Source organism: Bubalus bubalis, chromosome 1 (genome assembly GCF_019923935.1).
Source record: "Bubalus bubalis isolate 160015118507 breed Murrah chromosome 1, NDDB_SH_1, whole genome shotgun sequence".
NCBI lineage: Eukaryota > Metazoa > Chordata > Mammalia > Artiodactyla > Bovidae > Bubalus > Bubalus bubalis.
The window spans coordinates 45935987-46057969 of record NC_059157.1 but is presented as its reverse complement, the minus strand read 5'-3'; the positions used below and the strand labels follow the sequence as shown (position 1 = coordinate 46057969).

The 121983-nt window shown below is 42.4% G+C and overlaps 2 protein-coding genes and 4 pseudogenes across 3 annotated transcripts; 2 read left to right on the top strand and 4 right to left on the bottom strand.

Moving 5' to 3' along the window:
• The first annotated feature begins 5944 nt into the window (after positions 1 to 5944).
• Positions 5945 to 61613, top strand: CLIC6 (chloride intracellular channel 6). Of its 2 annotated transcripts, none has more exons than XM_006062846.3 (6): positions 5945 to 7652; positions 47280 to 47389; positions 48282 to 48407; positions 48976 to 49082; positions 50211 to 50392; positions 61231 to 61613. In XM_006062846.3, exons 1-6 carry the CDS (start codon positions 6372 to 6374, stop codon positions 61390 to 61392), a joined length of 1968 nt encoding a protein of 655 aa, XP_006062908.3. In that variant the 5' UTR covers positions 5945 to 6371; the 3' UTR covers positions 61393 to 61613. The 2 variants fall into 2 exon arrangements, with proteins under 2 accessions (XP_006062908.3, XP_025136904.1); XM_025281119.2 differs by lacking the exon at positions 5945 to 7652 and adding an exon at positions 37262 to 37324.
• A 9612-nt stretch (positions 61614 to 71225) lies between these two features.
• Positions 71226 to 72398, top strand: LOC123332873 (olfactory receptor 5I1-like). Its single transcript, XM_044940082.2, has one exon. It carries the CDS (start codon positions 71229 to 71231, stop codon positions 72159 to 72161), a length of 933 nt encoding a protein of 310 aa, XP_044796017.1. The 5' UTR covers positions 71226 to 71228; the 3' UTR covers positions 72162 to 72398.
• An 8468-nt stretch (positions 72399 to 80866) lies between these two features.
• On the bottom strand, positions 80867 to 82176 carry LOC123332863 (annotated as a pseudogene).
• A 9266-nt stretch (positions 82177 to 91442) lies between these two features.
• On the bottom strand, positions 91443 to 93155 carry LOC112586167 (annotated as a pseudogene).
• Positions 93156 to 95859: 2704 nt separating this feature from the next.
• Positions 95860 to 97207, bottom strand: LOC112586154 (annotated as a pseudogene).
• Positions 97208 to 105134: 7927 nt separating this feature from the next.
• LOC112582597 lies at positions 105135 to 106275 on the bottom strand (annotated as a pseudogene).
• Positions 106276 to 121983: the final 15708 nt, after the last annotated feature.

The window sequence follows — 121983 nt, the reverse complement described above, 5'->3', positions numbered from 1 at the left end:
ATGTTTGTTTTAAGCTATGTTAATATACTATGCATTTACCCCAGACTCTGTCTTCAAATCGGTTCCGCCTAATGGCTCAGAACCTACTTGACAAACCAATATGTTATACTCAGACATTATTCCCCTAACCTATGTAAACAAAACTATTTGTATAGTAATCTGCCCTTCTACAAGATTCAAGCCAATCGTTTTATGACCCGAGATGAATCATCTGGTGCCAAGATTACCCCAAAATGCATCTTATGGGTGAGGGGCCTGGTGCCATTTTGAGTTTTAAGACATTCCTTTCTTTCTTTGACAGACTGATAGTGACTACATAACATCCAGCTGAAGACTAGCAGGGGGGCACTCTTTCTGCCTCCTTCTGATGCCTATGTCAGAAGCTTTCTCTATCTCCTTTATACTTTAATAAAACTTTATTACACAAAAGCTCTGAGCGATCAACCAAAATGCTAAGAGAAACTGATAGAGGTGGGAGATTTTGAACCGACTTGCGTTCTTAAATTCTAGTACTATTTCCATCTCCACCAAGATTGTTACTGCTCCTTCTGGTGTTAGAAGTAAAGGTGACGAGAATGAGAGGTTCAAACTACAGTCACCAGGACCCAGAAGCTAGCTCTGCAGAAGGTTTCTGTACCTTTTCTCCGCTGCCCTCCCCCCTGGGCTGAACGTGTTTCTACCAATCATCCTTCCAGGTTATGAACTAACTTTGCAGCAAGACTTTCAGCAGGTGCTTTGTAATAAAAATTGGAGTGCCTCCCCCTCCTCTCCCTCCCCTTCTTCCTTTGCTTCTCCTACCTCCTTTTCTCTCTTTTTAAAATCTTTTATATCATCCAATAAGTATTTGCTCAGAATCTAGTTTGTTTTAAAAATAGTGCAAAATCACATGGAAAGAAAACAGAGGAAACTCCCAGCAGTTAGAAAAGTTCAGGGTGAAAGTCAAAAGTGTTAGTTGCTCAGTCTTGTCTGACTCTTTGTGACCCAAGGACTGTAGCCTGCCAGGCTCCCTGTCCATGAAATTCTCCAGGCAAGAACACTGGAGTGGGTTGCCATTCCCTTCTCCAGGGGATCTTCCTGACCCAGAGATCAAACCCCAATCTCCCCCACTGCAGGTGGATTCTTTGCTGTCTGAGCCACCAGGGAAGCCTTCAAACCAAGATACTTCCTGTGTTGGGGGTGGGGGGCATCCTCATCATCTTGGTGGAAAGAGCAGACATAACCTGGAGCATCACAGGCTAAGTGGAATGAAGTGTCATCCTAGTTTTCCGTGGCTCTTCTTGCCCGTAATGCACCGTTCTGTCCAGATGTGACAGCTCTGTCTCCTGAGACAAGTGCAACCAGGAAACGGTAGTGTTTACAAGAATCAGTGCTGTGCTGAGTATCACACATACATCCTCTGATTCGAAGCTCACAATGACAATAATCCTCTTATGCCCACTGTTCTAGATGAAAAACATCCTCAAGATCACACAGTTAACATGTGATAAGGTGCGATTTAAGTCAGGCAAGGTGATCAGAGAACCTACCTGTTTCACGTGACACAATTCGTGTTGGTTTGTGTGATGTTTTCACTGGCTTACAGGATGCTCTACTTGTGCTTAAATTCCTGCCTCCTAGGTGAGGACGATTTGGTGGCAATATCCTTCCTTTTTTTGTTTTTTTTGGCTGGGCCACATGACTTGATCAGGCTTGAATCCAGCCTGTCACAATGGAAGCGTGGAGTCTTAACCACTAGACCACCAGAGATATCCTGAGATACCCTTCTCTAAACTGAAATATGGAGAAGGAAATGGCAACCCACTCCAGTCTTCTTGCCTGGAGAATCCCATGGACAGAGGAGCCTGGCGGGCTCCAGTCCATGGATCTCGCAGAGTAGGACACGACTGAGTGACTAACACAACAACAAACTGAAATACACCTCTCTAAGTGATGGAGCACAGCCAGGCTTGGGACCATTCTTAGGTGAGGAGGAGGAGCTCTTTGAGGAGAAATCAACCCAAGGGGGACGTCTTGTTTGGCCACAGTGTAGCCTGTGGCCTGAATGTTCTAGATACACCATCTTCCCAAGGGCTCTTCTGAAAGGAGCAGAGACCTGTTGGAGAAAGAGAGGGTCTCTGTGGAAATGAGTCTGCTCGTTCTGAGAAAACAGTAAAAACAACAAACCTTTATATCATTTATTTATAAGCCCTTGAGATTGTTTTTGTAATCCCTGAGTTACCCTGCTTCGTGTTTCCTCATAAAAGATGGTAGGAAAACTCTAAAATTACTAAAAATCGACTTAATTATCAGCACTTTTGCCTTTTCCCTCCCATCCCTGAATTCCTCACCTCTGTTTAACCCTCCTTGGTATTTAAATAGCTAATCTGGTGCTGGCCAACAGAGTCAACACTGCGCAAATCTCTAAGTGACTTCACAGTGACCTTCACAACTCGATTTATTTGGCATTTCCTTTGTGTTCCTTTATACCAACTCATCGACCTTTGCTAGTAATTAAAAGTATTTACTGAAGTACTCACCAAAGTCAGTAGATAAGATTTTCTGTGTATAGCCTGTCTCATGACATTAGCTTATCCCCCAAAGTATAAAACCAACTGAAAAAAGTGTATTTGAAAACTGGCTCAGATTGGGGACTTCCTTGGCACTCCAGGGGTTAAGACTGCGCTTCGAATGCAAGGGGCAGAGGTTTCATCCCTGGTCAGGGAACTAAGATCCCAAATGCCATGTGGCATGACCAAAAAAAATTATATATATATATGTGTGTGTGTGTTTGTACACCGGAGAAGGCAATGGCACCCCACTCCAGTACTTTTGCCTAGAAAATCCCATGGATGGAGGAGCCTGATAGGCTGCAGACTGTGGGGTCGCTAGAGTCGGACACGACTGAGAGACTTCACTTTCTCTTTTCACTTTCATGCATTGGAGAAGGAAACGGCAACCCACTCCAGTGTTCTTGCCTGGTGAATCCCAGGGACGGGGGAGCCTGGTGGGCTGCCGTCTATGGGGTCGCACAGAGTCGGACACGACTAAAGCGACGCAGCAGCAGCAGCAGTGTTTGTATACAGGTTGATACATACGAAAGCATGCATGCATTCACTAATTCAGCATTTATTTACTGAATGCCTATTATGTGCCCAGCTTCACAGAACCACCATCCCGGTGGGGTGGGATGAAGGAGACAGATAATGAGTAAGTAGAATATCTTATGTCACAAGGAGATAACTGCTATGGAGAAAAACAAGGCAGACAAGGGCGACTGAGAGTAGAGGCTGTGTTTGAAAATAGACTGCTTATCCTTGTTCACTGCAGCTTTACTTACAATGATCAAGATATGGAAACAACCTGAATGTTCTTCGTGGGTGAATGGATAAAGCAAACATGGTAGATACAGACAATGGGATGTTATTCAGTCTTATTAAAAAAAAAAAAAAAGAGGAAAATCCTGCTGTTTGTAACAATTTGGATGAACCTGAAGGGCCTTATGCTAAGTAAGATAAGCTGGAAAAATAAAAACAAATACTGCATAAGCTCACTGATAGGTAGAATCTAAAATAGTCATAGAAAGAAAATAGAATGATGGTTATCAGGGACTGGGGCGAGAGGGATTTGGAAAGGTGTTGGTCACAGGTACCATGTTTCACTTATGCAAAAGATGAGTAAGTTCTGAAGATCTAATGTACAACAATGTGACGATGGTGAAGAATACTGTATATTGCTAAGAGGGTAGGTCTTAAGGATTATTCCCATAAAAATAAAATTAAAACATAGAGTAAAATAAGTGCTTTGAGAAAAGAGCTTGTGAAAGATCTCAAAAGGTAAAGAGTGATCACTGAGGATACGGGGAGCATCCCTGGCAGAGGGTTGCCCGGCAAGTTCCAGGAAATAGCAGAGAGGTTGGTGTGTTAGAAGCTGGTGAGGCCAGAAGAGATTAAGGTGCCTGGTTTTATGGAATCTCATACTTGATGTGTAAGGACTTGGCTTTTTCTTAACATGAGACAGGAAGTCTTTGAAAGGTTTCAAGCATAAAAGTGGTGTGTTGGACCGGTGATTTCAAATGAGGATCAACTGACTGTGGAGAACAGACTATAGGAGGGTGAGGGAAAAGCCGGAGAACCAGTTAGGAGGTGATGGCTGCTTGGACCAGTCTGGTAGCAATGAGGGTAGAGAGAAGAGGTTGTATTCTGGATATACTTAAAAAAAAAATAGAGATAATAGGATTTCCTGGCAGGTTGGATATGGGGGTGTGAGATACAGGAGCTAAGGTTTTCTATATGTTCATGTGTTTGTGTGTGCTTAGTCGCTCAGTCGTGTCCAACTCTGTGCGACCCCATGGACTAGGGCCCGCCAGACTCCTCTGTCCATGAGATTCTCCAGGCAAGAACACTGGAGTGGGTTGCCATTCCCTTCTTCAGGGGATCTTCCCAACCCAGGGACTGAACCCAAGTCTCCAGCACTGCAGGTGGATTCTTGACCGTCTGAGCCACCAGGAAAGCCCTATTCCAGTGTATATGTCTATATAAAACTCCAAAGGTATCTGGTTTGATTATTTTTTGTTGCTGTTGTTCCACCCCAAAGCTCTGATAATGGGAGGAAACTTCTCAGTCTTGTTCACTGCTGTGTACTCAAAGTCTTGCTCTGGCTCCCTAGCACCCAGCCCCCAGGCCACCCCACCTCCTTATTTCTCTCTAAAATAAAGTGTTTATTGTGGGTGTCGACTAAAAAATATGCATAACTTGAGACTTGTGAGTTCAGTTTTCTTTGGGGCAAAGGGAAGACTGCAGCCCTGGAGACAGCACCTTACTTAAATCTGAGAGACTGCTCCAAGGAGGCCAGAGGGGAAGTCAGGCTGTGAACAAGTTTAACAAAGGGACTAGGCAGTCTGAGCATCAAAGATCAAGTATCAAATTCAGGAATTTAGCATTCTAAGTCTGGGAAGATGCAAGCCTCTGGGCTTACAGAATTCATTCCTTTCATATGCACCTCAACTATCTGGGGCCAAATCCAGTTTCCTCGTTCTCCTTAAACAGTGGTAGGTGGCTGCTTTTTGTAATTCCCCCAGCTCCTCAGCAGTCACCATGGAGTGTCGTGGCATCCCCTGGATTGCAGTTTTGGGAGCCCTCAGTCACATTTGGAGGCCAGAAGTCACAGATGGCTGTGACATTTCTTGTTTACTGACATGGCAGGAGACATCTTTATTTAACATGGGTAATGAGATTACAGAAAAATTTTCAAGAGCTGTTATTTTCTAGCTACCCTATTTTCAGCATTGAGCCTGTATTCATTTTAAAATGTGTGTTTTAGTCGCGCTCAGACTCTTTGCAACCCCATGGACTGTAGCCCGCCAGGCTCTTGGTCCATGGTATTCTCTAGGCAAGAACACTAGAGTGGATTGCCATTTCCTTCTCCAGGGGAATCTTCCCAACCCAGGGATCAAACCCTGGTCTCCCACATTCCACGCAGATTCTTCACCATCTGAACCACCAGAGCTAGAAATAATGCATTTTACATTACAGAAAATCAAAGAAAGATGCAGAATTATACGATAGATTACATGATACAGCTCCTCTCCTTCTATATCGGGGCCTCTGGAACTTCTCAGTAGGCCCCTGCAGAAATCGGAAGGAAAGGGTGCTGCCTTGCCTTCCTTCTTCCAGGATGTATCCACCTTACTCGTAGGCACTGAGGCATTTCAGGGGCACCTGCAGTTGCGCTGCTGCTCAAGTTTAACACTTGACTCCTGGGAAAGTGGGGATTAGGTGTTTGGGCGTCTGGGGGTGATTTTAATGGCTCCGGAACTTGAAGCTGTTCCAGAAAGCTCCCAAGCTGCCGGCAGGATCAGGATCTTTTCACTGAAATCTACAAGGGCCGCAAGAAAGGCTGTCATTGGCCAGGCTCTCAGGCCACCCACGTAGGGGGAACCGAGGGGGATGCAAACCCCGCCCAAGCCCCAGGAGGGATGGAGGTGGCACCGGGCACTCTTGGTCAACCTCCGAACGCGGAGCCAGGCACCTCCACGGGTGCAGGCGCTAAGCGGCCCTCCCCAGCCGCGCACTGCACCCCCGCGGGCGCCATTCCAGGGAACCAAGGTCGGAATTAGGGGTACAGGTGGGAAGCAGACGCGGAACCAGGGAGAAACAGGAGCGGTGAAATAACCCAGAGAGCTTAAGCCCGGGAGAAGGGGCGCGGCGTCTTCTGACTAGAGGATTTCGCCCCGCGCGCCCAGCGCACCGCTCAGGCGCCGCCAGAGCCCGGAGCAGGGGTGTCCTCTCCGAGGGGGTGCAACGGTCCCCCGCGCCGTGCCCTTCGCCTAGCGCCAACCGGCTCCTCAGCAGAGTCCAGGAAGGGTCTCCGGTTCAAGACAGGGATCTACGGCCATGGCCGAGGTCGCGGAGCTGGAGGGGGGCGCCCCGCGTCCTCGGAGCCCGTCCGGGGGCCCGGCGCTTCAGGAGGAGAGGCGGGACGAGCCGGAGGCCGCCGGCCCGAAGGCTCAGCGAGAGGAGGCTAGAGAGGGCCCCGCGGAGGCGCCGAGGGGCGAAGGGGCGGGCGCAGCCGCGACGGCCGAGGGGCCCGAGGGAGAAGGCCCGGGACCGGCCGGAGGGCGAGCGGGCGGGCTGGAACCCGGCTCTGGCGGGGGCCCAGGAGCCGAGACGCGGGGCGGGAGCGGGGCGCAGGGCCAGGCCGAGGCAGGGGAGGACGCCCGCGAGGGAGAGGGGCTGACGAGCGGCGCGGAGCCGGAGGAGGAGGCGAGCCCCGGGCCAGGCGCGCAGGGCGAGGAGCCGGGGGAGGTTCAGGCGGGGCCCAGGGATCCCGCTGCCTTGAACGCGAAGGAAGAGGCGGGGAGCGGGCCGGGGGAGCCGGCCGGCAGCGCGCCTGGGGCATCCGGGGCGCGCGTGGACGCCCCGGAGTCGGTGGGGGAAAGCGTGGTAGCCGAGGGGTCGATGGGGGCCCTCGTGGACGCCCCGGAGTCGGTGGGGAACAGCGTGGACTCCGAGGGGTCGGTGGGGGCCCGCGTGGACGCAGAGGGGCCGGGGGGGGAGAGCGTGGGAGCCGAGGAATCGATGGCGGATAGCACAGATGTCGGGGGGCCAACGGGGGCCAGCACGGATGTCGGGGGGCCGACGGCAGGAGCGCAGGGCGCCGAGGGTGAGCCCCGGGACGGAGGGGACCTCAGACCCCAGTCCCAGGCAGAGGCGATTGAGGCCCCAGCGGCGGAGAGCGCGGGGTGCACCCCCGGGGAGCTTGTGCGAGGGCCTCGGGGTTCAGCGGAGGAGACGGGCGACCCCGAGGGAGAGGAGTCGGGGGAAGCGGCCCCAGGGGACGCGAGAGCAGAGGCCGGTGAGGACGCGGATCAGGGTGGGCCCCAGGGGCAGGCGGAGGAGGCCGAAGAGGAGAGGCCGGAACGGGGTCTCCAGGGGCCAGACGAGGAGGCCACGGCCGGGGGCGAGGAGGAGCCCCCCGACGGCACCGCGGCTGGAGAGGCGATCCAGCCGGCGGAGGTCGGGGAGCCCCAGGCCGACCTGAGCAACCACCTGGCGGACAAGCGCAGCGCTGAACGCGGCGGTGGGACAGTGCCCGAGAACGACGGCCAGGAGGGCGGCGAGGCGTCCGAGGAGGGGCCCCCGGGGCAGGACCACGACATCACCCTCTTCGTGAAGGTAAACCTGGCTTCCCGCAACTCCCGGGATGCCCCCTCTGAGCACCCTCAGTCGTGTCTTTTCAGATCTGATCCCAGAGGGACGCGCAGGGATCATGCTCTCGGCGCCCGATGGTCACCGAGCCCTCTGTCCTCGGGAACCAGGCAGGACAGCCTGCGTTTCAACGAGAAGAGTTAAAGGAGCGTGGTTGTTAAGTCGCTCAGTCGTGTCCGACTCCTTGCGACCCCATGGACTCTAGCCCTCCAGGGTCCTCTGTCCATGGGATGTCCCAGGGAAGACTCCTGGAGTGGGTTGCTATTTCCTTCTCCAGGGGATCTTCCCCACCCAGGGATCCAACCCACGTCTCCTGATTTGGCAGGCGGAATTTTTTTTTCCCCACGGAGTCGGGGAAGTCCAAAGGAATGTGACGGGGAAGAACTGAGGGTTTGGAAACAAAGAGATTGGGATGGGGGTGGTGGGAGGTAAATTCAGCATCCCACCAGCCTTTGTCCTGAAAATCCTAACTGGCCCTTCTAGTCTGGAGGTTCTCAAAGAACCTACAGAACAAAAGCAAAACCCCGACAAGCCCTATTGATGTTCCGAACAATTTCTGCCAAAGGAAACGCTAATACTTAAAGTGAAAAAATGCTAACAGATAGGTTGTAAAGTGAAACTGTATACTAGGACTCAAATCTCAGAGGCCCAGAACCTGGCCCAAATTTTCAACTCCCAAAACTTCTTTCGTTTTGGGAGAATCAATAACGTATGTTTGGGAGGAAAATGGAAGTTTATTTAAATATGGTAATATTTATGGAACATTTTTAGCATTTTTTTAAGAGGCATGCACTATGCTGATAACCATCGTCTGCTTCTTTGTCTTATTTTCAGCTTTACTTCAAAGAGTCAAAAAGGACAAAGATTCTGTAGAGATACAAGTGAGGTAGTTTTGAGTTCAAATAGGAATTCCTATAAGGCATCACAAATAAGGACCAAGGTCCAGGAGCAGGTTTTTTGTTGAAAAAGCTCTTCCCAAAGACCTTTGGCCAGACTGGGAAAGCAGTAGATAATAAGGTCAAGAATGTGCATTGTATGTTAAATCATAATCCTTGCAAAATATTTTCAGGCTTTTAGAGGCCAGTTATGACCCAACCTCCTTGAGAGAAATGTAAGCAAATTTTAATAACTGGAAAAAAAAGGAAATAAGGGAAAAAAAAGTTCCCAACATGATTAAGATCAGAATTTCAAGAATTCTTTGAGTGGCAAGTGAGTTTGGGAAGGACGGGCTTGTTTTTATTCATTGTGTTGTTAGGGGCAATTTTTAAGATGCTGAGACTTTTCAGATCATGTATTGGGACATAATCTGAGGGTACAAACCCCAAGGAGGGTCCCTGGAGCACGAAGACTTCAGGGGAGTTAAGGGACGGGGAACCTGAACACGGTGCTGCTGTGCGTGTTCCAGCTCTGCTCCTTGGTTTAAGAAATTTCCCCCTGGCTCTGGTTTCTGGGCTATAGGATACCAGTCTCTCCTTACAGCTTGGAAAGTTTCCTAACTGGACTCTGCTTCCATCCTTGGTTTTCTCCAGTCTAGTCCTTCGTCATAGCCAGTGAGCTAAGGAAGAAAAGATCTGATCATTTTGTTTCCTAGTATAAAATTCCTCAGTTGTTTATGGCAGATAAATCCCCACTCCTTAGGCAGATCACGAGGCTCTCCGGGATGTGATTCCTGTCTCCTTGGCATTGCCTGGGTGCCCCCCCCAACCCCCGCCTTTTGATACCACTGTGCCGCCAAATTAAACTACTTACTGGTCCTTGGGAGAACCACATTCTTTTCTGCCTTGAAATTTTCCATGTGCTCTACCCGAATCAAGTTTCTTCCCCTTTATCCCTCTCGCCCTCCCTTGCCTGGTTATCTGCTTGTGTCCAAGGTTCAGAGTGACCATCGTCTCCTCCGGGGAGGCTTTCGCAACCCCGATTTGGCCTGGGTACCCCCTGTCAAAGCTCCACTCACACCACCCTCTGTACGCTGTCTTCAGTGTGGAGCACAGGTCTGGAAATGGATGGTGTGTGTGAACCGGTGGCTGCCTGTAGGAGGTGGTATATTGTAATGATCAGTAGCACAGATTTTAGAGCCTGTGAGCTGGGGCCAAATCCTGGCTTTGTTTCTTTCTTGCTGTGTGACCTTGGGCAAGTTACTTAGCCTTTTTGTGCCTTCGTTGCTTATGGATAAAACAGGAGCAACAATAGTACTTACTCTATGAGGTTGCTGGGATTCAAGATAAGATTCTACTTAGAACAGTACCTGACTTGAAAGAAGCCTGGTATAAGTGTGAATTCTTGCTACATCTGCTAGTTCTGATCAACTTTCATTGATTTTTGCATGGGGATAGTCCCTTTTCCATCCCATCCCTGCCATTTTATTTTATTTTAGGGAAAATACCTCTAGATACCCAATTACTTCCATGCTCTGGGGGTGAAGAATATGAAAAGTAAAAACAAGTTGTTTTCTCAGATTCTGCTTAGCGTAGTGTGTGTAGGCAGAGGCAAGGAGGCATGTCCTGAGTGGCTTAGCCAGAATGTTTGACTCCGATGATTGGCAGGGTGCTCAGTCCTTTTCCTTTTGTTAAAGTAACAAATGGACCTCCAAACAGTGAAACTGGTTTTGAAGCAACTACTGCCTGATGCAGCTTCTAAGGGTCTCTTGGGATATGTCCCATAGGATTGTTAAGGCATCTCACTTTCTTCTCTTGCTTCTAATCATTGTCCTGAAAAACAAAAGAATCCCAAAGCAAAACTCAAGCAAAAGCCCTTTAGCCTGTTTTATCTCTTGACTTTGTGATACTTGATTTAGAATCCTTAAATTAGTTCACAATAGGATTTCTTTGCCAAATTTAACTGCAATGGCACCCCACTCCAGTACTCTTGCCTGGAAAATCCCGTGGATGGAGGAGCCTGGTAGGCTGCAGTCCATGGGGTCGCTGAGAGTCGAACACGACTGAGCAACTTACCTTTTACTTTTCACTTTCATGCATTGGAGAAGGAAATGGCAACCCACTCCAGTGTTCTTGCCTGGAGAATCCCAGGGATGGGGGAGCCTGCTGGGCTGCCGTCCATGGGGTCGCACAGAGTTGGACACGACTGAAGTGACTTAGCAGCTTAGCAAGCTCCTTATTTGGGCTGCACTTTATCTGGACGCTGTATTCCATAGTGGACATCTGACCGTCTAGGTTTTGTAAACATGTCAGGGGCCAGTGTGTCTTGGTGGGTTTTTGGCCATGACTGGAGTGTAAATTTCACAGAGCTGTTCTTTAAGGATAATACTACAATGTTCCTCTAACCATTCACTTAGCCTTCATGACAGCCTAGTAGACACAGTTTTTTTTTTCTTTTAAACAAAGTTTTGAGTTAATTAGGTCTCATTCTATTTGGGAAATTTTTTATATTTATTCCTATTTTTAAAATGTATAGGTGACAAATAAATGTATTGGTTATCAGAAAGCAATGACATAGGACACAGTAAAATGTAATAATAAGATGTACTTCTAAATTTAGCCACCTGGTAGTTTATATTACCTATCTTGGTGAGAATTGTCATTCTATTACTTTGTCATTTTATTTTATTCTGTACGTATGCAAGAATGTATTCTTGGTTGTAAAAGAGCCATGAATGTATAAAGCAGGCCACTGGAAAGCCTCCTTGAATTATTGTATGGTAAATGAATTGCTGATCATGTAATTTTTAGTTTTGTTTTCTCAAAGAAGTGATAATTATTTATCAAATTATAGGGTAACCCTGCAGTGTGTTTAGAAACAAAAATTCTTCTCTTCGTTACAAAGGAAAGGATGACAACATAATAACACACCAAGAACAAATGACAAACAAGATACTAACACCATGGAGTAAAGTAAGGACTTTAGACACAAGGATTTAGTAGCTAAGGAAGTCTTGCTCACAGGTTTGGTTCTTCTAATACTTTCAGGCAGGGTCCAGGGGTGGGATAGGTCTTCCCAGGTGGCACGTTGATGAAAGATCTGCCTGCCAATGCAGGACATACGGGTTCGATCCCTGGGTTGGGAAGATCCCCTGGAGAAGGAAACAGCAACCCACTCCAGTATTCTTGCCTGGAGAATCCCATGGACAGAGGAGCCTGGCAGGCTACAGTCCATGGGATCTCAGAGTCGGACATGACTGAGCACACATGCAGCAGGGGTGGGATAGTCTCAAAAATGGATTTCCTAGCAGATTTCACCTGACTTAATTAAAAAAACCTTAATGTACGTGACAAGTGACTAATCCTGGACCAGAATCTAAGAATTTCTTAAACTATGTTTTGGACACCATACATTTAACCACTAATACACAGCTACTGCTGAGCTCGGAAACTTGTATTTGCCATTATATTTAGATTCTCCAGGGAGGTGACTGCTACTGCTACTGCTAAGTCACTTCAGTCGTGTCCGACTGTGTGCGACCCCGTAGACAGCAGCCCACCAGGCTCTCCCGTCCCTGGAACCCTCCAGGCAAGAACACTGGAGTGGGTTGCCATTTCCCTCTCCAATGCAGGAAAGTGAAAAGTGAAAGTGAAGTCGCTCAGTCGTGTCCAACTCCCAGTGACCCCATGAACTACAGCCTACCAGGCTCATCCGTCCATGGGATTTTCCAGGCAAGAGTACTGGAGTGGGGTGCCATTGTGAAACTGAGTGCAACAAAGTAGAACTCAAGTCATGGCCTTTGAATAAGCAGTCTCCGAGAGATGCTGCCCCCTAAATAGATAAGTAAATTAACTGAGTTGTCCTAACATTGTCGCATTGAATGGGGGTTGGGAGTGGCGAAGGGGTCTGTTGGGACCAACGTCTGGTGGACTCTCTGTGCATCTTTCTCCAGGAGCAAGCAGGCTGAGACCTCTTTGGTTTGGTGTCCGAAAAGCTTAAACGGGAGATGCTATTTCCATAACCAAATATGAATTTTGTGTTCAAAAGGGAAATGAGCAAAAATGCAGTTCTGTAACTTTAATTTTTCCCCCCAAATGACATTTCTTTTGTCATTATTTTCTGAGTGTCTATGCCACTTGCTTACAAATTTTGTGATTGTTCAGTCTCTCAGTTGTGTCCGACTCTTTGCAACCTCATGTACTTCAGCACGCCAGGCTTCCCTGTCCTTCACTATCTCCCAGAATTTGCTCAAACTCATGTCCATTGAGTCATCAATGGATGCCATCAACCATCTTATCCTCTGTCATCCCCTTACACACTACGTTTGTGAAATCATACAGGGTTAGTTGGTGTGGGAACAGAGGTGCTTTGCTAACCTCTTACACACATGTGCACACACAGCACAGCACATGCCCTTGAGTGAGATTCATGGGATGTCCTCACCACCTGGCACGACAGAGGGATTGTGGGAGGCCCTCCATCTGTTCTTGGTTCAGTTCAGTTCAGTCGCTCAGTCGTGTCCGACTCTTTGAGACCCCGTAGACCACAGTACACCAGGCTTCCCTGTCCATCACCAACTCCCGGAGTTTACTCACACTTATGTCCATTGAGTCAGTGATGCCATCCAACCATCTCATCCTCTGTCATCCCCTTCTCTTCCCACCTTCAATCTTTCCCAGCATCAGGGTCTTTTCAAATGAGTCCGTTCTTCGCATCAGGTGGCCAAGTATTGGAGTTTCAGCTTTAGCATCAGTCCTTCCAATGAATATTCAGGGCTGATTTCCTTTATGATGGACTGGTTGGATCTCTTTACAGTCCAAGGGATTCTCAAGAATCTTCTCCAACACCACAATTCAAAAGCATCAATTCTTTGGTGCTCAGATTTCTTCTTGGTAATGTAAGGTAAATAAGTCAGATGGATGGATCATTGGTTCAAGGTGCCTTGCTGGATTCAAGCTCTGTTCCCCACTGCTCAGTCCAGGGTCCCTTGCTCAAGGGCCAGAGTCAGTCATCTCCATGAAGGCAGTATAGTCTGGCACATAATGGTCACCTGGGGAGGAAGGGACAGTGGGATCCTGTTGAGTGGGGGCTATACAAGCATGTACAGAGGACCTGCATGTAGAGTGGTCCCTAAAGAGTTATGGACTTAATTGTATTTGAGGAGACACAGAGAATGGGAGCCTTGGATAATCCCTAGAAAATCAAGATTTTCTAAAATAGGCTGATTTTGCCCAAACCGTTCTCTGAGCTCCTGTGATATTCAGCCAAGAAAAGTTTTCTCTGAGAATCAGGGAGGTGGATATTTAAATCTCCTAAGCTTCTCTTTTTCCATCATTAATTTTCTCTGCTCTTTTTCTGACAGAGTGCTGATTTATAAAGTAGGCTCTGTATCTGGGCAGAGTTGGGGGGAGATATTTTCTAAAATATTTCAACTTGTATTTTACTATTTACTTCAGTTTTATTTCACAAGTGGAATAAATTAAATTTTTTAAGAGTTAAAATAGGGAGATTAAAGATATTTATGCACAATTCAGCCATTCATGGAATCTATGAGGTTCTTTTGTTGTATCTTTTTAAAGAAAAGATAATACATTAGGAAAATAAAAACATAAATATAAAAAGATGCAGTATGATAAAAAATGTTTTCTTCCATCCCTGAGGCCCAGTCTCTCAGTTTTCTCCCTAGAGACATTCTGCAAATATTCAAGCATATATGTGAATATCTTCAGTGCATTGGTTACTGAGTGCTGTGTAACATATTACTCTAAGACTTAGCACCTCAAAACAACAAACATTTACTAGTCAAGGTTTCTGTGTGTCAGAAGCTTGAGAGCGGCTTAAGCTGGGTAGTTCTCCTTCATGAGGTTGTAGCCAGGATGTTGGCCAAGGCCGTGGTCTCATCTGAAGGACTGACTAGGGCTGGAGGATCCACTTCCGTGGGGGTGGTTGACTCATGTCTGTTGTCAAGAGGTTCACTTGTCCGTCACCTGGACTCTCCACAGTGCTGCTTTAGTGTCCTGGTCACATGGCATTTGGCTTTCCCCGGAGCACAGATCCAAGAGAGGAAGCCTTTTATGACATTGTCTCAGAAGCCAGTGCAGGAGATGAAACAGATGCAAGTTCAATCCTTGGGTCAGGAAGATCCCCTGGAGATGGGAATGGCAGCCCACTCTGGTATTCTTGCCTGGGAAAATCCCATGGACAGAGGATCCTGGCAGGCTACAGTCCAGGGGGTCACAAAGAGCTGACCATGACTGACTGACTGAGCACAGCAACTGAGAAATCCCATGCTGTAATTTCTGTCTTATACTGTACTCTTAAGTCTAGCCTTCAAGGAGAGTGGAATTCAACTTTACCTTTTATTATTTATTTACTCATTTTTTTAGAAGCTATTTTTTTGCCCACACCACATGTGGGATCTTAGTTCCCCACCAGGGGTCAAACCCACACCCTGTTCATTGGAAGCACAGAGTCTTAACTGCTGGACCACCAGGGAAGTACCTCAACTCCACTTTTTAAAGAGAAGGCCACAGATGTTTTTAAAATACCACACCTTTGGTGTTTTTTTTTTTTTTTTTTTTTCACGAAAAGTTCAGTTCAGTAGCTCAGTCATGTCCGACTCTTTGCAATCCCATGGACTGCAGCATGCCAGGCCTCCCTGTCCATCACCAACTCCCAGAGTTTACTCAAACTCATGTCCATTGAGTCGGTGATGCCATCCAATCATCTCATCCTCTGTCATCCCCTTCTCCTCCTGCCCTCAGTCTTTCCCAGCATCAGGGTCTTTTCAAATGAGTCAGCTCTTCGCATCAGGTGGCCAAAGGATTGGAGTTTCAGCTTCAGCATCAGTCCTTCCAATGAATATTCAGGACTGATTTCCTTTAGGATGGACTGATTGGATCTCTTTGCAGTCCAAGGGACTCTCAAGAATCTTCTCCAATACCACAGTTCGAAAGCATCAGTTCTTCGGCGCTCAGCTTTCTTCACAGTCCAACTCTCACATCCATGCATGACCACTGGAAAAACCATAGCTTTGACTAGATGGACCTTTGTTGGCAAAGTAATGTCTCTGCTTTTTAATATGCTGTCTAGGTTGCTCATAACTCTTCTCCAAGGAGCAAGTATCTTTTAATTTCATGGCTGCAGTCACCATCTGCAGTGATTTTGGAGCCCAAAAATATAGTCAGTCACTGTTTCCCCATGTATTTGCCATGAAGTGATGGGACCAGATGCCATGAAAGGTAGTACACTGGAAATACATTTGGTTGCGTCTTGCTGTCTTTACTTAACATCGTGTCTTGTAAATCATTCCCCATTGGTGCCTGTAGCTCCCTCACATTCTTGTTAACATTTTGCATGTTTCTCATAGTGGGTGTATTCTACTATCAGTTTGCCACTGTTGGATATTTAGGTAGTTTCCCCTTTCTCATGTGATAAGCACTGTTGTAGTGAAAATCCAACCAAAGATGTATACTCGTATATGGAACCTAAATTCTTGGAAATGATATTGCTAAGAGGAAGGATGTGCATATTTAAGATTCTGATAACTTGTATTAAATTTGCTCTCCAAAGAGGTTATGCCGAACAATGCTCCCCTGACCTTCCATGAGTGCTGTGTCTGCTTCCCCATCTTTGCCTGCTCAGTGTGTTCCCTAACATTTTGAATCTGAGAAGTGAAAAATGAGATGCATTGTCATTTAACGCACATTTCTTTTAGTATACATGAGACTGAGTTTAATTTTACGTATTTAAAAACCATTAGCATCTATTCTGTGATCTATCCTTTGTTGTTTATGTCCTTTGCTCATTTTTCAAATTGCCTTTGAAATTTGTTCTTGTTCTTCCTGATTTTTATATTAAGGAAGTTAGACCCCTGTCTGTTTTGACTATTTGTACTGGAGTAATTTATCCTTTTTGCTTTAGTAATTTCTTGTAATGGATACTTGGGAAAACAAAGCATCGGCTGTGACGGCACTCTTAGAAGCTTCATTTCCCGAAATGTTTAAATGCTCTGTTTTGCTTTTATTTTCTAACTTCTTAAGTCCTGAAGGATTAGGTATTTCAAATCTTGCCTTTCTCCCTTTCTTTTTAATTAGTAGGTTACATTTTATCAAGCACACATCCTTTCAGGATCAAACTCTTGCCTACATTATTAGAATTCCTGTTCAAACAAAGTTTAAAATGTATAGCTAGCAGCATCATTTCACACCCACACTGCTCCACCTGAAAATGTAAAGGTATATCCCTTTGATCTTGCCATCTCCTGAAATGAATTCAGGACAAATAATTATCTGTGGTGAAGTACTGTTTCTAACATTGTGCCTCCTAGCCAGGTGTTCATTTTTGGATTCCGTCTGTTGAAAGAATTGACCACAATGTATAGAGATGGATGACAAGTCCTATTTGCAGAGGACCAGGGAATTGTGGAAGCCTACCTGTGGCTTATGTCAGATGAGTGAGAGGATGGAAATACACAAATACCAAAGATTGTTTGAAAAGATAATTTTGAAGCTTCTGAAAGTGTAGCTCTGTGAAGAAATGCAGACCATGTGGGCACATACTTACTCAGTCTGCAAGGGAAGTCTGATCTTAAATATCCCTGCATGATCATGAGATTAAAAATATTCTCCATTTTTGAAGGGGTTTTGGGGGATACACATACATGTATGGCTGAGTCCCTTCGCTGTTCACCTGAAACTACCACAACTTGTTAATTGACTATTCCCTAATATGAAATAAAAAGTTGAAAGTCAGGAAAAAAACAAAAATTCTCCATTTTTACTAGTTTTATGGGCTCTATTTCAACTCTTTCTCTTTCCTTCTGTAGTTGGTCATCTGTGTGAAAGCTGAGTCTTGATGTAGGGCAACATAAAAGCTGCTTTTCAGTCTTTCTAACTACCAAGTGGTATTTTGGACCCAAGTAAAGAGCCAACTCACTAGAAAAGACCCTGATGCGGGGAAAGATTGAAAGCAACAGGAGAGCAGGGCTGCAGAGTACAAGATGGTTGGATGGCATCACGGACTCAATGGACATGAGTTTGAGCAAACTCTGGGAGATGGTGAAAGACAGGGAAGCCTGGCGTGCTGCAGTCCATGGGGTCGTAAAGAGTTGGACATGACTTAGTGACTGATCAACAAAAAGTCTATTTAAAGTTGAGTCAGGAGTACACACCATGTAACACTGCTTGAGGCCAGTGTTGATGAACACAGAACCTGCTTTTTTGGAGCTTTCAGCCTTAGAGGGTGATCCGGGAGGAAATAACTTCGATATTTTATGAGGCAGGAGAGCACTGGGGCCGGAGTTAGCTGGGACAGGTGGGACGAGCTGGATGGGAGGCTGGGCGCCGACCAACAGAAAGGAGATATGTGGTCTCTAGATCTCAAACAGTGAGGGCTCCGCCCTTGTGTTGAAAAGTAAAAGTGAAAGTCGCTCATTTGTGTCCTATTCATTTCAACCCCAAGGAGTATAGCCCGCCAGGCTCCTCTGTCCATGGGATTGTCCAGGCAAGAATTGCTGGAGTGGGTAGCCATGCCCTTCTCCAGGGGATCTTCCCGACCCAGGGATTGAACCTGGGTCTCCTGCATTGCAGGAGGTTTCTTGACCGTCTCAGCCACCAGCTGTGCTCAGTGGATGGATGAATGACAAACATGGCTGTTACATCATGTGGAAAAAGTTGGGTGGGCCACTCCATATGCCCTTTACAAAATACTTATTTATCTACTTATTTTGGCTGCACTGGGCCTTAGCCCAGTGGCATGTGAACTTCTTAGGTGTGGTGGGCATGTGGGATCTTGTTCCCCAGCCAGGGTCTGAACCTCGGCACCCCCTGCATTGGGAGCATGGAGCCCCACCCACTGGACCACCAGGGAAGTCCCCATAGCCCCTTTTTACAGTCACTTCTTTGTCATGTCTAAGAGGCAGCCATTTATTCTTATCCAGGAGAAGCAGTATATGTTGGTTAAGGAGCTACTAGCCTCAATGCCCCCTTTTCACTTAGAGTGTGCAAGTTTAGGGCTGTACTGGGAAGCCAGAGATTGGGTTCCCTTTTTTGAACCTGTGGGACTCTGCCTCTGGCCTGTGAGGCTCTTGGCGATCCAGTAGGAAGATCCTCGCTGTGCACCCCTAGCCGCCCACCCCAGTTCCTCAGTCCACCTCCAACCACCGTGCGCTGTGGGGATGAGAAATCAGGACAGGGAGGCACCCTGGGTGGGCACACCAGGGAGTCGGATGGTGCCCTTAGGACAATGGCCATGGGCGTGGCCAAGACACCCAGCACAGCTCAGCTGCCAAGTGCTGTGAAGGTCACCCACCATGAAGGTGCGATTGGAGAGCCAGAGACTTCAGGCTTTCTCCCTAAATGAGGACAATTAACACTTTGTTTTTTTCGGTTCCTTTGGTGTCAGGTCCTCGGATGTGGTGGATTCAAAGAATCTTTGAAAGCCTTTATCTCTCCTCTACTTTGTCCCTTTCATTTGAACTTTATCCAGGCTGGATGCCTTCAACTCTCTTCCCATAAATTACCCTACAAGATAAAGTTTGGGTTGCACTCAGTGGCTTTTTGGTATCATTTAACTCTCTGAGCAGAGAATTCCATGCTTAAGAAAACTTAGAGGTCTGGAGTAGGAAATGGCAACCCGCTCCAGTATTCTTGCCTGGAAAATTCCATGGACTGAGGAGCCCGGTGGGCTATAGTCCATGGGGTCGCAAAGGGTTGGACACAGCTAAGTGACTGAGTGCATGCCCGTGCACACACATGTACACGTTTGTCTCTGTGTTAGACATCTACTCTGTTAATCAAAACTTGTCTGTGAGAACCCTTTGTATGCTGCAAGTAGAGTGCTTTTATTGGTCTTTCATCACATTATTCAAAAAGAATCAGAGGTTTTGTTTTCTTTCCCCCAATTGGTTGCCATTTACTTTGTGTGTGTATAGACATATTTGTGAAAATGTTTGACAATATAAAAAGTTTGTTTGGTCAGTCATACGATGTTCTGTCCACTGCTTTTTAAAGTTTTTTAATTGAAAGAATTGAGCTTTTACATAATATTCTCCGCTTGAAATTACTTGGTTTAAAAAAATGACAGTGAATGTATTCCTGCATACTTTTTAGTGCTAATTAATCACCTGTGACACATATTTCTAACCCTGAATCTTAATCTCTCTCCTTTATTTTGTTTGTGTGTGTGTGTGTGTGTGTGTGTGTGTGTGTGTTTGTCTTTCATGGAAAAATGTATTTCTAAAATTCGTATCACCTTTGGACGTCATGCAGAAAGCATTCTTTTTTACCATTTGAATAAAGGTCACCTTTGCTTTCCATGGGAAAAAAAGAGAGAATTTAGAGGTGTTGACACATCAGAAATGGAGGAGGATGATTTTTGGTTAATGTCATTTTAACCAGTATATTATGGTTACTTGCATCGTGAGCAGCAACAAGAAAGGAAGCTTGGTCTGTCACTCTCCAGCTACTGAGACTTGCTGTAAAAAGTAGTACAGGTACAGTGCCCTGCTCATCACTGGATAATATGAAACAACAACATTGCTTTTATGCCCGGCTAAAAAATTTTTTTTAAATTGGTTCAAGTGAGTAAAGCCCTGGACTTCCCTGGTGGCTCAGATGGTAAAAGTGTCTGTCTACAATGCTGGAGACCCAGGTTCAATCCCCGGGTCAGGAAGATCCCCTGGAGAAGGAAATGGCAACCTACTCCAGTACTCTTGCCTGGAAAATCCAATGGACAGGGGAGCCTGGTGGGCTACAGTCCATGGGGTCACAGGGGTCTGACATGATTGAGCAACTTCAGTAAAGACCTGAATCTATAAGTACATGGTTTGAGCATTTCAGCACACTCTGAAATCAGATAGTGTGGTGAATTCAAGATGGCTGCAAATTCTTTGACCCTCCTCCCGGACCTCCCATCAGACCCTTGGGAAGTGGGCTCTGATTCCCCTCCATCTGAATATGGCCTGACCTTGGTGACTACTTGGTAACCAAGAAAATATGGCGGGAGTGATGCTGTGTGGCTCTCACTTCAAAGGGCCATGCAGCTTCCGTCTTGTCCACTGACCCCCCCTGAGGCCAGCACGCTGGGGGCTGCCTGTAGGTGCCCCACTTGACAGTCCCAGCTGAGGACGGCCTTCTGGCCATTCCGCCGAAACACCTGACAGGTGTGTGACGCTGTCATGGACCTGGTTCACCAGCTGAACACCACTGAGTGACCTTGTCAATGTCACATGAAACAGAAGCATTATTCAGGCGAGCCTTCCCCAAATTCCTGACTCACCAAATCATGATATATAATAAAACAGACAATTGAGGCTGTTAAATGTGGAGTGACATTTTCCTGGACAGTTGGTAACTGGGACATGCAACTTCAGTTCAGTTCAGTCGTGTCCAACTCTTTGTGACCCCATGGACTGCAGCACGTCAGGCTTCCCTGTCCATCACCAACTCCCATAGTTTACTCAAACTCATGTCCATTGAGTCGGTGATGCCATCCAACTATCTCATCCTCTCTCATCCCCTTCTCCTGTCTTCAATCCCTCCCAGCATCAGGGTCTTTTCCAGTGAGTCAGCTCTTCACATCAGGTGGCCAAAGTATTTGAGTTTCAGCTTCAGCATCAGTCTTTCCAATGAATATTCAGGACTGATTTCCTTTAGGATGGACTGGTTGGATCTCCTTGCAGTCCAAGAGACTCTCAACAGTCTTCTCCAACACCACAGATGAAAAGCATCAATTTTTCGGCGCTCAGCTTTCTTTATAGTCCAACTCTCTTTTCAACTGTAGTAACGATCAATGTCTTATTAGGTGGAGTAGGTGGGTGACCACCCTTGATCCACATAGCTTAATCACTGAACCCAGTTGCTCTTAGCTTTAAATTCTGACCAAAGGCTAGGTTGTGTGTCAGTCTTTATGGTCACAGCGGGTGGAATCAACTCATAAGAAGTATGTGGACCAACACAATGAAACTCGCTATTTATCCTCCTATAGGAATTATGCTTTAAAAACTCCAGGGCTATTTTTAATCCTTATTTAATAATATGGCCTGATACCAACTGAAGCTTTCACATAGAGATGAAAAGCCTATTTCCTTGTAAAATTCTCACAAGGAATTATTACAACAAAGGAACATCTTGTTCTGGAAAGCCAGCTTAATAATGCAGCCCATTTTGCTATACCCTGGGGGTTTACTTTCTTGAATGACTGAGCGTATTCCGTTTCTTAGAGTGACTCAAAGGGGAAACGCAGGCACCAAACTGAAGACCTGGCCACATACAGCCCTCCTGTCATCTATTCTGCCCCCTAGCCCCTCAGAACTGCTCTCACCCACTCTGGACCTCTCCCCTTGGCCATCTTTTCACCTGCTCAGATTTTACCAGCTTAGGAGAGTCCTAAGTCGCATGTCCTAAGTTGGCATCCGGTCCCATCACTTCATTGGAAGGACTGATGTTGAAGCTGAAATTCCAGTCCTTTGGCCACCTGATTCGAAGAGCTGACTCGTTTGAAAAGACCCTGATGCTGGGAAAGATTGAGGGCAGGAGGAGAAGGGGACAACAGAGGATGAGATGGTTGGATGGCATCACTAACTCAATGGACATGAGTTTGAGTAAACTCTGGGAGTTGGTGATGAATAGGGAGACCTGGCGTGCTGTGGTCCATGGGGTTGCAAAGAGTTGAATATGACTGAGCAAGAACTGAACTGATACTTGGGGATGCATTTAGGGTTCAGATCTGTTTTCAGGTCTTAGAATCTAAAATAGATTTCTTAGAATCTAAGTGTGGAGAGGAATGAAGCCATCCCTATGTTCTAAGATTATGGAGGAGTGAGGACCATGCTTTAAAAGAGGGCATAGTCCCCTTGGTGATGTGGATCGAGGACCTTAATGAACACATTTTACTGATAAAGTACAGACAGACCATGAGCAAAGCCTTCCCCTCCACTGGGGACAGATGTCTCGAGCCACTGGTTGGGTGTACAAAGTCATCTAGAAAGTGCTAGCAACTGTGCAGGCATTTATTTCTTTAAACAAAAAACTTGTTTCTGGCAGGTGTTTCTTAGTTGTTGCTGTCCTCACAGTCCTGTTTTGTTGCTCCACTAGAGGGCAGAAAAGGGACGAGACGGGACCAAGGTCCAAAGGGCCAACTGCGTGGTTTCCTGTCTTACTAGCACTCTCTCTGCCCTGCAGAAAAGTTAAAGAAGAGAAGGGCACAACTGGAACCACTGGTCTTTGACCTGTGAGCAGCAGATAGTTTTTTCATTTTCTTTGGATAAATACCCAGGAATGAAACTGCTGGATCTAATGGTAGTTCTATTTTAATTTTTTGAGAAAATTGCGTACTGTTTTCCACAGGGCTGCTCCATCTTACGTTCTCACCTACAGAGCACAAGGGTTCCCTTTTCTCCACATCCTCTACAACACTTGTTAGATTTTTGTCTATAATGTGACGTATGGGCTCAGTCACTCAGCGGTGTCCGACTCTTGGCAACCCCTTGGACTGCAGCCTGCCAGGCTCCTCTGTTCGTGGACTTTTCCAGGCAAGAATACTGGAGTGGGTTGCTATTTCCTACTCCAGGGGATCTTCCCCACCCAGGGATCAAAGCTGTGTCTCTTGTGTCTCCTGCATTGACAGGTGGCTCCTTTACCTCTGTGCCACCTGGGAAGCCCTTTTTGATAACAGCTATTCTAAAACAGGTGTGAGGTGATATCTTATGGTGGTTTTGAGCTCATGTGTCTCTGATGAGGGATGTTGAGCATCTTTTCATGTGCCTGTTGGCCATCTATATGACTTCTTTGGAAAATGTCTATTCAGAACCTCTGCTCGTTTAAAAATCGGATTGTTGGTTTTTTGCTGTTAGTTTGTACATGTTTTTAAATGCATTTTGGATATTAGTCCCTTATCAGTATATGATTAGAAAATATTTTCTGCCATTCAGTAAATTGTTTCTTTATTTTGGTGATGGTTTCCTTTGCTGGTCAGAAGCTATTCAGTTTGATGTAATCCTACTTGTTTATTTTTGCCATTGTTGCCTTTTGGTGTCAAGTAGAAAAAAAGTTGTCACTAAGACTGATGTCAAGGAGCTTACTGCATATATTTTCTTCTAGGAGTTTTGTGGTTTCAGGTCTTGCATTCAAGTCTTTAATCCATTTTGAGTAAGTTTTTTGTATAGTGTAATAGCGGTCTGGTTTCATCCTTTCGTATGTTGCTGTCCAGTTTAAGAAACATCATTTATTGAAGAGACTGTCCTTTCCCCCATTGTATATTCCTGGCTCCTCTGTTGTGAATTAATTGACTATAAATACATGCATAAGTTTATTTCTGGGCTCTCTGTTTGGTTCCACTGATCTATGTGTCCATTTTTATGCCAATACCATACAATTTGATTACTATATCTTTGTAATGTAGTTTGAAATCAGGAAGCATGAGCTTCCAATGTTGATGTTCTTTCTCAAGATTTCTTTGGCTATTCAAAGTCTTTGGGATTTAGTTTTATATTTTGAATATCTTTCATCACTATAGTGACCAGCTGTAGTAATTAATGTGGCTTCTCCAAAGTGCCTTGAATCTTTTAGAATAAGATCTGACAAGCATACCTTTACAAAAAGAATTTAATGGCTTTGCCACTTCATCAAACACCTGTAAGAAGATGTAGAAAATGTCACCAAAATGGACCCTTTCATGCAAATAGACAAACAGTGTCAGCTTGTGGAAAGGTTAGAGGTTTCTGGGACTGGTGTCTTTTCCTGTGTTAGTCCTGGGGAAGATAACCACTGCCTCTTCTTAACAGACAGTGGCTTTTTCGAGACAATTCTTTGAGATTCAGGCTTTCACGGAGGGCTGGTGTGGGCATTTTTAGACATGTGGATTCTTCCAGAACTCACATATCATACCACACAGGTGATTCCTCCTTTCTACCTGAAAAAATTAAGCATAAAGCCTCTGATTTCTGCCATCTTTAAGCATTAAAGGGAACACATTCTAAAATCTTAAAAGCATTGGTCACAAGAATTCTCTCAGTAAGCTTTAAGTTGTTTCTGAGTAACTGACTAGTTTCATTTAGAACAAAGTATATGAAATTTCCAGTCCCCTCCCTTCCTGACTCTGATCCAAACAATTTTCATAAGTTGGTCATCAAACTACAGTGTCTTTAAGGCAATAGACTTTCATCTTTGTAAATAGATAGTTTCAGACCTTTGGTCTCTTTAAAACTTACAGACATTACAATGAAAAATAGAGAGGGATTTTTTTTTTTTTTAAGTTTTCAGGAGGCTGCCTGTTTCTAAGTTGTTGTGTGGTGGCCAAGTTCTGTCTGACTCTTTGTGACCCCGTACAACTGTATGTAGCCTACCAGGCTCCTTTGTCCATGGGATTTCCCAGGCAAGAATACTGGATTGGGTTGTCATTTCCTCCTCCAGGGATCTTTGACCCAGGGATTGAACTCATGTCTCCTACATTGGCAGGTGGATTCTTTACCACTGAGCCACTGGGGAAGCCCTTGTTTCTAAATAATTATCTCTAATTATTAGAGATAGATAGATAGATTAGATAGATTAGATAGATAATAATTATCTATCTAAATCTCTAGCAAACGAGCTAGAGACTTCTGAACAAATTTAATCTGAATACTTTTAGAGAAAATCAGAATTTCTTTTTCATGATCGGTTCTGCCTAGCACATGGGGTGACCCTACTCTTCCACTCTTCACACTTCCTCTCTCCTAAGTAGTTTACAAACCTTCAGTTGCTATTTTCCTATCATGAACAAAGTGTGCACACATCAGCTGCTGATCTCAACTTGAGATGCATCAGTAAAACCACCACTGTTCAGGTCACAACTGTGTTTCAGTCAGTTCAGTTCAGATCAGTCGTCCCCTTCAACTCCTGCCTTCACTCTTTCCCAGCATCAGGGTCTTTTCCAATGATTCGGTTCTTTGCATCAGGTGGCCAAAGGATTGGAGTTTCAGCTTCAGCATCAGTCCTTCCAACGAATCTTCAGGACTGATTTCCTATAGGATGGACTGTATGGATATGTCTAAAGGGAAGGTGAATGCCAGAAAGTGCATCTCAGGACCACTAGGGAGCGCCAGCTCTATTGAACATGTTCCATGGCTTGAAGCCATAAAGCTTTTTTTTGAGAAGGCAGATTCTAGAAAAACCACTGGGAGGAAACAAGAATAAAAAGAGCAGAATATCACAGCGGACCTCCTCATCCTCTTGAGAGGATGATCTGGGACTGTGCCTTCTTAGGTTTTGGCCAGATGGATCCTCAGATCGCTTTTGCCAGATTAAGAAATTAGAGCAAAGTATATAGCCTGCAGAGTCAAGTAGAAAGCTGTTTGAGGAGCTGGTCTGCTAGACCATGTGGCCCTAAAGGGTGGTGTGAAGGAATGAGCAAGCCTCCTGATATTTCAAAGGGGTCATTGTATCCACAAGCCCACACAGAGGGGCTGTGGTCTTAGCTTGGCTGTTTGTCAACCTTGCAAATCCTTGGCCGTGAGGAGAGGCTCATGCAGGAAGTTTCCAGAAATAGGCCACATGCTGCCTGCTTCAGGGTCCTTCTGCATGACTGGTGTGCAGTTGATCCACTGAATCATCTTAGGAAAAGGTGCAGGATTCCCGTACGGAATCATCATCAGTTGTGTTAGTTTCCTATTTCTGCTGTAACAAATGACCATACACTCGGTGGCTTTAACCAACTCAGATGTATTATTGACAGTTCCATTGGTCAAAAGTTTGACACACGTCTCCCTGGGCTAAAACTAAGGCACCACTACGAAGGTGGTGCCTTCTGGACCTCCTTTCTGGAGGCTCAGGGGAGAATCCACATCTGTGCTTTTTCCAGTTTCTGCAGGTCTCCTGCCTTCCTCAACTCAGGGCCCCCTTCCTCCGTCTTCAAAGCCAGCAAGGTTTATCTCTCTGACCACTGTTCCCTAGTCAAATCTTCGCTGACCGCAGCTGGAAAAGGTTCTCACTTTTAAGGATGGATGTGATCAGAGTGGGCCCACTTACCTGACAGCTCAGGGAAACCTCCCCATCTCAAATTCATGACCTTGTTGCCATTCACCGGTTCTGAGTGTTAGGATGTGGACATCTTTGAGGGGTCATTATCCAGCTTACTGGAGCAGCAGATAGTCTTTAAATTTGTTCTTTCATATTCCACCATTGTCACCACAGGCCATGGCTGGGATGACTTGTGGTCAAGCATAGACCTACTTGGGTTTCCCTTGTGGCTCAGTGGTAAAGAATCCGCCTGCCAATGCAGGAGACACACGCTCAATCCCTGAACTGGGAAGATCCCCTGGAGAAGGAAATGACAACCCACACCAGTATTCTTGCCGGGGAAATCCGTGGATGGAGGAGCCTAGCAGATTGCAGTCCATGGGGCTGCAAAAGAGTTGGACATGACTTTGTGACTAAACAACAATAACAGCAACAACAGCAAAAGACCTACTTGGAAAGTGAATTGGTGGTTATTTTCCTGCCTTTTTCTGCGATTGCCCACTGGTCCTCCTTAACCAGTGCCTTTTTGGACTCTGACATGAGAAAGACAAGTCTAAAAAATCATTTTTCTACAGTAGGCAGTGTCGTGCTTTGTGTTCAACACTTTCTGTTATGTTTCAGTTCAGTTCAGTCACTCAGTCATGCCCAACTCTTTGCCCATGGACTGCAGCATGCCAGGCCTCCCTGTCCATCACTAACTCCCAGAGTTGACTCAAACTCATGTCCATTGAGTCGGTGATGCCATCCAACCATCTCATCCTCTGTTGTCTCCTTCTCCTCCTGCCCTCAATCTTTCCCAGCATCAGGCTCTTTTCCAGTGAGTCAGTTCTATGCATCAGGTGGCAACAGTATTAGATTTTCAGCTTCAGCATCAGTCCTTCCAATGAACACTCAGGACTGATCTCCTTTAGGATGGACTGGTGGGTTTACAGAAAGCTATTTATGGCCAAGAATAGGCATTTGGTTTTACTTGCCTTAAAAATCCCAGACCCAAACTCTTTTGGCCACCTGACATGAAACATGCTGCAGGGACTATGATGAGCTGGATTAGAGTCGATTCAACAAGGGTTTTTCAAGGAACACTTTGGCTCTGCCTGCCCTGCTGGAAGAAGGGCTTTGCAGCACAGCTTTGCAGGACTTGACTCCTCAGTTTTCGCAGGTCGATGCCAGCCCTGCATGGCTGTGCGTGTCCAAGGAGGGAGACCTGTCATTCATCGGGCAGAAAGATGGTTTGCGCTCCACCTGTGGGCTGGAGCACGCAGTGTCAAACCCATTGTCACGTTGACTTCTTGCAGAAGTTTCCTGGAGAGGGTTGAAGCACACAGCCAGAGGTTTCTCCAACACCCCAGCCCACTGGGCCACCAAAGTTGTCCCCCCAGGACTGTCCAGTGTCCCAACACTATTTGCCCTCTGCACTTTCCACTTGCTTCTGCTGTGTGTTTTTAAGATTTTATGTATTTATTTAATCTTTGGCTGTGCTGGGTCTTTGTTATGCAGGCTTTTTCTCTGGTTGTGGTCCCTGGGTTTCTCATTGTGGTGACTTCTCTTGTGGAGCATGGGCTCTAGGGCATGAGGGCTTCAGTACTTGTGGCCCCTGAGCTCAATTGTTGGGGTCCCCTCCTTGGTTCTAGAGCTCAGGCTCAGCTGTTGTGCATGGGCTTAGTTGCCCTGAGGCATGTGGGATCTTCCTGGACCAGGGATCGAATTCCTGCATTGGCAGGCAGGTACCAGGAGCTACCAGGGAAGCCCTCTGCTGTGTGTTTTATAATGGGTTCATGGGGTCGCAAAGAGTCGGACACGACTGAGCGACTGATCTGATCTGATCTGATCTGATCCTGCAAATTACCTTACTGAAAGGAGGTGGGGTAAGATAAACAAGCAGATACCCCAGCCAGGGCCCTAGAGGCATTAATCCTGAGGCGGGATCTTGCTGGAGCTGGAAAGAAAAAAAGCTGGAAAGAAAGTGAAAGTGTTAGTTGCTCAGTTGTGTCTCTTTATGACCCCATGGACTGTAGCCCACCGTCTCCTCTGTCCATGGGATTCTCCAGGCAGGAATACTGGAGTCGGTTGTCATTTCCTTCTCCAGGGGACCTTGCCCACCCAGGGAGCTAGAGCCTCTCCATTTGGACATGAGCCAGTGTCCAGAATGAGATGAAAAGGATGGACTCTAGATGACTCTTGGGTTCAAGGCGTGCTGTGTGACCTTGGACAGGTTAGCTAACCTTTCTGTATCTCAATTTTCACACCAGCAAATGGAGATAGTAATAGTGTATGCATCTAATAGAGTTGCTGTCAGGATGTATTGAGTTAATATCAGTAAAGTGTTTAGAACTAGGACTTGCAAAGAGGAAAGGCTCTGTGTTAGTTGCTATCATCATCACCATTACCGTCATCACCATCTTATCAGACCACCGTCATCACCATCAACATCATCATTTCATAACACAGCTATTTTGTTTGTAATGACATTGGCAAAAGACAGATTGGGAATCTGCGAATCTCTTAGGGCCTTGGATGAACTATCTTGAGAAGATGCCTCTACTTATATGTCTTCTTTTTTACAATGATAGATAGGAGCTGAGTTCCAAGCTGCCACTTACTAATTATACTGATCTTTTCAGCCCCAGGGGCTTCCCTGGTAACTCAGATGGTAAAGAATCTGCCTGCAATGCAAGAGACCCGGGTTTGATCCCTAGGTTGGAAAGATTCCCTGGAGAAGGGAATGCCAACCCACTCCAGTATCTTGCCTGGAGAATTCCCCAGACTAGGGGGTCACAAAGAGTTGGATACGACAGAGTGATGAACACTTCAGCTCCAAGTTCCCCAGGGGAGGTGGACATTCAGGTTTGCCAGGGTTTCTTCCAGCTGCTGACCTGAGGCGGGCGGGGTACCTAGACTTTCCTGTTTGGGACAGAAGTTTTTGCTGTTCTTTTTGACCCAAAGGGTCATATGGAGGGTCAAAGAGAAATCATGGCCTTTGCTGAGCTTAATTTAAGGATTTAAGAATGAGCGGGTGATGGTTTCTGGCTCCTCTGTGTGGTGCCCTTTAGTCTGGAGTGTCTGTCACACCCAGAGATGGGCTATTCTGGGGTGGGTTTGTCACCTGAATTGCACTGCCTGTTTAAAATGGTTTTCATTGTTGTATTTCTTAGATCTCAGTGATACTCCACCCACTTCCCGCTCTTTGTGCACCTGGTGGTTATGATTGTTAATCTTAAGAAACCACTATGCCAATATAAATATATCTGCTCTACAGTTTTTTTTTTTTTTTAATCTCAACTCTTTACTGATGATTCTCAAATAAGGTAGGTCATCTTATAAGAAAAAAAAAGAAAAGAAATAAGCCCTCAATTAAGCAAGAATATTGAAAATAATTCAAGGTTTTCATCCTCTAATTTAAGAGGAAGGAACAGCACCTTTTGCTAGTGTCCAGTCTCTCAGAGGCCCTCAGTTCTCTTCTTCTTCTTCTTCTTTTTTTAAGTACTTCACTAGGCCCAAGACCTGCTGGCACATTTTTTTTTAAATAATTTTTTATGATTTTTTTGGCTCCAACGAGTGGCATGCAGGGTCTTCCTCTCTCAACCAGGGGTCGAACCTGCACCCCCTGAAGCTGAAGCACTGAGTCTTAACCAATGGACTGCCAGGGAAGTTCCCCTCAGTTTACTGAACCAAGCGCCGTTAGAAGGAAATAGGAGGTTGACGCATAGTAATGTGTCATGCTGTGGAAAGGTGAGTCTTAGCATCCCCATGTGGGAGTTTTCTGATTTCACTTCAATTTGCTATTTCCTCAATTACCTGGAACTTCAGAGGCTAAACCTGAGAGTCTGGAAGATCTTGACTGAAATGCTGAATGAACGACTCTTCCAGGGGCTGTGGTTTAACGTAGGCTTAACTCAGTATCCAGGGTGTCCATGATGGAGGGCAGTTTTTTCAATTATCTGTTGATTTAATTACTTTTTAGTTTAATTTCTTAAATTTTTAAAAATTGAGATATAATTGACATACATGATATAGCTTCAGGTGTACAACATCATGATATGATATTTGTGTATGTTTTAAAGTGATCACCCCAATAAGTGTAGTTAACATAAATCATCACACAGAGTTACAACATTTTTTTTCTTTCTTGTGGTGAGAACTTTTAAGATCTACTCTCTTAACAACTTTCAAATATTCAATACAGCATCATTAACCATAATTGCCATGCTGCTCATTACATTCCCATGACTTATTTAATACATGAAGTTTGTACCGTTCGACCTCATTCACCCATTTCACCTCCCTCCCTCCGCATCTCTGGCAACCACCAATCTATGAAGCTTTTCTCTTTTAGATTCCATGTAGAAATGAGATCTTACGGTGTTTGTCTTCTTGTGTCCTCAAAAGCCCTCAAGGTCTCTCCTTTGTCTGTAATGGCAAGTATCTGCATTGTCACTAATGGCAAGATTTCAATCTTTTTTATAGATTAATAATATTCAATTTTGTGTGTGTATATATATATAGAGAGAGAGTAGTGGTGGTATAGTCATTCAATCGTGTCCGACTCTTGTGACCCCATGGATTGTATGTAGCCGTCCAGGCTCCTCTGTCCATGGGATTTTCCAGGTAAGAATACTGGAGTGGGCTGCCATTTCCTTCTCTAGATATACATACCTAAAGATATATATATATATATATATATATATATATATATATATATATATACACACACACACACCTGAAGATACATGTAGCTGGAGAAGGGAATGTATCTGGAGTCCATGGGGTCTCAAAGAGTTGGACACAACTGAGCACGATATATACATATCATATTACTTTATCCATTCATTCGCCAATGGACACTTGGTTGTCTCCATATCTTGGTTAACATGGGGGTGCATGTATCTTTTTCTAGTTAGTGTTTCTGCACTGATCACATTCAGAGATGGGCAGTTCTGGGGAACATTTGTTACCTGCACTGCACTACTGATTTTTAACTGCTTCTCTTTCCCGAAGGTGGTCTGACAGCTGGGAGGAGGAAGGCCCTTTCTTTAATAGCTGAGCCTGAGCTACTGAGGAGTTTGCCAAGATTGTCTTAAATTCCCACTTCTTTCCCCACCCCTCATGGACTTCAACCTCTGTTCATCTGTTCTCTCTTCCAGGGACCTATAGTCCTGGATCCTCAGCTTTCAAGGATCAGCTACCTAATCTGATTAATGGGTTATGTTCATCTGTGCTGAAATTTTTCTGGTTCGGGAGGAGCAAAGCCCCACTTCTAGGTTACTCAGTTCAGTTGTGTCCAACTCTTTGCGATGCCATGGACTGCAGCACACTAGGCTTCCCTGTCCATCACCAACTCCCAGAACTTGTTCAAACTCATGTCCACCAAGTCAATGATACCACCCAACCATCTCATCCTCTGTCATCCCCTTCTCCTCCTTTCCTCCTTCTAGGTTACTTGGAAGTTGTTACTAATGCTTTTTTTTGACCCTCTCAAAAAACAAAGCTGTCATCCGAGTGGACAATGGGGTGACCAGCCATCCTAGCACTCCTGAGACTTAGTGAGGGGGCTGATGAGGGATTTCCAACTTTAAATCATCACAGTCCCAAACAAACCAGATCACCCAGGCCTTGTCCTTTTGGGTGGGAGGAGAAAGGAGCCCCAGGGCAGATGGCCTGGGGAGAGAACTGGGGGCGATGAGGCTGGGCTTGCTGATAACCCTTTCCGGGGGTGAGACTGGTTCCCCTGTATTTCAATGAACTCCTTGTGATAAGGAGCTTCCTAGAACTTCTGAGTACAGCGATCATTGGCTCCTCAACGTGAGTTTTCCTGGAATGGTTCCATAGCCTGGCCGTGTGCAGTGGATGCTGTCAGTGGTGGGTGGGAAGAACCTGTCCCAGGCACTGCCATTCATCATTGGTTCCACGGAGCCTGGCATGGTTTTCCCTGAAAGGAATGGAACCAATAGGAAATAATCAAGGAACAGTTTGGTGCAACACCAGGCAGAGCCAAGGATAGTATGGTCAGCGTACTTCAGAAAAGGCAAAAAGAAATACTGACCAGAGAGTCACAGAAAAGGGTCCAGAGCTTGGGAGAACTTACTGACCTGACTTGAGTGGGAGTGAGGTGGTAGCGGGGTGGACAGGAAGGTGACATGGGATATTGAAGGGCAGCATTTAAGGGGAGTGATTGGCTCCACTGGCTGGCATCTATTAGACCATGGAGAGGAGGAGGGAGAAGGGGAGGAAGGCGAAGGAGGAAAGGAGGGGAGGCATAACAGATTATTGAGTGTTTCCTCATGTCCGGCACTGTCCTGTGTATTCTGTATAACATCTGTTTCATTCTCACCCTACATGGAGGGGAAGGCGCAATTAACCTTCTGTTGTAAATGAGCAAAGAGCTGCCCTGGGAGGTCAGGTACCTTGCCCATGTCACACACTACTGAGAGCACATAACTGGAATCTGCACTTAGGGAACATTCCGGCAGAATGAGCTCAGACAGTGGCATTTTATCTGGGTTCGTCTTGTCCAGGATACAGGAAAGATCAGAGGGGCTAGAAATCCCAGGAAGGAGAGGCCCATCTGGAGACTGCTGCAGGAATCTGGGTGGGAGGCTAGGAGACCTGGGCAAAAAGGATTTCAAAGGAGAAAGCTGTGTTGGGGTCTGAGTGATGTTCAGGAAAAGGGTGGTGGTGAGGAGTCTGGTTTCCATCTTGAGGGCTTGGAGAGGAGTTGCGATCATTAACTGGATCCAGTTTACAAGAACGTGAGTGATCTTTATTCACCTAATCGTGTTTGGGTCTTTGGGCAGGTTTTTTATTAGTCCCCCTGAGCCTTGGTTTCTTCATCTGTGAAATGGGAGTAGAAATAGGACATCTTACAAGAGTTTGAGAGGATCTGTTGTTGTTCAGTTGCTCACTTGTGTCCGACTCTTTGTGACCCCATGGACTGCAGCACGCCAGGCTTCCCTGTCCTTCACCATCTCTTGGAGTTTGCTCAAGCTCATGTCCATTGAGTCGGTGATGCCATCCAAGCATCTCATCTTCTGTCATTCTCTTCTCTTGCCCTCAATCTTTCCCAGCATCAAGGTCTTTTCTAATGAGTTGGCCCACAGTATCAGGTGGCCAAAGTATTGAAGCTTCAGCTTCACCATCAGTCCTTCCAATGAATAGATTTCCTTTAGCATTGACTGATTTGATCTTACAGTCCAAGGGACTCTCAAGAGTCTTCTCCAGCACCACAGTTTGGAAGCATCAGTTTTTTGGTGCTCAGCCTTCTTTATGTTCTAACACGTACATCTGTACATAACTTCTGGAAAAACCATAGCTTTGACTAGACGTACCTTTGTCTGCAGAGTGACGTCTCTGCTTTTTAATATGCTTATCTAGGTTTGTCATAGCTTTTCTTCCAAGGAGCAAGCATCTTCTAATTTCATGGCTGCAGTCACCATCCACAGTGATTTTAGAGCCCAAGAAAATAATATCTGTCACTGTTTCCATTGAGAGGAGAAGCCCATGTCTATAAATAGTTTGGAAAGACTTGAAGTCAGAATAGGGCTTTAAGAAGTGTTACTTTTTAGAGATCACCTTCAAAATTGCTGATCTAGGTGGGGCATTTGCTTCCAAAGGGCTTCCCTGGTGGCTCAGATGGTAGAGTGTCTGCCTGCAATGCTGGAGACCTGGGTTCAATCCTTGGGTTGTGAAGATCCCCTGGAGAAGGAAATGGCAACCCATCTAGTCTTCTTGCCTGGAAAATCCCATGGACAGAGGAACCTGGCGGGCTACAGTCCCTGGGGTTGCAAAGAGTCGGACACGTTTGAATGACTTTACTTACTTACTTACTTTTTGCTTCCAAAACATTCTAGTTTGACAAGGAAGAGATGGGCTTCCTTATTTATCCTCTGCTTGGTTAAAATAGCCTTTCTCCACGTGGATCTGCAGTTCCAGCATGTTGAATACCAAGTCCTGATGGGGAAGGGATTGCCTTCTTCCCTCATTATATGAAACTCACCCTCCCTCAGATGAAATTGTTAGTTGCTCAGTGGTGTCTGACTCTTTGCGACCCCATGGGCTGTAGCCCACCAGGCTCCTCTGTTCATGAGACTCTCCAGGCAAGAATACTGGAGTGGGTTGCCATTTCCTTTTCCAGGGGATCTTCCAGACCCAGGGATTGAACCCAGGTCTTGTGCATGGCAGGCAGATTCTTTACCCTCTGAGCCACCAGGGAAGCCCAGATGATGGTGGACAAATGACGGAGGCCTGCGGCATCATTTCTTGAAAAGGAAGCAGTTTCCCTGGGCTCGTCAGCCCTGCCGTCGGTCAGGTGCCCCCAGCTCTCCAGATGCCCTTTCCTCTGGACTTTTCCCCAAGAGGCTGGGGTAACTCCCAGATACAAATGCCAGGCTGGGGCTCTGCCGTTTTGCCTCCTGGCTGAGGATCTGTTTGCTTTTTAATTAAGAAAGCGACTTCCGTTGTTAATTTTCACTTGGAATAGATATAGGAGGTGTTAGGTTTTGGGGTGCAAAAAAAAAAAATCAGTACTTCTTTAAGGCCTATACAGTTTGGCATGAAAATGACACTAACTGAGCTTTGTTAAAAAGTATCCTAAATTCCCTAATTGTTCTGGGCCCTGCAGATTTAGAAGAGGAATGATGATGCTAATGACAATTTTAATAGCCACCTTTATTGGGTGCCCAGGAGACTCCAGTGTGTATTACCCAGAGATCCTCCGAGGCATAGGGATTCTCATCCCTGGCTTTTAAATGGAGAAAAAGAGGCTGGGGGAGAACAAATGGTTTGCTCAAGGCCACTCGATTAGTAAGGAGTGGGACCCAAGTTTACACTGGCCCTCCCTGGCCCCATACCCGTCCTCCTGGACTGCGCTGCCTCCCAGAGATCTCATGTTGCTCAAAACAGAAACTTCAAGGTGTCTGGCAAACAGGAAGAATTGTATATACATTTTGTCAAACGTACAGATTATTCAAAACCGGAAGTTTCAGATTGATTTAAATTTTGCATTTTAAGTCAAACCTCAAGTCCAAGAGGCTTTGGGAAGATTTTGCTGCCCATGACCTGAGTGCCTGTGTTCTGATCCCCTCCCACTTCTCTCCCCTGTCCTTTTCCTTCTTTCTCCCACACCCCTCCCTCCCCTGTGTCACCCCTCCCTCCCCTCTGTCTCTCCTCCCCCTCCTGCCTTGCCTTTTCTTCTAGTCCACTCCCCTTGAATGCCGCTGTCCTTGGGTGATCTCTTAAGTCGTGAGACACTGAGCTTTTTTCTTTTTTTTAATTTTTATTTCTAGTACATTAAATTTACTCATACAAACATTCTGAAAATGTACAATTTTTCCATTTTTAACAAAGTATAATAAAACATAACCCCCCCAAAACAGAATATTTGACATCTATAATTCAAAATCAAACAAGTGGAATATTTGTAATATATGTACATACAAATATTTACAAAACTGTATCTTTTTAAAATATAAAGTTACATGCAATTTTGTAGAATTGTCATAAAAGTATGGCTCAAAAATGGGAGAATTTTCCTCCATTCTTAAGAAGAAAATATGTCCCTTAGGAAGCTCTGAAGATTCGTGAGTACACAAGGTCTTCCATTTCAGCACCTTATCTTTGTGAGCTTTAAAAAAAAATCAAGAGTTCATGGACATTGGCCTTGAGAAGAAAGAGGAAGGCGGGCCTGGGAGGCACTTTGTGAAGTGGACCAGGCTTCAGGTGCCTGGAGCCATGGGATTCAGGCCCTTAGTGTTTCACACATGGAGTGTTTACCGTGGGCCTGCAACTCCGCCATGTCCTGCGGGACCCTTGGCTGAAGGAAGACGGGTCCCTGGCTCTAGACACTGGCTGTGTGGATGGTTAGGGAGATCCTGGAGCTCCCACCTTCTTCCCTGGGAGCAAGGAAAGACCTAGGAGGAGCATCTCCCACCTGTCGCTCCTAGTGGCAGGTGGACATGGTGGGTTCAGGCTGTGCTCTAGGGGTGCACGTGCAGAACTGCACCCACATTTCTCTTTACCAGCACCCCGAGCTCACCCTCCTACCCTCCTGGGGTTGAGTTTATAGCTCCCACCTTCCAGGAAGGGTGCTCAGCCACCCCTGGAGTCAGTCATAAGATGGTCTGTGTGCAGGAACCGTGGACATGGGAGGGCTGCCTGTCTAGCTCTGAGGCAGGATCTCTGCCATTGGCCTTGACAGGTGGGTTTGATCGCCAGGCCCCAAAGCACATGAGGGCATCAAGCTTCCTGCAGAGGACCCTGGAGGAGTTCATGGGAGTGTGCAGGCAGGTCTTGGAGTGGAGAGTTGGCTCCCATCCGGCTGGCTGCAGCTGTTCCTCTCTGGCTGTGTTGTCTCCAGCCTTCCACAGGGGCAGCTGCCAACAGAGGAGAGTCCTGACCAGCCCTGTGACCACATCGTTCTTCTTGGGGGGGCGCTGTTCTTCGTGGCTGCCTGTGGCCTCCCACATCAAACTGTCTTCTGACCTTCACTCCTCAGAGCAGCAACTCTTTTATTCAGCCTGGTGGGCTATAGTCCATGGGGTCGCAAAGAGTTGAGCATGACTGAGCAACTAAACAGCAGCAAGTCCTCCCCAGAATGTTGGGAACACCGTCCATCATTACTCACTCATTTTCTCTGGATCCCTGGGATGGAGTTGACTACATTAGCTGTTTGACCCCCGGATCCCTCCTGTGTTTCTACAGGGACAAGAACACTTTCCTGCACACGAGATGAAAATTCTATTCTTGCCTGGAGAACTCCAAGGACAGAGGAACCAGGTGGGCTAACTCTCTCCACAGAGAGTTAGACATGATGGAGCAACTAACACTTTCACTCTCATCTTCTTGGTTGAAAACCAGTTGTCAGAAAGGGGACAGAGTACTTCCAGTTTATTGCCTCTTCCTTTATCTTCCCTCCACCCTTGAACTATTTTTTTTTTTTTATAGTTAATTTATTTTGGCTGCACTCTTTGTTGTAGAGCACAGTGCTAGGTGCACGGGCTTCAGTAGTTGCTGCACACGATCTGAGTTGCTGTGAAGCAGATGGGATCTTCCTGGACCAGGGATCAAACCCACGTCCCCCTGCATGGCAGGTGGATTCTCATCCATTGTCCTACCAGGGAAGTCCCCTCCAATTGTTTTTTCATGACCTTTACATGGAGTAAGGAAAAATGCTTCCTTTGCAGAATGTGTTTACCTTTTAGGCCCTCATGGAATTTTCTAGAAATTCTGAAGGTGGGATTCAGCTGGAGGGTCAGGTAGGGGTGATCTGGAGCCACCAGAGGGTCATCATCCATTTGTCAGGTGGGGTGGGGGACAGTCCCTCACAGGCCGTGGGGAGTAGGAGTGACTTTGGTGGCAGGTGGGGGTGACTGGTGCTCCTTACGTGTCCCTCCAGCCCAGCCTTGGAAAGGTCGTTGGCTGGAAGCAAAAAGCACTGAAAGGAAATTTACAAAAATGCTCCTCCGCAAACTCTAAATGGAGTTAAGTGTGTAAAGAGTAGGTGAGAGTAGGTTCTGGTCTGAAAACCTGCTGACCTTTGTAGCGACATTTGAACCTTTACAGCTCGGGCTGTGAGGCGGGAGGTGGGCCCAGGCCAGGACTCAGCAGAATTACCAACATCCTCCAATGCTGCAAACGGGCTCTGGGGCAGACGAGATTTCTCAGAACATGTCAGAGGCACCAGTGCTTTTCTTTTGAGAATGACCATTGTCGTAGGCACTCAGAAATGTTGCATTTCGAAAGGCGGACCTACGAATCTGGGTTATCCAAGTGCTTGGGTCTTAACTGGAAACAAAAAGACACTCTGATCTCTCAAACTGCCTAATTTGATTTAATCAGAAATTTATACATACAAACATTTCCTTGTAGGCTGAGAAGTCTGCTGAGAAACCTTAGCCCAGAGTGTAATTAGCCTGAGAGAAATATCAGCATCGGAAAATAAAACAGCATATGATAAAACGTCCTAATTATGGCAACCCTGTCAGTTATTCACCCCTAATGCCTGTGTGTTTATCCCATCATCTCGTCTGATAATGACCATGACCAGGGCGATACTCCCTTGGTGTTGCCCAATAATGGGCAGTGGAGACGGTATATCTTTGCCTTTATTTTTGCTGGCACATCCTGGCATTGAAGCACAATAAAGTAATAAAATCAGGCAGCAAGACATCCTAGTCACTCCCGCCATGTTCCCGTGACCCCCTCATTTACAACAGACTGAGACAAAACTTTTTTTTTTTTTTTAGAGCAATTTAAGGTGAGGCAACACTGGATATGCAAAAATCTTTTATGGGCAGTCGTGGCAGCTGGCTGATTCTTCTAAAATGCCTGACAGCCTTCAGACCAGCGCCTGAGCTGGGTTGGAACAATTCTGTTTGATGATCACATGGGTGGGCATGTACAAAGGCGGCTTTCATCACTACCTTCTGGGCTGTGGGTGTTGTGCCTTGCAGACCATCATTCCACCTTCTAGGTCCTGTGTTAATTCCCAGTTCCAGTTCTGGGAAGGAACCTGTTAAGAAGGTGAAGTGTTTACCTGGCTGGATGACACAGGCCATTTTTAGGTATTAACAGATGAGTTGCTCCTCCCTCCCTTTTTGTTTCTCCTTAAGAAGGAGCTTCCAGGGTTCAGGAAAAGCTGAGAACAATTTCAAGGGGAAACACTGGCTTGAGTTTGAGACCATGAAAGAGACAGAGCAGCAAGGCAGAGAGACCTGTTCTAGGTAGCTGTTCTCCAGATGCTGTAGAAAGCGGCTGGTCCCAGGCACAGAGCTCCTGGTCAAAGTGCATTTCCTTGGGGATCTTGCCCCGTTCAGCATAGAGTTATAAGAGGATTCCGGAGGTTAGAGACACAAGAGAGGAGAAACAAAATGGCTTGACTCTGCAGAACTTACCTCAGGCTTGACTGAGCTTAGTGTAACCACCATAAAAATAAGAGGTTTAGAAGCTGTGGAACAAGTCAGGACTGGCCCAAATACGTGCCTTTGTGTCCCTGAACTTTCATCTCCTCCTTCGCCCCCTTTTCTGGTGTGACTCTGCCCAAACCTGCAGCGGTTAAGAAAGCACCATGATTTAGGAGGGATCTCCAGCAACAAGCTGCTCAGAGTTTTATGTAGCTGAGCTCTGTGCTGATGCCTGCTCCAGGACACAGCCTAGAGGAGACTGGGCAGCCTTCAAAATGGCCATGAGGCTATGGGAACCCCCGGCGGGCTATGGCCTCAGGCAGCCACAGGGCCATCTGCAGGGGTCCTAACTGTCACAGACACCAGGCTGTTCAGTCGTTCAGTCGTGTCCGACTCTTTGCTACTCCAAGGATTGCAGCACACCAGGCTTCCCTGTCCTTCACTATCTCCCAAAGTTTGCTCAAACTCATGTCCAGTGAGTTGGTGATGCCATCCAACCATCTCATCCTCTGTCACCTCCTTCTCCTCCTGCCTTCAATCTTTCCCAGCATCAGGGTCTTTTCCAGTGAGTTGGCTCTTTGCATCAGGTGGCCAAAATATTGGAGCTTCAGCTTCAGCATCAGTCCTTCCAGTGACTATTCAGGGTTGATTTCCTTTAGGATGGACTGGCGTGATCTTGCAGTCCAAGGGACTCTCAAGCATCTTCTCTAGCACTACAGTTAGAAAGCATCAGTTCTTTGGTGCTCAGCCTTCTTTATGGTCCAACTTCCGTACATGACTACTGGAAACACCAGGTGGACCTGCCCATAAATGCTAGAAGCGGGAAGGGAGAGCTGGAGGAGTTGGAGCCTGTGAAGCCAGTGCCTCACAGCTTAGGGAACTCTGAGGTCACTTAACTGAGTCTATTGGTGCCTCTTCATGTATATTAAGTTCACCCATTATCTTTACACTTATGCAGCTGGATTTATCAGCTAGAAGTTCTTGTAAGAACCTTCTCATCAACAGATCATCCATTGGGGTGTGGTTCAAACCATTCTGTCTTATGCATTAACCATAGCACTGGACCAGCCTTATCTCTTGTCCAAGGTGGGGCTGAGGCCCTGGACTGCCAGCATTATGTTACCTTGGCAAACTTTGTTAAAAATTCAGATCTCTGGACCCCATACAATACCTATTGAATCAGACTCTGGATTTTTTTAAATTAATACTTTTGCGTTTTTTTTTTTTTTAATTGGAGTAAAACTACATGCAGTAGAGGAAACAAACCTTAATTAACACTTTGTCAAGGTGAGTATACCCACCATGTTGCCACCACCCCACTCAAGCTATAGAATATTTCTACCACCCTAAGGGCTCCTTCCAGTCTTTCCAGACAATACCCAGCTTCCAAAGGCAGCTCTTCTTCTGACTCCCGTCACACAGTTTTCCTGTATTTGAACTTCACCTACATTGGACTCTCCTAAAGGACTCTTGAGTATGGTTTCTTTCCCTCTACATTATGTGTGTGAGATTTATCCACATTGCGGTTTGTAGTAATAGCTGTTTTTTTCCACTGTGATATGAGCGTATGGTGTAGTGTATGTGGTGTAGTGTGGGGTAGTATATGAGTATGCATGCTAAGTTGCTTCAGTCGTGTCTGACCCTTTGTGACTCCATGGACTGTAGCCTGCAAGGCTCCTCTGTCCATGGGATTCTCCAGGCAAGAAGACTGGAGTGGGTTGCCGTGCCCTCCTCCAGGGGGTCTTCCCAACCTAGGGGTCGAAGCCACATCTCTTCCGTCTCCTGCATTGGCAGGCAGGTTCTTTACCACTAGTGCCATCTGGGAAGCCCGTATATGAGTATACTACTGAAAGCTTGTTGCTGAATCACGGAAAGACGCCGGGATCCTTGGCCTCTGGAGGAGGATTCAATCCGGAGTCAGAGATGAGGCTTCATCGCTCAGAGCTTTTGTGTCAGTCAGTCAGTCAGTTCAGTCATTCAGTCATGTCCGACTCTTTGTGACCCCATGAATTGCAGCACGCCAGGTCTCCCTGTCCATCACCATCTCCCAGAGTTCACGAAAACTCACGTTCATCGAGTCGGTGATTCTAGCCCGCCATCTCATTCTCTGTCGTCCCCTTTTCCTCCTGCCCCCAATCCCTCCCAGCATCAGAGTCTTTTCCAATGATCAACTCTTCACATGAGGTGGCCAAAGTACTGGAGTTTCAGCTTTAGCATCATTCCTTCCAAAGAAATCCCAGGGCTGATCTCCTTTAGAATGGACTGGTTGGATCTCCTTGCAGTCCAAGGGACTTTCAAGAGTCTTCTCCAACACCACAGTTCAAAAGCATCAATTCCTCAGCGCTCAACTTTCTTCACAGTCCAACTCTCACATCCATACACGACCACTGGAAAAACCATAGCCTTGACTAAGACGGATCTTTGTTGGCAAAGTAATGTCTCTGCTTTTCAATATGCTGTCTAGGTTGGTCATAACTTTTCTTCCAAGGAGTAAGAGTCTTTTAATTTCATGGCTGCAGTCACCATCTGCAGTGATTTTGGAGCCCCCCCAAAAAAGCCTGACACTGTTTCCACTTTTTCCCCATCTATTTCCCACGAAGTGATGGGACCAGATGCCATGATCTTCGTTTTCTGAATGTTGAGCTTTAAGCCAACTTTTTCACTCTCCACTTTCACTTTCATCAAGAGGCTTTTTAGTTCCTCTTCACTTTCTGCCATAAGGGTGGTGTCATCTGCATATCTGAGGTTATTGCTATTTCTCCCGGCAATCTTGATTCTAGCCTGTGCTTCTTCCAGCCCAGCGTTTCTCATGATGTACTCTGCATATAAGTTAAACAAACAGGGTGGCAATATACAGCCTTGACGTCCTCCTTTTCCTATTTGGAACCAGTCTGTTGTTCCATGTCCAGTTCTAACTGTTGCTTCCTGACCTGCATATAGGTTTCTCAAGAGGCAGGTCAGGTGGTCTGGTATTCCCATCTCTTTCAGAATTTTCCACAGTTTATTGTGATCCACACAGTCAGTACATCCATACATGACCACTGGCAAAACCAGTCGTCATGTATGGATGACCATATGGATGAAAAAAACTGGAGAAGGAAATGGAAACCCACTCCAGTGTTCTTGCCTGGAGAATCCCAGGGACGGGGGAGCCTGGTGGGCTGCCATCTATGAGGTCACACAGAGTCAGACACGACTGAAGCGACAGCACACAGTCAAAGGCTTTGGCATAGTCAATAAGCAGAAATAGATGTTTTTCTTGCACTTTCTTGCTTTCTCGATAATCCAGCGGATGTTGGCAACTTGATCTCTGGTTCCTCTGCCTTTTCTAAAACCAGCTTGAACATCAGGAAGTTCACGGTTCACGTATTGCTGAAGCCTGGCTCGGAGAATCCTGAGCATTACTTTACTAGCGTGTGAGATGAGTGCAATTGTGCGGTAGTTTGAGCATTCTTTGGCATTGCCTTTCTTTGGGATTGGAATGAAAACTGACCTTTTCCAGTCCTGTGGCCACTGCTGAGTTTTCCAAATTTGCTGGCATATTGAGTGCAGCGCTTTCACATCATCATCTTTCAGGATTTGAAAGAGCTCAACTGGAATTCCATCACATCCACTAGCTTTGTTCGTAGTGATGCTTTCAAAGGCCCACTTGACTTCACATTCCAGGATGTCTGGCTCTAGGTCAGTGATCACACCATCGTGATTACCTGGGTCATGAAGATCTTTTTTGTACAGTTCTTCTGTGTATTCTTGCCACCTCTTCTAAATATCTTCTCCTTCTGTTAGGTCCTTACCATTTCTGTCCTTTATCGAGCCCATCCCTTGGTATCTCTAATTTTCTTGAAGAGATCTCTAGTCTTTGCCATTTTGTTGTTTTCCTCTATTCCTTTGCATTGATCGCTGAGGAAGGCTTTCTTATCTCTTCTTGGTATTCTTTGGAACTCTGCATTCAAATGCTTGTATCTTTGCTTTTCTCCTTTGCTTTTCGCTTCTCTTCTTTTCACAGCTATTTGTAAGGCCTCCCCAGACAGCCATTTTGCTTTTTTGCATTTCTTTTCCATGGGGATGGTCTTGATCCCTGTCTCCTGTACAATGTCATGAACCTCCGTCCATAGTTCATCAGGCACTCTATCAATCAGATCTAGTCCCTTAAATCTATTTCTCACTTCCACTGAATAATCATAGGGGATTTGATTTAGGTCATACCTGAATGGTCTAGTGTTTTTCCCTACTTTCTTTAATTTCAGTCTGAATTTGGCAATAAGGAGTTCATGATCTGAGCCACAGTTAGCTTCCGGTCTTGTTTTTGCTGACTGTATAGAGCTTCTCCATCTTTGGCTGCAAAGAATATAATCAGTCTGATTTCCGTGTTGACCATCTGGTGATGTCCATGTGTAGAGTCTTCTCTTGTGTTGTTGGAAGAGGGTGTTTGCTATGACCAGTGCATTCTCTTGGCAAAACTCTATTAGCCTTTGCCCTGCTTCATTCCATATTCCAAGGCCAAATTTGCCTGTTACTCCAGGTGTTTCTTGACTTCCTACTTTTGCATTCCAGTCCCCTATAATGAAAAGGACATCTTTTTTGGGTGTTAGTTCTATAAGGTCTTGTAGGTCTTCATAGAACCGTTCAACTTCAGCTTCTTCAGCATTAGTTGTTGGGGCATAGACTTGGATTACTGTGATACTGAATGGTTTGCCTTGGAAATGAACAGAGATCATTCTCTTGTTTTTGAGATTGCATCCAAGTACTGCATTTTGGACTCTTTTGTTGACCATAATGGCTACTCCATTTCTTCTAAGGTATTCCTGCCTGCAGTAGTAGATATAATGGTCATCTGAGTTAAATTCACCCATTCCAGTCCATTTTAGTTCGTTGATTCCTAGAATGTTGACATTCACTCTTGGCATCTCCTGTTTGACCAATTCCAATTTGCCTTGATTCATAGACCTAACATTCCAGGTTCCTATGCAATATTGCTCTTTACAGCCTCGGACCTTGCTTCTATCACCAGTCACATCCACAGCTGGGTATTGTTTTTGCTTTGGCTCCATCCCTTCATTCTTTCTGGAGTTATTTCTCCACTGATCTCCAGTAGCATATTGGGCACCTACTGACCTGGGGAGTTCCTCTTTCAGTATCCAATCATTTTGCCTTTTCATACTGTTCATGGGATTTTCAAGGCAAGAATACTGAAGTGGTTTGCCATTCCCTTCTCCAGTGGACCACATTCTGTCAGATCTCTCCACCATGACCCGCCTGTCTTGGGTGGCCCCACAGGCATGGCTTAGTTTCATTGAATTAGACAAGGCTGTGGTCCTAGTGTAATTAGATTGACTAGTTTTCTGTGAGTATGGTTTCAGTGTGTCTGCCCTCTGATGCCCTCTTGCAACACCTACCGTCTTACTTGGGTTTCTCTTACCTTGGGCGTGGGGTATCTCTTCAAGGCTGATGCAGCAAAGCGCAGCTGCTGCTCCTTACCTTGGATGAAGGGTATCTCCTCACCGCCAGCCCACCTGACCTTGAACATGGAGTACCTCCTCTAGGCCCTCCTGCGCCCGCACAGCCACCACTCCTTGGATGTGGGGTTGCCCCGCTCAGCTGCCGCCCCTGACCTCTCGCGTGGGGTAGCTCCTCCCTGCCGCCGCCCCTTGGCCTCAGATGTGAGGTAGCTCCTCTCGGCTGTTCCTGTGCCGTTGCAGCCTGGCACTCTTGGCCACTGCCCTGACCTCGGACGTGGGGTAGCTCCTCTTGGCTGCTGCCCCTCGGGTATGGGGTCCTTTTGTGTAATAAAATTTTATTAAAGTATAAAGGAGATAGAGAAACCTTCTGACATAGACATCAGAAGAGGGTAGAAAGAGTACCCATTTGCTAATGTTAGCAATGGAGTTGTATACTCTCCAGTGAATCCAAAGAATATCTGGAGGTTGTAAAGATCTCACCAGACCTACTCTCATAATTTACATTTTAAGATAACAGAGTTAGCCAGAAGGTTTAATCCAGTGACTGCCTTCAGGCAGGATACATTATTGTTATATAATCCTTGTAAAGACCAGACGTACTCCCGTAATTTACATTTTAAGATAACGGGATTAGCCAGAAGGTTTAATCCAGAGACTGTCCTCAGGCAGGATACATAATCGTAAGGAATGTGGAGGAAAAAAGAAAATTTGTCCTTTCTTCCTCCTTGAGAATTCCAGACCCCTCTCTCCTTGGGGACCCCTAGACTTCTTATCAACCTGCCTAGGAAATGACTCTCTCACTACCATTTATTTATTCATTCTACTCTTGGTGGTGTCTCAGTTGTTTCCAGGTTTTGGCTATCACACTAAAGCTGCTAGGAATATTCATTTAAGTGCTTTTTGTGCCCCTAACACTCATTTCTGTTGGGAGTGTAATTGCTATGTCATAGCATAAATGCATGTTTATTTTGGGTAAATAATCACCAGTTTTCCAGAGTGGTTGCACCAATTTGCACTCTCACCAATAGTGGATGGAGAGTCCACTGCTCTACATTCCTGTCCACACTTCATATTGTTTGAGCTTTTCATTTTAGCCATTCTGGTAGGTGTGTCTTCGAATCTATTTACGGTTATAACTTGCATTGCCCTGTTAGCTAATGATGTTAAGAACCTTATCACGTGCTTGTTGGCCATCTGGGCTTTGTCTTTGTGAAGAGGCGGATCGAGTGTTTTTTAAAACTGAGTTTGGGGTCTCTTATCAACTCTTCATTTGTAGGAACAGCTTGTTATGAACAGCCTCTCCAGGTGACTTAAGAACTTCATGCCAGAGAACCACCTCTGAAGAATTTCTTAAGATGCCCGATTTTCTTGAAGCATCTTTTTTCCTTTCTTCAATTCTCAAACCAGCAGTTGACTTTCTCCCTTTCTGTTATTCAGGTTATAGATTCAGTGCTTTCCTATCAATTCCGTTTGGACTGCAGGTGGAATAAATGGACTTCCTGGCCTAAATATGGCCGTTTCTGTCATCAGAGCCTGGCTGAGTCTTCTGGTCTTTCCGGCAGCATTTTGTTAGTGCTATAACTTTGTTGGGAAGAGAAAGAAGAGATTGGGAACTGCCCCAGGAGGATGAAGTCTATGGCTCCCCTCTCTTCTCTAACATCTGCCTTTCTTTTCTCCCGCAAGCCCCAGAAGGGAGGATGTCTGCTCAGTGTTCTGTGCCTGCGCCCGGGTACCTGTGTGTGGATGTGACCCGCTCAGGTTATCAGGGAGACATTGTTTCTACCTGCTTTCCTACCCTCTATATCAACTGTGAACAGTCTGCCGTCTAAGTACAAATGCTCCCCAATGGAGGAGGGGACCTAAACATTTTAGTGTCCCGGGGTCGTAGAACTCATAGGAACTAGCCCTCATTCCAGAGATGGAAACAGTAGAGAATGCTGGGCATCGTGTCCTGGTGGGAGAGCCTGCTGGTCTTTTTCACAAATGATCATCCTGGCAAGAGAGGTGTGTCTCTAAAGAGGATCAAGAGATGGAGGGAGGGGAAGAATATGTCTTTCTTTTTTTGCCTTTAATAATAAAGGGGGTTCCCTCTGGCTGCTCTTTTCCCTCTGAGAACCGCTATTCAGAGGCCCTGAATGGCAGGAAGTAAGTGGTGAGGAGATGGAAGGAAGGCAGAAGGCTCAGCGAGTGTGTGTGTCCTCCCTGCCCACACCTCCCACTTGTAGGCTGGGGGAAGGGACCTCAGAAGGCTACTTACAGTATCATCACTGTTAACAAACATTCACCATGATTTTGTGTGCGTGCAGAGTGGAGTCTGGCACTTGTAATTGTGAGACTAGTTCTGATGAAGATCTCCTCTTGCATTTGCAGGCTGGCTGTGATGGTGAGAGTATTGGAAATTGCCCATTTTCTCAGCGTCTCTTTATGATTCTCTGGCTAAAGGGCGTTATATTTAATGTGACAACAGTGGACTTGAAAAGGTAAGACCAGGTTTCTGCAGTATTGAAATAACTATCCCCAATTCCGTATACACACAGGCACACAGAGAGACACCCAGGCAGACACATACAGACAGACAGGCACAGGCACACACGCAGAGATGGAGACACGCATACACACAGACATACAGACACAGGCGCATGCACAGACCCAAATACAGACACAAACACACAGACACACACATACAAACACTGAGACAAAGACAGACACGCACAGAGGCACACAGAAACACATACACACAGGCGTGCACACACACTCACAGATGGAGACACAAAGACATACAGACATAGGCACATACACAGACACAACACACAGACACACATACACACACAGAGACAGACACACAGACACACAGGTGCACCTGCACAGATGGAGACATACAGATACAGGTGCAGACACACACACACACACAGGGACAGAAACACATGGGTACATGCATACACATTCCTAGGACCCATGGCCCCTGTCCTGGGCATATCCACCCTGGGTCAGGACCCTGGATTGGAGCGGGAGTACGTGGGCCACAGAGTCATTACAGGATGGGGTCAGATGTAACCTGGAAGGAGTAGGAGAAGGGGAACCGGGAGGAGCCTGCTCACCCCATGACTGGTCAGCTGTGACTCTCTCTGGAGGCTGCCTGAGCCCCACTCCTGGCTGATAACAACTGGGGAGGGTTAACTTTTCAGCCTCATCTCCAGATAAAGGGCCACACTTTCCTTGCCAGTAGGACAGTTTGTAAACTCCCAGTTGCCTTTGAAATTCTCAAGGGTGGTTTCTCTTCCACTGATGTGTGTATGTGTGTGTGTGTGTGTGGGGCTTGGTTAAGCCTTGGCAATGATCCCAACCCTGGCACTGCCCTTCCCCCCTGCCCAGGAAACCCGCGGACCTGCAGAACTTGGCTCCCGGCACCAACCCACCTTTCATGACTTTTGATGGTGAAGTCAAGACAGATGTGAATAAGATCGAGGAGTTCTTAGAGGAGAAATTGGCTCCCCCAAGGTGGGCCTCATCAAAACCTTCCCTGTTCACAGACACTTCTAAAGCTCTTGGTGCTGTGTGTTGGTTTTCTGTGGCCATGGCTCTTACCTCCTGAGCTGTACCTGTGGTGTGCCACAGGAAACACAGCGAGATTAGAAGCCCTGAGTCTAGGTGGCTGGGAATTCTCTACTCTGCCATTTGGCAATTAGGGTTTGATGGCAGGAAGTGGGCTGATGTCACGTGGGTGGCCCGTTTTGATGGCCCGTTGGGAATGTGTGTTACATGCAACATCGCAGCAGGCTGGGCCTGCAAGGGAGCCTTCTAGTTCATCATCTTTATTTTAGGAGGGAGAGAACTGAGACCAGCAAGGACAGGGGGCCCTCCATCCCAGGATGAGAACAGTCCATCCAGTGCTTTACTCCTGGCTGGTGTTGCTCCCAACTTTGAAGATGGATAGATTAGGAAAACACTTAAGGAGCAGTTTTCATTTTTATATCTGCTCAAAGAAAGGCATTTCTTCTCCTCCTGCTTTGTTTTCTCCTAACTCAAACATTGCTAATCTGTGATACTCTTACTTTGAACTTTTAAGGTACCCTAAGCTGGGGACCCAACACCCTGAATCTAACTCTGCTGGAAATGACGTGTTTGCCAAGTTCTCAGCATTTATAAAAAACACCAAGAAGGATGCAAATGAGAGTGAGTCCCTCCCATCTTCCTGTTTTCTGTTTTCTGCATGGACCTCTATTCCGCCTCTGGTGTGGTTTCTTTTAAGATCAGGGAGGGACCTGTGTATAGAAATAAGGGAAAAGTACCTCCTACTCTGAGCCTGCACATGGGTTTCAGGGACTGAGTGCTTTTCTAGAGATTATCCAGAAAAGGACATTTTTAGGAGAAGATCATCACCACCAGTGATTCCTTGCTCTCCCATGGAATTCAGGGTGAATGAACCTTCTATTGATGCTTCCTTCATTATATGATTTCCATAAAGATTTTTTTTTTTAATTTTTAAAAAAATGTTTTGGTCACATGGTGTGGTGTGTGGGATCTTAGTTCCTTGTCCCTGCATTGGAAATGCAGAGTCTTTTTTAGTTTATTTATTTTTAGTTGGAATACAATTCCTTTAGCATATTATGTTGGTTTTTGCCATACATCAACATGAATCAGCCATGGGTATACACCCGTCTCCTCCCTCTTGAGCCTCCCTCCCACCTCCCATCCCACCTGGAAAGCAGAGTCTTAACCATTCAGTTCAGTTCAGTCGCTCAGTCACGTCTGACTCTTTGCAATCCCATGGACTGCAGTATGCCAGGCCTCCCTGTCCATCACCAACTCCCGGAGTTTACCCAAACTTATGTACATTGAGTCGGTGATGCCCACCATGAAAGTTTTTCCATATAGATTTTTGAATAAATGAATGAGTTCTAGAAGCAGCAGTGTTGTGTAAAGAGCAGAATTATTTTCCAAGGAGAAGTGAGTCTTTTATTTAGATCTCATAAACCCACCTGTCTCCTTCCTGAGTCTCTAACACTCACTGGCTGTGTCTCAGGAGGGAAGGGACAGACTCCTTTTTTTTTTGATATCTGGAGAGAGGAGGGCAGGAGGAGAAGGGGATAACAAGATGAGAAGATTGGATGGCATCATCAACCCAATGGACATGAGTTTGAGCAAGCTCTGGGAGTTGGCGAAGGACAGGGAAGCCTGGCGTGCTGCAGTCCATGGGGTTGCAAAGAGCTGGACATGACTGAGCAGCTGAACAATGACAAAGACAGAGGAGACATGGATTTCCATGGCTCATCTTAGTTGTTTTCTGCCTTCCTATTTCAGTTTATGAAAGGAACCTGTTAAAGGCCCTGAAGAAGCTAGATAGTTATCTGAACAGTCCCCTGCCTGATGAGATAGATGCCTACAGCACCGAGGAAGCTGCTATTTCTGGACGGAAGTTCCTGGATGGCAATGAGCTCACGCTGGCTGACTGCAACCTCTTACCCAAGCTCCACATTATTAAGGTTTGTCCTTCCTCCTATGTTGGGTGCTGAATACATGAATGGGGCTTTGTTCCATTTTGTTTTGACTTGTGGGTTTTTTCCCAAGACAATCTAAAACACGGGCTCTTGAATTTAAAAGCCTAGCTCGTTTCTGTTTGCGGCAGCCAAGCCCCAAGTCTGAGATCTGTGGATGCTATTATCAGGTGTTCCTTGGCGGCTCTCATGAAGCATCTGAGAGCTTGGCTCTCATCCCTCCATCCTCACAGCTTCTTTTTTCCAGTCTTAACCCCCACAGCCTAAAGACAAGCTCTGTGAAAGCAATTTGAGGGAATACATTGATTATAGCTGGTATTTCATACTCCAGTCTTGGAGATGGTGTGTGGAATCTACAAGGATTAAAATGTGAACTCTGGAAATTCCCTGGTGGTGGTCCAGTGGTTGGGACTCAGCGCTTTCACCGGGGTGGCCTGGGTTCAATCCTTGGGTGGGGAACTAAGATCCTGCAAGCTGAGCAGTGCAGTCCAAAAGCAAAAACAGCAACCAAAAAACTGAGCCAACCTTGAAAAAAAAATGTGAACTCAGTCAATTGTTGGTGATGGGAAGAGTAAGCCTAACCCTGGGATAAAGGAGGAGGTTGGCTCTTAACACAGACGCCTTAACAGCTGGTGAGCAGCTGACAGCTCCTCGGCTGGACCACATGCAGCCTGTTTTCCCAGGTGATCGAACATGAAATAAGGGTCGCTGGTCATGTATAATTAGGGTTTAAAGATTCCCTAGACCAGTGGTTCTCCAACATTTGTTGGCATAAGAATTATGCCTTCTAATTTAGAAATGTGCCTGCTCAGGGGCTCCAGTTGTGTCCGACTCTTTCTGACCCCGTGGACTGCAGCCCACCAGACTCCTCTGTCCATGGGATTTTCCCAGCAAGTTTACTGGAGTGGGTTACCATGCCCTCCTCCAGGGAATCTTTCTGACCCGGGGATTGAACCCACATCTCCTGCAATGCAGGCAGATTCTTTACCACTGAGGCACCAGGGAAGCCCTTTTAGAAATGTAAACCCATCAGTTCAGCCCCTGACTTACTAAAAGCAGAACTTCTGGGGGTGACTCTGAAATTCAGAAGCAGACGACCCCACCCTTGGTCTCCGTATTTATGGCTGCTCTCCAAAGTGCCCCAGTCTGGCTGTTACTCACAGCTATTAGTTGTTGTATCATTATCACTGTTGCTATGCCCTTGGTCCTTAGTAGCCCTAGATGCCCCAGGAAGAAGCCCAACCCTTGTTCTGGGGCATCCTTATTATTTAGATCATACCAGGTGCAGAACTAGGTCCTTGGTATAAGGATAGGGAGATTGGAGAGAAGACATAGGGAAATACAAGTCAATGACTTTGTGTTCTAATAATGTGTTTATTTGACATTTTAGTTCAGTTTAGTCGCTCAGTGGTGTCCGACTCTGCGACCCCATGGACTGCAGGTTCATGGGGTTGCAAAGAGTTGGACATGACTGAGTGACTGAACTGAACTGAACTGGACTGCATGACGCTAGGCTTCCCTGTCCATCACCAACTCCCAGAGCTTACTCAAACTCATGTTTATCAAATCAGTGATGTCATCCAACCATCTCATCCTCTGTTGTCCCCTTCTCCCACCTTCAATCTTTCCCAGCTTCAGGGTCTTTTCCAAGGAATTGGCTCTTCGAATCAGGTAGCCAAAGTATTGGAGTTTCAGCTTCAACATCAGTCCTTTCAATGAATATTCAGGACTGATTTCCTTTAGGATGGACTGGTTGGATCTCCTTGCAGTCCATGGGACTCTCAAGAGTTTTCTTCAACACCACAGTTCAAAAGCATCAGTTCTTCAGTGCTCAGCTTTATAGTCCAACTCTCACATCCATACATGACTAATTTGGCATTTAGAAATTTACAAATTAGGTTCCCACAGTCTGTGGCATGGCTGTCCTGTGGGCGACTGGCCACCCCGTTACTCCAGTCATTCTTTGCCTTCCTTTTCCTTCCCTACTCCATTCCCAGCCTTGCCCCATTCATCTTCTTTCTTCTCTCTTTCCTGATGTGTTCAAGGGGCACCAACCTGAAAGCTAAGCCTTGAGGATGCTGCTGATCCTCCAAGTGAATTTTCTTTTTAATAACTGCCAGTGTTCTGACGTAAAATTTCATGATGGCAAATCAGTCCTTCAAACCTGCCACATTGGTAATTATCCAAACCAGACATTTGGGAGCCATTTTCCAACAGATTATTTATGTCATTGTGTCTGGTTTAGTCCCTTTATTAAACATATTCTCATCATTGCTCTGACTAATGTAACATCACAGAAGCACATGGAGTTTAGGGAAGGCAAGAAAAAGACACACATATGTACACACATGCATACATACACAGATCAGTTGCCACTTGTTTAGCTCCTATTAAAAAAAGACTGTTTAAAATGTCAGTAGAGGGTATAAACTTCAGAGTAAAATAAAGCAGTCCACAGCTCCAATGGAAGACCTAACTGCAAAATCTTCAAAGCCACTTAGCACTCAAAATACCCAGCAGCTTAATAATCTTCCAGGATGGAGCACTTCTGAAAGGCAATGAGAATCAATCTACAGGAATTTATGGTAAGACAATGAGAAAATAGAGGACTTTATAATCTATTCCTATCCTGAAACCAGCAAAAACATTCTGAAAATCTAAAGCATTATCTCTACCTTTAATTTCTTTTTGGCTGCATTGGGTAGCACCTGGGACCTTGGTTCCCCATCCAAGGATTGAATATGCACCTCCGCATTGGAAGCTCAGAGTCTTAGCCACTGGACCACCAGGGAAGTCCCCCTCCACCTTTTGTAAAATTAGAAAGGATGGACCACCAACTCAAAGACTTAGACACTAGCTTCTCTAGATCTTCGGATGTCTGTAAAAGTCTGTAAAAGGTTCGGATGTCTGTAAAAGTAAATAATACAGCCTTGAAGTGCCCAACCTAAGCTTCTTTGTTTGAGGACAGAGCACCAAGTGGGCCAAGAGAGGCAGGGACCAGCCCTACGGAGATGAGATCTCTGTGGAGGCAGAGCTGAAGGTGAAACTGTTCAGAGGTGTCATCTGTGTGTTCTGCCACTGTCCCCTGACCCAAAGGAACAGGGAGGGGAGATGGAGGGGAGGAGAGAAGGAAAGAGGCATTCTGCTTTGTGACTGCTGAGCGGAGAAAAGAAATAAGCTTGGAATCACTCAGAAGAGAGACTGTAGATGACCTCAGCATCACTTTTAGCCAGGGCGACCTCCTCCTAATCCATGAGCTTCAGAGTGGAGGAGGCACTAGACCCTCATGTGTCCCTGGGGCAGAGTATAGAGCAGTGTTTGAAGAACAGGTGAAAACAGTTAGAGTGTTAGTTGCTCAGTTGTGTCTGATTCTGCCACCCTGGAATCTAGCCCGCTAGGCTCCTCCATCCACGGAATTCTCCAGGCAAGACTATTGGAGTGGGCTGTCATTTCCTTCTCCAGGAGATCTTCCTGACCAGGAGTTGAACCTGGGTCTTCTGCAATGCAGGCAGTTTCTTTACCATTTGAGCCACCAGGGAAGCCCCTTGATGAGCAAGTGTTTGAGGATAAATATCCAAATTGGTCTGCCTGTTGCCTGGCCTTCCTCCCATTGCTCTCCACCTTGTTTTTAAGCAAATAGTAGGTCCAACGGGTCTGCCTGTTAAAGGATGGTTAGTAACCAAAAGGAATCTAAGTGGGACCTCTATGTGGATAGAGATGATCACAAAGAAGAGGGAGAAGGGTTAAATAGAACAAAAGAGAAAAGGGCAGATGAGAAACACCTCTCTGGTTAAGATTGGTTTCAGTAACTGAAAAGTATCTGAACTTTTCAGACAGATACTTCTCTACAGCCTCAAAGAAATGAAAGAGAACATGAACCCTTCCCTGATGGCTTAGTGGGTAAAAAACCCAAGTGCAATGCAGAAGACACAGAAGATGTGGGTTTGATCCCTGAGTTGGGAAGATGCCCTGGAGTAGGAAATAACAACTCGTTCCAGTATTCTTAGGTGAAAAATCCCATAGACAGAGAAGCCTGGCGGGCTACAGTCCATGGGGTCTCAAAAGAGTTGGACATGACTGAGCTACTCAGCATAGCACATGAACCTTTGGAGAAAGCGCTCGAAGACAAGTAACAAAGTGTCAAAAAATATAATCTCACAAAGAGGATGAGAATGAAACTGGTGGAACTGAAAAAAACCTTAAAGACAAAACAATGTCAGAAATTGTTTAGAAGTTGTATTAGGAGTAGCAAGAGGTGGAAAATGACATTGCAGAAATCCATCAAGGATTTGGAAGACAGCCTGAGGAAATGATCTCAAATTGAATGGAGAAGAAGCAAGAGGTAAAGGTGAACCTAATCAGGAAAAAGAACAGGAAAGAAAAAAAGAGGCAAAAGAAGACTCAAAGGTAAAGTGTTTTGAATTAAAGGATGACCTGAACATTGACTTTAAATAGCCATCCATGATTAGAAAAATAACTGTCCTGAACAGTCAACACACTGTGATATAGCTGGTAAATTACATTTGAACTTTGATGATAAAAAAAACACCCCTTTGCGTGCCCAGATGATAATGATAATAGTAATAATAATAAAAGGGAAGTGCAGCTACACAACAAAGAAATTCAGACTAGCCTCATACGTCTCTAAAGTGAGGTGACAGTGTTAGCAGCTCAGTCGTGCTTGACTCTGTGCAACCCCCTGTCAGGCCCCTCTGGAATTCTCCAGGCAAGAATACTGGAGTGGCACTGACATAAATCAGAGCAAGATCCTCTATGACCCACCTCCTAGAGTAATAGAAATAAAAACAAAAGTAAACAAGTGAGATCTTATTAAACTTAAAAGCTTTTGCACAGCAAAGAAAGCTAAAAGCAAGGTGAAAAGACAACCCTCAGGATGGGAGAAACTAATAGCAAATGAAACAATTGACAAAGGATTAATTTCCAAAATATATAAGCAGCTCATACAACTCAATACCAGAGAAACAAACAAGCCAGTCAAAAAGTGGGAAAAAGACCTAAACTGACATTTCTCCAAAGAAGACATACAGAAGGCTAACAAACACATGAAAAGATGCTCAATATTGCTCATTATCAGAGAAATGCAAATCAAAACTACAATGAACAATCACACCACACAGGTCAGAATGGCCATCATCAAAAAGTCTACAAACAATAAATGCTGGAGAGGGTGTGGAGAAAAGGGAACACTCTTGTACTGTTGGTGGGAATATGAACTGGTATAGCCACTATGGAAGATGGTATGGAGATTCCTTAAAAAAACTAGGAATAAAAGCACCATGAGTTCACTTCAGTTCAGTCGCTCAGTCGTGTCTGACTCTTTGCGACCCCATGAATTGCAGCACGCCAGGCCTCCCTGTCCATTACCAACTCCTGGAGTTCACTCAGACTCAACGTCCATCAAGTCAGTGATGCCATCCAGCCATCTCATCCTCTGTCATCCCCTTATCCCCCTGCCCCCAATCCCTCCCAGCATCAGAGTCTTTTCTAATGAGTCAGCTCTTCACATGAGGTGGCCAAAGTACTGGAGTTTCAGCTTTAGCATCATTCCTTCCAAAGAACACCCAGGGCTGATCTCCTTTTGAATGGACTGGTTGGATCTCCTTGCAGTCCAAGGGACTCTCAAGAGTCTTCCCCAACACCACAGTTCAAAAGCATCAATTCTTTGGCGCTCAGCCTTCTTCACAGTCGAACTCTCACATCCGTACATGACCACAGGAAAAACCATAGCCTTGACTAGACGAAACTTTGTTGGCAAAGTAATGTCTCTGCTTTTGAATATGCTATCTAGGTTGGTCATAACTTTCCTTCCAAGGAGTAAGCATCTTTTAATTTCATGGCTGCAGTCACCATCTGCAGTGATTTTGGAGCCCCAAAATAAAGTCTGACACTGTTTCCCCATCTACTTCCCATGAAGTGATGGGACCAGATGCCATGATCTTTGTTTTCTGAATGTTGAGCTTTAAGCCAACTTTTTCACTCGCCACTTTCACCTTCATCAAGAGGCTTTTTAGTTCCTCTTCACTTTCTGCCATAAGGGTGGTGTCATCTGCATATCTGAGGTTATTGATATTTCTCCTGGGAATCTTGATTCCAGCTTGTGCTTCTTCCAATCCCACTCCTATACATATACCCTCAGGAAACCAAAATCAAAAAAGACACATGTATCCCATTGTTCAATGCAGCACTATTTATAATACCTAGAGCATGAAAACAACCTAGATGTCCATCGACAGATGAATGGATAAAGAAGTTGTGGTACATATACACAATGGAATATTACTCAGCCAGAAATGAATGCATTTGAGTCAGTTCTCATGAGGTGGATGAACCTAGAACCTATTTTACAGAGTGAAGTAAGTCAGAAAGAGAAAGACAAATATTGTATTCTAATGCATATATATGGAATGCTGGTACTGAAGAATTTATTTACAGGGCAGCAATGGAGAAACAGACATAGAGAATAGACTTAAGGACATGGGAGAGGGGAGGAGAAGGTGAGATGTATGGAAAGGGTAACGTGGAAACTTATATTACCCTATGTAAAATAGATAGCGAATGGGAATTTGCTGTATGTCTCAGAAAACTCAAACAGGGGCTCTGTATCAACCTAGAGGAGTGGGATGGGGCAGGAGATGGGAGGGAGGTTCAAAAGGGAGGGGATATATGCATACCTATGGCAATAAATTTAGATGCTTACTCCTTGTAAGCAAAGTTATGACCAACCTAGACAGCATATTAAAAAGCAGAGACATTACTTTGTCAACAAAGGTCCATCTAGTAAAGGTTATGGTTTTCTCGGTGGTCATTTATGGATGTGAGAGTTGGACTATAAAGAAAGCTGAGCTCAGAAGAATTGATGCTTTTGAACTGTGGTGTTGGAGAAGACTCTTGAGAGTCCCTTGGACTGCAAGGAGATCCAACCAGTCCATCCTAAAGGAGATCAGTCCTGAGTGTTCATTGGAAGGACTGATATTGAAGCTGAAACTCCAATATTTTGGCCACCTGATGCAAAGAGCTGACTCATTTGAGAAGACCCTGATGTTGGGAAAGATTGAAGGCAGGAGGAGAAGGGACAACAGAGGATGCGATGCTTAGATGGCATCACTGACTCAATGGACATGAGTTTGGGTAAACTCCAGGAGTTGGTGATGAACAGGGAGGCCTGGTGTGCTGCGGTTCATGGGGTTGCAAAGAGTCGGACAGGACTGAGCGACTGAACTGAACTGATGGCTGATTCATGTTGAGGTTTGACAGAAAACAACAAAATTCTGTAAGCAATTATCATTTGATTAAAAAAATAAATTAATTAAAAAAGGAAAAGAATACTGGAGTGGGTTGCCATTCCCTTCTCCATGGGATTCTAGGATCACATTAAAAGCCAGAAAACAGTGGTTTAATAGTTAAGGGATTGGGGACTTCCCTGGTGGCCTAGTGGTTAAGAATCTGCCTTCCAGTGCAGGGGATGCAGGTTCTATGCCTGGTCAGGGAACTAAGAGCCCATATGCTTTGGGGCAACTAAGCCCATGCACCACAACTAGAGAAAATGCGTGCCGCAGCGAAGACCCAGCACAGCCAATAGTTAAAGGATTAAAGGAAAGGATGTGTGATGTAAGAATTTTATATCCAAGTAAATTGTTGCTTTCACCTAGACTTCTGGTCTTGATGGAATAAGCATCCCTGAGCCATTTTGTAAAAATAAAATTTCTATATGATGACATAATAAAAAAGGATAATAAAATAAGAATCCAGGAACAGAGAAGGTGTGTGGTATAAAAGGATTAGTGATAGACATAGAACCTCTTTAGATCTGAAACCAGAACTAAAACTCAAGAGCAGTGGGAATTACAGATACAGGACTGAATCAAATATAGTAAACTTCTATTTTCACACCATTGGAAGGAGTATAATAGATCAGAAATGAAAAGAAATGTAAGTATACTAATTTCCTTGCTTATTGTCAGGAGTAAGTAGAGATCAGTCAAAGAATAGTTGATAGTCAAGCAATAAAGAATTCCTATTTTTTTAGGTTATATAGGAAACCACCAGACCCACTCTAGTATTCTTGCCTAGGAAATCCCATGAACAGAGGAGCCTGGCAGGTTATAGTCCATGCAGCCACAGAGTCAGACATGACTTAGCAACTAAACAACCATCACCACTGGAAGAGTTAAAACAGACCATAAACCTTCCAAACCACCAGAGAGGGAAATGCACACGTACACAAATGCAAAAATATTTACAGGAAGTTGGAAAACAAAGTATAACATTAGTAAGATAGGATATAAAACAAGTTTACATTTATGAGAGGCACATATGTAATAAATTTACCCAGAATGTTTGGGTGAAGCAAAAGAAGGCAAATGCAAATAAAAGAAAAGCAGGAGTCTTGACATTAATCTCTGCTGCTGCTGCTGCTAAGTCGCTTCAGTAGTGTCCGACTCTGTGCGACCCCATAGACAGCAGCCCACCAGGCTCCCTTGTCCCTGGGATTCTCCAGGCAAGAACACTGGAGTGGGTTGCCATTTCCTTCTCCAATGCATCTAGTAAGATTGAATTCAAGAAAAAGACATTAATTTAGGAGGTTCTTTGGAAAGTTATGTGGTCCTGTCTTGCTGCATCATTAGCTCGCAGCTTCCAAAATCTGAGAAATAAGTCATTAAGATCTTCTAACTGGTGACAAATTCCATGCTCATGTCATCCAAACATCCCAGGAGGCAATACAATGGGAAATATTAGTCCTTCCGAGTACTGTTGTTCAGTTGCTCAGTAGTGTCTGACTCTTTGGGACCCCATGGACTACAGAATGCCAAGCTTCCCTGTCCAGCACCAACTCCCAGAGCTTGCTCAAACTTACGTCCATTGAGTCGGTGATGCCATCCAACCATCTCATCCTCTGTCGTCCCCTTTTCCTCCTTCCTTCAATCTTTCCCAGGATCAGGGTCTTTTCCATTGAGTCGGCTCTTTGCATCACGTGGTCAAAGTATTGGAACTTTAGTATCAGTTCTCCTAATGAATATTCGGGGTTCATTTCCTTTAGGATTGACTGGTTTGATCTTGCAGTCCAAGGGACTCTCAAGAGTCTTCTCCAGCACCATAGTTCAAAAGCATCAATTCTTTGGTGCTCAGCCTTCTTTATGGTCCAACTCTCACATCCATACATGACCACTGGAAAAACCACAGCTTTGACTATATGCACATTTGTTGGCAAAGGGATGTCTCTGGTTTTTAGTAAACTGTCTAGGTTTGTCATAGTTTTCCAAATATTTGTCCCCCCAAATTTGTATCTAAGTTAGACCCAACTCCTAACTCCCGATATCTCAAAACTGACCTTATTTAGAAATAGAGTTTTTGCAGATGTAATTAGTTCAGATGAGGTCATGTTAATTGATTAGGAGCAGTAGAGTGGGCCCCTAATCCAACATGACAGATGTTCCTATAAAAGGGAGTTTGGATCCAGAGATGCCAACACAGGGAAAATGCCAGGTGCAGACTGGAGCTGTACTCCCATGAGCCAGAGACAGGGAGAGACCTGGAATGGATCCTTCGCCAGAGGCTTCAGAGGGAACCTGGCCCTGCTGACACCATGATCTTGGACTCTGGGCCTCCCGGACTGTGGGAGAAGACATTTCTGTTGTTTAAGCCACCCACGAGTGTAGTGCTTTGTTAAGGCAACCGCAGGGAACCCATACCATCTGCAAAGAGGATACACTCTCCTTTGTGATGAATTCCCAGTGACACCCTCCAGCCAGAGGAGACATCTCACACCACTGTGTTTTCATGATATTCATTCTCAGCTACCCCATCCTTATATCCACTGTTTCCTTGAGGATAAGGATTTTTCAGTTCATGAATCTGCCCTCTGCACATGGTAGACCCACAGTGAAATGCTACTCTTGGGCAGAATGATGGAAATCCACAGGTGTAACATACATGGTTGCTTGGGGTTTCAGGAGGTAAGGCTCAGCAAATTGGAAAAAGAGAGGGCACTACAAAGTGTGATCCTAGCACAATCTAAACTGAAAATCCATCCCGAACCATTGAAAGTGAAATTGTTAGTTGCTTAGTCATGTCCGAATCTATGCGATTCCATGAGTTGTCTCCTCTGTTTATGGGATTCTCTAGGTAAGAATCCTAGAGTTGGAATGAGTTGCCATTTCCTTCTCCAGGGGATCTTCCTGACCCAGGGATTGAGCCTGGGTCTCCTGTATTGCAGGCAGACTCTTTATCATCTGAGCCATCTGAATCTTTAGGCACCAAATAACTCAGCAGCAGAACCCAGGGAGAGAAAACTACTAGAAGCACAAAGAGAAATCCACCAGATTACAGAGCAAGCTCAGGGCTTCCCTGGTGGCTCAGATGGTAAAGAATCTGCCTGCTAGTGCAGGAGATTTGGGTTCAATCCCTGGGTCAGGAAGATCCCCTGAAGAAGGAAATGGTGGCCCACTCCAGTATTCTTGCCAGGGAAATCTCATGGACAGAGGAGCCTGGTGGGCCACAGTCCATGGGGTCACAAAAGAGCTGGACATGACTGAGTGACTAGACAATAGAGCAAATTCATGCCAGCGGGTCACGAGGACCATCTGTGATGAATGGGTGGGCACAGTTGTGTAGCACCTGTGTTTTGAGTCCCACACTCATTGTGCCCCCTGCAAACTCATATCACAATTTGGGCAGCTTGAAAGGCTGTAGAATGACATGGGAACTTGAGAAAGAATATATTACATGCCTCAGAAGAATGGATTGTCTGATGTAACTGCCTATGTTTGTGGGTTTTCCCTTCTTGACTGTTTCCTCTTCGTTTTCAGATTGTGGCCAAGAGATACAGAGATTTTGAATTTCCTTCTGAAATGACTGGCATCTGGAGGTACTTGAACAATGCATATGCTCGGGATGAATTCACAAACACATGTCCTGCCGACCAGGAGATTGAACACGCATATTCAGATGTTGCCAAAAGAATGAAGTGAACCTGGGCTGTTTTCTGTCTCATTTCTCAGCTATGTGAGCTAGACTATGAAAAGAGTGTCTCCTTTGTGTTTTCCTCCCAGTAACCATTCTTTGCAAAATAATGCCCATACTTTAGCAATGTGGATACCATAGCATGATCCACTCAACAGGAAATGATTCCTAGCCTTGTAATTTGTCAGCTCACTTGTGTATCTGAATAATACCAGTATCTGTTGTTATACACTCCAATTGTCTGGTTTATGTTCATTTATATCTTTGGCATTCTGGGACCTTGTAATCCATGATATTTAGGGCATGTGTTGTGCAGTTTACGTTTGAAAGCAAATAAGGTTTGGATTCAAACCTTATTTATTATTAACCTCCTTTATTTTTTAAAAAATGTGTTTTTCTCTGATAGTTTTCATAATCATGCATAACCTATTTTTCTGCTCTAAAATGGTAGTTCAACTTTTTTAAAACAAAATAATTTTTATAATTACAAAGTGATACTCGCTTATTTTAATACTTGAAACAAAGTCAGAAGGTATAAAAAGAAAGACAAAAGTCACCTAGAATTTCACTACACTTAGATAACTACTGATAGTGTATCGGTGAGTATCTTCCAAGTCTTCAGACTCTTTCACACACACGCATTCACACCACATATAATTTCCTGCCTCTGTGGTATTGTGTTAGTTTATTTTCAAGGACTGGTGAAGGGACTGTCCCCCCCCCCTTGGTAATACCTTGATGGTCAGCCCTAGAGGACCTAAAACAGAGATTCGGCACCACAGACCTTGAGAGAGCGCTTGTGGCCAAGTTTCAGAGGGATGGAGAACCTCAGAGATGTGAGGACCTACAAAGACCAGCAGGGACTGGAAGCAGTGGGAGGGTGGCGGGGACCGGAAACTGTGGGAGGGCCCCACCCCCATCCCCATCCCCATCCCCATCCCCATCCCCATCCCTGCCTACCTTGTTTCTGTCTTCATGATGCCTCTGCCCCTGATTCCAGGGAAGGCACGGAGGAGGGTGCCTCTCTCTGTCTCTCCTTCTGGCTCCCTTTCAGAGGTCTTCTCTTGCTCCCTCCCTCTCAGACACCAGGCCTGCGGGAGGACGCTTATCATCATCTGTGTTGCAGAACCTCCTTGCCCCCTGTTGCAACATTGACCAAGCACATCTCGATTCTTCAGATGGCATAACACTGCACCTCTTCGGCCATGATGTCGTGTTGGGCTGGCCTGTATCCTGCTGGATCTTTGCGCTCTCTAGCATCATTTCAAGGTCGAGCAGGGAAAATCCAGGGAGATTAAATTCTTGGTGACTCCTCTTGGGCAGTTGTGGTAAATAGGCAAGATGGGGAGGAAGTGGAAAGTACTGAGTCAAAAGAGTGTTCTGGTTCATCTGTGCCTTCCCCTCCCCCACCCCCAGCCAGCCTCACAGTGGCAGCTGTGTGTGGGGGCTGGGTTCCTACTCAAGGCTTGGAGGACAGAATGGGAGACTCCTTCCATGCTCATCTAGACTCCCAGGGTTCCAGCGTTATCCGCCAGGCTGTGTCCTTTTGACATTGGCACACACCTTCCAGAAAACTCGCTTGTGGAGTTGGAGACAGCATTCTGAGGTTTCTGGGATTTAGAAAAAGATGTCTAATAAGAGGAACAAAGCCCTCACACGGTGGCCACTTTCTCTTCCCTCGTACTGGATGCTGTGGTTTAACCAGGGGCAGCCAAACTCCCAGCCCTACACTTGCTTTGTTAGCCATTTATTTTAGGAAGTTGTCTCTGGCATGAGTCCTGGTGATTCCTGTTTCACATCTGTTTAGGAATCAGATTCTGAAGATGAGTTTTACCATGTTAAATTTAGTAAATGAATTGACTATCTGATGTTACTAGTGCCAAGTTTGTATTTTTAGAGGTTAAAGCGATCTACGAAAACCCTTTGTGCCTTACAAATTAAACAAATTACGAAAATATTTATTTGGAACCAATATCTTTAATTTTTCTTTATTTTACTTTGCATCCTCCACTGAGACAGTGTGTGTGTGTGTGTATGTGTATGTATTGCTTCACCCGATCCTTGCCTGATGGAGAAAGATGGGAAGTCAGTCACAAGATGTGATTTGTCCCAGGACACCACTAAAGTGACCGTGACCCACATTATCCTAGGGATAACCCTACATTACACTATTTTTTAAAATAAAAAGGTAGGATCGGATTTCCCTGGTGGTCCAGTGGTTAAGAGGCTGCCTTCCAATACAGGGGACACGGGTTTGATCCCTGGTTGGGGAGCTAAGATCCCACAAGCTGCCAGGCAACTAGACCCATGCAACACAACTACTGAGCCGGAACGCCACAACTGGAGAAGCCCATGCACCTCAAAATGACACAGTGCAGCCAAAGTGATAATAATAATGTTAGATAAGATGGGGTAGGAGTTAGTGCTTACATGAACTTTAGAAGGGGACCCCCCACTGAGAAAGTGAACTGAAGTGGGCTTCCTTTAAAATGATGAGAGTGTGACTTCCCTGGTGGTCCAGTAGTTAACACTGTGCTTTTACTGCAGGGCATGCAGATTCCATCCCTGGTTGGGGAACTGGCATCCCACATGCAGTGTGGTCAAAGAAATCATAGTAGTAAAATTGCAAGAGCAACTTTGAACTAGAAAGTATTGCTGTTGTTGTTCAGTCACTAAGTTGTGTCTGAATCTGTGACCCCATGGATTGCAGCACACCAGGCTCCCCTGTCCTTCACCAGCTCCCAGAGCTTGCTCAAACTCATGTCCATTGAGTCGGTGACACCATCCAACCGACTCATCCTTTGCCTCCCTCTTCTGCCCTCAATCTTTCCCAGCATCAGGGTCTTTTTCCAATGAGTTGGCACTTCGTATCAGGTGGCCAAAGTACTGGAGCTTCAGCTTCAGCATCAGTCCTTCCAATGAATGTTCAGGGTTGACTTTCTTTAGGATTGACTGGTTATCATTAGTTAAATTAGAAATTATCTGTATTCGAATTGTGACACGCAAAGACATTTTAACGGAGCCTTAAAGAGGTCCGAAAAAATGCACGTGGCCTGTCCTTGCCCAGGTGGCTGACATACAGGTCTTGCAGATAGCTCCATTTTTAAGTGTAGTTGGAAATCTCTTGGTTCCTGGCAGCCTTCCCCTCCCAGGGACCCCATACCCACTTCGCAGACCCCTCAAAACCTGTTCTTGTGCTGGCAGGTGAGAAGTATCCCAGGGTTGTTGACCTGCCTTACAGTCTTCTCCAGGCGTGCATTTTTGAAACAAAATGCATTTGTTCTTCCAAACATACCATATATGTGTGTTAGTTGCTTAGTCATATTCAACTCTGTGACCCCATGGACTCTAGGCCACCAGGCTCCTCTGTCCATGGAACTCTCCAGGCAAGAATACTGGAGTGGGTTGCAATTCCTTCTCCAGGGGATCTTCCCCACCCAGGGTCAAACACAGGTCTCCTGCATTGCAGGCAGACTCTACCATCTGTCACCAGTTGTGAGAGCAGCCCTCCTTTGAGGCTGATCCTGGGGAGGTTCTTGGGCTAAGGAGATTCTGTTCTTGATTTTAGTTGCCCAAGAGGCTGGACAATTCAGAAAAAATTAGCTTTACTTCTGAACACAGAATCTCCAAGTGTAGGCTGAAAAAGAATATGAGTGCCACAAAGGTGTACTTTCTGGGCATGCTCCAGCAAACAACTACAAGCAGTAGTTATGTTAGCATGCCATGTGTAATAATTTATGTTGTCTCTCTACATAACTATGAAATAAATTGGAATAATATTCTAAACAAAATTTTAAAGTTCTATTCTCCTGGTATCCAATTAGCAATTAACCCAGCTGTAAAAATGAAACACAATTTCAGGTTCTTGGAAATCTATTTTTTTAAAATTAAAATATAGTTGATTGACAAAGTTGTATTAGTTACAGGTGTACAGCAAAGTGATTCATATCACTTTTTTTGCATATGTTTGTGGTTACTTAATCACTAAGTCACATGTGACTCTTTTATTACCCCATGGAGCATAGCCATGCTTCTTTGTCCATGGGATTTGCCAGGCAAGTATACTGGAGTGGGCTCCCATTTCCTTCTTCAGGGGATCTTTCTGACCCAGGGATTAAACCAGTGTTTCCTGCTAAGCCCATATTTATATATATATTTATATATACTGGTGACCAAGAAGGTAAAGAATCTGCCTGCCAATGAAGGAAAAAACAATTAATTTAGCGCACACTTGCATTCCCAACGCCATTTTATGCTGTTTAAGACAAAGCATTTGGTTCTCATCACCCTCAGGCTGTCATTTTTTTCTTCCCCATTGGAAGCCCGCATTTGCCAAGGCCTAGGTCACCGCTGATCTGCATAGACAGAACCCTGTCTGTGGTGTAGTTTCCACTGCCATGGGTGAGCTGAGGGCTGGCTTTATAGACAGTGCACTGTCCACTGTGCCAGGCTCCCCTCTGCCCCATCTGGAGTAAAGGGGGCACAGTGGCTGCTCCTCCAACTTGTCTGTAAAGCAAACACAGAAAGGTTCTTCTGTATTTCTTTATGTGGCTTCACATAAATAATCTGGCCACTCTCTTACCTGCAAATTGTAAGAATTCGTGTGAATTTCTCATTCATTTATAATTTTATTGTACTTCATTTTACTGTGTGTGTGCTCACTCAGTTGTGTCCTATTCTTTGTGATCCCACGGACTGTAACCCACAAGGCTCCTCTGTCCATTGGATTATCCAAGCAAGGATCCTGGAGTGGGTTGCCATTTCCTCCTCCAGAGGATCTTCTCAACCTAAAGATCGAACCCCTGTCTCCTGTGGCTCCTGTATTGGCAAGTGGACTCTTTATCACTGAGCTACCAAGGAAGCCCATACACACACACACACACACACACAGAGGCAACATTGCTCTAAATCTCATTTCAATACTTTGATCACGCCATGAAATTTTCAATCTCCAATCAATTTCTTATTTTTTTTTCCTGTTTTGTCTCTCGTTCAGTATTCTGTTTGCCAAATTCTTCGTATGGAGTTCCATTTATCCTCCCTTTCTCTGTTTTGTATCCAGAACACCAGCTGACACACATACATAGAGTAAATGTTTGTATTGAGTTAGGATTATCAGGTCAATTCTGACCTTGGATGGCCAAAATTCCACTTGAACGTGATGCACAGACAATACATATTGGAGTCAATTTCATTCATCATTGACTTTCTCATGTGGTGAAATTAAATGTCTGCTGTCATATCCATAAACAAAAAATGTCACAACCATCCATGATTTCTGGCCGCCAAATGTGAATGAGGGCTCCCAAAACTGAGAGCCAGCAGATGCTGCCACCTGCACAGCTGTTTGCTGAGAGCTCAGGGAATGCACGCAGCAGCCATCTGCCACATTGGCCACGCCTTAAGGTGAGCGAGGAATTAAGGATGCAAACAATCAAGAGACAGAATTTGGCCCCAGACAGCAAGCTCCAGGAGCTGGTGATGGGCAGGGAAGCCTGACGTGCTGCAGTCCATGGGGTGTGGACAGGACTGAGTGACTGAACTGAACTGAGCTGAAGTGCATATGAAAGGAATGAATTCAGTGAGCCCAGAGGCTTGCATCTTTCCATATGTAGAAGAAAATTAACTCCTTGATATCTGATTTTCTCTACCTCACAATAATCTCTGATGTTCCGATTCTCTGTCCCCTTTGTTGCAAACTTGTGTACAGCCTGACTCCCCCTCCTGCCTCCTTGAGTGGTTTTCTCGTGGCTACTGATGCTGCCTCCTGGCCTCAAAGTCCTTAACATTCCCAACAAGTGAAATGTCTACTTTCAGGTTGTGACTATATTATTTTTTAGTTAACAATGTTTACTTAAAGGCCCTCTAATTCTCAATTCGTGAATGGATATATTTGGCTTCATTTCAGTTCACCACTGTCCTGTCACATAAAACTTCTATTAATTGATAAATTGCTTTGAACAAGTCAAATCAGATAGCAACTATCATCCTCCAATTTTATGTATAACAATCTACCATTTTGAAAGTCATAATATATTTTTGCTCGAGATGTTCTTAAGATACAGAAAAACACATTACATCATTTCCTTTGTGTGTACTTGACTCCTCTGTAGAACTCTAATTGCTCAGGTAAGTTTTCCCATTGGGATTTGGATATCAGAGTGTGTGATCCTATTTTACACATAGAAACTGATGTTTTGAGGATAAACATACTTAGGGTAATATAGGTTTTAAATTTTGAAAATATGTTTAACAAAAACAACAGCAGAAACAAAAACCTAATGTTTGACACATGATAGTGTTAAAGAATCTGCCTGCCAGTGCAGGAGACATGGGTTTGATCTCTGCATCAGGAAGATCCCCTGGAGAAGGAAATGGCAACCCACTCCTGGATTCTTGCCTGGGAAACTGCAAGGACAGAGAAGCCTGGTGGGCTACAGTCCACGGGGTCACAAAAGAGCGGGACAAGACTTTGCAACTAAACAACAACAGCAAACCTTAAAACAAACCTCACCATTACTGGACTCTGATTAGGAATCAGAATTAAACACTGCGCTTATTATATATTATTTATTTTTAAGAATGGATGGAGCTATATATCAATTACAGCTGAACTGATTTTTATATTGTATTATTTGTCCTATCTTATGGTAATGTATTGATAGCAACAACTGTCAATACACATGCAAAAGGATTCAGGCAGATAAGAGGGCTGACTTTAAGGGAGAAGGAAAAAAATGTTTTAAAAAATAATGATATTACTCAGCCATTAAAAATAATGGAATAGTGCCATTTGCAGCCGCATGGATGGACCTAGAGAGTGTCATACTGAGTGAAGTAATTCAGACAGAGAAGGAGAAATATCATTTGACATTCTTTATATGCAGAACCTAAGAAGAGTTGATACAGTGAACGTATAAAAACAAAGAATCTTACAGACTCAGAGAACAACCTTATGGTTACCAGTGGAAAAGAGTAGCGGGTAGCGGGAAGAGAATGGGACCTGGGGGTGAGCATGCACACACCGCTGTAGTAAAAATGGACAATCAGCAAGGACCTACTGTATAGCACAGGGAGCTCTGTGCCATGTTATGTGGCTGCCTGGATGGATATAAGTTTGAGGGGGAATGGACACGTGCATGTGTATGGCTGAGTCCTTCTCTGTTCACCTAAAACTACCACAACATTGTTTGTTAATCAGATATACCTCAATACAAAATAAAAAAGCTTAAAGAAATTAAAATAAAAGGAAAAAAGAAAAAGTGACCAAGGACTTCCCTGGCAGGTGAGCACATTGAGTTTTGGGGAAATAACTATATTATTTACAGTAATCTTCTAAGCTCCACCATTTCTAACATTTCCATTTCGGGGAAGGTAGTGTTTATTGAAGAATGTCCAGTGTACAGAATGTCCAAACTCTGGACCTGTTCTTTGATTGCAAAGCTATGCAGCCCTGGACTATTCACTGGGCTGAAATCATCAGTTCCTTCTCAATAAAACTGAGAGTTGATCAGCACTGTTTAAAGAGCTGTGAGAATTAAATTCGATGAGAAAGTTTACTTTGAAAATTATAAGATGCAAATGTATTAATGTCAGATACACACATTTACCCAGAATTTGCCTAATCTACCTAGAAACAATGCAGATGCAGAAACGAACAGATGCAGAAAAATAGGTGTTGAACAATGCAGAATCTATAATTATTATTGTGTTTGTAGTTCATTTTCTGTACCCCAAAAATAGCTTCACAGATAGTTGTGCTTATTAACTCTAAATGTATACACAGTTTTAATAAGACATTTAGTTTTGTTAAGAACTTGGGACAAAAGATAGACAGGAGGTTAAGATTTTAGTAATGTGCTTAGATTATGTTCTGAGACAGAGAATATGAGATGACAATGAAAATGTTTTCAAATCTGAAGTTATTTAAATACTGAGTTTGTAAGAGCCATGAATAATGTAAATTGTTAAAATATATATGTGTATATAACATATATGCACACATATTTAACTTATCTTTAACTTTTATAGGCAGGAACAGTGAGGTACAGGGAGGCCTTGGCACGCTGCAGTCCTTGGAGTCCTAAAGAATCAAACGCTTATTTAACAACCGAGCAACCATAACAATGCATATAGCATTACAGGCATCAAAGGTTTTACTTACTTTGTTCAATACGTAATATGTTATGAAATGTACACAACATAATTCAAAGAACCATAATATCATAAATCAGGAATTCACAAATAGACTGACAAATAGATGTAAAGCTGGATTTTTGCCATCAGTGGGGAGAGAAATCAATTATCTCTATCCTGGGCAAAATGTGCCTGCTATAGACAAGTGTCACTTGCATTGCTGTGGGTTATCTACAATTTACAGAGCTGTGGACTAAAGCAATGACAAGGAAGTACAAAGGTAACATAGAGAGGTGGGTAGGTGAGCATTTATAACATCTTTTATCATTTTAATCAAAGAGGCCATCCAATATTCCTGAATATTATTGTATTGCCTAGATGAATTTAATAAATATGCAAGCATTTGGATTTCTCTAGTTGTATTTCATAGCTTGGATTTCAGATAACATAAAGTAGATATATGGAATTCTGCAGAATTACTGTGTTGCCAACTTTAGAACAGTGAATGAACAAGATGGTGAAGATATTGAGCCTAGAAGGAAATTTAATACGATTTGTTGCTGCTGCTGCTGCTGCTGCTAAGTTGCTTCAGTCGTGTCCGACTCTGTTCGACCCCATAGACGGCAGGCCACCAAGCTCCCCCGTCCCTGGGATTCTCCAGGCAAGAACACTGGAGTGGGTTGCCATTTCCTTCTCCAATGCATGAAAGTGAAAAGTGAAAGTGAAGTTGTTCAGTTGTGTCTGACTCTTAGCGACCCCATGGACTACAGGCTACCAGGCTCCTCTATCCATGGGATTTTCCAGGCAAAAGTACTGGAGTGGGGTGCCATTGCCTTCTCCGATTTGATGAGGAAGGCACTGTCCTCTTCATTTTATACGTGATGAAGCTGAAATTCTGTGATTACTTGGCCTGCTGAAGACTTTATAACTGCTAAGTGGCAGAGTTAGGATTTAGTTACTTATATAACTAATTCTGAATCTTACCTCCTTCTATTTAATCAGTGTATTTCAAGAAACTTTAACTGGTTTCTTTAGTCCTCAGAGGCAAATTCTCAGCTCAAGGTGAGAAATAAAGAACTTCTACTCCTCTACATATATAAGGTTTCAACTGAAATAAAAATGTATCTATTTGTTGTGTAAACAAAAATACCACAAAGGAAAAGAGAGGCTAGTTACTCAGTTTGCTATGTATCAATGTAACTAACCTCAATCACTTGAAGTTGGTGACAGATGAAAGAAAGAAATTCAGAGTTCACCCGCTGGTTTGATGGTGTCTCATTTAATGAGGGAGGGGGGGATATATATATATATATAGCTTTAAGAAATAGAAGTATAAACAATCAATTCAATTAAATAAACTATCTCAGGGAATTCCCTGGCCATCCAGTGGTTAGGACTTTGTGCTTTCAGTATAAAGTAGATGGGTTCCATTGCTCATAGGGAACTAAGGTCCTGCAAGCTACATGTCTCTGCCAAACATTAAAAAAAAAAAAATTTAACTAATTAAAAAAAAAGTATTTCAGTTGAAAAGCTATGCTTATACTAAACTTACTTTATTTATGCCCAAGTGTAAAGGTGGTGCCAAGTGGATTTAGAATTACTATTCTAACTACTTTAATTATTTTCCTTTGTAGCTTCTCTTCAGATTATTATCAACATCCCCATTGGTACCCTGCTGAAATTCCAACCTCCAGGAACCCTGCAGAGAATGCAGGTGGAGAACAGCGCTGTGAAGACACAGTTCTTTCTCTTGGGATTCAGTGACCACCCAGAACTGCAGAGTGCTCTTTTTGCTGTATTTCTGTCTGTCTACTCTGTTACCCTGATGGGCAACCTTAGGATGATTTTATTAATCACAATCAGTCCTCACTTGCACACCTCTATGTACTTTTTTCTCCACATTTTGTCTTTCATAGATGCCTGCTACTCTTCAGTCATTGCCCCCAAGTTACTTGTGGACTTAATTTCTGATAAGAAGACCATTTCTTACAATGGCTGTGCTGCACAGTTATATTTCTTCTGCTGTTTGGTGGACACAGAGCCTTTTCTCTTGACTGTCATGGCTTATGACCGGTACATAGCTATCTGCAACCCTCTGCTTTACACTGTTATTATGTCCAAGAGGATTTGCTGCCAGCTTGTAATTGGAGCGTTTTTAGGGGGCACCATGAGCTCAGTGATTCACACCACTAATACCTTTCACCTGACTTTCTGCTCCAGTGAAATTAACCATTACTTTTGTGACATCTCCCCTCTCTTCTCTCTGTCCTGCACTGACACCTACATCCATGACATTGTACTGGTGGTCTTTGCTAGTTTAGTGGAAGCCGTCTGCCTTCTCACAGTTCTTTTCTCTTATATCCTCATCATAGCACCCATTCTTAAAACAGAATCTGCTGACGGAAGAAGAAAAGGATTCTCCACTTGTGCGTCCCATCTGATTGTGGTCTCTATCAACGATGGTACCCTGATCTTCATTTATTTGCATCCCAGTGCTTGCCATTCACTGGATATTGATAAAGTGGCCTCTGTGTTCTATGCATTCATTATACCTATGCTGAACCGCTTGATTTACAGTCTGAGGAACAAAGATGTGAAAAACGCTTTTAGGAAAATGATTAGCAGGAAATTTCTTTCTTAAGAAAGGATGAAACTGAGGCTGACAACTTTTCTACCCTGTTTCTTGACCTTTAGTTTTAACTAATGGAAAAGTCAGTTTAGTATGGGTGTTCCCTAATTCTACAGGCAATGAAGCCTCAACTACAAAATTGGGCCAGAGGCTAATGTTAGAGCCAGGCCCTGTTACATATGTCTAATTCTTTATCATTTTAAGTTTTTTTTTTTTTTTTCACACTCATTCATTGTTGGTGGAAGTTTAAATTAGTCTTCTTTATGGAAGATAATTTGCTATTATTTGAATGAAATATATAACTCACCTGGAATTTGAAAATTAAATATGCAAGTATCATTTAAACCAGTAATTCTAGCAATTGAACCTGCAAAAGTTTACCACTTTCAAAGTATTCATTGCATCAGAGCTTATAATCAGTTCAGTTCAGTTCATTTGTTTAGTTGTGTACTACTCTTTGCAACCCCATGGACCACAGCACGCCAGGCTTCCCTGTCCATCACCAACTCCTGGAGCTTACTCAAACTCATGTCCATCGAGTCGGTGACGCCATCCAACCATCTCATCCTCTGTCGTCCCCTTCTCCTCCCACCTACAATCTTTCCCAGCATCAGGGGCAAACTATTGAAAATAATCTAAATATCTACCAATAGGAAATAGGCTAAATGAAATAAATTTGAACTTTCATATTTTTTTCTCAGGAGTAGATTTACCCTTCATGTAATATTCTATATTTCATATTCTTACTCTTTGTCTCTCATTTTGTTATTATTATTTTACTCAATATTGGTTAAGCTTTTGATACATATTGCAGCACTCTTTTGTGAAAATTTATAAATGAAATTCACTGAGATTCTTTGTTAATTAACTTGATTTCCATGGCAGTATGTGTAGATGGTAGAGGCTTCTCTGAGGCTCAGTGATAAAGAACCCGCTTGCCAAATGCAGGAGACACAGGTTTGATCTCCGGGTCAGAAAGATCCCTTGAAGGAGGAAATGGCAACCTATTCCAGTATTCTTACCTGTGAAATTGCATGGACAGAGGACCATGGCTACAGCTTATGAGGCCACAGAAGAGTCAGAGAAGACTTAGTGATTAAACAACAGCAACCACATGCAGATTGAAGCTTAACTGTCCAAATTGTACTCACACTAAAAAGGCTTTCTCAAAAAAAAAAAAAAAAAAAGAAAGAAAAGGAAAGAAGAAGCCTCCCTCAAATATTAAATCCTACATGAGTTTTTTTCCTGTCATCCATTTCAATTATGATGTAACTCATATTCTAAACCTCACTAAATTTTATAATAACATCATTTGTGTCTGTAGTTATACCCCTGTATTAAATTTCACTTCAGTTCAGTTGCTCAGTCCTGTCTGACTCTTTGCGACCCCATGGACTGCAGCACACCAGGCCTCCCTGTCCATCACCAACTCCCAGAGCTTGCTCAAACTCATGACCATTGTGTAGATCCAACCATCTCATCCTCTGTCGTCCCCATCTCTTCCTGCCTTTAATCTTTCCCAGCATCAGGGTCTTTTCCAATGAGTCAGTTCTTCACGTCAGGTGTCCAAAGTATTGGAGTTTCAGCTTCAGCATCAGTCCTTTCAAAGAATATTCAGGGCTGATTTCCTTTAGGATTGACTGGTTGGGTCTCCTTGCTGTCCAAGGGACTCTCAAGAGTCTTCTCCAACACTACAGTTCAAAAGCATCAAATCGTCAGAGCTCAGTTTTCTTTACTGTCCAACTGTCACATCCATACCTGACTACTGGAAAAACCACGGCTTTGTTAGCAAAATAATTTCTCTGCTTTTTAATATGCTGTCTAGGCTGGTCATAGCTTTTCTTCAAAGGAACAAGTATCTTTTAATTTCATGGCTGCAGTCATCATCTGCAGTGATTTTGGAGCCCCCCAAAATAAAGTCAGCCACTGTTTCCACTGATTACCCATCTATTTGCCATGAAGTGGTGGGACCTGATGCCATGATCTTAGTTTTCTGAATGTTGAGTTTTAAGCCAACTTTTTCACTCTCTTCTTTCACTTTCATCAAGAGGCTCTTTAGTTCTTCACTTTCTGCCATAAGGGTGGTATCATCTGCGTATCTGAGATTGTTGATATTTCTCCCAGCACTCTTGATCCCAGCTTGTGCTTCATCCAGCTCAGCATTTCTCATGATGTACTCTGCATATAAGTTAAATAAGCAGGGTGTCAATATACAACCTTGATGTATTCCTTTCCCTGTTTGGAACCAGTCTCTTGTTCCATGTCTGGTTCTAACTGTTGCATCTTAACCTGCATACAGATTTCTCAGGAGGCAGTTAAGGTGGTCTACTATTGAGTTTATTCATTATTTTTTTTAAATTGGAACCCTTGCATCTTTATCACATTATCTTCCCCAGTGCATACAATGAGTAAAATTTTATGAAATAAAAATAATTTTACTAGTGAGAATTTCCTGGCTGTCCAGTGGTTAAGACTCTGCTTTTTCATCGCAGGGGGTTCAGGTTCAATCCTTGGTTGCAAAACTAAGATCCCCAAAGCCATGAGACATAGTAAAAAAAAATTTCTTTTTATATTGACTGTTTTTAATTCAGATTATATGCTCATAATAGACAGCAACTGTTTCTTTCTCTTGCAGTTTTTGGCTCATTCTTCAGAAGGGTACCATATTACACACATGCCTATTTAAAGATAACTGCCATATGACCAGCAATCCCACTGGTGGGCATACACACGAGGAAACCAGAATTGAAAGAGATACGTGTACCCCAATGTCCATCTCAGCACTGTTTATAATAGCCAGGACATGGAAGCAACCTAGTTGTCCATCAGCAGATGAATGGATAAGAAAGCTGTGGTACATATACACAATGGAGTATTACTCAGCCATTAAAAAGAATACAATGGAATCAGTTCTAATGAGGTGGATGAAACCAGAGCCTATTATACAGAGTGAAGTAAGCCAGAAAGAAAAACATCAATACAGTATGCTGCTGCTACTGCTAAGTCGCTTGTCGTGTCTGACTCTGTGTGACCCCAGAGACGGCTGCCCACCAGGCTTCCCCGTCACTGGGATTCTCCAGGCAAGAACACTGGTGTGGGTTGCCATTTCCTTCTCCAATGCATGAAAGTGAAAAGTGAAAGTGAAGTCGCCTAGTCGTGTCCAACTCTTAGCGATCCCATGGACTGCAGCCTACCAGGCTCCTCCGTCCATGGGATTTTCCAGGCAAGAGTACTGGAGAGGGGTGCCATTGCCTTCTCCACCAATACAGTATAACGCATATATATGGAATTTAGAAAGATGGTAACAATGACCCTATATGCGAGACAGCAAAAGAGATACAGGTGTATAGAAAAGCCTTTTGGACTCTGTGGGAGAGGGAGAGGGTGGAATGATTTGGGAAAATAAACATGTATACTATTATATGTGAAACGAATCACCAGTTCAGGTTCAATGCATGATACAGGGTGCTCGGGGCTGGTGCACTGGGATGACCCAGAGGGATGGGATGGGGAGGGCGGTGGGAGGGGGGTTCAGGATGGGAAACACATGTACACCTGTGGCAGATTCATGTCAATGTATGGCAAAACCACTACAATGTTGTAATTAGCCTCCAATTAAAATAAATAAATTTATATTTAAAAAATAAAAAAAAATAAAGATATTGTGAATATGGTGGATTTTAAAAAAATAATGCAGCCTGGAAATATCAACTTCATCAAAGTCTGGCTTGTGAAATATTTTCTCAAAAATATATACAGTCTGAAATCCCTTTGAAAGGTTGTTGAATCACGCGAAGACACTGGATTTCTTGGCCCCAGGAAGAGAAAAATTCAATCCGGGGCCAGAAATGAGGCTTGATCACTCAGAGCTTTTGTGTAATAGGGTTTTATTAAAGTATAAAGGAGATAGAGAAAGCTTCTGACATAGGCATCAGAAGGGGGCAGAAGAGTACCCCCCTGCTAATCTTCAGCTGGATGTTATATAGTCACTAGCAGTCTGTTAATGAAAGAAAGGAATGTCTTAAAATTCAGAATGGCACCAGGCCCCTCACCCATAAGATGCATTTTGGGATAATCTTGGCACCAAATGGTTTATCCTGGGCCATAAAATGATTAACTTGAATCTTGAAGAAGGGCAGACCACCATACAAATAGTTTTATTTACATAGATTAGGGGAACAATATCTGAGTATAACATACTGGTTTGTCAAGTAGGTTCTGAGGAACCAACTTGAAGACAGAGTTTGGGGTAAACGCATAGTACATTAGCATAGCTTAAGATAAACATTTCCATAAGAAAAAGGCATTGGTTATCTCTAGGTTTGAGAATAGTTAACCTCAGGCAAAACCAGGTGTCCTTATGGCAACACAGTATTTTAAGAGAAACCTCCTTTTAAATTTGTATAGAGAAGGAAAAAATATCACTAGTTTGTTTCCTCCTGCCGCTTAGGAGAGATAAAAATATCTAACACTTGCAGGCTATTTCCTCCATTTAGAGACCCCTGGCCTTCCTGCCTGTTACCCTCTCACCTTGATTGGTAAGCAGTTAACATTTCTAATAAAGGGCATCCTCTGAGGGCCAGAGATGGGAACTAAAGCAGATGGATGGTGAGATGATAGTCTGACTGACTGCTAAGCAGTGGCCAGTAAAGAGAGTGTGGGTGGAGAGTTTAAAGTCAGTGATAAACCCTAAGGTAGTTGAATAGTGTGTGAGAGGATGAATTAGAAAGCAAAGTCTTCTAACAATAAAAATGTGTACTGGGTTGTAAATCTAATTCCACTCATGGCAGTAAAGAAACTAACTTTACAAGAAGGGTTTTGTCCACAGAAATCAGTAGTGAGGTAGGACTTGTGACATCTGGAAATTAGACCATTAAGGTACTTTTCAGGCATCTGGCCAAGATTGAAAATGGTGTGGCCAGCATGGGTCACTGTGAAGAAATCTCTGCTAAGCTCTAGCAGGATCAGAAGCTAGTCCTTAGGGTTCTGGGCAGAGAACTCCAGATATGAGCTGCAGCTGAGATGTGCAACTAGCATCTCTAAGACTGGCATGCATGCATGCTAAGTCACTTAAGTCGTATCTGACTCTGCAACCCCATGGACTGTAGCCGCCAGGCTCCTCTGTCCATGGGATTCTCCAGGCAAGAATACTGGTGTGGGTTGGCATTCACTTCTCCAGGGGATCGTCCGAGCCCAGTGAGCTGGCTATAAAGTGAAAGATGAATCCTGAAGACTCCATCTCGTGACCTCATGTGATAAACTACACCATCTTTTCTTTCAGTACCAGAATTTAGTCCCTGATGAGGAGTTAGTTGGCTAAGGTCACAGGTCTAACAAGTAAAAGGTAGTATATTAAAGATTTGAACTCAGGTCTTCAATCTTCAAATCTTCTTCAACTTCAAATCTTCTTATTAACTTAAACTCTCTTCCATCTTCATCATTTTCTCGAAATGAGCATAAATCAAAACCAAAACAAACAAACAAAAACAACCTATTTTCCTGATCCTCTGTAAACACTATTAAGTCAAAACTTTGAAAAGATAAAAATAGAAAAGGGATTTTTTTTCATTACATATATATTTGAAAAATGGTCAGTGAAGCTAATTTTACATGATATGAATGGGCTTCATTATTATAATGATCAGACATGTCCAACTCTTTGCAACCCGATGAGCCATAGGCTCTTCTGTCCATGGAATTTTCCAGGCAAGAATACTGGGGTGGGGTGCCATTCCACATTCCAGGGAACCTTCCCAACCCAGGGATTGAACTCACACCTCTTGCGTGTCCTGCACTGGCAGGCTGATTTCTTATCACTGGTGCTGAAACAGGAAGCCAGGTTCTGTTCTTGGAGCTGAGGAATGAACTCCACAACCTAGCAAACACTCACACAGGCAAAGTTTACTTTAGAAGACAGAGATGCAAAGCCCTTAGCATAGACACTGACAAGGAGAGAAGAGCCCCCAAAAGGTGGGGATTACAACAGCTTTATATATTTATTAGTATTGATCTGTATATTTTTGGCTGACTTGTAACTTTAATATGCCTCATTTTTGACCAATTAGTTTAAACTTCACAACATCCAGTTTGTCATTTTTATGGCTTTCTTGGATCCCCAAGTTTCTTAGGTTTTCCAGACATTGTGACACTGTTCCTTGACACTTTCTTAAGACCCCAGGCCATTATTTCGGGGCTAGATATATATGTTTAGGAGCTAATTGTCTACCTGGACCTTTTCTCCTTGATAGACAAAACAGCAGTTCATGATTGTATGGTCCTGGGTCTGAATGTTCTATGACTCACCAGACCAGGGAGGTATTCCTCTGAATGCCTGGAAATTGGAAAAAGGGAGATGCTTACTTGAGAAGAAAAAAATTGAAATTAAAAAACAAACAGGAATTGAGGTTTCAAAGTCTTACACTGCCTAGAAATTTCAGCAGCACCTGAGAGGCCTAATGTTTGCAGATATAAATACTTTCATATGTTCTTAATAAATTTCATTGGGTTGTGAAGAGCTTTAGACAGTGATTGAGAGTTCCTGATATGTGCTATATTCTATGAACTATAAATAATTTGAAATCATGAGAGAAAATATTGAAGAAACAATAAAATATGTTTGTCTAAAATTCCAATTCATATTAGAATTCTAATTCAAATAATCTGCTGAAAATTCCAAGTTTTTTAATATGTTGTTTCCTTCAAATGATATCTTGATTATAAAATCATCAGCACCAAAGGGATATTGAACATAAGTGAACAAGACCTAACCTAAATAAAAATCTGTATAAGCAATTGCTCTCTCCTAAAATTATAAAGAGTGCCTCCATGTTCCTTTCATGGCCACAACCTAAGATAAAATGAATGCTTCTGAGAACTTTAAATTGTGTTGTTTTCACAACTGGATTAATTGCTAATTGAATACAGGCAGAACAGAATATGCAATTAATTAAGCTTTTGGAAAATATTTCAGGGATTAACTAGCATACAATAATTTAGCACTACACAATTGTGATAACCACTGTTAAAATTTTGTTTAGAATATTATTCTAATTTATTTCATACTTTCAAAGATAACATAATCACTATATATAGCATTCTAATATAACTAATACTTTGTTCCTCCCCTGCAAAGGGAACTATATTTGTGTTAATATATGATTTAACATATATGGTTTATGATATGAACTATATTATGGGGCCTTTCAGTTTATTTGCTTACTTATTTTCATTATTAAGTAGTGCAATGCTATGAACCCAGTGGGGAGACGGGAGTCCTCTTTGGTGTTCTTTGGAGGATCAGGGGATGTTTGCTGATATAATTAAGGCAGAATGAAGAGGAAATAAGGCAGAATGAAGAGTTTTACAACAAATAATTCCTGTCTCTGACTCTCATTTCTGTATAGGGCAAAAGAAACCATATGCAAATAGATTTCACCTAAAGTGAACATGGTAGGATAAAATCAAAGAAAAGAGCAATTTTTTTGATCATTTTACAAAGGTTCAATCTTATATTAGTTGTTCTGGCTGCACTCATACATGTGTTGTTCAATAAGTATTTTTGAATTGAATTCTCAGGTCAAGCACTGTAAGTGGCAGAGTAGAAAAAATGGTGAACAGGATAGTAAGCGTCATGCTTTTATGGAATATTTAGACATGGAGAGAGGGTTCTTATTCTTATTTATTTATTTACTACTTATTTTTATGTGTTATGATGGAATATTTACGGGGTGATACAAGTACATAAAAAGGGTACAAACAAAACTAATCTGATACAGTAACACTGACTGAGCAAGTCTATTAAGCCTATTGTTAAAAAAAAAATGGAGCCTTTAGGGAAGTAAGTTTAACTGACATGGATAGAGCAGTTGCTCTTCTCATGATACCTCACTAGGGCCTCTCAGGAACAGAGGAAAGAGACGTAAAAAACACCTTTTGCGCAAAACAGCAAAGAGACCCTATTGCTGCTCTTCCTTAGTTTGGAGAGAAGATTAAGATCATTAAGGCCTGCTCCCTACACTCAATTTAGGCACAATTGAAAATAATGGGAAATTCAGAAGGTTGTACTGGTGGGTTATAGGAACTTACGTCAAAGTACTAGAGCTTCAGCACTCAGAATCTTTAGAGTTGCCAGTCCAGGTTCGATGCACGATACTGGATGCTTGGGGCTGGTGCACTGGGACGACCCAGAGGGATGGAATGGGGAGGGAGGAGGGAGGAGGGTTCAGGGTGGGGAACACATGTATACCTGTGGCGGATTCATTTTGATATTTGGCAAAACTAATACAGTTATGTAAAGTTTAAAAATAAAATAAAATTAAAAAAAAAATAATAAAGAACAAAGGCCAAGAAATAGGGTAGCAAAAGAGACACAGATGTACAGAACAGTCTTTTGGACTCAGTGGGAGAGGAAGAGGGTGGGATGATTTGGGGGAATGGTATTGAAATGTGTATAATATCATATAAGAAACGAATCACCAGCCCAGGTTTGATATAGGATGCTTGGGGCTGGTGCACTGGGATGACACGGAGGGATGGTATGGGGAGGAAGGTGGGAGGGGGTTCAGGATGGGGAACACATGTACGCCCGTGGCAGATTCATGTTGATGTGTGGCAGAACCAATACAATATTGTAAAGTAATTAGCCTCCAATTAAAATAAATAAATTTAAATTAAATAAAAAAGAAACAAGGTAGAAAAGCTGTCGGCCTCAGTTTTATCCTTTCTTAAGAAAGAAATTTTCTGCTAATCATTTTCCTGAAGGCATTTTTTACATATTTGTTCCTAAGGCTGTAAATTAAGGGATTTAACATAGGTATAATCAATGTACAGAACACAGAGGTCACTTTATCAATAGCCATTGAATGGACAGTGCCAGGGCACAAATAAATGAAGATCAGGGTACCATGGTAGATAGAGACCACGGTCAGAAGGGAAGCACAAGTGGAGAAATCTTTTCTTCTTCCCTCGGCAGAACCTGTGTTAAGAATGGGTGCTATGATGAGGATATAAGAGAGGAGAACTATTAGAAGGCAGAGGGCTTCCACTAAACTAGCAAAGACCACCAGTACAATGTCATGGATGTAAGCGTCAGTGCAGGACAGAGAGAAGAGAGGGGAGGTGTCACAAAAGAAATGGTTAATTTCACTGGAGCAGAAAGACAGGTGAAATATATTGCGGTGTGGACGATTGAGGTCATGGTGCCTCCCAGAAATGCTCCAATTGCAAGCTGGCAACAAATCCTCTTGGACATAATAACGATGTAAAGCAGGGGTTACAGATGGCTATGTACTGGTCATAAGCCATGACAGTCAAGAGAAAAGACTCTATGTCCTCCAAATAGCAGAAGAAATATAACTGTGCAGCACAGCCATTGTAAGAAATGGTCTTCTTATCAGAAATTAAGCCCACAAGTAACTTGGGGGCAATGACTGAAGAGTAGCAGGCGTCTACGAAAGACAAGATGCGGAGAAAAAAGTACATAGGGGTGTGCAAAGGGGGACTGGCTGTGATTAATAAAATCATCCCAAGGTTGCTCATCAGGGTAACAGAGTAGATGGACAAAAACACAGCAAAAAGAGCACTCTGCAGTTCTGGGTGGTCACTGAATCCCAAGAGAAAGAACTGTGTCTTCACAGCACTGTTCTCCACCTCCATTCTCTGCAGGGTTTGTGGAGGTTGGAATTTTGACAGGGTACTGATGTTTATAATAACTTAAAGAGTCAGAAAAAAAATAAATATGAAAATGGCTAAAGTAATTAGAACATTAATTCTAAATCCACGGGCATCCTGGTAACTCCTAGGCATATGAACAGTAAGCACCGAAAATGTACGTATTTCCAGTTGAACAGAAAACTTACCACTTCTATTCCTTAAAGCTATCATTTTCCACATTAAATGACACAGCATCAACCAGTGGGTGAACTCTAACCTCTGAACCTCTTACTTTCATTTACTCTCTCATCTTTCACCAATGTGAATGATCATGGTTAATCACATTGCATATAGCACACTCTGAGTAACTCACTTCTGTTCCACTTTGCAGTATTTTTTTACTTGCACAACAAGTTAAAGTATTTCTATTTCAGTCGAAACCTTGCCTAGTTAGAGGAGTCAAAGTACTTTATCTCTCATACGTTGAGAAGCACTTTGCCTCTGAGGAACAAAGGAACTTCTAAGAGTTGCTTGTAAAATAGAAAGAGAAAATATTCAGAATTAGTTACTGAATCAGTAACAATTAGTAACTGAATCCTAACTCTAATGTTCAGCAGTTGCAATTCTTTAGTCAGGCCAAGTAATCACTAAGTTTAAGTTTCATCATCATTAGTATGAGAATGACAGTGCCTGTCTCATCAAATTATATGTTAAATGATTTTCTTCTACAGTTAAATATCTTTAGCATCTCATTGATTCACCGTTCTAAAGTTGGCAACATATTAATAGTAGGTAGTACATCCATTTTTTATTTCTTAGATTATAAGCCAAGCTATGGAATCTAACTAGAGAAATTTTCATGCTTGGACAATTACTGAATTAATCCAGGCAATATAATGAGTATTCAGGAATATTTCAATGTTTAATGATAAATTGTAACATGTTTAAAAAGGGTCACCTACCCACTTCTCTTAATGATGCCTGCATTGTCTTGCCATTGCACTAGTCTACAGCTCTGTAAATTGTAAATAGCCCAGAGAAACACACATGATACTTGTTTATAGACAGGTACATTTTTTTTTTCCAGAGACAACTGATTTGCTCTGTAGTGGAAAGGCAGTTTTGTATCTAGTATCAGTTTATTTGTGAATTCATGATTTATAATATTGTGATTCTTTGAATTATCTTTTGTAACATTTATAGCATCTCAATGAATGAAATAAGTAAAATCTTTTACATGTGCACATTTTATATAAGTATAAAGTTCATATGTATATATATAGTGAAAGTGAAAGTCGCTCAGTCACGTCCGACTCTTTGTGACCCCATGGACTATACAATCCATGTAATTCTCCATGCCAGAATACTGCAGTGGGTAGCCTTTCCCTTCTCCAGGGGATCTTCCCAACCCAGGGATTGAACCCAGATCTCCTGCATTATAGGTGGATTCTTTATCAGCTGAGCCACCAGGGAAGCCCATCTATCTATCTATCTATATATAGACATACATATATATACATTTTATGTCATATATAATGTATATATATATATCATGCATATATAATTCTTCCTTAACAACCTACATCACACACAGCTCCTACAAGTTCAGCATTTGCATAATGTCAGATTTGAATATATTTTCATTTTTATTTTATATACTCTATCTCAGATTATGATCTAACCATATTACCAAAATCTTATCCTCCTGTTTTTTCTCAATTTGTTCCAGATTTTTAATAAAACTGAATGTCTTTTGAAACTTTTCGTACATTTAGAATTAATAGGCATAATGCAACTATTTACCAAGCTATTCTTTGGGTATAGAAAATCAACTATGTATACAATTATGATTGCAGATTCTGGATTACTTAATGTCTATTTTTCTACATTTGTTCTGTTAGCTAAAATTAACAGCTTCCCAGGTCACTCAAGTAGTAAAGAATCTGTCTGCCAATGCAGGAGATGAAAGAGATAAATTAGAGTAAATGTGAAAATCTGGCATGGATACATTGCCATCTTATAATTTTCAAAGTGCTTTCTCATCTAACTTAATTCTCACAGCTCTTTAAAATATGTTGGCCACCTCTACTGAAAAGGAACTGATGATTTCAACCCAGTTAACAATCCAGGATTGCATAACTTTGCAATCAAAGAGTCAGGGCCAGAGTTTGGACATTCTGGATCACTGGGCACTCTTCAATAAATACTACCTCCCCAGAAATGGAAATGCTAGAGACAGTGGTACTTAAAAGATTAGCATAACCAAGACAGTTATTCCCCAAAACTCAATGTGCTGAATTGGATATAGGGATATTAGCTTAAAGCTAGCATAAATCTTGATTTAGAGTTTGTGCTCCAACAGGTTTACATCTTTTGACACAGTATCAGAGAAGATGTGCTGTGGTGGTTGAACGCATGGACGATAAATCCCGTGTGTCTGGCTCTTCCACCTCATATTTGTATGACTTCAGCAAAATTTCAACAACTACATGATTTCATTTTATGATATGTAAATTACATATTATAGTGACACTTGTCTACAGGGTAATGATGAGGATTAAATGAGCTAATATGTGTATTTTCAACAGTGTTTTTCACACAGCGAATATTCAGTGTGTGATGTGTGTGTGCTTAGTGTGTCTACCTCTTTGCAACTCCATGGATTGTAGCCCATGAAGCTCCTCTGTCCATGGAATTTTCCAGGCAATAATGCTGGCTTGGGTTGCCATTTCCTCCTCCAGGGGATCTTCCCAACCCAGGGATCAAACTCAAATTTCTTCTGCCCCCTGCATTGACAGGTGGATGCTTTACCACTGCACCATCTTGGAAGCTAATATTATTAAGCTATTGAGGCAAGTTTGAACTTCTTGAGAAATTAATATTTATTATTTTATTATCAACCAGGATTCCTTTTTCCTCTAAGCAAAGGGTTAAGCAAAGAAGGGAAGCATCATTGATCTACTAGTTAATTCATTGGAATTATACTTTTATGAAATACAGATGGCTTCCTCCTTAGAAAATATTAACTATCCTTGAATGATAGCCCATCTGCTTTGTTCTGCAAACATAGAGACAAGACTGTCTACTGACTAAGGAGTGAGCAAATGCCACTCTCTGAAGGCAAGAAAAAATACAATTATATCTTTTCTGAGCTATTCTTTCTTTTGTAATAATGAAAAATGACTATTCAAAGGTGAAAATGAAAGTTAAGTGGTGTCTGACTCTTTGAGACCCTATGGACCGTAGCCTACCAGGTTCCTCCGTCCATAGGATTCTCCAGGCAAGAGTACTGGAGTGGGTTGCCATTTTCTTCTCCAGGGGATCTTCCCGAACCAGGGATCAACTCGGGGTCTCCTGCATTGTAGGCGGAGACATCAAATAAAGAGACTCATCTTTAGGGACAACGTTTAAATAAGCTTGAGGCTTTGACCATGAGAAACAAACACTTCTTTGCGAGGTGTTTTTCTGCGAAACCTCGTATTTCTATTCACAGATGTACAGGACCTGAAGAGAACAATTTATATAGAGAACATTAAGTGTAATAATATTTCAAGTTTATTACACACTTCAAATCTGAAAGAAAATTTCAAGATTCAAAAAAGAAATATAAAAGCTAAATAGAACAAATGGAAAGGGAAAATAGTACAGGAAATAAAAAACAGACACCATTTAGGAGCCAACTACTATGTTTCTATGTACTTGGCAGGTGAGCATGAAAACAGGATTTTGGAAGAGTTTAGCAAAATTCTATTAGCAAAATATCTATTCTTGCAGAAGTTTCTCTTTGTTGATACTAGTCACTACTTAATTTTTTTTCTACTCCCTTAAAAACCTTCTTCTACCCCCACCCCAGTACTGTTACTTGGGTGTTGATAATTGATGGCATCAATGCAATACTGTAAGAGAAGATGGACAATATAATAAACAGATTGAGTCAGCCTTAATGGATATGTACATGCTTTAAAAAGAAATAATAGGTGATTAGAACAGTGTTAACATTTAGATTCTTAATCAGAGTCCAATATAGTGAGAATTGTTTTAATATCATGTGTCAAATGTTTGGGCTTCTTTGCTGCTATTGTTTTTGTTAGACATACCTTGATCATTTAAAACTTGTGTTACTCGGGAATATTTATTATCAAACTATCAGTTTCTACATGTAGAAAAAGTGACTATGAACTTAAAAGAACTTAAAATCCCATCAAGTTCTAATCCCCTGGGATTAAGATAAGGTCATGATCTTTTTCATTCACCTTCTCTCTATACCGTGTCAGCAGTGGTTCATTTTTCACAGGAAAAGTCAATTTTGATACTTAAAAGAGAAAAATTGACCTACTGCAATATTTTTTAATAATCTGATTTGAATGGCCTTCTGTGTTCATAGAAGAAATTTGTTCTTCCCTCAGGAAGACTGCTGTTCTCTAGGATAATTCAAGACCTTTTATATTTCTCTGAGGCTGTTGAGACTAGTTTTCTGATTTCACATCAGATCCCAGAACACACACTGATACCCAATTCCCAGTGGGAATACTTACCTGCATAATTACAGTTCTACTGAGAAATTGTTTAAACACAAAATTAAGTGATGTCATATGTTTTTCTACACATTAAGAATGTCTCAGGGAAACATATTATTATATTGTGGCTCACAAAATGGTATGTTATAAATATGTAAAATTGTATTATATATTTGCTATCTAATTTTATTTAACCTGCTTAAAGCAATTTATCAAACAATTAACAGGCTATACTAGGATCGTGGAATAAACTGGTATAGCCTTAAATTTGGAGAAGGCGATGGCACCCCACTCCAGTACTCTTGCCTGGAAAATCCCATGGATGGAGAAACCTGGTAGGCTGCAGTCCATGGGGGGCTAAGAGTCCGACACGACTGAGCGACTTCACTTTCACTTTTTACATTCATGCATTGGAGAAGGAAATGGCAACCCACTTCAGTGTTCTTGCCTGGAGAATCCCAGGGACAGGGGAGCCTGGTGGGCTGCTGTCTATGGGGTCACACAGAGTTGGACACGACTGAAGTGACTTAGCAGCTTAGCAGCCTTAAATTGGTGCAGTGATGCTCAGACCAAAGCTGTGACAGCATCTTTGAGGAGGAAGAGCAGGAAGAGAAAGACTCTGAGTTCAGGAGCTTCTGATGATTCAGTGACCATGGACTCTCCCATAGGAGTGCTTTCTACTATATGTCAGGCCTGGGAAACCAAATGACAAATTTTGTGTTTCTTCTGAAAAAAAAAAAAAAAAGAAGAAGGGGGAAAACATGTTTATATTAACTTCAGAAAATTATAGGCATCAAACACTGTCTTTTTTTTTTTTTGCTTTATTTTTATTGAACACTTTTTAAAATGCAATCATCAAATAATTCAAAATGTTCAATATCCCAGTGGATCCCACTGACTAAAAGATTAAAATTCAAGTATGAGCAGAAATCAATGTAATTCCAAACTTTAATCTATCAATAAATTGAGCTGATGAATTCAATTAGATATTTTGTTGGACCTTGAAACATAATCAGTGATCTAATTTAGAGCCTGATGGAGATTGACTCTTTCTTTGGGAAATGTCGTAAGTCTGCCAAAGTAGGGTGACAGCTTTTATGATCCTATATAATCCAAGCTAATTGTTTCATTCAGTTATCAGTCACATAAATTTGCAGTAGGTTTGTACAATTCCCTTGTTGGGGAGTATGACCCATCTCTTTGAAATTAGTGGCTCATAAGGACAGTTACCGGAGAAGGCGATGGCACCCCACTCCAGTACTCTTGCCTGGAAAATCGCATGGACGGAGGAGCCTGGTAGGCTGCAGTCCATGGGGTCACTAAGGGTCCGACACGACTGAGCGACTTCACTTTCACTTTTCACTTTCATGCATTGGAGAAGGAAATGGCAACCCACTTCAGTGTTCTTGCCTGGAGAATTCCAGGGACGGGGGGGCCTGGTGGGCTGCCATCTATGGGGTTGCACAGAGTTGGACACGACTGAAGCGACTTAGCAGCAAGGACAGTTACATTTCGAATTGTGCAGAATATACAAAAGAGAATTTCAATATATGCTGAGGATCATCACCATTTTTACCTATCAAATTAACAAAGGGATTTAATTAATTACAATAGTAGTGGTCAGTGTCGATAAGGACTGAGAACGCTGTAACTCTGGTATACATTTTTCTGGAAAGCCACTGGTAACATATTTCCCAAGTCTTAGCCTTGAAAACCATAAAAGCTATATGATTTTTTAATGAGATTTTTTTTTTCTTGACAGTGAAAATGGATCTCCCCGTCATGTCCAACTCTTTGTGACCCCCATGGGCTGTAGCCTGCCAGGCTCCTTAGTACATGGAATTCTCCAGGAAAGAATATAGGAGTGGGTAGCCATTCCTTTCTCCAGGAGATCTTCCCAACCCAGGGATCGAACTCAGGTCTCCCACATTGCAGGTGGACTTATTATTTGTTAGTTATTAAAAGAAATAATTTAATTACATTTTGATAAATTTGAGAAAAAACTATCTCCAAAGCTACAATGTAACATTGTTTAGAATTCTAACTATAGGGAAAGTTAACAGTAAAAAAATAGAACTTTTTTTTTTAAAAACTATGGGGCATCATATCTTGGGTAGAAAATTATCATGTTATTTAAAATTATGGTTTTGCATTTTTAAAAATATGATTAATTAAAAAATAAAGATATCAAATTGCACATGTAGTGTATATATGCAGATGTAAGTGAAGATGTATATGTAGAGGTATGAATGCACAGAGATTTCATATGTTATCACTCTCATTTGGCTACAAACCTAAAAAGATAACTCCTTTATCCATATTAAGAAAGGCAAGTAAAGACTTCCCCAAGGTCTCTCATGTACCACAGGGCAGTTTCTAAGTGAGTAGGATCTACCATTCGGACATTTTCCTGAGGAAAAAAACAAATGAAAATCGAGCAATTTTATTCTCTGCCCTCCTTCCTAGCAGCAGGAGAATCATACATGCTTTCATATATACAGTAATGAGACTGAGTCAAGTACTAGAAATCTTGGTATTCAGTATAACTGGTGTATTCTCCATGCATATATGCCAAGTCACTCAGTCGTGTCCGACTCTTTGAGACCCCATGGACTGTGGCCCGTCAGGCTCCTCTGTCCATGGGATTCTCCAGGCAGGAATACTGGAGAGGGTTGCCATGCCGTCCTCCAGGGGATCTTCCAGACCCTGCGATTGAACCCAAGTCTTTTTCTTCTCTTGCACTGGCAGGTGGGTTCTTTACCACTAGTGCCACCTGGGACGTGCATATTCTCCATACCTTGAACTAATTTCCTTAACATTGAAAATTCTCCAATTCTTTAAATGGAAAACATCACTTTCCTGAAGTCATACTCTTTTATATTGCCTGACCAAACAACAATTCAAAGCAAAACAAAACAAAAACAAATTGTAGCAACAGTAGCAACAAAAATTGAGTGATTTGCCTACTTTAGAGTTAAAACAGAAAAATCAACTTGGAAAATTTCCTTCCTTAAGTTTTAGACTAATAAGAAGAAGCTAATCCATGATAAACCCACAGCTTCATATGACATTTTATGCCCTCTTTATTCTTAGTGATATTTCTTGTTCCAAAGTCTACTTTCTACTTTGTTTTATATCAATATATTCATGCATGAGATGCTTTATGCCATTGTATATTTAACTCAATACATTATCATAATTGAGATTTCTTTAGAAGCAGTTTAAGTCGCTCATTTTAGAGGCACATGAGTTTAAAAAATGAGTAACATCAATGTAAATTATACTCTACAGCAGCTATAGGAGTTACCAAAAATGAACTGAAATCTAAAGGTAAATAATAGAAGAGTATGGAATTTTACATCAGTATTTATTGAAGAGCATCAATGCCTGTAGTGTTGCCATATTAAATAATTGTCTTGATTATGCCACACACTAATTTTTAAATCACGATCAGAGGACTTAAGTAATATGTATTTCCATTTTTTCAGAATAAGAATAAAGGAATTGTGTCTCTGAATTAATAAAAAAAATTATTCATCCTTTGTCAAGATAGAGAAGAAACATGAAAATTTATGCCCTGAAAATGGATTATTTATTACTGATTTGAGTCAAGGTTAATATAACATTTCTGCTACTTTCCACTGATATTCTTGTTAATGTAAATATCAAGTAAGCAATGATTTGTAGAAGAATATATTTTATTTATGAATATATAAAATAATGTTGGTTATCACTACATATCAAAATGTTAACCAGAAAAAAGTGATTTACATAATTCATCCTTGTAAGTTTGAAACCATATAAGCATTTGAAATTACCCCATTGAACTGTTTTCAAGTTTTTACTTCATCCTCATGAAAATAGAATTATTTCTCTTAATATTTTTCTCAAAAGATTTGGAATTTCATTCAGACACAAAGATTATAGAACAGAAAACAGATGTGTAAGTAATTCTAGCAAAACTGATGAGGCAACAGATGAAAGAAAATATAAATATGATTGTTAATTTCAAATTAGATATATGTACCTATGAGGGTGAAAGTGAAAGTTGCTCAGTCACATCCAACTCTTTGCGACCCCATGGACCACAGTTCATGAAATTCTCCAGGCCAGAATACTGGAGTGAGTAGCCTTTCCCTTCTCCAGTGGATCTTCCCGACCCAGGAATCGAACCTGGATTTCCTGTTTTGCAGGTGGATTCTTTATCAACTGAGCTATCAGGGAAGCCCCTAAATATCACATTGCTTAGAGGAAAATGTAATCTTCCCTGATATACACAACCATATAGATTAGATTATTCCAATGTTTAGATTATGCTTAAAAATTAGAACTATTTTAAAGCAATGTTCAAGTCCCAGGAAAGCTATTAGCTCCCAATTTTTACAGCAAATCTACTCAATTGTTTTATGGAGACTTTCTAGAGAGTCCTGTTAAGGAGAACTAAGATACAGGCTTGATCCAACTGCCATGTGAAGTAATAATATATATATAATGATTGGTAAGTGATAGGCAACACAAAACATACAACATGTATAAAGTATCTATGTTTTTGTTCTCAGTATTTCAAGAAGCAAGCTAATTTTCTTAAGCCTCTTGTAGATTCTTTCATTCTCTATACTGAAACTTTCTTCCAAAATAAGGTAGAATTGTAGCTACAATGTATGCAAAATTTCATTTCTTCAAGCACCTAGCAAGATACCTTGTAGGCATATGACATAAAATAATAGCTTAAAATATGTTTGAATCATTGACTCTTGACCATTATGTTCTTTCAGTTCAGTTCATTTCAGTCACTCAGTCGTTTCCGAAGTCGTTAACGACCCCATGAAATGCAGCACGCCAGGCCTCCCTGTCCATCACCAATTCCCGGAGTTTACTCAAACTCATGTCCATCGAGTTGGTGTTGCCATCCAGCCATCTCATCCTCTGTCGTCCCCTTCTCCTCCTGCCCCCAGCCCTTCCCAGCATCAGGGTCTTTTCCAATGAGTCAACTCTTTGCATGAGGTGGCCTAAGTATTGGAGTTTCAGCTTCAGCATCAGTCCCTCCAATGAACACCCTGGACTGATCTTTAGAATGGACTGGTTGGAACTCCTTGCAGTCCAAGGGACTCTCAAGAGTCTTCTCCAATACCACAGTTCAAAAGCATCAATTCTTTGGTGCTCAGCTTTCTTCACAGTCCAACTCTCACTTTCAAGTAAAACTTATGTCATTCTCTTTTATTTCTCTTTAAAAATCTGTCTATCCTTCAAGGCCAAGTAAAAGATGCATGATAGCCATAAATGATTTTGTACAGTCTATTCCCACCAACTGTATTATGATATTAACTAACACCACTGGCTTGGGAGGTTCCTGAAAGTAAAACTAAATCTTTCCCTGTCATCTATTCACTAAATTTAAAGTATAAAATTGGTCATTTATTTAAGACTACTTGTTAGTCATCAGGAAAAAAGGAATAACAGAACTAGAGTTTACAACACATGTACAATATGTTTGATATATTATCTATATTCTTTTGTTCTATATACCACTTTATGAACAAAATAATATTAAACTGGTTTTGTAGATAATGACTGAGTCAGGTCAATCCATCTTCTCTGACTTAGAACCAGGTATAGTCTCCTGATCTAAAGTTCATATTTTTTCCATTGTTGTTTTTGTTTTTCAAATCTGAAGTTATTTTTTAAGTGAATTTTTGACATAATCCATTCAAAATCAGAAAAGTGTTCTTTAATAACCAAAGTAAATATTTAGCAGTTCCATGCCTTCAATGTGAAAACAATTTTGTTTTCATTAGTTTGCTGACTGTGTCCTTGACATCCTTATTTCTCAGACTGTAGATCAGGGGATTCAACATGGGGATGACCACCGTGTAAAACACAGACGCCACTTTGACGGTGTGCCTGGAGAGTGTGGAGCTGGGCACAGAGTAGAGGAAGCGGATGGCGCCGGGTAAGATGCCGATGGCGTCAGGCGGGAGGCGCGGGTGGAGAAGGCTTTGCGACGACCACCAGCTGATTGCGTCTTCAGGTGGCGACAACAGTGAGCACGCAGGACGTGAGGATGACGAGCAACGTGATCACCTCATTAAAGGCGGCAACAGGGAAAAGCAGCGGCTGGCTGAGAGAAGGATCAGAATAAGACAGGGACAGCAAGGAAGAAAGCTCACAGAAGTGATTGATTGTGTTGAAACCGCGAAAAGATAATTTGACAGCAGAACACGTGAGAGTCAAGGAGCAAGCCACTCCCCATGCATATGACGTGACCACTAACATGGCACAGAGTCTCTGGGACATGACGACTGTGTAGAGCAGAGGGTTGCAAATAGCCACGAAGCCGTCATAGGCCATCACAGCAAACAGAATTAATTCAGTCACCACAAAGGTGCAAACGAGAAAGAACTGCACCATACATCCCCAAAATGAAATGCTCTGTCTTCTGCAAGTAGGTTCACCAGCGTCTTGGGAGCAATGATGGAAGAATAGCAGAAATCCACAAATGAGAAGTGGCTGAGAAAAAAGTACATGGGGGTGTGCAGTTTGGGGTTAACTTTGATGATGACCATCATCCCAAGGTTGCCTGCTATGCTGAAGTTGTAGATGGCCAGAAATACCAGGAAGAGGGGGGCTTGCAGTTCTGGGTAGTCTGAGAACCCAAGAGGGCGAATGTGGCCCCAATGGTTATATTTCTCTTGGTCAGAGACATTCTTCCTGATGGACGTATCTGAACATCTGTCTTGGAAATAATATATTAGGAGAGTGACTGACACATCTATTTGCCATGAAGTGATGGGACCAGATGCCATGATCTTCATTTTCTGAATGTTGAGCTTTAAGCCAACTGTTTCACTCTCCACTTTCACTTTCATCAAGAGGCTTTTTAGTTCCTCTTCACTTTCTGCCATAAGGGTGGTATCATCAGCATATTTGAGGTTATTGATATTTCTTCCAGCAATCTTGATTCTGGCTTGTGCTTCTCCCAGCCCAGTGTTTCTCATGATGTACTCTGCATAGAAGTTAAATAAGCAGGGTGACAATACAGTACTTGGATGCAATCTCAAAAACAACAGAATGATCTCTGTTCATTTCCAAGGCAAACCATTCAATATCACAGTAATCCAAGTCTATGCCCCAACCAGTAATGCTGAAGAAGCTGAAGTTGAACAGTTCTATGAAGACCTACAAGACCTTTTAGAACTAACACCCCCCAAAATCTCAATATACATACAGTTTATATACCAGTTTTTATTCATCTATCTAATAAAAAAATAAATATAACTTATAATACATGATAGTGAGAGAGAAAAGAATAAATAGTTCCAGGCTTCAAAGATTTCACTGAAACACACATAAAGGATTTTCCTAGTGCTAGGGAGTACCTACATGTTGTCAAAATGTAATCTCAGTACAATGTTGAGAGGTTAACAGTAATAACCATTGTTCAAACTTGAGGAAACTGAGAAATTAAGAAGTTTGTGTTACTTGTCAAATTAAAAAATAAGAGTCAAATTGCCTAGCCTGGTTTTCATAAACTCCAGTGTAGTGCTTTCTAACGTTAGTATAGACTCACAGAGAGATGCTTCATTGAGCAAGTGAATTTAATGTAGAAATTTACATAAATCATAATGGAAGCACAAATAAAGTATCAGTGACACATATGAGCCAAGGTTGAAGGAAGAAATGAAGTTTAAACACATAAAGGAAGGATGGACAAAGGTCATTTCATCAAGACACAGAAAAGAAATGTACACAGAGGTTAGAAGTCCACCTATGAGTCACAGTAAGCATTTAATGCATATTTTTAAAGTAAGCCAGAAGAAAGTAATTGAAAGTGAGAAAAGAGGCAAAAGTCAGCAATGCTGCTATTCATAACAATGGTTATTAAATAATTGCATACATAGAGGTACCTGATGGTCTATAGTCTGTGGGGTCCCAAAAGATCTGAACCTAACTTAGTGACTAAACAACAACCAACCAATACATACACATATATAATATATTAATATATCTACATAATATGTAGGCATATACATTTATAAGCATACAGACATAGCTGGGAGATATTATAGGTTTGGTATATTCACTTTATTGTGATAAGGCAAATTAGGCTTCCCTGATGGCTCAGACAGTAAAGAGTGCAGGAGACCCTGGTTCGATCCCTGGGTCAGGAAGATGCCCTGCAGAAGGAAACAGCTACCCACTCCAGTATTCTTGCCTGGAAAACCCCATAGATGGAGGAGCCTGGCAGGCTACAGTCCATGGGGCCACAAAGAGTTGGACACGACTGAGCGATTTCACTTTCTCTTTACATTGGAAAGAGAAATATCATTAATAAAGCAGGTAAACACATTTTCAGTGTGCATATGTCTAAGTATGTACATTGAAATATTATGTCTAAGAAATGTACATATATTGGGACTTCCCTAGTGGTCCAGTGGTTAAGAATCCACTGTCCTTTTCAGGGAACCTGTGCTTGATCCCTTGGGGGCAACTAAGATACCACATGCCACAGGGAACTAAACCCAAACACCGCAACTAGAGAAGTCCACATGCCACATAGAAGACCCAGAACAGACAAAATAAAATAATTTAAAAACTTTATGCAAATCAATAAAAACTAAAAAATATATATATCCTAGTTGAAAAATACTTTAAAATGCTAACCACCATCTAAACTTTCAGTGAGTTATAATCTTTTTCAATAGTAACATCAGAGATGGCAGATCACCATAACTTACACAATAATGAAAGTTTAAAATATTGCCAGAATTACCAAAATATGACATGTGACAGAGATACGAGTGAGCAAATGTTGCTGGAAAAACAGTGCTAATAGACTTGCTTGATGCAGGGTGGCCACAAATCTTCAATCTGTAAAAATGCAGTATCTGCAAAGCACAATACTGTCAAGTGCAATAGACAATATACATCTATGCACACACACACACACACACACACACACACACACAGACACACATATGCTGCTGCTAAGTCGCTTCAGTCGTGTGTCCGACTCTGTGACCCCATAGACGGCAACCCACTAGGCTCCTCTGTCCCTGGGATTATCCAGGCAAGAATACTGGAGTGGGTTGCCATTTCCTTCTCCAATGCATGAAAGAGACACTCATATACACATACATAAAGAGATGACCAATTATGTGTTAGGTATATTCCTAGGCTATTTTCACTTGACATGTAATTTAATTTCCCTAAAATTTCTGTAATGTAATTATTATCAATATTTCTATTATTCATATGTGATAATATATGAAACCCCTAAACCACTGGACACTGCAATGACAAAAACAAAAAATAATAAAGTAAGAACAAAACAATAAAGAGAATATATATATTTATATTTATATACACAAATGAAATCTTATTCTCTGTAAAAACTGACAAAGGTGTGTTCCTTATTGTAAAATAATAGGTGTTCAATTATGAATTGAATCATAGTCCCCATAATGGATGTTAAAATAAAATATGATACTTAGTCCATTAAACTCATGAAAGTCTAAGAGACAATTAAATTTGTGTTTTTAAAAGTCCAGTATACTGTCCAATTTAAAACATTTTATATAGCATCAAAGCAAAGAAGTAGGCTGCACATTTTGAAATATTCTCAATCAATCCTAAACTTGTAAATTGAAAAGGCACAAGGATAAGAGAATTAAAAAGACTCACTCATAGCTATTCACATCTTGACTGTTCTTTTTACTCCAACACTGAAACACATCATTACCCTTTCACCAGCCTCCAATTTCTAACCCTGAGTCCTGCTAGGAAAATATTCTCTAGGATAATATTTTGGAGCTCACCACTTTTCTGAGCACTTCTTTCACATCCTTGTTCCTCAGACTATAGATCAGGGGGTTCAGCATGGGGATCACTGCAGTGTAGAACACCGTGGCCACTTTGTCAGTGCCCATGCTGTTGCCAGAGTGGGGCTGGCAATAAATGAAAAGGACTGTTCTGTGAAAGACAATGATGGCAGCGAGGTGGGAAGCACACGTGGAAAAGCTTTGCATCTTTTGTCGGCAGAGCGCATCCTCAGGATGATGATGAGAATAAACAAGTAGGACGTGAGGATGACCACAATGGTGATAACCTCATTGAAAGTGGCCACAATGTATAGCACCAATTGATTCACAGTGACATCGTAGAAAGCAAGAGACAACAGAGCGGGAAGATCACAAAAGAAGTGGTTGATCACATTTGATCTGTAGGATGGGATCTGAAGAGCTAAACACAAGTGAATCACAGAACATACAGTAGTATTGAGATAGCAACAAGACACCAACTCCATGCAGAGATTTCGGGACATGGTGACCATGTAGAGCAGTGGGTCACAGATGGCCACAAAGCAGTCATAGGCCATCACTGCCGGCAGAATGACCTCAGTTATCCCAAATGTGCAAAACAGGTAGAATTGCACAGTGCATTCCAGGAAGGAAATGGCTGTCTTCATTTAAGATGTTAGCTAGCATCTTTGGCATGACGGTGATGGAGTAAGAGAAATCCACAAAGGACAAGTGGCTGAGGAAAAAGTACATGGGGGTGTGGAGTCCAGAGCTGACCTGAATGAGAGCAATCATGCCCAGGTTTCCCCAAACTGTGACTCTATAGATGGAAAGAAACAGCAGGAAGAGGAAGACTCTGAGCTGAGGGGCATCTGGGAATCCAAGGAGGAAGTCTGTCACAGCAGTGCAGTTTTCCTTGTCCATGTCCTCCCTTTACCATGATTGCAGAAAAATAGTAATAGTTATTCTCCATGAGATCATCCCCAATTTAGTTTTGACTGTCTCCTAAAAGGGGAGAAGGCAATGGCAACCCACTCCAGTACTTTTGCCTGGAAAATCCCATGGACAGAGGAGCCTGGTAAGCTGCAGTCCATGGAGTCTCTAAGAGTTGGACATGACTGAGCAGCTTCACTTTCACTTTTCACTTTCATGCATTGGAGAAGGAAATGGCAACCCAGTCCAGTGTTCTTGCTGGAGAATCCCAGGGACCGGGGAGCCTGGTGGGCTGCCGTCAATGGGGTGGCACTGAGTCGGACATGACTGAAGCGACTTAGCAGCAGCAGCAGCATTCTCCTAAAAGAGACATGACGATATATAGGGTACATTTTATAGCAAAGAAATAAGGCATTGCTTTGGGGAAGTTTAGGAAAAGCTCAGAAATTGCATCACTCAAATACATCGAGTCCATAGTGTACTACACAGATCACAGGAAAGACTTGCATCCATATGAGCCTGTATGATTCCTTAAACTAGTTATATATAATTCGGAGCTTAGAACTGAATCATCAGAAAGATATCAAATATTATTTAATTATCCATATTGTTTTTTATTAAATTAATATATACACAGCACTACATATAAGGGTTTCACTGTTGGCTTATTTGACAAAGAACCCGCCTGCAATGCGGGAGACCTGGGTTTGATCCCTGGGTTGCGAAGATCCCCTGGAGAAGGGAATAGCTACCCACTCCAGTGTTCTGGCCTGGAGAATTCCATGGACTATATAGTCCAAGGGGTAGCAAAGAGTCGGACACTACTGAGCAAATTTCAGTCACTATATATAAAATAAATAACAAGGACCTATTATACTGCAAAGGGGACAATATTCCATATCTTATAATAATTTATAATGGAGAAGACTCTGAAAAAGAATATGATATATCTATATCTATACAGAATAGACACAGTTACATAGATATAGATATATCTGAATCATTTACTGTAGACCTGAAAGGAACACAGCATTGAAAATTAACTATAGGTCAATAAAATGGTTATTAAAAATATTCCAATACCTTTTTACTGACTTACTCTTTAATCATTTCTCAAAGTATTAGGATTCAGTGGATAATTTTTAAGAAAATCTTTTATAATGAAATATATGAAGTATGCTTATTTAAGATTGCTAATTCACAAGTTTTCATTTATTTAAATACAGTTTAGCTGGGAAAGCAGATTTTATAATCTATATTAGTATATTTTCCTATAAAATTTGCATAGTGATTTTGTTATTTATGGTACACACTGTCTGTCATTCTTCAGGGAACTGATATTCAAAATCTGACATTCTGTAACTGTGACTCTCAAGCCTTATGAAGACCTATTTGACAAATATATCCTCTGTTTTAGCTCTATTTGAAGAGCTAAACAATGATGTGAACATGTAATTAACAGAAATGCTTGCTGCTGCATTGCACCATTATTTATGAAAGCAAAGTTTAGAAATAAAGTGTTGAGCAACAGGAAAAAAGCTCAAAGATATACTGCATACATATTATAGAAAATCACTCAGCTTTTTGAAGAAGTTTGCTTTTTTTAAAATATAAATTTATTTATTTTAATTGGAGGCTAATTACTTTACAATATTGTAGTGGCTTTGCCATACATAAAGAAGTTTTAATGATCTAAAAATGATTATGATAAGATGGCAAGTAAAAACATAGTAAATCAGATTGCACACACAGAATATTATACATGCATACATAAGCTGCATTGTATATCTGATCTTCACAACATCCATTAAATATAAGTATTTTATTCTGATAACTTTAAAAAGAAACTTTAGAAAAGAATCTTGCATGAATTCTCACAAAACATAAAAGTTTTAAGGGTTGTGTTTATTTTTTTTTTTTAAATAAAGGAGATATATATTCAAAGCTTTTGACATATTGAAAATGCCAATGAAGGGTATTTTCTCTACTCACCCTTAGTAACAATAAAATGATTTGGAGGCACCAGTTGGTTATTTTCAGGGGGTAAAAAATCTGGACTAAACCCCAACACATCCGGTATTTTCCACATTCTTCAAATAACTTCAGAAAGGTTAATGTGTGCGTGTGTGTTCAGTTGTGTCCAGCTATTTACAACTCTAGGGACTGTAGCCTGCTAAGCCACTACATCCATGAGATTTCTCAGACAAGAGTACCGGAGTGGGTTGCCATTTCCTCCTTCAGGATACCTCCCCAACCCAGGTACTGAACGTCTCAGGTGTATCCTCCAGGCAGATTCTTTACCCTCGAGCCACTCAAAGAGGTAAGTGAATGAAGTGAAAGTAACTCAGTCACATCTGACTTTTTGCAACCCCATGGACTATACAGTCCATGGAATTCTCCAGGCCAGAACACTGGAGTGGTTAGCCTTTCCCTTCTCCAGGGGATCTTCCCAACCCAGGGATTGAAGCCAGGCCTCCCACATTTCAGGCTGATCCAGTTTTTAAAGAAAAACCAGGCTACTGATTACTTATAGAGAGAAGTGGTTCTTCACCAGGAGCGATTATAACCCCACAGGACATTTAGCAATATCTGAAGATACTGCTGATTGTCACAATCGGGAGGGTTGCTACTGACATCTAGTGGACTGACCAGTGAAAGTGAAAGGGTTAGTCACTCAGCTGTTTCTGACTGAGACCCCATGGACTGTAAGCCTGACAGGCTCCTCTGTCCATGGAATTCTCCAGACAAGAATACTGGAGTGGGTAGCCATTCCTGTCTCCAGGGGAGTTTCCTGACCCAGAGATTGAACCCGGGTCTCCTGCATCACAGGCAGATTCTTTACCCTCTGAGCCACCAGGGAAGCCCCCTAGGCAGACAAGATGCTGCTAAATAGTCGAGAAGGTACAGAACAGCATCTCCCTCCCCACCCCATCCTCCACACACACCCACAACACATGAAAAGACCAAAATACAATTTGGGCCAAAATGTCAAAGGTATCAAATGTGAGAAAATTGCTATAGAGAGACATCTATAAGTCCCTTTGGCACAAGGACAAAGTAATCCCCCTCCTGTCTGATTCAGAGGTGGTTCACATGTCTGTGTTCCTCCTGGAACAGTTCCGAAGAGCCCTCAGCACCTACTCCCAGCCTCAGAGTGACTGTCAGGAGACTCTTCCTGCTGTCTTTCCCAGGTTCCATGGATGGAGTTAAAGTGAGGGGGGAGGAGGAGGAAAGGGGAGAGGAATCGAGCATTCCTCCCTGTTGGCTCACACTCTTTCCCTCTTAAACTGACAGCTGTTTCAAATTCGGCTCTGCAGGTAGGGTTGTTCCCATGTCCTGTCGAGGTTGTTTCTCAGCACAAAAAGTGAAAATACTTTCAAAATGGAGTGCTCAAAATTTGGACATTTCTTAAAATACTCTATAAATACAGGCTAACTACAGACTTTTTAAAATGTCTAATGTCACTACCCTCTTTTACAATTGTTCCACCTCTCATACATGGCTAACAATACTACCCTTATGAGAAGACAAACAAATAAGCTTCCATACCTCAGGAAATACAGTTCAGTCCATTCCCCCCAAAACAGAGTGTAGTCCAACCAACCTGTGAGATAGGCCTTGCTTCCTGTTTGTGAAGATGCTATGAGGGAAAATGTTACATGCTTTACATTTTTATGTGTGTGTATCCCTGGAGCTCATATTTCTTTAGCTTCCAAACCAATCATTGATCTCTGTGGGACACCAACAAGACATCAAGCAAACAACTTCATCTTGAAAGCAAGCAACATCATCTTGGGACTCAAATAATTAAGGAGTTGTATGAGATGTCATCAGATGGGGAAAGCTATTTAAAGCTGGTTCACGTACCAAGTCTCTTCAGTCATGTCTGACTCTTTGTGAGTCTATGGACCATAGCCCGCCAGGCTCCTATGTCCATGGGATTCTCCAGGCAAGAATACAGGAGTGGGTTGCCATGCTCTCCTCCAGGGCATCTTCCTGACTCAGGGATTGAACCTGCGTCACCTGAATTGTAGGTGGATTCTTTACCCACTGAGCCACCTGGAAAGCCCCAAGTTGGTACATGTTATTACAGTTCAACACAACTCCTTTCAGATGTCATGATGAACTGCAGAGCATTTTTTGCTGCATTCAAACATTGCCCTCTGAACCAGGGATTATGTTGCAATTATGAAATATGTGGATAAGTCTTCTAATCTGTGCCAGTCTTACACTTAGAGCTCCTTTCTGGAGGACATAGGGTTTGAAGTCACAATAGCATTCTGCCAAATACCAGAAAGGGGTGGAAATAATGATCCACCTTTGCTAAGAGTAATAGCAATTGCTCACATTTGCTGATCACTTTGTATGTGCTGTGTACTCTTCTGAATGCAACCACCCACACCTTTCATCTTTATAAAAATAAGTGAGATGATTATAGCTATGAAAATAAGTGAGATGATTACTGCTATGCAGCATTTAAGATGACTTAGACACTGGCAGCTGTAACTTGCACAAAGTCATAAATGAAATCATTGATAGAATGAGCTTATATGCTGCTCTTTGGTTTTTGCCATCTGGCCCTGTGTTAGAAAGAGCAGAGCCAATGACGGTGCAGGAAACCGTGCTCCCTGCTCAATGCAGACACGGTTTAATGGGTCTGCCTGGAGGATCTCTCCCAAGTCACTTCTTATCTGACTGCATAACTTCTCCTTCAACCAACAATGCTCAAAGGAGAGTCTGTTGTGTGTGCCCTGGAATATACCAAACATTCAAGAATTCCATGCAATTTCATTTTTCAGAAACAAGGATTCCTCTTATTCATTCATGTATTACCTGGTGAATTATCCCAATTAGAAAAGCAAAAACAAACTCCCAAAACTTAAAACATGAGTGCTGTGAAGTACTGCTTTCCAGAGAGCCTGACATTATCTTTTGTGTGTGTGTGTGTGTGTGTGTGTGTGTGTGTGTAATAAAGTTTTATTAAAGTATAAAGGAGATAGAGAAAGCTTCTGACATAAGCATCAGTTAATCAAGATTTTTCCAACCCTTGACATGACTTCTTGTTTCTCTCTGGTTTATATATCTTTTTTTCCTCAAAAAATAAGGACTTTACACAGGCATTTTAGACTATACAGTGATGTTTTGAAATTAGATATTAGTGGATTGATGATCATAATATATCTATTTAGTAACTATTTTTGTTGTTGTTCTTTGTATACCCTGAAAGTATTGCCAGTTTTAAAATTCATCTCCCTGAGGGAGAGAGTTCCATTACAGGAAGAATAAAAAGACATCTATAAAGAACAGCATGTGCAGTGATGTTTTATATCATCTGGGCAAAATGAACTCTCTGCTTATCTATTTATCTAAGTCTTAAAGGCAAGACAGGTATTTTTTTTAAAGTAATTTAAATATAAACTTATAATTGAATTCTATTTAATGATTATTTTAATAAAATATATAATAAAATTATGAAGTTGTAAGTTTTTGATGAACTATATTTATACAAATAAGATACTATAATTTTATTAAAGTATTGTATCAAAAGATTCAAGGACATCAACAAGTTAAATTGTCTAAACTTTTTAATTGCACATTTTAATCAAGTTGCATTTAAGAAAAGCTGATATGCTTAGTTGCTATATGATAAGACTTGAAAATGTCTTTGTGGTAACATCAGAAATTAAGAATGTCAGTGGTTTTAAAGACAGCATAACAAGCTGCTCCAAAACACTAGTTTAAAAACAAAAACAAAAACCAAAAAACAGCTGCTTATTGCATGGATCACTATTACATGAGTCAGTAAGGTCAGTACCCTCATGTGATCTTGGCTGGTGTACTTTCGTGTATTTTATCAGCTTTGCAGTCTCGGTGATCTAAGAAGGCCTCACACTCCAGTTGGGAGGTTGCTAAATGCTATTTCATGGAATAGGGGTGTAAGGCATATTGCTCATTATCTAATAGGCTGGCTTGTACTTATTCACATGGCAGTTTTTCTAAGAGATTATGCAAATTCCAAGAGATTTTGAGAAAGCCACAGGGCCATCAGATGCTTGAAGATGGCACAATGTCTCTTCAGCTACCTTTTACATCAGTCAAAGCTAGTCACAAAGTAGTCTACACTCAGAACATGGAGAGATTGATTCCACCGTTAATCAGAAGAGTAGAAAGGGGCGTGGATACCTGGATAACTGAAGAACTGGGATCATGTTGAAAACTACCATATTGGATAGCAAATCACCTTAAAAGATATAACTTCCAAAATTTTAGTCTTCAGCAAAATTAGAAGGCAATCTAACTTTAATGTATTACTTTCAAAAATTTGAGGAAAGATCATTGTGAGAAATTGGCTGAAATATTTGTGTCATTCCTATTCCAGCACAAATTCTGACAGAGTCTATTCCCATTTACATTTAATGCTCTCATATATTACGAGTGTTTAGATCTTTTGACAGGTAGACATTGCAGAATTTATCTAGACATATTGAATAGAGAGAATAGTGTACAAATTATTCAAGCAAAAGTGAGCTATTAATGTTAGGTGAAGTAAAAGTCGCTCAGTCATGTCCAACTCTTTGCGACCCCATGGAATTCTCCAGACCAGAACATTGGAAGACTGGTATTTCTGTTTTTCAATATTTATTCATTTGACTACACCAGACCTTAGTTGCAGCACATAGTCTTTCAGTTGCAGCACGAGGAATCCAGTTCCCCGACCAGAGATCAAAGCCAGGATCCCTGAATTGGGAGTGTAGATTCTTAGCCCCTAGACCACCAGAAAAGTCCCAAGATCTGGTATTTCTAATTTGCCAGATTGAATAGGTCTGGATGCTAGTAACTACCTTCTCGTATGTTGAATATGGTCATATAGGCTACTGGTTTTCAACTCTTAGGGCAACTCCAAGTACTGTTTTTTAAAAGCTAGGAGTTTAGTTGAGAGGGTTTCCCTGGTGGCTCAACTGGTAAAAAAATCTGCATGCAATGTGGGATACCTGGGTTCGATCCCTGGGTTGGGAAGATTCCCTGGAGACAGGAAAGGCTACCCACTCCAGTATTCTGGCCTGGAGAATTCTATGGACTAGTCCATGGGGTCACAAAGAATTGGACATGACTGAGCAACTTTCACTTTCACTTTCTTTAGTTGAGAAGGATACAGACATTTTATTCAGGAAAGAAAAAAAAAACCTGATAATGTTTTTGATGTCTTCATAGGCAGAATAATAGCTTGAAATGCATGTTAGGCAGGTACTCACCATGCTTCCTTTTTGTATGTAAAATTTTCTGAAATCTAGTCTACCATTTTTAAGTCTCTGGTGGACTCTATCAATGGAGAAGGAAATGGCAACCCACTCCAGTATTCTTGCCTGGCAAATCCCATGGATAGAGGATCCTGGTGGACTAGAGTTCATGGGGTTGCAAAAGAATTGGACACAACTGAGTGACTCAACAACAATCATAGCTGGTTATGTTGCCACACTGGAGCTCTTTTGAAAACACATTCGGAATATAGACCATGTCTTATCAACTTTCATTCATGCCAAGTAACCTGCATATACAATATGCAAAAATATCCAAATATGCAAACACAGTATTTATTCAATTAAAAAAAATTATTGTTGTATCATTGACTCAGTATTGCACTCTGACCTCCTTGTTTCTCAGGCTTTAGTCTCCTGGATAAAACTCCAATGTTGGAATATGTCTCCTAGAACTCTGTCTCTTCTGTTTTCCAAACCAGGGTACATAATATTTATTTTATAAAAGTATCTCTCTTAAGGACTTGAAATTTTTCCTCTGAAACCTTCTATTATACTTATTGTTTTCTATCTTATACAATTTCTACTTTGTAAAGTGCCCTACTATCATCACTGAATTTTCATCCCTTGAAGGATGAACACTATGTCTTAACTGCTATTTGTACTTTTTGTAAGAGGAAAGCATGTTATTATTGAGAGCCTAGTCTACCATAGGTATTAAAAAAGGAGGATGAAATTAACAATTATTAAGATTACACAAGTATGCCACATGATATTTATGTCCTTTAACCTTTGTAATCAGATTATTTTGTCTAAAATTTTACATGAAAAAGCCTTGAAAGATTGCTAACTTTTTTTCCAGTAAGTAAGAGAGAAAGTCAAGTTTAGTATGGTTAAGCAAAACACATGTACTTTCTATTTTACATATTAACACTTCATTAATAATAAATTTCTTTTTATCAACCAACCTTTGCAGACACAGTTTATCTACATATCAAGGGCAAAATCTTCCAGAATAATGTTTAGTACGAAAATATTTTAGAGTCCATGATGTTGGAGACTGTGTCTTTGACATCCTTATTTCTCAGACTGTAGATCGGGGGATTCAACATGGGGATGACCACCGTGTAAACACAGACGCCACTTTGATTGTGTGCCTGGAGAGTGTGGAGCTGGGCACAGAGTAGAGGAAGAGGATGGTGCCGGGGAAGATGCTGATGGCGGTCAGGTGGGAGGCGCAGGTGGAGAAGGCTTTGTGGTGACCACAGGCTGAAAGCATCTTGAGGATGGTGACGACAATAAACACATAAGACAGGAGAATGATGAGAGTGTGCTGACCTCATTAAAGGTGGAGAAAATGAAAAGCAGCAACTGGTTGAGATAAGTATCAGATAAAGAGAGGGAAAGCAGGTAAGAGAACTCACAGAAGAAGTGAGTTGATTGTGTCGAAACCTCAAAATGATAATTTGATAACAGTACAGGTGAGTATCAAGGAGCAAGCTACTCCCCAAGCATAAGATCCAAGCACTAACATGGCACAGAGTCTCGGGGACATGGACACCATGTAGAGCAGAGGGTTGCAGATGGCCACGAAGCGGTCTTAGGCCATCACAGCTAATAAAGAGGACTCAGTCACCACAATGGTACAAAAGAAAAAGAATTGTATTACACAACCTACAACTGAAATGGTTCTGTCTTCTACCACGAGGTTCACCATGGTCTTGGGAGCAATGATGGAGGAATAAGAAAAGTCCACAAAGGGGAGGTGGCTGAGGAAAAAGTACATGGGGGTGTGCAGTTTGGAGTTAATTTTGATGGTTGGAATCATCCCAAGATTCCCTGCCACAGTGACACTGTAGATGGTGAAGTATGTGAAGAAGAGGGGGACTTGTAACTCTGGGTAATCGGAGAAGCCCAGGAGAGTGAACACGGCCCCACTTATATTTCTCTCTGATAGAAACATGGCTTCTGTTTGTCAGAATCTGAATCAGTCCTAGAAAGAAAAATATTAAGGGAAATAAGGATGTAAGACACTTGGTTAACTATTCCTTTCCAAAGCTGGAAGAGGAAGCAAAGTGTCTCTTTTAGAACCTCTCTCTGTGTTTCTTACTCACGATTGCTAAATCTCTAAAATTTAAAAAAGATAACCATTTAAACTTTTCTTTAAATAGCACAGTACCATTATTGAACTTTTTAGTTTGAATTATAATTTCAACATTTAGAGATAATATGAAATCAAAAGATTTGGGAGTTATTTTAAGTGAAATCCTTCTATAACACTTTTAGGTCCTCTTGAACATTATAAATTCATAAAAGATTAACCTAGCCTAGTACCATAACTGATTATTTCAGTCCTAAAACTAGCAGCAGAAGTGAGAAAATTTTAAATTACACTTTGCATCACATGTTCACAATGTGACATTAAGAATGACCCCTCTAACAGTTTCATCTGTGCCTTTATTTCCACATGATACTTTAACATTTACTTTTGTTTCTGACTCAGTAAATCTATTGTCAAAATAAACCTTAGTTAATTTTTTTCAGATAGTGTTCTTCTCAACCCAGGGAGCCCTAATTATCCCACCTCATTGCTTGTGGAATAATAACACTGAACAAATAATAAGGATAATACAGTCTATGTCTTTATCAAAGACACGACAAGCAGAAGACAGAGATCCTTGACTTTACCTGTAACATGCAAATAAGAATCAGTCTACACGTCTGTGACTGGATTCTTGATCCAGACTCCCGGAAATTTTCCATTTGTCTAAAAGAGAATCTATGTTCAATGTGTTAGTACTAAGATACTCCATTTACTCATAATCATGTTCCAATTTGTGACAAACTAGTGATCTTAAACCTATGGGAAACTGTCCAATGAAAATGTACATATCAGAGAGCTATACTAAAAGGCAGCAGCAGGTGAGATGAGAAAGGAAGTTGAGAAAAATGTAACTAACTCTACTAAAGATTCTAACATAGAAATGTCCGTAAATAAAGACATTTATTCTGTCCTTATATTACCTGTAAAAGAGAAAGATCAGACATTTAAGGTAGTACTTCAGTGTGATGATATTTCATGAGAAAATGCTAATAGAAAAGAATGGTATTTCTCTAATTGGTGACCAATGACTTCTCAAGGGATAGTGGTAAAGAATCCACCTGCCAATGTAGGAGATGCAAGAGATGCAGGTTCAATCCCTGGGTTGGGAAGATCCTCTGGTGGAGGAAATGGCAACCCACTCTAGTATCCTTGAGTGGAAAATTATGTGGACAGAGTCGGGTTGGCTATATAGTCCATGAAGTCACAAAGAATAGGACACAACTGAGCAACTCAGCACACATGCATGAACAATTGGTGACCTACACCTCTTAGACCCTACCATACCAGGACTTTTCTCTATCATTTCCGATAAGGTTGTCTCTAGTCCCGTAACTCAAGAAATAGATTTTATATGGCTCAGCAGAGATGTCATATCATAGGCAAAACTGAGGCACTCAAGATCCCTATATCTTCCTATACTCATAAATTTGAGTATAAATTTTAAAAAGACAATCTATCACAAAGCTAGACATTCTAAATATAGCTGATTTGTCTAAGCCCCTTGAAAATTAATATTAAACTAATGTTTTATTTCATCCAATGGATTTTGTGACCCAAATGTTATTTTTAAATTGCTGGTGAGTTTCTTTGGATTTAGGAAATATGACAGCTAATATCTTTCCTATATCTTTCTTCTCTATTTTGTTTAATTTTTGCTCTCAAGGCTGGTTTACATACCTAATTAAAAATAGTGCTTTTACTTTTCTTTCACTAGCATTTGCTTAATCTCTGCTTATTTTTTTATTAAATATTTGTCTTTATTTCAGTTTGACTACTCCTTCAAAAATTTGTAGACACCAGATAATGCACCTCTCACAGATTCTCAGAGCTCTTCTTACCCTCCATTCCAGGCACTTGTTTGTGTTCAGTCACTCCATTGCTTCAGACTCTTGTGAACCCATGGACTGCATGTAGCTCGCCAGACTCCTTTGCCCGTGGAATTTTTTCCAGGCAAGAATACTGAAGTGGGTTACCATTTTCTACTCCAGGGATGTTCCTAAACCAGGGATCAAACCCGAGTCTCTTGCATCTCTTGCACTGGCAGCAGATTCTTTACCACTGTTCCATCGGGGAAGCCCTGTTGTTTTAAGGGCTCAGCTGAGCCAGTTCTCACACAAAGCTCTGTAGGCTGAGTCCACTTCCTCTTCCTTTACAGTTCAGATTGGTAACTTTCACAATGACTCAGTATTACTCAAGGACTTTCTATGTCTAAATGGTAAATTTTCCCTCACACTGTTTTTCTAATACCCTACTTAGAAAATAATATTAAGTTTTGTTTAGAATCTTATTTTTGAATTTAATTTTGGTTGGAAGGGATATATACAGATATACCTGCTCCCTTCTGAGCCTCCCCCTCCCTCCCATGCCTTCTCCTAGGTCATCACAGAGTGCCAGGCTGAGCTCTTGTGTTTCACAGCAGCTTCCCATGATACCTGCTGATGGGTGAAAGTAGAATCTCTCCTGGTTGGGAGTGATGGATATAGTCTTATATCTAAAGTCACAACCTATGGGGCAGAAACCCTAGAGACTGTCTGTTGCCTCATTCTCTTAAAGCCTTGAAATGATTAAAATTAATCACAATTCTCTGATGTAATTCTTTCTTGTGTTCTATAAAACCTGGAGCAGCGTTAGGGACATTTCACATGAACATTTGTAGGTTAAAATCACTTCTCTCAGACCCTTCCTCACACTGATACTTTTTTACAGTTATAAAAATTATGTAATTATAGATGAAATTATTATTAAATATTAATTTAAGGACTATAACATGCCAGGCATAACCTTGTTCCTCCAAAGTTTTACTCTAACATATGGAAGAAGTATGAAGGTCCAGCATTTAGATCATCATGATTCATTGAGAGTTAAAGCAGAGATATTTACTAAGTTAAATATTTAGTTTGGACAATGAACTGATCCCTTTAAAATAACTGTTCTGTTCGATTGCACCACCACATCCATTCCATTAATTACTTCTGTTTATTGAATTATTGAAATAACACATATTCATTGTAGAAACCAAGGACTATAGAATTTAAATAAGGAAAATTAACACAGTAGAAATAATTCAAGTCCATTTCAAATCTCACAGTCAAGTTTAGTAAATATGACCAACATTACCTGAAGTAAAAGATAAAGGTGAGCATCTCCAGTGGTGCAGTGTGGGCATCATTTATCCCCTGAAATGATGCGATGAGAAACTTCACCTCTGTGACATTCTTTCCACAGAATCTATTATCTCATCTTACTATAAGAAAATTATTAAGCAAACCCATATCTGCAAGCATTCTACAGGATACCTCATCCATACTCCTTAAAATTATTGAAGCCAAAGGAAAAAAAAAAAAAAAGGAAAGAGTCAAAATTTGTCACAGATCAGACATTAGGGAGACATGGTGACAGTACAATGTGGTACCTGGATTGGGTCCAAGAAAATAAAGGGAATTAAAGGGAAAAAGCTGATGGAATCCAAGTAAAATTTAGATTTTAGTGATCATATTGTACTAATATTTATTTTTATTTTATTGTGGTAAGAACATTTCACATAAGACCCACCGAATTAAGATATTTTAAATGTACAATACAGTATTTTTGACTACCAATATGATTTGTGTACAGTATATCTCTAGAACCCATTTAACTTGCTTAATTGATATTTTATGTCCATTGATTTGTAACTTCCTGTTTTCCCCTCCTCTTGCCTCTGACATCTATCACTCCACTTTTTGACTCCATGAACATATAAGTGGAGTTATACAGTATTTGTCTTTCTGTGACTGCCATATTTCACTAAGCATACTGTCATCCATGTGGTAATGTACTGCATAATTTCTTCCTTTTTTTATGCCATTTTTATGTACATGCCACATTTTCTTGATTCACTTTTTGGTCCATAGACATTTAGGTTATTTCTAATCTTTGTTATTGTGAATAGCTCTGCAATGAACAAGGGAATGCTAATATCTCTTTTAAATCATCATTTTAATTCTTTTGAATTAAATAAATAAATATTCAGAAGCAGAGTTACTGGATTATCAGAGCATATATTTAATTTTTATACTATGAAAGGCCGCCATACTATTTTCACAAGTATATTTAAGTAACAATCAGAAGGCATTTTTTCCATGCCAGTTCTCACTATCATAATTCTTTATCAGTGATTTTTTTCAGAGATTTTCAATTCTGACTCTATTGATATTTTGGACTGGATTATTCTTTTTATGGGAGCTATCCTGTGCAGCTTCTCTGGCCTCTGTCCACTAGATGATAGTACCTTCACCCCTGGCCCCTGCATTATGACACCAAAAATGCCTCCAGATATTGTCTATTGTCCCCTTGGGAGATGAGGGGGAGTGAATAAACCACTGACCATCTTTTACTCGATTCTGGTAGATTTTCGTGTCCTTCTAGTTAACTTATATGCAATTAAATATCTATTTCCTTATCTCCCAAATACTATTATATAAGCCACGTGTATTATCATCAATCCTGGGGAGCGTGGTATCTAAAATGTTTATCCTTACAATTTCTTCCCATTGTTTTTGTTTGTGGTCTTGTGAGCCAGCACTTGTTTTTCCATGCCAGGCCAATTGGTGTAAAGAACAGTGCAGGAATGGTGAAGAGGAGCTACCCCACGTCCGAGGTCAGGGGCGGCAGCCGAGAGGAGCTACCCAACGCCTGAGGCCAGGGGCTGCGGCAGGGAGGAGCAACCCCACCTCCAAGGAGCGGTGGCTGTGCTGGTGCAGGAGGGCGTAGCTATTCCATGTTCAAGGTCAGAAGGGGCGGTGGTGAGAAGATACCCCTCGTCCAAGGTAAGGAGCAGCGGCTGGGCTTTGCTGGAGCAGCCCTGAAGAGATATCCCATGTCCAAGGTAAGAGAAACCCAAGTAAGACAGTAGGTGTTGCAAGAGGGCATCAGAGGGCAGACACACTGAAACCATACTCACAGAAAACTACTCAATCTAATCACACTAGGACCACAGCCTTGTCTAACTCAATGAAACTAAGCCATGCCCGTGGGGCCACCCAGGACGTCATGGTGGAGAGGTCTGACAGAATGTGGTCCACTGGAGAAGGGAATGGCAAACCACTTCAGTATTCTTGCCTTGAGAACCCCATGAACAGTATGAAAAGGGAAAATGATAGGATGCTGAAAGAGGAACTCCCCAGGTCAGTAGGTGCCCAATATGCTACTGGAGATCAGTGGAGAAATAACTCCAGAAAGAATGAAGGGATGAAGCCAAAGCAAAAACAATACCCAGTTGTGGATGTGACTGGTGATAGAAGCAAGGTCGATGCTGTAAAGAGCAATATTGCATAGGAACCTGGAATGTCATGTCCATGAATCAAGGCAAATTGGAAGTGGTCAAACAGGAGATGGAAGGAGTGAACGTCGACATTCTAGGAATCAGAGAACTAAAATGGACTGGAATGGGTGAATTTAACTCAGATGATCATTATATCTACTACTGTGGGCAGGAATCCCTCAGAAGAAATGAAGTAGCCATTATGGTCAACAAGAGTTCGAAATGCAGTACTTGGATGCTATCTCAAAAATGACAGAATGATCTCTGTTCGTTTCCAAGGCAAACCATTCAATATCACAGTAATCCAAGTCTATGCCCCAACCAGTAACGCTGAAGAAGCTGAAGTTGAATGGTTCTAGGAAGACCTACAAGACTTTTTAGAACTAACACCCAAAAAAGATGTCCTTTTCATTATAGGAGACTTGAATGTAAAAGTAGGAAGTCAAGAAACACCTGGAGTAACAGGCAAATTTGGCCTTGGAATACGGAATGAAGCAGGGCAAAGACTAATAGAGTTTTGCCAAGAAAACGCACTGGTCATAGCAAACACCCTCTTCCAACAACACAAAAGAAGACTCTACACATGGATAGCACCAGATGGTCAACACCAAAATCAGATTGATGATATTCTTTGCAGCCAAAGATGGAGAAGCTCTATACAGTCAACAAAAACTAGACCAGGAGCTGACTGTGGCTCAGACCATGAACTCCTTATTGCCAAATTCAGACTGAAATTGAATTGAAAGTAGGGAAAATCACTAGACCATTCAGGTATGACCTAAATCAAATCCCTTATGATTATACAGTGGAAGTGAAAAGTGGATTTAAGGGACTAGATCTGATAGATAGAGTGCCTGATGAACTATGGACTGAGGTTTGTGACATTGTACAGGAGACAGGGATCAAGACCATCCCCATGGAAAAGAAATGCAAAGAAGCAAAATGGCTGTCTGGGGAGGCCTTACAAATAGCTGTGAAAAGAAGAGAAGTGAAAAGCAAAGGAGAAAAGGACAGATATAAGCATCTGAATGTAGAGTTCCAAAAAATAGCAAGAAGAGATAAGAAAGCCTTCCTCAGTGATCAATGCAAAGAAATAGACAAAAACAACAGAATGGGAAAGACTAGAGATCTCTTCAAGAAAATTAGAGGTACCAAGGGAACATTTCATGCAAAGATGGGCTTGATAAAAGACAGAAATGGTATGGGCCTAACAGAAGCAGAAGATATTAAGAAGAGGTGGCAAGAATACACAGAAGAACTGTACAAAAAAGATCTTCACGACCCAGATAATCACGATGGTGTGATCACTGACCTAGAGCCAGATATCCTGGAATGTGAAGTCAAGTGGGCCTTAGAAAGCATCACTACGAACAAAACTAGTGGAGGTGATGGAATTCCAGTTGAGCTATTCCAAATCCTGAAAGATGATGCTGTGAAAGTGCTGCACTCAATATGCCAGCAAATTTGGAAAACTTAGCAGTGGCCACAGGACTGGAAACGAACAGTTTTCATACCAATCCCAAAGAAAGGCAATGCCAAAGAATGCTCAAACTACCGCACACTTGTACTCATCTCACACACTAGTAAAGTAATGCTCAAAATTCTCCAAGCCAGGCTTCAGCAATACGTGAACTGTGAACTTCCAGATGTCCAAGCTGGTTTTAGAAAAGGCAGAGGAGCCAGAGATCAAATTGCCAACATCTGCTGGATCATCAAAAAAGCAAGAAAGTTTCAGAAAAACATCTATTTCTGCTTTATTGACTATGCCAAAGCCTTTGACTGTGTGGATCACAAGAAACTGGAAAATTCTGAAAGAGATGGGAATACCAGACCACCTGACCTGCCTCTTGAGAAATCTGTATGCAGGTCAGGAAGCAACAGTTAGAACTGGACATGGAACAACAGACTGGTTCCAAATAGGAAAAGGAGTACATCAAGGCTATATATTGTCACCCTGCTATTTAACTTCTATGCAGAGTACATCATGAGAAACGCTGGGCTGGAAGAAGCACAAGCTGGAATCAAGATTGCTGGGAGAAATATCAATAACCTCAGATATGCAGATGACACCACCCTTATGGCAGAAAGTGAAGAGGAACTAAAAAGCCTCTTGATGAAGGTAAAAGAGGAGAGTGAAAAAGTTGGCTTAAAACTCAACATTCAGAAAACTAAGATCATGGCATCTGGTCCCATCACTTCATGGGAAGTAGATGGGGAAACAGTGTCAGACTTTATTTTTTTGGGCTCCAAAATTACTGCAGATGGTGACTGCAGCCATAAAATTAAAAGATGCTTACTCCTTGGAAGAATAGTTATGACCAACCTAGATAGCATATTCAAAAGCAGAGACATTACTTTGCCAACAAATGTCCGTCTAGTCAAGGCTATGGTTTTTCCAGTGGTCATGTATGGATGTGAGAGTTGGACTGTGAAGAAAGCTGAGTACTGAAGAATTGATGCTTTTGAAGTGTGGTGTTGGAGCAGACTCTTGAGAGTCCCTTGGACTACAAGGAGATCCAACCAGTGCATTCTGAAGGAGCTCAGCCCTGGGTGTTCTTTGGAAGGAATGATGCTAAAGCTGAAACTCCAGTACTTTGGCCACCTCATGCCAAGAGCTGACTCATTGGAAAAGACTCTGATGCTGGAAGGGATTGGGGGCAGGATGAGAAGGGGATGACAGAGGATGAGATGGCTGGATGGCATCACTGACTTGATGGACCTGAGTCTCTGTGAACTCCGGGAGTTGGTGATGGACAGGGAGGCCTGGCGTGCTGTGATTCATGGGGTTGCAAAGAGTTGGACACGACTGAGAAACTGAACTGAACTGAACTGAACTGAAAATCTTATTTAGAGCAACCTTGTTGATTCTATTTCTCCAGTAGTTTCCTGTTAATTGTTTTAAATTCAATTTTGATTAAATGCCTGCCTATTCTCCCTTGCACAGTTCTACCCCGAATTGGCAGAAGCAGAGAGACATGCACCAAAGTCTCAGGGCCCCTCTGTCCTCACTCCCAGGAAACACTTGTTCAGGACACTGCTATGAAGGAGTTCAGCTAAGCCAGGCCCTTCTAAATATCTTTCAGGAAAATATGCACTTCTTGTTCCTGATATATAACGTTTGCGGTGACTCAAAATTCCCCCAAGTGATTTCCCTCATGAAGAAATAACTGAAGCTAAGGTATCTATTAGATACCCTATATGGGACTGTGGGAAAGGCAGCCCCACCCCCCTGCCCTCCAGAGGACTTGTTGATTTACCTGGAAGGCCGAGTCCCATATGTCTCCTCCACTCTCTGTGGCACAAGGCCCTAGAGAGAATCCCTTTCCTTCCTCTTCAGAGGCTCAAAACAAGCAATTAAAGCTAATTATTGTTTTCTGATGCAATTTATATTTCTTGAAAACATGAGGAAAAATCAATAGCAGACTTAGAAACATTGTATATGGAAGTAAATCAAAAGTTGAACTGTCACCTTCTCACTAAGCCCCATTATCATTCCCAGAGACTCCAAAACTGTTGCATAATGACATCACAGCAAAAGTATGGAGAAGGCAATGGCACCCCACTCCAGCACTCTTGCCTGGAAAATCCCACGGACGTTGTTTTTGTCTATTTCTTTCCATTGTTCACTGAGGAAGGCTTTCTTATCTCTCCTTGCTATTCTTTGGAACTCTGCATTCAGATGGGTATATCTTTGCTTTTCTCCTTTGCCTTTAGCTTAACTTCTTTTTCAGCTATTTGTAAGGCCTCGTTAGACAGCCATTTTGCCTTTTTGCATTTCTTTTTTGGGGGATGGTCTTGATCACTGCCTTCTGTACAATGTCATGAACCTATGTCCATAGTTCTTCAGGCGCTCTCTCTATCAGATCTACTCCCTTGAATCTGTTTGTCACTTCTACTGTATAATCATTAGGGATTTGATTTAGGTCATACCTGAATGGTCTCCAACTGTTTGAGACCCCATGGATGGTCGTCTGCCAGGATCCTCTGTCCATGGTATTCTCCAGGCAAGAATACTGCAGTGGGTTGCCATTCCCCTCTCCAGGGCATTTTCCTGACCCAGGAATTTAACCCAGGTCTCCTGATTTGTAGGCAGATTCAGTGGTTTTCCCTACTTTCTTCAATTTAAGTCTGAATTTTGCAATAAGGAGTTCATGATCTGAGCCACAGTCAGCTCCTGGTCTTGTTTTTGCTGTCTGTATAGAGCTTCTCCATCTTTGACTGAAAATAATATAATCAATCTGATTCAATATTGAGCATCTGGTGATGTCCATGTATACAGACATCCCTTGTGTTGTTGGAAGAAGGTGTTTGCTATGACCAGTGCATTCTCCTGGCAAAACTCTGTTAGCCTTTGCCCTGGTTCATTTTGTACTCCAAGGCCTATAACTATTCTGTTTTCCATCTCTTTAATTTTGTCATTTTGAAAGTGTTATATAAATGGAATCATATAGTATGTAACCCATAGCCTTTTGATACTGGCTTATTTTCACTCAGTATAATTCTTTTGCAATACCGCCAAGTGTTGAGTGTATTGAAAGCTCAATTCTTTCCATTGCTGAATAGTATTCCATGGAGTGAATGCTCCATGTCCAAGGGCCAATAAGAAGCCCCAAGAAGATTATAGGAGGGGCAAAATCATGTTTAGAATCAAACCCCATACCCACCAGAGATGCTCAGATGGCTGAAACAAAGCCTTGTGCACACCAGGACCCAGAGACCCCACAGAAACTGAGCCAGACCTGCCAGAGTGTTTGAGTATCTCCTGCAGAGGCATGGGTCAGCAGTGGCCAGCTATGGGGACATGGGCTCTGGCTGCAGTAGACCTGGGTCATGCAGGGTGTGGCATAAGCCCTCTTGGAGGATATCACTATTCGTGCCACTATAGAGCCGCCAAGCAGGTGACCCACAAACCACACAGAACAATAATACCAAAGAAAGTCTTGCACTGTTAAAAAAGTTCTAGGACCCACAATATATTTCCTAACCTGGGGATCTGGCAAAGGGACTGAGGACTCCCAAGATATTCTCTTTGGAGGCCAGTGAGATTTGATTACAGAACTTCCACAGGACTGGGGAAACAGATTTGGAGTACATGTTTATTTGTACAAAGTACAAAACTTTGTGCACACAAGGAGCCAAGAGACAGGAGCAGTGTCCCCACAAGAGACTGAGCTGTACTTACCTGTGAGTGTCCAGGAGTCTCTGGTGGAGGCATGGGTCAACTGTGGCCTGCTGCAGAGTCCAGGCACTAAATACAACAGTGTGTGCACAAGTCCTTGTGAAGGTCAGCATTACCACAATTACCCCCACCACAGTTTGCCTAGGCCAAACAACAGGGAGAGAACACAGCCCTGCCCATCAACAGAGAGTTGGATTAAAGATTTACTGAGCATGGCTCTGCCCATCAGAAGAAGACCTAGTTTCTCCCACAGTCAGTCTCTTCCATCAGGAAGCTTCCAAAAGCCTCTTATCCTTATCCATCAGAGGGCAGACAGAATGAAAAACACAATCACAGAGAACTAACCAAACTGATTACATGGATCACAGCCTTGTCTAACCAGTCTTGTCTGATTCTTTGTGACCCCGTGGACTGTAGCCTACCAGGCTTCTCCGTCCATGGGATTCTCCAGGCAAGAATACTGGAGTGGGTTACCTTTTCCTTCTCCAGGGGATCTTCCCAATCCAGGGATAGAACCCAGGTTTCCTGCATTGGAGGCAGATTCTTTAACCTCTGAGTCACCAGGGAAGCCCTCAATGAAACTATGAGTCATGCCATATAGGGCCACCCAAGACGGACGGGTCATGGAGGGTTCTGACAAAACGTAGTCCACTGGAGAAGGGAATGGCCAACCACTTCAGTATTCTTGCACTGAGAACCCCATAAACAGTATGAGAAAACTTATATCAGCACAGAAATTATGTGTATACCTATGGCTGATTCATATTGAGGTTTGACAAAAAACAGAAAAATTCTGTAAAGCAATTATTCTTCATTACAAAACAACAACAACAACTTAATGTATGTAAATAGTCACAGACCAAACTATGGTAGGGGTAATTGTGGTAATGGCAACCTCCTTCAAAAGGACTTGTGCACGCATTGTTGTATTCAGGGCCTCTGACCCCGCAGCAAGCCACTGTTGACCCATGCCTCCACCAGAGACTCCTGGACACTCACAGGTAAGTACAGCTCAGTCTCTTGTGGGGACACTGCTCCTATTTCCTGGCTTCTGATGCTCAAAAGGTTTTGTTTGTGCCCTTTAAGAGTCTGTTAGAGGAAGTCCTGTGGAAGTTCCATAATCAAATTACAGAATTGGGCAGTAAATAGTCCAAACCTGAAAGCAACCCAAATGTCCCTCAATGTATAAAGCAAATGTTAGAGCATTCACACCATGGAATATTATTCAGCAGTGGAAAGAAATGAGCTTTAGATACACTCAACACTTGACTAGATCACAATAGAATTAATACTGAGTGAAAATTAGCCTGTATCAAAAGGCTATGGGTTACATACTATATGATTCCATTTATATAACACTTTCAAAATGACAAAATTAAGAGATGGAAAACAGAATAGTAACTGTCAGGGATTAGTAATGGGGAAAGGGATCTTTGTAGAGGTGGAACAATTGTGTATCTTTTTTTTTTTTTTTTTTCGGTTGGATTCATGACTTGCAGCATCTGTCTCTATCAGGGATTGAACCTGTGCCCTGGAAGTGAAAGCTCTGAGTCCTAACCACTGGACCACCAGGGAATTTCCAACTATTCTGTCTCTTGATTGTAGTGAGAGTTACACAAATCAGCACATGTGATAACACTGTATAGAACCACACACACAAACATGCATGCACATCCACTCATTCACATACACACACAAGTGCATGTGAAACCGGCAAAACTGAAAAAAGGCCTCTAAAAAATACCAATGTCAGTTTTCAGGTTTTAACATTGTACTAATCTTCTGTAAGATGTTATCATTGGGGAAAACTGGGGAAAGGCTACATGGAACCTTTGTGTACTATGTATGATGTTTCTTGTGAATCTGTAATTATTTCAAAATAAAAACTTAAAAGAAAAAAAAACAAATCAACAGGGCCCATTGGTCATCTGTTCCTTAATTTCCCCAAACAGGTACCTCCTTTGAATACCAAACATCAGCATATGGCCATCTGGTCCAGACACCCAGGAAAGAAGCTGACTTCAGTCTCTCCCCTCCTGCATCCAGTTAGGTACCACTTCCTAGCTCAGTCAGCCCTGATAAAAATCTCAGGAGCAGATTTCCCCCTCTCTTATCACTGCCACTCCAGAGCCATATGACCACATCCATCCCTGTCAGTCTCAGCCACACCCAAATCCAATTTCAACCCTCCTGTGGGTTAACTTCACCAACACAGAATTCCTCACCCCAAATATTGTAATGTTTTCCACATCTGTGCCTTTCAGCAAACTTTCTCCCACCTGCTGGGAAAGTCCTCATATCCTCTCTCAAGCTTATAAGAACTTTTACAAATGGCTTCAAATCTTGCCTCATGATGAAGATTACTCCAGGTCCCCCAAGACCAAGTAATTGTCACCTCTTCAGCAACTGCCCTGTTCTTCCCACAGAATTCTATCCTAGTGCTTGTCACCTTAACCTGTAAATATTTAGTTGTGTGTTTGAAACCCACCTCCTAATTTTGCAATCATCTATCTGGTGGTTAGTTTCTCTCATCTTATTTGAATAAAAAATATGCATGTTGGACTTCCTGATGGTCTAGGGGTTAAGAATCCACCTGCCAATGCAGAAGACACAGGTTGGATCCCTGGTCTGGGAAGACTGCATATGCCATGGGGCAACTAAATGCACGAGCCACAACGACTGAAGCCCACGCACCCTGGAGCCTGTACTCTGCAGCAAGAGAAGCTACTGCAATGGAGCCTGAGCACTGAAACTAGAGAGTAGCCCCTGCCTGCTGCAATTAGAAAAAGCCCACGCAAAGCAATGAAGACTCAGCACAGCCAAAAATTTAAAAATAATTAAAAAATTGAAACTATGCATGTTAGGTACATTATGAATGGAACAGCATTTTCTGTGTTGGACTGAGGAATTCTCAGCAATTTCAAGAAAAAAATCCTTCTGTATTATTAAATGACTACTTAAATAGACCTTTAATACATCATACATTCCAGAGTTTATGGGTCGTCTCTATAGTACTTGTTGGCCTGTATTTCCTCTAAACTTGAAAACTAGCTTTTCAAGAGGTATATTCTTCATAGTCCACAGACTAAGATACCACAGTCCCACAAATCTTTCCTCCCCAGGTAAAATGAACAACTGGAATGTTGTTAAATGCCAAGGGCTGAGGGGAATTTGCAAAATGGTAGTCATGTACACACAGCAATGGTGAAAACAGACACACAGCAATGGAGACACAGACAATAGCTATGGTGAACATATACACATAGCAATAGCGGACAGACCCACAGTGATGGTGGACACTGACACACAGCAATCTCAAACTGAATGGCTATTCAGGGCCCCTGAAAATATCACAATCACATATTGGCAAATCATTGTATATTGGTGAGTAAACAAAAAGTTCAGAACCAAATACAGATCTAGAAGCATTCAGTTTCCTAAATAAGTTATCGACTGGGGAAAAAAAAAAAAAAAGCACAACCTAAAAGTTGAGAATTATGTTTCATTTGGGGACCTTACTGAGAACTATAGCCTGGGAGACAGCATCTCAGAGAGCTATGAGGGAGAGAGCTCAAAGAGGTAAGGGATGAGCCAGGATGTATAGAAGTTTTTGCTGAAAAAACAAAACAAAAACATGTAGTCAAAGATTAAGATTACTGATAATCACAGATAAGCCGACATCTCAAGTTAATGATTATAGTTGCCTTTCTGTGTATGGGCAGATGCAAGAGTCTGGGCTCACTTGAAATCATTCCATTGATGTACATATTAAAGGGGTCCTGTCTGGGGCCCTCATCCTGCTTCTCTCCACCCCAATCCCTTCAGGTACACCATCTGGGGCAGCTGCAGTGGCCAAGAGCTTAATGGCAAGCAACATTCTTTGTTTACTAAAACGGCAGGCAATATTTTTTGTCCAACATTCAGTGAAGGAAAATATAGGAATTTTATATCCTTATAAAATTGACTATTCCTTTAATTGGCTAATTGCCCAGCTAAAAATTAGTTGTTGCAATCATGGGAGACAAGGAGGGGAGGGGTGGATGATGCATCCCTCAAGAAGAATGTTAAAACCATCAAATGCTATTCCTGTTCATGATTAATTACCTGTCAGGACTTTTCTTTGGTAGTAGCTAAAGCCCTTAGCAGGTACCTGCAACCATCAATACTTGATACCACTGAAATACCTCTGCCTTATTCACAAGAAAAAGCAGATGGTCTTCCACATAAACTATTACTTTCCTGTATCATCAGCAGAATGGTGGTGGTGGTGGTGTAGCCACTAAGTCATGTCTGACTCTTGCAACCCCATGAACTATAGCCCACCACGTTCCTCTGTCCATGGAACTTCTCAGGCAAGAATACTGGAGTGGGTTGCCATTTTCTTCTCCAGGGGATATTCCTAATCCAAGATTTAACCCGAGTCTCCTGTATTGCAGGTAGATTCCTTACAAACTGAGCCACCAGGAAAGCTTTAAAGGGATTTAAAGCAGGTATAGTGAACATTTGTGGCACAAGGTTGGAAGCATCCATCTTACCTGCTAGCACCATTCCTCTAATGTCTGCCTGCCACCATAGACAATTACTGGGGAAGGTTCAGTACATGTATGTCAGGAGAGACTGTTTGCCCAGGAGAGCTGAATATAGTTATTACATAGGGGAAGGACAAAAAGTATTTCCTGTATGCTACCATTTGTTAATGCTCCAAAAGAGAGAATCTAGAGGTAGATCACAGAACAGAATTTATATAAAAACAGTCACTGGTAGAAACAGACAAGTATTCTAAACAAGTCGATACTACATATGAGGATGTGCAATTTGTGTTCTTCCAAGGTGAGACTTCCAGATGGACAGAAAGAAACTGCAAGAAAAGCAGAAGCAAACAAGTGCTCCCATCATCAAATACAGTTTAGGTTTAAAACTAAAATGTGAGAAAAAAGAACAGTGGGGATCAAAGCCAGTGTGAAACCAACATAAAAATCATTCCCAATTTTTAAAAAATTTATTAAGGATTCATTCTCCATGGACTTTTAAAAATTTATGATTATAGTGCTCATTTTATTTATTCTCTATTTTGAGAAAAGTAATTATAATTTTC

Excerpts from the sequence above, each read along its gene's own strand:
- LOC123332873 (XM_044940082.2), top strand. The coding sequence starts at position 71,229 with ATGCAGGTGGAGAACAGCGCTGTGAAGACACAGTTCTTTCTCTTGGGA.
- CLIC6 (XM_006062846.3), top strand. The coding sequence starts at position 6,372 with ATGGCCGAGGTCGCGGAGCTGGAGGGGGGCGCCCCGCGTCCTCGGAGC. Across the intron at positions 47,390-48,281 it reads ACAACAGTGGACTTGAAAAG|GAAACCCGCGGACCTGCAGA; the intron begins GTAAGACCAGGT and ends CCCCCTGCCCAG. Across the intron at positions 48,408-48,975 it reads GAGAAATTGGCTCCCCCAAG|GTACCCTAAGCTGGGGACCC; the intron begins GTGGGCCTCATC and ends TGAACTTTTAAG.